General features: G+C 38.6%; 6 protein-coding genes across 7 annotated transcripts; 1 reads left to right on the top strand and 5 right to left on the bottom strand.

The window, feature by feature from the left end:
* The first annotated feature begins 7,176 nt into the window (after positions 1-7,176).
* Positions 7,177-57,292, top strand: LOC121385363 (vacuolar protein sorting-associated protein 16 homolog). 2 transcript variants are annotated; one of them, XM_041516020.1, is made up of 23 exons: positions 7,177-7,220; positions 16,004-16,092; positions 17,383-17,477; positions 18,422-18,550; positions 20,739-20,883; positions 21,563-21,681; positions 22,786-22,902; positions 29,837-29,892; positions 30,979-31,053; positions 31,744-31,838; positions 32,607-32,683; positions 36,912-37,037; positions 37,828-37,955; positions 39,017-39,161; positions 40,014-40,148; positions 43,471-43,579; positions 45,049-45,149; positions 45,949-46,053; positions 47,348-47,425; positions 48,899-49,068; positions 49,598-49,694; positions 52,081-52,184; positions 56,142-57,292. In XM_041516020.1, exons 1-23 carry the CDS (start codon positions 7,177-7,179, stop codon positions 56,284-56,286), a joined length of 2,484 nt encoding a protein of 827 aa, XP_041371954.1. In that variant the 3' UTR covers positions 56,287-57,292. The 2 variants fall into 2 exon arrangements, with proteins under 2 accessions (XP_041371954.1, XP_041371955.1); XM_041516021.1 differs by lacking the exon at positions 7,177-7,220 and adding an exon at positions 8,718-8,843.
* A 993-nt stretch (positions 57,293-58,285) lies between these two features.
* Positions 58,286-71,058, bottom strand: LOC121385412 (putative malate dehydrogenase 1B). The gene is made up of 6 exons (XM_041516083.1): positions 71,025-71,058; positions 70,339-70,451; positions 67,241-68,336; positions 64,298-64,428; positions 61,277-61,544; positions 58,286-59,712 (listed from the first exon to the last, which is right to left on the bottom strand). The coding sequence occupies exons 1-6, from the start codon at positions 71,044-71,046 to the stop codon at positions 59,672-59,674; spliced, it is 1,671 nt and encodes a 556-aa protein (XP_041372017.1). The 5' UTR covers positions 71,047-71,058; the 3' UTR covers positions 58,286-59,671.
* A 2,178-nt stretch (positions 71,059-73,236) lies between these two features.
* LOC121385257 (MKI67 FHA domain-interacting nucleolar phosphoprotein-like) lies at positions 73,237-84,971 on the bottom strand. Its single transcript, XM_041515863.1, is given in 6 exon segments — positions 73,237-74,053; positions 75,711-75,937; positions 79,284-79,296; positions 79,298-79,393; positions 81,696-81,830; positions 84,854-84,971. Coding segments are annotated over 6 exon segments (1,245 nt in total). The 5' UTR covers positions 84,968-84,971; the 3' UTR covers positions 73,237-73,393.
* A 34,903-nt stretch (positions 84,972-119,874) lies between these two features.
* LOC121385019 (QRFP-like peptide receptor) lies at positions 119,875-120,909 on the bottom strand. Its single transcript, XM_041515555.1, has one exon. The coding sequence runs from the start codon at positions 120,907-120,909 to the stop codon at positions 119,920-119,922; it is 990 nt and encodes a 329-aa protein (XP_041371489.1). The 3' UTR covers positions 119,875-119,919.
* Positions 120,910-135,510: 14,601 nt separating this feature from the next.
* Positions 135,511-136,500, bottom strand: LOC121385020 (QRFP-like peptide receptor). The gene has a single exon (XM_041515556.1). The coding sequence runs from the start codon at positions 136,498-136,500 to the stop codon at positions 135,511-135,513; it is 990 nt and encodes a 329-aa protein (XP_041371490.1).
* A 3,877-nt stretch (positions 136,501-140,377) lies between these two features.
* LOC121385021 lies at positions 140,378-141,616 on the bottom strand. Its single transcript, XM_041515557.1, has one exon. The coding sequence runs from the start codon at positions 141,614-141,616 to the stop codon at positions 140,378-140,380; it is 1,239 nt and encodes a 412-aa protein (XP_041371491.1).
* Between the last annotated feature and the right edge of the window lie 2,563 nt (positions 141,617-144,179).

The following is a 144,179-nucleotide window of genomic DNA, read 5'->3' on the forward strand; positions in this document are numbered from 1 at the left end:
ATAGATGCTGACCTACATGTACACATGCGTAACATCTTGGCACTTGTTTTATCACTCACAATAACAAACCTTTATGTATCGTTATGACCTAATTTAACACTTCTAACTATGTTCATATTGCTCCATAGATGTTTTTTCCAAGAATAGTATTAGATGATACATGCATAAATGTTACTTTTATTGATAAATCCAAAAATATTACCTTTTTCGACTCGACTGGTTCAAGGTCAATAGCGGCGTGTGTACAGATTAATATATTGACTAGATGGCGCTACTGTCACAGTTTGAATGAAAATACAGTTCTGGTCCAATTGAGGCACTGGTCCAATCCCGGCAACTCTCCCCTATGTATGTATGTATGTATGTATGTATATGTCTGCCTGTCTGTCTGTCTGTCTGTCTATCTATCTATCTATTTACTTATCTGTATGTCTATATATCTGTCTATATGTCTGTCTGTCCATATATGTATGTATGTATGTATGTATATGTCTGTCTGTCTGTCTGTCTGTCTATCTATCTATCTATTTACTTATTTGTATGTCTATCTATCTTTATGTCTGTCTGTCCATATATGTATGTATGTATGTATATGTCTGTCTGTCTCTGTCTGTCTGTCTGTCTATCTATCTATCTATTTACTTATCTGTATGTATATCTATCTATATGTCTGTCTGTCCATATATGTATGTATGTATGTATGTGTCTGTCTGTCTGTCTGTCTGTATGTCTGTCTGTATATGTATGTCTATGTAATATCTTTGTCCGTCTGTCTGTCTGCTTGCCTGCCTGCCTGCCTGCCAATGTCTGCCTATGTATGTCTGTCTGTCTGTATGTCTATTTATCTATATCTGTCCATCTATTTGTTTGTGTGTCTGTCTGTCTAAATATCTATATATCCATCTATCTATTTATCTACCTTCCGTGTGTACAATTTTACAACAGAGTGGAAGCTAGCTGTTGGACATATTTAATATTTGCTCTCGCTCCAGACAGTGCACCACGACTGGTACATCAAAGAACGTGGTATGTGCTCTCCTGTCTATGGGATTGTGCATATAAAAGATCCCTTGCTGCGAATCGAAAAGAGTAGCCCATAAAGTGGCGACAGCGGGTTTCCTCCCTCAATATCTGTGGTCCTTAACCATATGTCCGACGCCATATAACCTTAAATAAAATGTGTTGAGTGCGTCGTTAAATAAAACATTTCCCTTTATTTCCTTCCTATTTAATCTTTGCAGAGTGTCCCCTCTACTTTTTACGATCGATCTGGTTCAGATATCAACAAGAGTATAACAATAAAGCTATGATCACTGCAGTCCGTTATATCCATATAGAGAATGCATTAAGTCTACATACAATCCGTCACGTTATATAGCAAGCGCTCACTTTCACCCTTTCAAGAATGTTTGTTTAGGTGCGGTCTTCCGAAACGTGTGCTGTCAAAACACAAACTCGTCGTAAATTGTTTAATAAAGCAGAAGATAAAACTTGAATACAACCAGTTAACGATAATGTCTGACTACAATGTCCGTACGTCATTCGGTCGAAAATTCGGTCAGATGCACCGATCATTCGCACTTCCTCGGAGCCACAATGAGCGAAGAAATAAATATCCCCCCCCCCCCCCCACCCCACCCCACCCAAAATACAACAGATCATATTATTTAAGTTTATAAGTGCCATTTTTATAATTACTTTGCCCTGATTATCTCTCTGTCTCTGTTTCTCTCTCTGTGTCTCTGTCTGTCTGTCTGTCTGTCTCTCTCAAACACACTTTCTCTCTCTCTCTCTCTCTCTCTCTCTCTCTCTCTCTCCTCTCTCTCTCTCTCTCTCTCTCTCTCTCTCTCTCTCTCCCTTTCTGTTTTTTCCGATCTATCTATCTATCTATCTATCTATCTCGCTCTCTTTCACACACACACACACACACACACATCCGCGCGCGCACACACACGCACAGAGAGAGAGAGACACACACACACAAACACACACACACACACACACACACACACACACACACATACACACACACAGAGACACATACACACGCACGCATACACACACATACACACACATACACGCACACATACGCACACATACACACACACATACACACATACACACACACACACATACACACATACATACAAACACACACACACATACACACACACACATACATACACACACATACACACACACACATACACACATACACACATACATACACACATACACACATACACACACACATACACACATACACACACACTCCCTTTTTCTGTACCTGTGATAACCTAGATTCAAAATCCCACGAAAGACTCCCACAAAAAACAACAAAACACACACACACACACACACACACACACACACACACACACTCGCACAAAAAAACCCAAACAAACCCAAACAACCAACCAACCAACCAATACAAAAAAACAAAAACAAAAAAACCCGCAGATAACACACCAAACAACCAACCAATACAAAAAAAAAAACACCAAAAAAAGGCATAACACACACCAAGCAAACATTTAGTCCATAAATTTATAGACTTAATTTTATACTGCCAATGGAATGCGCAAAATGAAACAATTTTTATATGTGACAAAAAGTAAAATAAAAATAAAGACAAGCTACTCCCTCCGTCTATATAATAATTAATGTCCTCATTTACCTTAACATGTTTATTATAAATATATTCCCGAGCAAAGGTCTTAATTCTGTTTTTAAATTAGTTAATTATAGACTACGGTTGCTAACAACGGTTTCCAAGGTCTAAATCGGGAAGTTAATTACGGCTTGTATCAAGTTCTAAATATCACCCTAACACACGGACGTCCATGATTAATTGCTATACGGTGGTTATTTTGAATACAACCCATGCTGGTCTGTTTTCAGTTTACTGTCTTGGCTGGCTTTGGTGACCATGACTGCGTTCAACACACAGATTACGTCTCGGAAGCTCAACAAAAACTTAATTGGTTTCTTTCCCTACGAACATATCTAATAATATTATTCATTTAAAGTTAAGCACAAAGCTAGTAGCGTTTCGTAAGGCCACGGATTAGGAAAAGAAACAGGTCAGGCGCTTGTGCAGGGGGTGGGTTTCGGAGGACGAATCCCTCCCCTCCCACTCCTAGCATTTTTTTACAAAAAAATTCCGGGGAAGCATAACACGACCCCTTATAAACTTTACTCGCCATAGTCTACCCCCTCCCCACCCCGACCCCACTTCTGTTTAAATTCTCGAAATATCCAGTGTTTATATTAGCAGATGAATAAAATTTATTTTCTGGTTTTTAGTGAGGAATATGCAATATTTTTGTGGAAGGTTACTATATACAGAACAAGTTATACACAAATACAATCAGTTTTGATTTTGATACATTTTTCTTACTTTTTAAGACGAGTACTGAAGAAAAAACACACATATATAAATAATGTAGTAAACGTGTAAGCAAAACCATGTGCCGGAATATACAAGAAAAACAACAACAACACAGAGACAGTAATATAATGTTTAATCGATTTAAATCATATAACAGTGTTATCCAACTCCATAAACAGATTGACGCCCCACCCCCACCCCCACCCCCCCCCCACCCCCCATGTTAGTGCATCTTTAATATTGTAGGTGCACTTTTTTGACGTTGCATTCCCTCACTGAATACTGGAGGTGCCCTTTTAAAACGCTGAACCTCCCTCCCTAGGCTCGCTCCAGCCAGTGCACCACGGCTGGTACATCAAAGGCCGTGGTATGTGCTATCCTGTCTATGGGATGGTGCATATAAAAGATCCCTTGCTGCTAATCGAAAAAGAGTAGCCCATGAAGTGGTGACAGCGGTTTTCCTTCCTCTAATATCTGTATGGTCCTTAACCATAATATGTTCGACGCCATATAACTGTAAATAAAATGTGTTGAGTTCGTCGTTAAATAAAACATTTCCTTCCTTCCCTCCCTAGGAATTCTGCATAAACTCTTTGGGGATGTCGTACACACGACTCCAACATTATGAAGATAACAAACAGTATTATATAACATTTAGTGAAATAGCTTAAAAAATCAATGAAATAAAAATCTTATCAGTCATTCAGTGACGATAACACATTTTAGAGTGAAAATGTTCACTATTTCACTCTAAAATGTGTTATCGGCACTGTAAAAAGTGTTATCTTCATTGTAAGAAAGCCAGAACTATTTTGCTGCTGGCATTTTAAAAATAAAGGTAAATTGCCAAAAGTTATATAATAAATAGAAAATTTCATGTTCTTTGTCAAGCGCGACTCGTGAGATATGATTGCAAACTTCACGAGATGAGATATAAATCCCCATGATATATCCTCTGTGTATTTCATTCTGACAGTTATTAGAAGTTTCATTTCGCCAAGACACATTAAATTATGGAATCATTTGTTGTTTGTTTGTAAAGTTCATCCAGGAGTTCATTCTATAAGCATTTCACCGATAAATCTTGGCTGCAGTTTTATCTGATTAAAAATAGTGTACCTCGATTTCTTAGAATCAGGCCACATAGAATAATATGTGTGGTTCCGATTAAGGAAGGAAGGAAATGTTTTATTTAACAACGCATTCAACACATTTTGTTTACGGTTATACATGCGTCAGACATATGGTTAAGGACCACACAGATATTGAGAGAGGAAACCCGCTGTCGCCACTTCATAGGCTACTATTTTCGATTGGCAGCAAGGGATCTGTTATATGCACCATCCCACAGACAGGATAGTACATACCACGGCCTTTGTTACACCAGTCGTGGTGCACTGGCTGGAACGAGAAATAGCCCAATGGGCCCACCGACGGGAATCGATCCTTGATCGATCACGCATCAGGCGAACGCTGTACCACTGAGCTAGGTCCCGCCCTTAATATGTGTGATGCCAATTACATAAGCGAGAAAAATTAGAGCAGGTAGGTAGGCTCAATTTTGTTTGTTTCTTCTTCTTTTTTTTTTGAGGCAAATTATATATTTATGGTAATTAGGCATTGTATAAACTTTTTTTCTAAAGACTGAAATATTTTATATTAAGATATATGTAGAAGATAACAAACCGAACGCAATTTAATTCTCAATTGAATATTGTGCAAAAGGTGAAAAAAATCCGCTTGTTGGTTGTATCAATTTAGACTCGGTAGGCATTTTGTTTGTTTGTTTGTGACTTTGTTTTAAAACGTTATTATGGTCAAACTGTTGTTTGGTCATATATGTAAAAATAAAGAGTTTGTTTTGTTTAACGACACCACTAGAGCACATTAACTGATTAATCATCGGCTATTGGATGTCAAACATTTGGTAATTATAGTCTTAGAGAGGAAACCCGCTACAGTTTTCCATTAGTAGCAAGGGATCTTTTATATGCACCATGCCACAGACAGGATAGCACATACCACGGCCTTTGATATACCAGTCGTGGCTCACTGGCTGGAGCAAGAAATAGCCCAATGACCCACTGACGGGGATCGATCTCAAACCGACCGCGCATAAAGCTAGCGCTTTACCACTGGGCTCGTCATATATGTAAGGAGAAATAACCCAATGGATCCACCGACGGGGATCGATCTCAAACCGACCGCGCATCAAGCCAGCGCTTTACCACTGGGATCGTCATATATGTAACCTTAGGATTTGTGCCCACCCACTGAATGTTGAATCGGGTCAATATTTTATTACATAACAGCTTGTGTCAGTGTTGTAAAACATTAAAAGGTATCGGTCCAATTCCATTTTATATTTATAACACATATAGACCTGTTGTAATCTTTGTTCATACTTAAGATGTACATACGTCAAACATATAGTTGGCAACCGGAAACACCCTTCTATATATATTGATGGAAAGAAATAAAGGATCACAGAGACAGCAACAAGAAATAATGACAGCATCAAAAATCAATTCATATTATCAGAAGTTGACTGGGAACATATAGGCAGCACAACCAACACTACAGATATTCAATCCCACATTACAACTTGATATGATATACAGACATTACTACGCTAGTAATGAATTAAATATGGTCTACAATTCGATGTGTTCCATTATTTCTTTCCATCAGTATATATATTTATAAACTAATCCAACTTCTAACAGTGCAAAAATGTCAGAGATTCAAAACCTAGGAAAATTCGAGTTCTATGTCTCCGAGGTGAAAAAATCATCTGTTTAATAATATTTGATATTACACTGTACTCGATCAGTTGTAAATCTGCCCATGAACACTTACGTCTTTATAGTTATACCTTAGCCCAGCTTTATAGATCTGTACATTAAACATTATATACTTGTGCCTCCATGTTACACCCACGTAAGTAGTTTTGTACGTGCATGTATGTATGCCTATATAAACAGTACTTTTTGGAAGATAATGAACTAAATATAACTGTTCGTTTTAATATTTACGTCAAGCAGTAGCGTAGCGTGGGCGCAAAATTCTGGACTGGTGTAAGGGACTCAGGGAGTGCTACCGGTCCACTGGTTAGGGGAGCGCAATATTTGCCTTTCCCCGGGCGCTGGTAAACCACGCTACGTCACTGACGTCAAGTCTGTACCAAGTCTAGCGTACCGGTACTTGAGTCATTACAGATGAGAACACCGATTATTGAACATTCTGATTCAACATTCTGGTGTATTTTAAAATATAAATTATGCAATTCAGTGGTAAAATACTAAGGGCCGAATTTACAAAGATTGTTTTTGTGTTACATACGTACGTACGTGTAACTATACATCACTATACATTATATATTTAAGCCTAGACTTTGTGAATTGGGCCTTACATGAAAACAGAATCTTTAAGAGGATGGCCGATGGAAATGACTGCGTTCAATTGACGCGAACATACCGTAACTTTATGCCAATCGAATGTTGGCGATAAGTTTGCTGTCTTTGTGCAACCTACAGGAGAAACCTATGTGGCTGCATCGTGTTTTGTCTTAATTAATATATTCACCATGTAACAAAATAATAATGTTAGACAACATTGTCAAAATGGTCGCAGTGCTGAAGTAACAAATTTATTTTTCTTCTTTTCTTTCTTTCTTTCTTTCTTTCTTATTTTCTTTTTTTCCTTTTCTTTCAATTTTTTTCGTAGTCCGTGTTTTAGAATCGCCACATATAAGGGAACATAACTCTATTTAATAAACCGAGAAAATGGCTACGGCGAACTGGAGTCCGTTGGGCGATGTTTATTACAGGTACTTACGGTGACATTTCCGAACAATATCGTATTTTTATTTGTGTCTGCTTGTAAATAGCATGTGCATTCACAATCCTAGACAATTGTCATACTGAAATGGAAACATTTCCCTTTGGTACATCGCTGAAAAGCTGACAATGAAATGATTTGTCTTGTATGGACTCTAATGGAGGTGGGAGGGACATCGTAACGGTAGCAGCGAAGTAAATCATAACATACTGTCCACTATATTAACATACATTTTAAAAAATAGAAAAAGAAAATTTTTCCAGGTGAATCACACATGTAGTGATGATGGCCAGTCCTTGTTTTGTGCAGCAAGTATGTCTGAACTGGGTGATGGCAACCTAAATCTGGAAATAATCTCTTATTTTTGGAGGCACCCCCCATTTTGCCATTTCACGGCTGCTAGGAAGTCTCTCCACCCCAACCATGTATTCATACTCGGTATGTACAAATCACTCATGGAAAGTGAGATCTCATTCAACACAACTGTGCACCATAAATGTAGGTGCAATTCCTGTCAAAGATCCAATTTCTTACCTATTTTCAAACTCATAAATTATTTTATTCAAATAGGGGGTGTATTTTAACAGCACTATCTTCGTGGGCAACACGACGCTCATTGGTCAATTTACTTCTCTGCAACCGTAAGAACAAAAAATATTTTTCGGTTTATAAATTTTATTGCTCCAACATGAATACTAACATTTTGCACTTCACGAAAGTCACTTGGTTATATGTTGACGACTGGTCAAGGGGAGATAACTCTTTGAAGAGTGTCACTGTATTGGTCTGATTTGGCCTGTAAAAAATTGGGGAAAAATTATTAGTATGATACAATGGAATTGTTTTGTTTAAATAAAGATTTCTATTTTAGGCCAAGTCTGACTGATTGCTAAACCTGGTAATATCATACTGTATACAGGGGGGTATTTTCAGGCCACCTCACCTGTCCCTCAATTTTTACATTTGATTTTAAAGTTGAAAATTGTGGAATGTGGGAAACATTTTCTAATTACTATAGTGATTATCACAAAACTGTTGCTCTATTTGGAGTATCTTTGACATATTGGGTAACCACTAGCAGCCATACGTCCACCATGACACAACAGCATGTTGTTTCAGTGTGTTGTTACTGCATACCAGGACAAAGTATTCAGTGGGGGGTATTCTGCGGACCTGGCAAATGTTTTCCCAGAGGCAGGATTATTTGTCAGTCAGATAATTTTGAAAAGTGAGAACATGTTTTTGTCACACTGGGGCAGACTACAGAAAATTAAATTTATATACTGACATTGAGAAATTATTATGGGGAAACCTCCTGCCAAGAAAAAAAAGAGTTTTGGGTAGACCCCCTAACAGAAAAAATGTATATGTAATTGGTCACAAATTCCATCACCAAAAAGAAAGTACACTGCTCCCAAATGCCACCAAATCACCTACCTGTACCAGGCTGTCCAGGGAAGACTTTGATGCAGTGGCTAAGTGGTCACCGATTCACAGGGGACGACTGGCAATATGCGGTTACTTCGACCTCACCCAGCTGTTCCCGATGCCTTGGAAGATTTCCTGAAACAAAACAATCAAGACTTAGATGGCTATAAACTTCTTCATTGTGGTAAAGTGCTCAATCTATTTAATGAATCTTATCGAGAACATAGAAATAACTTCCCAACATGTGATGGTGATCTGAAGTATGACGAACAGTCCTATCAACAATGGGGTATGTGTTGGCGCCTAGGTTTAAAATGTGAGCTATGTCATTTTAGATCGAAGAAGCACAAATTGTATGAAGAAGTCACTTTACACACTGCACGAGGTCAGAAAGCTGCTCAGCCTAATATTGGGATACATGTTGGCCTTATGAATATATCAGTTGGAATTACAGGATTTCGCGATTCCTTATCCGCAGCTGGTATCCCTGTTGGAAGCAAGCGTGGAATGCAGAATTCAGCCAATTATGTTGGATCCAAAACAGTGTACATAAAGAGACAGGATATGAAAGAAAGACGGTCTAATTTGATTCGACTAACAATCTAAAAGGTTTTACCAGTGATCACAAGATAAGTGTTGAGAGAGACTGACGTTACAACAACAGACTTTTCGCTGGGAACTCGAGCACACCCCTCCAGCCTGCAACTCAAGCGGTCTACACCATTGCTGAGAACGAAACCCCTAAAAAGGAAATTATTGGGATATACACTGCAAACAAACTTTGCAAAAAAGCAGAAATCCTCAGATCTAAAGGAGAGAAAATTACATTTCCATCGGCAATAAGGGCTTATATGCAGAAAAATGCGTGAATGAATTTCAAGTCGACGAAGACAAAGTGAACATTGGTTATTTCACGACTGATGGCGATTCACATGCTACTGACGTTGCTACCCGATCACAGACAGGTTCCATTGAGAATTTACGTGACACTAGACATTTTTCTAAAAGTCAGCAAAAGGCGATTGAAAAAGTTTCATTTAGCTTAAACATGTTTCCGGGGGAAAATAAATCAGACCGACAGAAAGTACAGCGACGTTTTGCCATCGACATCAAGCAACATTGTCACCTCGAACTTGACATCGCCCACCGTCAACTTGCAGGAGATATCACTAAAATAGTTAGAAAAATGACGTACACCATCGATTCCATCGTGGCCTGTGTGAGTGGCAACTGTTCAACACTGTGTCAAAGGCATTTATTCGTGTGTTCGGGCAGGCGGATCAAGGCATGGAAACCAGCCTATTTACCTCTAGATTCAGTTCTGAAAATGAAAGAAGGCGATAAAGAATTGTTAAGAAAATGCCTAGAACTTCGACTCGGCAAAACTGCAGTTCTTAAAACAAAACTCAATACAAACACTCAAAAAGTAGAAAGTGTCAACCGGGCTTATACTAGAACAAATCCGAAACAAGTGACATTCTATCGCAACTTTGAAGCAAGAATACACAGTGCAGCCCACATGCTCAACAAAGGAATTCTAAAGTCTACAAGATGTCAACTAGTGGGAGCCCCAATGACTGGAAGAATACACGCCCTCGCAGAACTGAAAGCTCGGGAACGTGAAGACCGGTATCATGCTACTAGGAAAAAAACTACTCGGTACAGATCCCGAAGAAATTATCTCCGCAAGGTTCGATACCAGCAATATGACGACAAACACAACAGTACTGCAAGAACAACCTACAAGAAGAATGTACTTGACTCCGAAGTTGTACCACCATGTCTAACAGATCATACATACCTGTCCCCAAGAAGAAAAAAAACAGTCTCTATAACCTGGTGGCCGATGCAGTGTTTCGGGACAATGTTTAGACAGTGCTGACGGTTGTTGTTAACATAATGTGGTTCGAGGCTCAAGTGTTCAATATTAACACAGAGGGAGTGGTGACATAAATGCGATACATCCATGCTACGAGGTATGTCAAAGTGATTGTGGTGGAGCATATACTGGAGTTGGTGTACTTTAAAAGTTTGGTGTTTTGGACGATGAGGTATTTTTGCATGAATAACTACATATTTGTTATAATCCTTTCTTTTGTCCCATTTTTGGCAGCCTGTCCAAATTACACATCCCATATTTGGCATTTTTTCAGTCTTGGCCAATATACGATTTTTCATAGTCAATACCCAGTTTGAGTTCACCTCAACCTTAACATTTGTTGTTGTTGTGGTCATATTACATCAGTGATTATGTAATAAATTATAAAAATTAAAGCAGCTAATTTCTGGCTCCATTAAAATTATGAAATATACAAATACATTGTTATTATTACCTTGGAAACCAGTGTGGTGTGAATTCCAGTGGTATGTGTCAAGAATGTCTTCAGGTAGCAGCGAAGTAAATCATAACATACTGTCCACTATATTAACATAAATTTAAAAAAATGGAAAAAGGTTATTTTCCCAGGTGAATCACACATGTAGTGATGATGGCCAGTCCTTGTTTTGTGCAGCAAGTATGTCTGAACTGGGTGATGTCAACCTAAATCTGGAAATAATCTCTTATTTTTGGAGGCACCCCCCATTTTGCCATTTCACGGCTGCTAGGAAGTCTCTCCACCCCAACCATGTATTCATACTCGGTATGTACAAATCACTCATGGAAAGTGAGATCTCATTCAACACAACTGTGCACCATAAATGTAGGTGCAATTCCTGTCAAAGATCCAATTTCTTACCTATTTTCAAACTCATAAATTATTTTATTCAAATAGGGGGTGTATTTTAAAAGCACTATCTTCGTGGGCAACACACCACTCATTGGTCAATTTACTTCTGCAACCTAACCAACACTACGTAACCGACTACGTTTAGTCAAAGCGAGTAACGCTAACGTTCGCGTATAATTTATTTGTTCAAGGGAAGGACTTTCCTTTGGCACTGTCACTAACCCTAACCCCAACTCTGTTTATTATTTATAGAAGTATTCTTTATACGTGACAGTGCCAAAGGAAAGTCCTACCCCCAGCTCTAATAAGCAAACAATTTGATTAGTTCCATTCAGGACTTCACTTAGTGACAGCCAGAGATGCGAACGTTTGCAAACTATTTGCTTGTTTCCCACTGTAGTCATTTAGATTAACACGAAGCACATGAACCGGACTAGTGAACGTTTTTCCATTCTGTCTGACTAAACTCTGACCAGATTTGGTAATTTGATTTAAAGGGACATACCCTAGTTTTTAAACACTAAGGCATATTTTTTTACTATTAGAGCCGTTTTTGACAACTGAAATCATACTTTACTTGGATTTTATTGTTCAGATTATCAATTTCTGTACATTAGAAGTGTTTTTGGTCATCCTGGTGTTTTTAATATCACAAAATTCATTTCTCATAGTTTTAAAAACACACGTCGTCTGAGAAGTAACAGTTATGGAGTCGAGTTTTAGTCTATTTTTAGAGGGTATTTCACCATTTCAAAGTCACAGACTCTTGTTTTACTCAATTGTAACTTTATCCAAATCTATCCAAACTTTATCCAAATCTACAGGTTTGTAGATTAACCAAACTCAAGTGTTAATTTTCACGGGTTGAAACTAGGGTCTGTCCCTTTAAACCAACTTAGGGGACTATAGGTTTCATTTCCATCCTTCTGTCTGTCTGTCTGTCTGTCCCACATATAGTTTTCCGGCCATTTTGTCCACAATGTTGTAAGATATTGATTTTAAATTTTGGTGTATAGCTTTATCCAGTACTGCTGCGGATCAAGTTTGACATTCATGGTGATTTACCCTTTTATGACAGAGTTATGGCCCTTGAACATAGGAGATTATACGAAAATTGGTTTTCCACACATTGGTTTTCATACCTCAAGATACTGAGCTGAAATTTTGTGTACAGCCTTATCATACATGTATGTACCGTTACAGATTAGTTTTGAATTTTATGGTGATATCCCCATTTTTGGCAGAGTTATGACCCTTAAACTTAAAGGAGGGGACAATTAAGGCATTTGGCCTGGTATGTATATTCAACGATATATAATGCACATTATTGCTTAATATCAACAAGTATAATCGTATAGTTAATTAATAAAACGGTTAAATCTGACAGCTATTATATATAACGGGTGCAGCCATTTTGTACCATCCCAGTGAATACGCCCTCTGGCGAGCTGGTGGTTACGTAATACCTAACGTGTCATGTCAGGAATTAGTCTTCGAAATGAAGAAACAAAACATACCTGATTTTTGCGAATGCATCGCAGTGTTCTGTAATAATAGCCATCCCAGTAAGTCAGCAACAATTTAAGTATATATTATATTTCAATACAAAATAAACCATCATTGTCAAAGTGTTGAAATAACTGTATTATGTTTGGTACATAAATTAATCCATGTACTGAAATAATAATCGTAGTGTTTTCTTGGTTAATTGGTCTTTTCTTTCCGTGGCCTATACCTGTGGTTACTGATTGGCAGGTGTATATTTAGACGGTCCCCAGACACTGTGTCTAGATACACTAAAACGATCTGCCTCTTTTATTAAGATCACAGGGTATTGTGTGGTAACCGTACGGATACCCCTTCAATCGTAATGGGCATTATCAGCCGCCCTGCTTTATTACTGTAAGTAATTCTGTAAAACCCCTGATTAAGTAGGCTTTCCCATCTAAACTCACAAAACTGACCAATTACGTCGTCCCAAAGAAAAGAAAAGTATCACTTGGGTATCGTGAGTGGTCGTTTTTGCTCGAACGTACCCTACCAGTAGGCCTAATAAATTGGATTTTTTCTTTGGATTTAAAAAAAAGAAAAATACTATAACTCCGTTTCATTCTATTGATGCAAATTGAAATATATTTAGTTAAATAGTTTATTATACTATCAAGTCATTTATGTTGTTTTACAAGTCAGGTTGATGAAAGCGAAGCGCTTTCTCGTAAATTAGAGCGTTTGTTTACACTGTGCATAGAGGCATTGGACGGAGCTGATGTCACTTCACCCCAAGCTATACCACCGGTCGTTACAAAAACGAAACAAAATGGCTGCCCCCAGTTAGCAGGAATAATCATGTTTTTTTATTAACTCTATAATTACGCGTTTTTCTTTTGTTAAAGTGTCAGTATGAGTTGGTGGTCCGGGTATGCATCTTTCCAACACATAAGGCTCTTATTTGAGTTGACCCTACCTTTAAGGAGATACGAAAATAGGTTAGACCCAGTAGGTAAACTATGATGAGTTCAGGCGCAAAACGCAATATAAACCATTTTCTTTCTTGTTTTAGTTAAAGCCATTATTGTATGTCAGTAAGGGCTAATCATAGGCCCGCTTATTTGCTGCAGAACGCAATTGATCCTTATGAAATTGTATTGGGTAAATCCCGTTTTGTTTTATCAAAACGCGATATACGCCAATTAAAAAAAAAACTTTTACTGAAAATGAAAAAAATTGATATATCGCATTTTGCATCTAAACTCTTCATATATTGTTTTAGCAGTACTCTCAGAATGCTAGTTTATTTTATTCTGCTTTCCCCAGTGTTTTATGTTCATTGGCATTGATACTAGCATGTGACAGAATGAAGCTGTACAGAAATAAAATTGTAAGATGCTGGGCCAGCTCTGGGTGAGCAGAAAATTGAGCTTTATGATCTATTAAAACTGCAAAAACACAGTTGTGGGGTTTTTTGTTAAAAAAAATATCAATTTTTATTTGAAATTATTTCGCAAATTAAATAAAATTTCTGTGAAGACGTCAACATTGCATTACCGGGTAGCTCCATTTTTCACAAATTATATGTTCTAGATTGATGAAACTTGGTTTCTAGTTGTACCCATGGATGTTCATCACAATGCATGTGGAAAAACAAATTAATTGACTTTTTTTTTAAAGTTTAATTTTAATTAAATTGTTTTATTAATTTCTTTTATACTAATTTTTTTTTTAACGTATTGAGATGAATATCGATCTATTGTTGAAGTTTGTTTGGTTTAACGACACCACTAGAGCACGGTAAACAAATAAATTGGGAATTTTTATGATAAAGTTTGGAAAAGAAATTAATTTTAATTTTTTTTATTGCATAACTGTTCAAGTTTGGTTTTATTTAACAACACCACTAGAGCAAATTGATTTATTAATCATCAGCTATTGGAATGTCAAACATTTGGTAATTTTGACATATAGTCCTAGAGAGGAAACCTGCTACATTTTTCCCATTAATAGCAAGGGATCTTTTATATTCACAATCCCACAGACAGGATAGCACATGCCACGGCCTTTGATATATCAGTCGTGGTGCACTGGTTGGAAAACATCTATTGATGCAGCTGTCAGCAACACAGAATTAGTTTATGGCAGTTGAAACATTTAATTCTGCAGAATTCTTGTTTGGTATTAGTAGTGGCAGTAGTGGGTTTCCTCTTTTTCTTTACCAAGTGTTCAAATGAATAGCCTTAGTTTAAAATGTACTGCAGTGTCGTCAAACATTTTATCCTATAACTTACCCATGATATCCATGTCATAAACCCATGTGATAATTTAGTGTATTAACCTGGTTAATAATGGTATGCAAATTTGCAAGGTCTCTAGGTAATGTATTGATGTGGATGTGTCATTTGCTTACAAGCCAACAAGATCTGTATACCTAAGCGGAACGTTTTCAAAGATTTAGTTAAAATGCGTGATGTCAAACTAATTTGTGCTAATCATGATGATGTCATATTACCGATGGTGGCGACTTTAGTACTGTGATTTACTAAAAAAATGTATTAAAATATTATTTTAGAAGTGTTACATGATGAATAGAATTCGCTGCTTGTGTTTTTTAATATGTAAAATATCAACCTCGTCTAGTTAATTGGTATTTGTCTTGGCAGAGCCTCGACAAATACCGATTAACATAGACTCGGTTGGTATTTTCCATATTAAAAAACACTTGTGACGAATCCTCTATATATTCCATTCAGTTCACAGGGCTTCTAGAATTTTGTTTTAATTATCTAGCTATGGTATCGGTGAATGATTTTTTTAATTTACTAGCCACAATTAAAAATTCACTAACCCTACTTTACTTCAAGTTAATACTATTTTACTAATTAATAGTAATGATCAGATATGTCAACTAAAGAGGGAGATATAGCTTTAAAACACTAACATTGGGGTTTGAGGTGGGAGCAGGATATTCATATTTATAAAATAGACTCAACTGCAACATTTGACCAAAAAAGTTCACTAGCCATCGGGCTTTGAATATCACTAGTCATGGGAGAGGGGCTACCATAATCTAGATGCCCTGCCTTTTATCTGACCAAACGTGATTTGTATTTTGTCTTTGCAGGAAATGTGAGCTTTATTCGATGGACTGGATTGGGCTGATAGATATCTCCAAGTTTGTAGTTGCTGCAGCCCCATATGGAGGTCCAATAGGTATATGTATTGTATTTTTAAGAATTGTTTGTTAGTCTCTGTCCAAACTGTCTGTTTGTCTGTCTGTCTGTTTTAAAAAATAATGGCTTTAGTCGCCCAAATAATATTACCTAAAGCACGTTTGAGCCACTGAAAATTAAATTTTAGTGGCCCAGATATTTTGGGGGGGGGGGGGGGGGGGGGGGGGGGGGGGGGGGACCACCATATATTTTGGCGAGTTTCAACACCTAGATATTCATCAGAAATTTTGTGTATAGCTTTATGATGTACAGTTACAGATCAAATTTGCATTTTGACAGAGTTATGGCCCTTGAACATAGGAGATAAAAAAACAAATTTCCAGATTTGTTTTTTTTTGCAATGCCTCAAGATATTAAATTGAAGTTTTTTTATATAGATTTATTTTGTTTAGTCAATCTATGGGTGTATAACACTCATTAATAAACGTTACAAACTATAAAATCATGTAGTATAGTGAAGCAATTTTATGCGAAATTTGTGGCAGTTATTTATCATGTTAAATGGCTAAAACTATGTAAAGATGACTACTACAACTAAAGGATTACCAAATGTCGAAATGTAGGGAGCAATGTGTGATGAAAGCGATAAATGTTTTAAACGTTCCCCATTTTGAGATTTTCATATGTCGATATATAACAGTCACAAATTGTAGAAACTTGTGCAGCATAGCAAAGCAATTTTATTCTAAATTTGTGACTTTTAATCTAACAATTATTCAGGGCTTCTAGATTATCGTACCGTAGCCACACTCCCATGGCTAGTGATATTCAATGTTGGGCTAGTAAATAACTACTATTGCCATGCCCGAGGGCTAGTGAAACAAAAGAGTCAAATGCTGCACTAGGTCTATTTTGTAAATATATATATATCCTGTCACCACCACCACCACCAAGTGTTAGTGTTTTTAAGCTCTAACTCCCTCTTTAGGTGTCATATCTGATTATTACTATTAATTAGTAAAATTATACTAACTTAAAGTAAAGTAGGGCTAGTGAATTTTTAATTGTGGCTAGTAAATTTTTAAAATCACTGATCCCATAGCTATAGTGGGTTATATAAAAATTCTAGAAGCCTGAATTATTAAATGTTTTCTCACATTTTGTGTAATAGTCACAAAGTATAAAATCTCATAGCATGGAAAAGCAATTCTATGCAAAATTTGTACTAACAATAATTAATTGTGTTAGAGAGAATTTATTGATGTATTACTGTCACAGTTTTCATAACAGTAAAATCACAAATTGACACCAATGTTTTTACTGTTTTCAGCATTGATGAAGGATGAGAGTAAGGCTGTTGTGTCCAACGTCAAACCAATCATCAGCGTGTACAACGCAGCTGGGAAGTTGCTAAGTCAGCTCAGGGTTTGTACTGACGTTTCAGCTTTTTCAGTGAACAGAAGAAAGGAATGTCTGCTTAACGACACCTCAGCACATTTTAAACTACATCCATACGATATCTAATATATGGCTATTTCAACATATGGGGCCGGGACATAGCCCAGTGGTAAAGTGTCTGTCTGATGCATTGTCAGTTTGGGATCGATCCCCATCGGTTGACCCATTCTCTGGTTAGGTTATTTCCCGTCCCAACCAGTGCACCGTAACTGGTATATCAAGGAAGGAAGGAGATGTTTTATTTAATGACGCTCTCAACACATTTTATTTACGGTTATATGGCGTCAGACATATGGTTAAGGACCACACAGATATTGAAAGAGGAAACCCGCTGTCATCACTTCATGGGCTACTCTTTTCGATTAGCAGCAAGGGATCTTTTATATGCACCATCCCACAGACAGGATAGTACATACCACAGCCTTTGTTACACCAAAGATCATGGTATGTGCTGTACTGTCTACGAGAAATGGCATATAAAAGATCCTGTGCTACAACTGGAAAAAATGTAGCAGGTTTCCACTAAGTCAAAGAAAGAACCAATGATTCTGGATATCCATATATCCTGTCCAACACAAGCAGACGATATTGCCCTCATTTCCCCTTTCCCTCGTAACATGCAAAACATGCTTCTGATGTGTGAAAATTAACTAGGTTCTGCCCATTATCCTACCAAAAATCAGCAAAATGTTAACATTGTGGCCAGTGAAAATTGATTTGGTCGAACAGGATCTAAACATAGAAATAACTAGAAATTCAGGGGAGATAACTCATTAAAAATTAAGGGGAGGTAACTCATTGCAAATTCAGGGAGATAACTCGTTTGGAATTTAGGGGAGATAACTCATTGGAACTTGCTCCACCAAACGGTAATTGATTTGAAGCAAAAACATTTGTTCTGTCTCTTGCAGTGGAACAGTGGTCACATTTTACAGCTTGGCTGGTCGAACACAGAAGAATTGCTTTGTATCCAAGACGATGGGGTTGTTCTCATCTACGATATATATCTCAACTTCAAACGGACGTTTGGTATGGGTCAGGTAAATATAGTCGTTGTTGTCTATGATATATATGTCAACTTCAAACAAATGTTTGGTGTGGGTCAGGTAAATATATTCATTCTTATCTACAATATATATCTCAACTTCAAATGAACATTTTGTATGGGTCAGGTAAATATATATTGAAATGTGATGTACAATATTTAATTCAACTTTAAGGCCCAAAACACATTGGATCTGCTTCTGAAACACATTGACAAAACACACCGTGTCTGTGCTGGCGCAAGCTACAGATCTGGCAACAGACATCATAGAACATGTGCTGTATTTTAACACTGGCAGCTGCACAATGTTTGAGACTTTTAAAAAAAATTCTTAATAAACAACAGGAGAGATATATCTTAAGCAATGTGGAATTATCATTAGTGTTGATGTTTGTAGAAGAAAATATATCCAAAGATATGAACACAGTTGATTATATTGATATACTGATAAGACGTACCAGACCCAGACGTCAAAATACATCAGACGTGGCATCTTTGCCACACTCCCCAGACATCAGAATACACCAGACATGGTGTTTTTGCCACACTCCCCAGACCCAGACATCAAAATACACCAGACATGGTGTCTTTGCCACACTCCCCAGACCCAGACCCAGACATCAAAATACACCAGACATGGCGTCTTTGCCACACTCCCGAGTCCCAGACCCAGACGTCAAAATACACCAGACATGGCATCTTTGCCACACTCCCCAAACCCAGATCCATACATCAAAATACACCAGACATGGTGTCTTTGCCACACTCCCCAGACCCAGATATCAAAATACACCAGACATGGCGTCTTTGCCACACTCCCCAAACCCAGATATCAAAATACACCAGACATGGCGTCTTTGCCACACTCCCCAGACCCAGATATCAAAATACACCAGACATGGCATCTTTGCCACACTCCCCAAACCCAGATCCATACATCAAAATACACCAGACATGGTGTCTTTGCCACACTCCCCAGACCCAGATATCAAAATACACCAGACATGGTGTCTTTGCCACACACCAGACCCAGATGTCAAAATATACCAGACGTGGTGTCTTTGCCACACTCCCCAGACCCATACGTCAAAATACACCAGACATGGTGTCTTTGTCACACTCACCAGACCCAGACCCAAACCCAGACATCAAAATACACCAGACATGGTGTCTTTGCCACACTCCCCAGACTCAGACCCAGACGTCAAAATACACCAGACATGGTGTCTTTGTCACACTCACCAGACCCAGAGTCAGACCCAGATGTCAAAATACACCAGACATGGTGTCTTTGCCACACTCCCCAGACCCAGAGTCAGACCCAGACATCAAATACACCAGGCATGGCGTCTTTGCCACACTCCCCAGACCCAGAGTCAGACCCAGAGGTCAAAATACACCAGACATGGTGTCTTTGCCACACTCCCCAGACCCAGACCCAGACGTCAAAATACACCAGATATGGTGTCTTTGCCACACTCCTCAGACCCAGACCCAAACATCAAAATACACCAGACATGGTGTCTGCCACACTCCCCAGACCCAGAGTCAGACCCAGATGTCAAAATACACCAGACATGATGTCTTTGCCACACTCCCCAAACCCAGACCCAAATCAGTGCTTGGCATGGGTAACTACTATACAGTCTACAGTGCTGTATAGTAATTAATTTGTGGCTCAAATCTAGATAAACAAATTGGAGAAGACCATGCATTGTTACGGCTTATTAATGATAGGACCATGTATTGTTATGGCATATTAATGATAGGACCATGCATTGTTGCTGCATATTAATGATAAGACCATGTATTGTTACTGCATATTAATGATAGGGCCATGTATTGTTACTGCATATTAATGATAGGACCATGTATTGTTACTGCATATTAATGATAAGACCATGTATTGTTACTGCATATTAATGATAGGACCATGTATTGTTATGACATATTAATGATAGGACCATGTATTGTTATGACATATAATGATAAGACCATGTATTGTTATGACATATTAATGATAAGACCATGTATTGTTATGGCATATTAATGATAAGACCATGTATTAGTATGGCATATTAATGATATGAACATGTATTGGTATGGCATATTAATGATATGACCATGTATTGTTATAGCATATTAATGATAGTTTGACATCACTGCTTGACTAAATATTGCAGGAAGCGAAAGACGTAAAGGTTTTGGACTGCAGAATTTTCTCCAGCTTTCAAGGAACTGGCATTGCAGTCATGACGACCGCTTTCCGAATATTTCTCATCACGAACGTGGAAGATCCCAGAATCCGAAGACTAGCAGAAATTCCTGGTACGTTTTTACTCTTTATTGATTAAATACAGAATATTAAACTTTGTGGTATGTGATGTCCTGTCTGTGGGAAAATCCAATTCCAACCAGTGCATCATGACTGGTATATCAAAGGCTGTTGGTATGAAAACTCCTATCAATAGGAAAGTTCATATATATATATATATATAAGAAGAGCAGGACGTAGCCAAGTGGTAAACTGCTTGCTTGATGCACGGTCGGTCTAGGATCAATCGCCGTCTGTGGGCCTGTTGGGCTATTTCTCGCTCTAGCCAATGCACCACGACTGATATATCAATGGCTGTGGTATGTGCTATCCTGTCTGTGGGATGGTGCATATGAAAGATCCCTTGTTACTAATGGAAAAATATTTCGGGTTTCCTCTCTAAGACTATATGTCAAAATTACCAAATATTGGACATCCAATAGCCGATCCAGCCAGTGCACCACAGCTGGTACATCAAAGGCCATGGTATGTGCTATCCTGTCTATGGGATGGTGCATATAAAATATCCCTTGCTGCCAATCGAAAAGAGTAGCGCATGAAGTGGTGACAGTGGATTTCCTCCTTCAATATCTGTGTGGTCCGTAACCATATGTCCGACGCCATATAACCGTAAATAAAATGTGTTGAGTGTGTCATTAAATAAACCATTTCCTTCCTGTTTGTCTGTTACAGGCCTGAACTCGGCTCCCAGTAGCTGGGCCATCATCAACATGGACCGACAGTCGAGGGCCCTCGTTGCCAAGGAAGCGGAACTGTATCTTGTGGACCACGGTGGACAGTATCAGCAACAGGTCAGTACTTAATGCCACTCGCACGTATTAAGGATATTAAACAAGCTTCCATTTCATATCATGCATATGTCCCCAGTGAATTAATTTTCAATTGTCACAAGCTTTATTTGTTCTAGGGTTGGCCACCCCTGTACAAATGAGTGGCACATTACATGTACCGGTATATAACATAAATTATTACCCATATTGTTAAGAATATCATGGGACATATCAAAGTGATATGTTCCACTAGAACGCCAAGTGGGATGTAACACTTTGTGACGTTATCGATTGGCGCACTACAACCTTACAGGAATGTCAACCAAATGAGTCGAGTGATATCAATTAACATCAATTATGGCTAATGAATAGGATATTAAACTCGCTAACATTTCGTATAAGGTTTTTGTTCCTCATGAAGTAATTTTTATTGTCATTCATTAAAGCTCTTGACAACTGAAAATTATTTCATTCAGGACAAACATAATACAAAATGGAAACTCGTTTAATATCCTATAAATAGAACATATATATATATATATATATATATATATATATATATATATATATATATATATATATATATATATATATATTTATGTATATCAAAAATAAAATTATCAATATACATGCATGTACACACATAGGATATTAAACGAGCTTCTGTTTCGTATCATGTTTATGTCACAATTGTCACAAGTTTTAGCTCACAGTAGGGACAGGATACCTGATGCGCGATTGGTCTAGGGTCAATCTCTGTCGGTGGGCCCATTGGGCTATTTTTGGTTCCAGCCAGTACTCCACAACTGGGATATCAAAGGCCATGGTATGTGTTATCCTGTCTGTGGATGGTGCATACAAAAGATCCCTTGCTATTAATGGAAAAATGTAGCAGGTTTTCTCTTTAAGCCTATTGACAAATGTTTGACATGCAATAGCCGATGATTAATTAATCAATGTGCTCTAGTGGTGTCGTTAGACAAAACAAACTTTCAGTTCACACTAGTTTTTAGTAATTTCCATAAATTGATGGCTGGTTGATGCCTATGGTTTCGGCACAATTAGAATTTAAATGTAATTTGATAAAAGGTATCTTCATTTGTTTTTGTTTTTTTGTTTTTTCAGAATCCCGAGATCTCAGATGTAGGTTCATATGTTGCCATGGCGGTTTCGTTTAACAGTAAATACCTCGCTCTGTTCACAGACACTGGGAGTATCTGGATTGGTTCCTCCGATCTTCAGGTTAGTTTGTGTATTGTGCCGCAGAGGCAAGGGGTGTTTGTTTAACGATACCATGACATGTTTTAAACTGCAGCTATTTGGTCTTGGACATATGGATGGAGAAGAGAAACAGACACAGACAGACAGACGTTTGTTTAATGATACCTGACATGTTTTAAACTACAGCTATTTAGTCTGACATATGGACGGAGAAGAGAAACAGACACAGACAGACAGACGTTTGTTTAACGATACCTGACATGTTTTAAACTGCAGCTATTTGGTCTGACATATGGATGGAGAAGAGAGACAGACACAGACAGACAGACGTTTGTTTAACGATACCTGACATGTTTTAAACTACAGCTATTTGGTCTGACATATGGACGGAGAAGAGAGACAGACACAGACAGACAGACGTTTGTTTAATGATACCTGACATGTTTTAAACTACAGCTATTTAGTCTGACATATAGACGGAGAAGAGAGACAGACACAGACAGACAGACGTTTGTTTAACGATACCTGACATGTTTTAAACTACAGCTATTTGGTCTCTGACATATGGATGGAGAAGAGAGACAGACACAGACAGACAGACGTTTGTTTAACGATACCTGACATGTTTTAAACTGCAGCTATTTGGTCTCTGACATATGGATGGAGAAGAGAGACAGACAGACAGACAGACAGACATTTGTTTAACAATACCTGACATGTTTTAAACTACAGCTATTTGGTCTGACATATGGATGGAGAAGAGAGACAGACACAGACAGACAGACGTTTGTTTAACGATACCTGACATGTTTTAAACTGCAGCTATTTGGTCTGACATATGGATGGAGAAGAGAGACAGACACAGACAGACAGACGTTTGTTTAACGATACCTGACATGTTTTAAACTACAGCTATTTGGTCTGACATATGGACGGAGAAGAGAGACAGACACAGACAGACAGACGTTTGTTTAATGATACCTGACATGTTTTAAACTACAGCTATTTGGTCTGACATATGGATGGAGAAGAGAGACAGGCACAGACAGACAGACGTTTGTTTAACGATACCATGACATGTTTTAAACTGCAGCTATTTGGTCTCTGACATATGGATGGAGAAGAGAGACAGACAGACGTTTGTTTAACAATACCTGACATGTTTTAAACTACGGCTATTTGGTCTCTGACATATGGATGGAGAAGAGAGACAGACACAGACAGACAGACGTTTGTTTAACGATACCTCGACATATTTTAAACTACAGCTATTCGGTCTTGGACATATGGATGGAGAAGAGAAACAGACACAGACAGACAGACGTTTGTTTAATGATACCTGACATGTTTTAAACTACAGCTATTTGGTCTCTGACATATAGACGGAGAAGAGAAACAGACACAGACAGACAGACGTTTGTTTAATGATACCTGACATGTTTTAAACTACAGCTATTTGATCTGACATATGGACAGAGAAGAGAAACAGACACAGACAGACAGACGTTTGTTTAATGATACCTGACATGTTTTAAACTACAGCTATTTGATCTGACATATGGACAGAGAAGAGAAACAGACACAGACAGACAGACGTTTGTTTAACGATACCATGACATGTTTTAAACTGCAGCTATTTGGTCTCTGACATATAGACAGAGAAGAGAAACAGACACAGACAGACGTTTGTTTAATGATACCTGACATGTTTTAAACTACAGCTATTTGGTCTGACATATGGACGGAGAAGAGAAACAGACACAGACAGACAGACGTTTGTTTAATGATACCTGACATGTTTTAAACTACAGCTATTTGGTCTGACATATGGACGGAGAAGAGAAACAGACACAGACAGAGATACATACGTTTGTTTAACGATACCTGACATGTTTTAAACTACAGCTATTTGGTCTGACATATGGACGGAGAAGAGAAACAGACACAGACAGACGTTTGTTTAATGATACCTGACATGTTTTAAACTACAGCTATTTGGTCTGACATATGGACGGAGAAGAGAAACAGACACAGACAGACAGACGTTTGTTTAATGATACCTGACATGTTTTAAACTACAGCTATTTGGTCTGACATATGGACGGAGAAGAGAAACAGACACAGACAGACAGACGTTTGTTTAATGATACCTGACATGTTTTAAACTACAGCTATTTGGTCTGACATATAGACGGAGAAGAGAAACAGACACAGACAGACAGACGTTTGTTTAATGATACCTGACATGTTTTAAACTACAGCTATTTAGTCTGACATATAGACGGAGAAGAGAGACAGACACAGACAGACAGACGTTTGTTTAACGATACCTGACATGTTTTAAACTACAGCTATTTGGTCTCTGACATATGGATGGAGAAGAGAGACAGACACAGACAGACAGACGTTTGTTTAACGATACCATGACATGTTTTAAACTACAGCTATTTGGTCTGACATATGGATGGAGAAGAGAGACAGACACAGACAGACAGACGTTTGTTTAACGATACCTGACATGTTTTAAACTGCAGCTATTTGGTCTCTGACATATGGATGGAGAAGAGAGACAGACAGACAGACAGACAGACGTTTGTTTAACAATACCTGACATGTTTTAAACTACAGCTATTTGGTCTGACATATGGATGGAGAAGAGAGACAGACACAGACAGACAGACGTTTGTTTAACGATACCTGACATGTTTTAAACTGCAGCTATTTGGTCTGACATATGGATGGAGAAGAGAGACAGACACAGACAGACAGACGTTTGTTTAACGATACCTGACATGTTTTAAACTACAGCTATTTGGTCTGACATATGGACGGAGAAGAGAGACAGACACAGACAGACAGACAGACACTTGTTTAATGATACCTGACATGTTTTAAACTACAGCTATTTGGTCTGACATATGGATGGAGAAAAGAGACAGGCACAGACAGACAGACGTTTGTTTAACGATACCATGACATGTTTTAAACTGCAGCTATTTGGTCTCTGACATATGGATGGAGAAGAGAGACAGACAGACGTTTGTTTAACAATACCTGACATGTTTTAAACTACGGCTATTTGGTCTCTGACATATGGATGGAGAAGACAGACAGACACAGACAGACAGACGTTTGTTTAACGATACCTCGACATATTTTAAACTACAGCTATTCGGTCTTGGACATATGGATGGAGAAGAGAAACAGACACAGACAGACAGACGTTTGTTTAATGATACCTGACATGTTTTAAACTACAGCTATTTGGTCTCTGACATATAGACGGAGAAGAGAAACAGACACAGACAGACAGACGTTTGTTTAATGATACCTGACATGTTTTAAACTACAGCTATTTGATCTGACATATGGACAGAGAAGAGAAACAGACACAGACAGACAGACGTTTGTTTAACGATACCATGACATGTTTTAAACTGCAGCTATTTGGTCTCTGACATATAGACGGAGAAGAGAAACAGACACAGACAGACGTTTGTTTAATGATACCTGACATGTTTTAAACTACAGCTATTTGGTCTGACATATGGACGGAGAAGAGAAACAGACACAGACAGACAGACGTTTGTTTAATGATACCTGACATGTTTTAAACTACAGCTATTTGGTCTGACATATGGACGGAGAAGAGAAACAGACACAGACAGAGATACATACGTTTGTTTAACGATACCTGACATGTTTTAAACTACAGCTATTTGGTCTGACATATGGACGGAGAAGAGAAACAGACACAGACAGACGTTTGTTTAATGATACCTGACATGTTTTAAACTACAGCTATTTGGTCTGACATATGGACGGAGAAGAGAAACAGACACAGACAGACAGACGTTTGTTTAATGATACCTGACATGTTTTAAACTACAGCTATTTGGTCTGACATATGGACGGAGAAGAGAAACAGACACAGACAGACAGACGTTTGTTTAATGATACCTGACATGTTTTAAACTACAGCTATTTGGTCTGACATATAGACGGAGAAGAGAAACAGACACAGACAGACAGACGTTTGTTTAATGATACCTGACATGTTTTAAACTACAGCTATTTGGTCTGACATATAGACGGAGAAGAGAAACAGACACAGACAGACAGACGTTTGTTTAATGATACCTGACATGTTTTAAACTACAGCTATTTGGTCTGACATATAGACGGAGAAGAGAAACAGACACAGACAGACAGACGTTTGTTTAATGATACCTGACATGTTTTAAACTACAGCTATTTGGTCTGACATATAGACGGAGAAGAGAGACAGACAGACAGACGTTTGTTTAATAATACCTGACATGTTTTAAACTACAGCTATTTGGTCTGACATATAGACGGAGAAGAGAAACAGACACAGACAGACGTTTGTTTAATGATACCTGACATGTTTTAAACTACAGCTATTTGGTCTGACATATAGACGGAGAAGAGAAACAGACAGACAGACAGACAGACGTTTGTTTAATAATACCTGACATGTTTTAAACTACAGCTATTTGGTCTGACATATAGACGGAGAAGAGAAACAGACACAGACAGACGTTTGTTTAACGATACCTGACATGTTTTAAACTACAGCTATTTGGTCTCTGACATATGGACGGAGAAGAGAAACAGACACAGACAGACGTTTGTTTAATAATACCTGACATGTTTTAAACTACAGCTATTTGGTCTGACATATGGACGGAGAAGAGAAACAGAAACAGATAGACAGACGTTTGTTTAATAATACCTGACATGTTTTAAACTACAGCTATTTGGTCTGACATATGGACGGAGAAGAGAAACAGAGACAGACAGACAGACGTTTGTTTAACGATACCTGACATGTTTTAAACTACAGCTATTTGGTCTGACATATGGACGGAGAAGAGAAACAGAGACAGACAGACAGACGTTTGTTTAATGATACCTGACATGTTTTAAACTACAGCTATTTGGTCTGACATATAGACGGAGAAGAGAAACAGACACAGACAGACAGACGTTTGTTTAATGATACCTGACATGTTTTAAACTACAGCTATTTGGTCTGACATATAGACGGAGAAGAGAGACAGACAGACAGACGTTTGTTTAATAATACCTGACATGTTTTAAACTACAGCTATTTGGTCTGACATATAGACGGAGAAGAGAGACAGACAGACAGACGTTTGTTTAATAATACCTGACATGTTTTAAACTACAGCTATTTGGTCTGACATATAGACGGAGAAGAGAAACAGACAGACAGACAGACGTTTGTTTAATAATACCTGACATGTTTTAAACTACAGCTATTTGGTCTGACATATAGACGGAGAAGAGAAACAGACACAGACAGACGTTTGTTTAACGATACCTGACATGTTTTAAACTACAGCTATTTGGTCTCTGACATATGGACGGAGAAGAGAAACAGACACAGACAGACGTTTGTTTAATAATACCTGACATGTTTTAAACTACAGCTATTTGGTCTGACATATGGACGGAGAAGAGAAACAGAAACAGACAGACAGATGTTTGTTTAATAATACCTGACATGTTTTAAACTACAGCTATTTGGTCTGACATATGGACGGAGAAGAGAAACAGAGACAGACAGACAGACGTTTGTTTAACGATACCTGACATGTTTTAAACTACAGCTATTTGGTCTGACATATGGACGGAGAAGAGAAACAGAGACAGACAGACAGACGTTTGTTTAATGATACCTGACATGTTTTAAACTACAGCTATTTGGTCTGACATATGGACGGAGAAGAGAAACAGAGACAGACAGACAGACGTTTGTTTAATAATACCTGACATGTTTTAAACTACAGCTTTGGTCTCTGACATATGGACGGGGGTGAGATTTAGATCAGTTGGTTGAGGTGCTTGCTTCAGAGGATCAAACCACCTTGGTGGATTCATTCAGTTGTTTGATTTTTTTCTTGTTCCAACCAGTGCACCATAACTGGTCAAAGGACGTGGTATGTGTTCCTGTCTGTGGAAATGTGCATATAAAAGATCCCTTGCTACTAATGAAAAATGTAGCGTGTTTCCGTCGGCTAGAGGGTATGTTTTATTATATAACATTTAGTGAAATATCTTAAAATATCAGTGAACTCGGTGACGATAACACATTTTAGAGTGAAAATTTCACTATTTCACTCTAAAATGTGTTATTGTCACTGTAGAAAGTGTTATCTTCACTGTAAGAAAGTGGGAACTATTTTGCTGCTGGCATTTTAAAAATAAAGGTAAATTGCCAAAAGTTATATAATAAATAGAAAATTCCGTGTTTTTTGTCAAATATGATTTATATCTCATCTCGTGAAATTTGCAATCATATCACACTCGTCGCGCAAGTTGCAAACTTCACGAGATGAGAGATAAATCATATTTGACAAAAAACGTGAAATATCCTATATGTAATGATGTCATAGCCTGTGACAGTTTAATAATATAATTGCACCAAGATAGCTTTGAAAATGTGCTGATCAGCCCAGGGAGAGACGTAGCCCAGTGGTAAAGCGCTCGCTTGATGCGTGGTCGTTTTAGGATCAATCACCATCGGTGGGCCCATTTCTCACTCCAGCCAGTGCACCACGACTGGTATACCAAAGGCCGTGGTATGTACTACTCTGTGGGATGGTGCATATAAAAGATTCCCTTGCTGCTGATCGAAAAGAGTAGCCCATGAAGTGGCGACAGCAGGTTTACTCCCTCAATATTTGTGTGGTCATTAACCATATGTCCGATGCCATATAACCGTAAATAAAATGTGTTGAGTGTGTCGTTAAATAAAACATTTCCTTCCTTCTGATCAGTCCACGACAATTCATGTTTACTAATATTTTTATTTTATTTTATAATTTTTTGGTCTGATATTATTTCACAGTTTTCATAGCTATCAATATTTTCTGTGTGCAACTTCCGTTGTCTTCTCTGTTTTCAGAAGTGTTTCTGCGAGTTCAACACCAAGTCTCGGTCGCGGCCTGATCAACTCGCCTGGTTCGTGCTTTGTTATTTTTATATTATTATTTCAGCAGTTTTAAATAGAGGATAATAAACAAGCTAACAATTATTATCAAATTTATGTACCGAGTGGAATAATTTTCACTTGTCACGAGCTTTAGCAAGTGACAAATGAACATTTTGCTTTTCCACATTACCTGTCCTCAACAAGTGCACCTCCCACCACACACAAGTGATCTGGTCTGAACATCCCAACAGCCAATGGGATGGCCTAAAATTCTTCAGCTGTATGCTCCCCGTAGTTCCGGTCATTTGACTATACCTTCCTTCATTTTCTCCATTTTCACTAGGGATTACCTTTGGTAATAATTGGTACTGAGTTTGTTATTCTGTTTATTAAACCAGCTTTTTTTTTCTTCTCTAAAAGCTTTTTTATTTTTGATATATATAAATGTATGTGAATGAAACTACTAATGGAAAAATGTAGTGGGTTTCCTCTCTAAAACTATATGTCAAAATTACCAAATGTTTCACATCCAGTAGTTGATGATTAATAAATCAATGTGCTCTAGTTGTGTTGTTAAACAAAATCAAGTTTATTTATCACCAATTTGTCGGGAATAAATGTTTAGTACAAAGTGTGATTAATTTTCAGAGGTCTGAATGGCGATTACGTATTGTTGTCCATATTAAATCTATATGTTGTTGTATTAAAGAGACATTCCTGAGTTTGCTGCATTGTTTGATGTTTCCGACTAATAAAATATTTCTACGATTAAACTTACATATTAAATATATTTTCTTGTTTAAAATATCAGTGTCTGTATATTCAATGTGTTTCTGGTCGTCTTAATATTTGTAAGAAGCCCAAACTGGATTTCGTCTTCAAATAATTTTGTACGTGCGAAAATAAATATTTTCGGAAATAAAACAAAATTTAACCCAGTACAAATATTAGAACAATCAGACACATGTTTAATATACAGCCACTAATATGTTATGCAGAAAAATATATTTGATATTTAATTAAAATCGTTAAAAAGTCTCTGTTAGTCTTAAACATTGCAGCAAACTCAGGAATGTCCCTTTAAATCTGTTTTTTTTTTATTGTTGTTGTTGCAGGTGTGGCAATGGTGCGGTTGTGGCATTGTGGGATCGACTGATGGTTGTCGTCGGACCAGACAAAGACTGGATAAAATATCTTTGTTCAATCTGTCACGTGAACTACACCGAACAAAATTATTTAAAAGCCAGTAGATATTTACAGTATTTTGCTTTAAGTATGGTTAAAAAAAAACCCACACCCATGAAATTCTTCTGCAGTAAGGTGTTGACGTGGTATGTTGTTAAACTTCATAATTTAAACAAATATTTAGAATAATTAAGTCTTGTTTGCATTTATGCACTATATGGCAATCAGAATAGTCGAGAGGTGCTTGCTTTTCTGCATTCATTTAAGAATTGACCACAATTATTGTTTGGTTCATGCAAGTATGGTACAAAATGGTAGCAAGTTTAATATCCTATTTATTACCCATTAATCCATTTCAAACTCATTTAATTAACGTTCCAATATGGTCATAGTGCGCAAGTTGTGTGACGTCGAAGTGTTACGTCCCACTTGGTGTTCTAGTGGGATGTAACACTTTGATACGTACCAAGATATTTTTAGCCCTACATGTATGGGTAATAACAGGTATTTTTCATAATAAGAGAATATAATTATAAATTTTAACATTAGTTTCCATGACTAAACAACTGATATATTAAATTAAACAACACTCTTGGAATAATATTAGGTGTTTTTTTACTACATAATAAGAAGAGTATAATAATTACATGTTTCGAGTTACTGAAACAGTTAATAGTTTCCTTGACTGAAGTCAGGTATAATTTTGACAGTCCCGTGGCTCTGGTCCAAGAGGAGGACGGGCTGCGAGTGTTCGGCAATGATGTTCACGAATTCTTGCAGAAAGTTCCACGTAAGTTTAAGTGTAGTATTAAGTGTTAAATGTGGCCTAGTGTTAAGTGTTGTATATTTTGGATGATGAATTTTTTTTTAAGTAATTAAAAAAGGGCACATCAAATGGGCTGGGGTTGGAGAGTCGTGTAATGCTCTGTTTATCTCTTTATCACATATACAGGCTCTCCAATTAGAGACTAAATTTACAGAAAGATATTTATTATCCACATAGTTGAAGATATACAGGGAAATATAACCAGTATAACACATGTGTCATAATGATTTAACGTGGCAACGAACTTCACAAATTCCTGCAGAAAGTTCCACGTAAGCTTTTTAATTAGAGCCTGAATTTACAAAAAGATATTTATTATCCACATACTTCAAGATTTACAGGGAAATATAACCAGTATAACACACGTGTATTATAATAATTTCACGTGCACAATAAATGACATAATTTTGGTAACATACAAACATACATCTGCTATGTCTACATATGAAATGAATAAATATAAATAAATAAAAAAAATAAAAAAATAAAAATAAGAGAATGAAGAAAACTGTTTTCTTGTGTAGATGTAACCGAGCAGATATTCAAGATTGGATCGATGGAGCCAGGAGCGATGCTGTTTGAAGCTTGTCGAGAATTTCACGTGCACAATAAATGACATAATTTTGGTAACATACAAACATACATCTGCTATGTCTACATATGAAATAAATAAATATAAATAAATAAAAAAAATAAAAATAAGAGAATGAAGAAAACTGTTTTCTTGTGTAGATGTAACCGAGCAGATATTCAAGATTGGATCGATGGAGCCAGGAGCGATGCTGTTTGAAGCTTGTCGAGAATTTCAGGTTCGATGTTTCATATTTTATTATCGTTTTTTTAAATCATTTTAAACATCACTCAAAGTTTCAGGTTTAGTCTGATGGTTAGCATCAGTTCTGCAATAGGGGCAGGATGAAGCCAGTGGTGAAATACTTGCTTAATGCGTAGTCAGTCTGGGATCGATTCCCATTGGTGGCCCCATTGGGCTATTTCTAGTTTCATCCTGTGCACCACGACTGGTATATCAAAAGTTGTGGTATGTATTATACTGTCCGTGGGATGGTGCATACAAAAGATCCTTTGCTACAAATGGAAAAATATAGCTGGTTTCTTCTCTAAGACTATATGTCAAAATTACCAAATGTTTGACCTCCAAATTAGTAAATCAATGTGCTCTAGTGGTGTTGTTCAACAAAAACAAACTTTAATAGTTATGCAATAAACAGTTAAGATTAATTTCTTTTCTGGACTTTATTTTTAAAATCTCCAATTTATATATTTACTGTACTTTTTCTTTTTAAAAATCAAAATATAATGACTCATTTTCTAATATGCTAAAAAGTTACGATGTGGTATACCATAGGTTTGTAGTTTGACTAAACTTAGTGTCCATTTTTATGGGGTTGAAACTAGGGTCATCAACTGACATACATGTAGCTTGTGTTTTGACTCTTTCAGAAGCGCAGATATTGAGGGAGGAAACACGCTGTCGCTACTTCATGGGCTACTCTTTTCGATTAGCAGCACAGGATTTTTTATATGTCTCGCCCTCCTATGTTTTGGCTGTTTCAGAAAGTATATATGTTGATATGATTCCAGTCATGAAGCCAGACTGTTCATACAAGTGACATAGGTTGTGTTTTGGCTGTTTCAGAAAGTATATATGTTGATATGATTCCAGTCATGAAGCCAGACTGTTCATACAAGTGACATAGGTTGTGTTTTGGCTGTTTCAGAAAGTATATATGTTGATATGATTCCAGTCATGAAGCCAGACTGTTCATACAAGTGACATAGGTTGTGTTTTGGCTGTTTCAGAAAGTATATATGTTGATATGATTCCAGTCATGAAGCCAGACTGTTCATACAAGTGACATAGGTTGTGTTTTGGCTGTTTCAGAAAGTATATATGTTGATATGATTCCAGTCATGAAGCCAGACTGTTCATACAAGTGACATAGGTTGTGTTTTGGCTGTTTCAGAAAGTATATATGTTGATATGATTCCAGTCATGAAGCCAGACTGTTCATACAAGTGACATAGGTTGTGTTTTGGCTGTTTCAGAAAGTATATATGTTGATATGATTCCAGTCATGAAGCCAGACTGTTCATACAAGTGACATAGGTTGTGTTTTGGCTGTTTCAGAAAGTATATATGTTGATATGATTCCAGTCATGAAGCCAGACTGTTCATACAAGTGACATAGGTTGTGTTTTGGCTGTTTCAGAAAGTATATATGTTGATATGATTCCAGTCATGAAGCCAGACTGTTCATCCAAGTGACATAGGTTGTGTTTTGGCTGTTTCAGAAAGTATATATGTTGATATGATTCCAGTCATGAAGCCAGACTGTTCATACAAGTGACATAGGTTGTGTTTTGGCTGTTTCAGAAAGTATATATGTTCATATGATTCCAGTCATGAAGCCAGACTGTTCATACAAGTGACATAGGTTGTGTTTTGGCTGTTTCAGAAAGTATATATGTTGATATGATTCCAGTCATGAAGCCAGACTGTTCATACAAGTGACATAGGTTGTGTTTTGGCTGTTTCAGAAAGTATATATGTTCATATGATTCCAGTCATGAAGCCAGACTGTTCATACAAGTGACATAGGTTGTGTTTTGGCTGTTTTAGAAAGTATATATGTTGATATGATTCCAGTCATGAAGCCAGACTGTTCATACAAGTGACATAGGTTGTGTTTTGGCTGTTTCAGAAAGTATATATGTTGATATGATTCCAGTCATGAAGCCAGACTGTTCATACAAGTGACATAGGTTGTGTTTTGGCTGTTTCAGAAAGTATATATGTTCATATGATTCCAGTCATGAAGCCAGACTGTTCATACAAGTGACATAGGTTGTGTTTTGGCTGTTTTAGAAAGTATATATGTTCATATGATTCCAGTCATGAAGCCAGACTGTTCATACAAGTGACATAGGTTGTGTTTTGGCTGTTTCAGAAAGTATATATGTTGATATGATTCCAGTCATGAAGCCAGACTGTTCATACAAGTGACATAGGTTGTGTTTTGGCTGTTTCAGAAAGTATATATGTTGATATGATTCCAGTCATGAAGCCAGACTGTTCATACAAGTGACATAGGTTGTGTTTTGGCTGTTTTAGAAAGTATATATGTTCATATGATTCCAGTCATAAAGCCAGACTGTTCATACAAGTGACATATACTCTTCAAAAAAAGAAACGCAAAAGGGTACAAATGGGTTATAACTCCGATTTTATGTTTCCTACCGGTTCATGCTTTGTGAATATAAGGTCATTGCATGTCCCAAACACATTCCCACGGTTACATTTGATAAAACGCAGCTACTGTACAATAAAGTTCCAAAATGTGAATATCGTAAAAACGCAGCCACGTGCAAACCATGTCACCACTGCACGTGCGTTGTCTGCACGTGCAACATGAACACCGACAGTATAAAAGTGCAGGGTGTTCGCTTGCCTGGCCTCTGTATCTGGCTGACAGTTGACAATCCAGGACATGCCACGTCTCAGTGAACCGCAGAGAAACAATGCCATCGGCCGACTAGACGCAGGCGAATCCAGAACGGCCGTTGCCAGGGCATTCCATGTGTCCCCAAGCACCATCTCCAGACTGTGGGACCGTTACCAGCAACATGGATCAACACGTGACCTCCCTAGATCCGGTCGATCACGGGTCACTACCCCCGGGCAGGACCGCTACATCCGGGTACGCCACCTTCGGGAACGATTGACTACTGCCACCTCCACAGCCGCAGCAATACCAGGTTTGCGCAGGATATCCGACCAGACCGTACGGAACCGCCTACATGAGGTAGGAATTCGTGCCAGACGTCCAGTTCGAGGTGTCATCTTAACACCACAACACCGTCGACTCCGACTGCAGTGGTGCCAGATTCATCGACAATGGCCTCAACTGCGATGGAGACAGGTGTGGTTCAGTGACAAGTCCCGATTTCTGCTCCGACGTCATGATGGAAGATGTCGCGTGTATAGGCGTCGTGGTGAACGTTATGCGGCAAACTGCGTGCAGGAAGTGGACAGATTCGGCGGGGGTAGTGTCATGGTGTGGGCAGCCATCCATACACTGGCAGAACTGACCTGGTCCACGTGCAGGGCAACCTGAATGCACAGGGCTACATTGACCAGATCCTCCGGCCACACATCGTTCTAGTTATGGCCAACGCCAACGCAGTGTTCCAACATGACAACGCCAGGCCTCACACAGCACGTCTCACAACGGCTTTCCTACAGAACAACAACATTAATGTCCTTCCTTGGCCATCGATATCACCGGATTTGAACCCAATTGAGCATCTATGGGACGAGTTGGACCGACGCCTCCGACAGCGACAATCACAGCCCCAGACCCTGCCCGAGCTGGCAGCAGCCTTGCAGGCCGAGTGGGCCACCATCCCCCGGGACGTCATCCGTACTCTGGTTGCTTCAATGGGCAGGCGGTGCCAGGCAGTTGTCAACACACGCGGAGGCCACACCCGGTATTGACTCCAGATGACCTTGACCTTGGTGGTGTGTCCTATCACTTACTCACAATGGACTAGAGTGAATTGTGAACAATCCTGCAACATTTGGTAATTATCGGACTCACCATTCAATAATTAAATCAATTCTCCAAATGTTACGACAATGTGGTTTTGCATTTCTTCTTTTGAAGAGTATAGGTTGTGTTTTGGCTGTTTCAGAAAGTATATATGTTGATATGATATGTTCATACAACTGACATAGCTTGTGTTTTGACCGTTTTCAGAAAGTATATATGTTCATATGATATGTTCATACAACTGACATGGCTTGTGTGTTGACCGTTTCAGAAAGTATATATGTAGATATGATATGTTCATACAACTGACATGGCTTGTGTGTTGACCGTTTTCAGAAAGTATATATGTAGATATGATATGTTCATACAACTGACATGGCTTGTGTGTTGACCGTTTTCAGAAAGTATATATGTTGATATGATATGTTCATACAACTGACATGGCTTGTGTGTTGACCGTTTTCAGAAGCGCAGTCAGAAAGCGGACGAGTACGTGCGTATGATCAAGGACAGACTGGATCTAGCCATCGATCAGTGTATTCAGGCGGCGGGACACGAACTCGAACCAGCTAGACAGAAACAGCTGCTCAGGGTTTGTAGAAAATGTGTCAAAGCAGCAATCTCTTTATTTTTAGTATTTAAATCTTCAATATTTTTTGTACTTAAGCTCGGATATTTTTAGTATTTAAGATTGATTTTTTTAGTATTTAAGGTTAGATATTTTTAGTATTTGAGCTTGGGTCTGTTTAGTATTTAAGCTGGACTATGTTTAGTATTTAAGCTTGGATCTTTTTAGTATAATTTAAGGATGGGTCTTTTTAGTATTTATACTTAGGTATTGTTAATATTTATGCTTGGATATTTTGGATATTTAAGATTTGGTATTTTTCATGTTTAGGCTTGGTTATTTTTAGTGTGAGCTTGGGTCGTTTTGGTATTTAAACTTGCTCATTATTAGTATTATTTAAGCTGGAATACGTTAACCTTGGATTTTTTAGTATTTAAATCTTGGATATTTTTGGAATTAAACTTGGATATTTTTAGTTTTTAAACTTGGATTATTTAATTTTTAAGCTTGGATACTTTTTAGGATTTAAACTTAGATATTTTAACATTTAAGGTTGGGTACTTCTAATATTTCTTTAACATTTAAATTTCATCACCATATTTAAATGTTGGATCGTTTTAAATAGTATTTAAAATATCTGTTGGATATTTTTAGTACATGTATTTGACCATTTTAAAATAGGCCATCAAGTTTTAAACAGCAAACAGAAGGAAATTATTATTTTTGTTTTTACATTATAATTAAATATTTGTTTATTATTATTCTGTAAGTTATGCCAGAATGTTTTTTTTTTTTATTATTTTTTTTTTTTCAGGCTGCATCATTTGGCAAGTGTTTTCTGACCGACTATCAACCAGCGGCATTTGTAAACATGTGTCAGATGTTACGAGTCCTCAACCAGACAAAACATCACTCAGTGGGGATTCCCCTCACATACACACAGTATCCTTGTTTCACACTGGTTAATTTTTCTGTTTCAGCTACTGCCCAAAGGCTGGATGATCAAAGGCCGTGGTGATTTTCTGAAGGTGTAACCTTTGTGATGGCAGCAAATTTCCTGTTTCTTTACTGGTCTCTCATCTGTCTGTCTGTCTGTCTTTGTCTCTCAGTGGGGATTCCCCTCACATATGCACAGTATCCTTGTTTAACACTGGTTCCTTTTCCTGTTCCAACTCCTCTTCTTCTTCTTCTTTTCGTTCCTTCTTGTAATGATATCACAGGGAGATGTTTGCTGCCAGGATGAATCTCACAGTGACACGGAGGGATTCCTGGTCTCCATAAAGTTTTTCTTCTGTGTTTTTCGGTGTTGGCCAGTGAGCATCTCTGAGTTGGCTGTGTTGTTGGCTGTATTGTAGGATGTGTTCAACAGTTTCTGCGGCTTGTTCACAAGGACAGATTGGAGGGGAGACAAGTTTAATCCTGGCAACTACTGCCCAAAGGCTGATGGATCAAAGGCTGTGGTTTGTAGTGTTGTTGTTTGTTGGGAAGTACATGTTAGAGATTCCTTGGTGTTTTTCTGAAGGTGTAACCTATATGATGGCAGCAAATTTCCTCTTTCTTTGTGCTGGTCTTCATGTCTGTCTCTCAGTCGCTGTCTGTCTGTCTCTGTCTGTCTGTCTCTCTCTGTCTCTTTCTCTCTCTCTCTCTCTCGCTCTCTCTCTCTCTCTCTCTCTCTCTCTCTCTCTCTCTCTCTCTCTCTCTCTCTCTCTCTCTCTCTCTCTCTCTCTCAACTAACTTATATGTCACAGAGTAATCAATTTCAAGTTAACTTCTACATCATAGATCAATCAATATTGATCATTCTCTTTCACTGTATGGTATGGCTGTTGTGACCGGTTCATTACCTAGGAGCAGCCAGTCATGTTTTTAAATCGATAACACATGTGGTCAAGTGTTTACATGTTTTTAAATCGATATAACATGTGTGTGTTATTAGTGTTAAGTGTGTGTTATCCTAAATAGTGAATGACGTAAGAAAATATCTTCCTGAACTCCTGCACCAGACTGGAGCACCTGACGACTCCCGTTCTTATCGATCGGCTCGTCGTGCGCAAACTCTTCTGTCTGGCCATCAAGATCTGCCAGTATCTGAAAATACCAGAGTCCGAGGGATCCAGCCGGATACTCGCACACTGGGCATGCTACAAGGTCAGAGTTTGTGTTGAAATCTCCAAAGAGTTTGTGTTAAAATCTCTAAAAGAGTTTGTGTTGAAATTTTTAAAGTGTGTATTAAAATCTATAAAATGTTAGTTAAATTCTCTAATTTAAAAGAGTTTGTGTTGAAATTTCTAAAGAGTTTGTGTTGAATTTATAAAGTGTTCGTTAAAATCTCTAAAGAGTTTTTGTGTTGAATCTCTAAAAGAGTTTGTGTTGAAATCTCTAAAGGGTTTGTGTTAAAATCTCTAAAGAGTTTTTGTGTTGAATCTCTAAGTAGTTTGTGATGAAATCTTTAAGGGTTTGTGTTGAAAATTAAATCTCTGAAGTGTTTGTGTTGAAATCTCTAAAGTGTTTGTGTTGAAATCTCTAAAAGGTTTGTGTTAAATTCTCTAAAGAGTTTGTGTTGAAATCTCTAAAGGGTTTGTGTTGAAATCTCTAAAGAGTTTATGTTGAAATTTTTAAAGGGTTTGGGTTAAATTCTCTAATGATTTTGTTTTGATGTTTGACATTCAATAGCCGATGATTCATAAATCAATGTGCTTTTTAACTTTGATGCATATAAAAGATCCCTTGCTACTAATGAAAAAGTGTAGCAGATTTTCTTTCTAACACTATATGTTAAAATTTCAAAATGTTTGACATCCAATAGCCGATGATTAATTAATCAATGTGCTCTAGCTGTGTCGTTAAACAAAACAAACTTTGACTTTAAGTTTTAAAACTTAAACTTGTGGTGCACTAGTTGGAACAGGAAAAAAACAATCAGTTGAATGGATCCACTATGGTGGTTCGATCCTGTGACGTAATTTTTGTGTAAACCTTCCTTTCCTATTGTTCATTCAGGTTCAACAGAAGAGCGTGGATGAGGAGACGTTGGCTCGAGCGATCTCTCAGAAACTGCTAGACGTGCCTGGCGTTTCCTTCAAGGAGATCGCTAGTGAAGCCCTGGAACAGGGCAGGAAACAGCTGGCTATCAAGGTAAAACCGCTGTCTATCAAGGTAAAACAGCTGTCTATTGAGGTAAAACAGCTGGCTATCGAGGTAACACAGCTGGCTATCGAGGTAACACAGCTGGCTACCAAGGTAACACAGCTGGCTACCAAGGTAAAATGGCTGGCTACCAAGGTAAAACAGCTGGCTATCGAAGTAACACAGCTGGCTATCGAGGTAACACAGCTGGCTATCGAGGTAACACAGCTGGCTACCAAGGTAAAATGGCTGGCTATCAAGGTAAAACCGCTGTCTATCGAGGTAAAACAGCTGTCTATCGAGGTAAAACAGCTGTCTATCGAGGTAAAACGGCTGGCTATCGAGGTAACACAGCTGGCTATCGAGGTAAAACAGCTGGCTATTGAGGTAACACAGCTGGCTATCGAGGTAACACAGCTGGCTACCAAGGTAAAATGGCTGGCTATCAAGGTAAAACAGCTGGCTATCGAGGTAAAACAGCTGGCTATTGAAGTAACACAGCTGGCTACCAAGGTAGAATGGCTGGCTACCAAGGAAAAACAGCTGGCTGTCAAGGTAAAACAGCTGCCTGTCAAGGTAAAACAGCTGGCTGTCAAGGTAAAACAGCTGGCTGTCAAGGTAAAACAGCTGCCTGTCGAGGTAAAACAGCTGCCTGTCATGGTAAAACAGCTGCCTGTCAAGGTAAAACAGCTGGCTATCAAGGTAAAACAGCTGGCTATCAAGGTAAAACAGCTGGCTATCAAGGTAAACATAGTGTTTAATTTGTCGCTCGCAAAATTGGTGAATATAATAATTTTTTATTTCATTACTAATTCTCTAAAATGCTAATTCGAAAATCATCTGTCTATTGATGTCCCTCCATTTTTTTACTTTTTGGCTGCTACATTGCAAATATTTTATGGGCTTCAGCCTAAACTGTGGCCATATCCACCTGGTTCAACATATCCAACTCTGAGTTAATAAAACCATATGAAGCATACGTGTAATAACAAGTGTTATTATTCACATGGTTCAACATAACAGAGTTAATGAAAATCATATGAAGAATACGTGTAATAACAAGTGTTATTATTCACATGGTTGAACATAACAGAGTTAATGAAAACCATATGAAGCATATGTGTAATAACAAGTGTTATTATTCACATGGTTCAACATAACGGAGTTAATGAAAATCATATGAAGCATACGTGTAATAACAAGTGTTATTATTCACATGGTTCAACATAACAGAGTTAATGAAAATCATATGAAGCATACGTATAATAACAAGTGTTATTATTCACATGGTTCAACATAACCGAGTTAATATAAAAATCATATGAAGCATACGTGTAATAACAAGTGTTATTATTCACATGGTTCAACATAACAGAGTTAATGAAAACCATATGAAGCATACGTGTAATAACAAGTGTTATTATTCACATGGTTCAACATAACAGAGTTAATGAAAATCATATGAAGCATACGTATAATAACAAGTGTTATTATTCACATGGTTCAACATAACCGAGTTAATATAAAAATCATATGAAGCATACGTGTAATAACAAGTGTTATTATTCACATGGTTCAACATAACAGAGTTAATGAAAATCATATGAAGCATACGTGTAATAACAAGTGTTATTATTCACATGGTTCAACATAACAGAGTTAATGAAAATCATATGAAGCATACGTGTAATAACAAGTGTTATTATTCACATGGTTCAACATAACAGAGTTAATGAAAATCATATGAAGCATACGTGTAATAACAAGTGTTATTATTCACATGGTTCAACATAACCGAGTTAATGAAAATCATATGAAGCATACGTGTAATAACAAGTGTTATTATTCACATGGTTCAACATAACCGAGTTAATAAAACCATATGAAGCATACGTGTAATAACAAGTGTTATTATTCACATGGTTCAACATAACGGAGTTAATGAAAATCATATGAAGCATACGTGTAATAACAAGTGTTATTATTCACATGGTTCAACATAACAGAGTTAATGAAAACCATATGAAGCATACGTGTAATAACAAGTGTTATTATTCACATGGTTCAACATAACAGTTAATAAAACCATATGAAGCATACGTGTAATAACAAGTGTTATTATTCACATGGTTCAACATAACAGAGTTAATGAAAATCATATGAAGCATACGTGTAATAACAAGTGTTATTATTCACATGGTTCAACATAACAGAGTTAATGAAAACCATATGAAGCATACGTGTAATAACAAGTGTTATTATTCACATGGTTCAACATAACAGTTAATAAAACCATATGAAGCATACGTGTAATAACAAGTGTTATTATTCACATGGTTCAACATAACCGAGTTAATAAAACCATATGAAGCATACGTGTAATAACAAGTGTTATTATTCACATGGTTCAACATAACCGAGTTAATAAAATCATATGAAGCATACGTGTAATAACAAGTGTTATTATTTCACATGGTTCAACATAACAGAGTTAATGAAAACCATATGAAGCATACGTGTAATAACAAGTGTCATAACAGTCTGTGGGTTTCTTGTCTGAGGTGCTTGGATTGAAGGTTCAAATCACCTATGTGGACCCATTTTCTATGATTGGGTTTTGTTCTGTCTCAAACAGTTCCCCACAAAAACAAAACTTTAACTTTAACTTTGATTTTTTTTTTTTTTTTTTTTTTTTTTTTTAGTATATCATGCCTGTATTTAGTGAAACCCATCTAAACTGGAAACCCACGACACCAAGTAAAACGTCTGGTTTTAAGGGGTATCCAGATTAGAAAGGTTGTATATTGTGTACTGATACTTGAAAAAGGGACCATAAAAATACATCTGGTTTTGAGGGAATTCCGGTTTACAGGTGGTCAAGTTTTGAGGTGTTTCTCTGTATATTAGAGCCATACCAGGGCCACAGAAGGGCACTTTCTTGTATTATTCTGTAGTGGATAGGTGGGGGGGGGGGGGGCAGCCCATTGAATGCCTGCCTGTTTAACTGTAAAACCGGCTTCATTGGTGTCGTGGTTCCGCCATTGGTCATAAGGCTGGTAGGTACTGGGTACGCAGCCCGGTACTGGCTCCAACCCAGAGCGAGTTTTAACGACTCAGTGTGTAGGTGTAAGACCACTACACCCTCTGCTCTCTCACTAACCACTGACAACTAACCCACTGTCCTGGACACTGGACAAACATCCCAGATAGCTGAGGTGTATGCCCAGGACAGCGTGCTTGAACCTTAATTGGATATAATGGTGAAAATAAGCTGAACTGAAATGTATAACTGTAAGAGGTCGTTTGCCTGACCAGTGTTATCTTGTTTCAGCTGTTGGACTATGAGCCAAAAGCATCGGAGCAAGTTCCGCTGTTACTCAAGATGGAACAAGATCAAGTCGCTTTGTCTAAAGCCATAGACAGTGGAGATAGTGATCTCGGTTTGTATATAGACAGTGGAGATAGTGATCTCGGTTTGTATATAGACTGGAGATAGTGATCTCGGTTTGTATATAGACAGTGAAAGCTATAGACAGTGGGGATAGTGATCTCGGTTTGTATATAGACACTGAAAGCTATAGACAGTGGAGATAGTGATCTCGGTTTGTATATAGACACTGAAAGCTATAGACAGTGGGGATAGTGATCTCGGTTTGTATATAGACATAGACAGTGGAGATAGTGTTCTCGGTTTGTATATAGACTCTGAAAGCTATAGACAGTGGAGATAATGATCTCGGTTTGTATATAGACACTGAAAGCTATAGACCGTGGGGATAGTGATCTCGGTTTGTAATAGACATAGACAGTGGAGATATAGACATAGACAGTGGAGATAGTGTTCTCGGTTTGTATATAGACTCTGAAAGCTATAGACAGTGGAGATAATGATCTCGGTTTGTATATAGACACTGAAAGCTATAGACCGTGGGGATAGTGATCTCGGTTTGTATATAGACATAGACAGTGGAGATAGTGATCTCGGTTTGTATATAGACACTGAATGCTATAGACAGTGGAGATAGTGATCTCGGTTTGTATATAGACATAGACAGTTGAGATAGTGATCTCGGTTTGTATATAGATACTGAAAGCTATAGACACTGGGGATAGTGATCTCAGTTTGTTTATAGATACTGAAAGCTATAGACAGTGGGGATAGTGATCTCAGTTTGTATATAAACACTGAAAGCTATAGACAGTGGGGATAGTGATCTCTTTATATAGACACTGAAAGCTATAGACATTGGGGATAGTGATCTCTGTATATATACCGTATAGACACTGAAAGCTATAGACGGTGGAGATAGTGATCTCTGTTTGTACATCTATATAGACACAGAAAGTTATACACAGTGGGGATAGTGACATGGGACACTGGCAAAATATCCTGGATAAATCCATGGTATGTCTGTCTTATTTAAGTGGAAAGTGCATGTAAAAAATCCCTTGTTGTTGCTGATGAAAAATGTAGTGGGTTACCTGTGACTACATATCACAATGACCAAATGATTGATTTCCAATACCCAATGATTAGTAAATCAATGTTCTTTAACTTTGTTGTTAAACAGATACACATGTAAACATGTTTTCTTTCGTGCACATTGGGCCGAATTTAAGAAGCCTGGTTTTTAAAAAAATGTTTTATGCAGTTGTTTAAGCATTGTAAATGTATGTAGTTTCATGTGTGTGTAAGACATAAACAGTTGTTTAAGCATTGTAAATGTATGTAGTTTCATGTGTGTGTAAGACATAAACAGGCGTTTAAGCATTGTAAATGTATGTAGTTTCATGTGTGTGTAAGACATAAACAGTTGTTTAAGCATTGTAAATATATGTAGTTTCATGTGTGTGTAAGACATAAACAGGCGTTGTAAATTTGGCCCAATACATGTATGTTTGTTTTCAGTGTACACTGTTCTGCTGAGAATGAAGGAGAAACTCTCAAATAGTGGAGACTTCCTCATGGCAATCCGAACCAGCCCTATAGCGTACTCCCTCTATCTACAGGTGAGTTATATAGAATATTATTAAAATTTTCTCTACATAACACTTTTATGACAATAGTTCACAAATTTACTAAAAAAAATTATTTAGCAAAAATGAGTGTGCTATTTTATTTATTACCCACTTTTAAATAATGTAAAATCTGATAATTACTTCCAACATAATTCAATGAGACATACGAATACATAGAACTAAAACCTGGGAAGGTGATGACGTTTACTGAAATTAGATACTAATACACAACTGGCTTTGCGTATCTTAATTTCTAAGCTGTACCCAGGTGTTCACTACATGGGTAATAATTAGTGATAACATCTTAACATTAGCAGGATAAAGCTGGTATCTTAAGGCAGAAACCAATTATTCTCTATATACATCTTGTACCTTGTTAACTCCTGCAACCTTTGCTGGCTCTATCTCTGCAAAAGAGACAGTACAAAGGAGGTATCTCTCCCTCTTCCCTTCCTCTCTCTCTCTCTCTCTCTCTCTCCCTCGTTCTTTGCACTAGCTCCTCTCTGTCTCTCATCCCTCCCCCTTCTCACTCTCCCTCCCTCCCTCTCTTGCAGTCTCTGTCCTCCCTTCCTCTGTGTATGTCTTCCTCTCCCTCCCCACCCCTTCTCTGTCTCTTCTCTCACTCTCTGTCTCTCTTCCCCTCTCTGTCTTTTTCTGTCTCTCTCGCTCTCTGTTTTTGTCTCTCTCCCTCTCTCTCCCCCTACTATCTATCCTCCCTTCCTCCCCCCTCTCACATATATATATCTGTACACACACGTTTTTGAATACAATATGTTTGTGTTTTGTTCAGTATTGTAAACAACAGAATCCTACACTAGTAGAAGAGTTGTATTATCAGGAAGATAACTTCCTCGACAACGGCAATTGTAAAGTTATACGCAGTTTTGTTGAAGAGGTGAGTGGAATATTCTGTGCATAATTCAATATTTGTATCTATACTGTTATTTAAGACTGGTATATCAATGGTCATGGTATGTGCTGTCCTGTGTTGGAAAGTGCATACAAAAGATCCCTTGCTGTTAATGGGAAAATGTTGACTACATGTCAGAATTATCAAATGTTTTGGCATCCAAAAGTCAGTGAAGGGCAGGACATAGCCCAGTGGTTAAAGCGTTCCCTTCATGCGCGGTCGGTCTAGGGTTGATCCCCATCAGCGGACCCATTGGGCTGTTTGTCATTCCAGCCAGTGTTCCACAACTGGTGTAACAAAAGCTGTGGTATGTACTATCCTGCCTGTGGGATGGTGCATATAAAAGATCTCTTGCTGCTAATCGAAAAGAGTAGCCCATAAAGTGGCGTCAGTGGGTTTCCTCTCTCAGTATCTGTGTGGTCCATAACCATATGTCTGATGCCATATAACCGTAAATAAAATGTGCTGAATGCGTCATTAAATAAAACATTTCCTTCCTGCCTTCCAATAGTCAGTGATTGATCAATGTACCCTTGTGGTGTTGCCAAACAAAACAAACTTTAATCTGTTACCATGGTATCCAGGGTGTTCATTGGTTTTGCAATATGAGGCTACTGATCTGAAATAGGTGGCTGGGTTCATAATATACATGGCATGCATGGTCTATTTTAATAATTTTTGAGGCCACAAACATATGAAGAGTTTCATCGCAAATCGCGATATACACCATATTAAAAACCATTGTGCGAACACCACTCGGACACTGTTCACACGTAAACAAGTTCAAATTCAGTTTTCAGCAAAACGCAATACGATTGTCTGAGGATATATCGCAGATTGCGCAGAAACTGGCGTAGTGTTTATAGTAGTTTGGAATAAAACATTTTTAGGATTGAGTGTGTATAGTGGCATTTGTCACGTTTTGCAATGAAACTCTTCGTATTTTTTTTATTACTGTGTGTAATAACTGTATTTTTTATGGATTATATTTGTCATAATTAATTGAAAATGTGTTTTATTCCTAGAAATTTCCACTGCATTTAGCAACACTTACCCTATATGAAATAAAAACATAACGGGGAGGGGGTGTCCACAAGAGATCAATTGCCATATATTTAGGGGATAACTATGTTGTATTTGACCATTTACAGTTGCAAATTGAGTTTTACATGTATCACTGTATTATAGACTGTAAGTTCACATTGAATATATATTACTGTAATTGCCAGACTGTTTGATATTTAAACAAATACCCACTGATTTCTTTCTTTTTTCGTAGATGCTAGAAGACCGCATCAAAAGACTGGAAGAAGCTAAAAACTGCTACGATCGAGCGAAAAATGAATTTGCAAGCAAGGTAGTCAATGATTAGAATTTGTGTTGGGTCACTGTGCTATGAGTGAATCTAAACTAAATCAGGGCTCGAATTTAACAGCAGCCATGCAGCAATGCCTAGTCTTATGCTCTAATGCCCTGAAAATTAAACAGAGCTTGGCGGTCAAACTGGCCGTGTCATATTTTACATATTACTAACTGGTCATCATAATTGAATGTGACTCCTGAAATTTGTTTTATACTAAAAGGCAAAAGTTATTGTGACACACAAAAGACAAAGATAATTGATGATAAGTTTTTACTGCCATGTATGAAACGTTATAACATGGAAAGAGAAATGTCCGAAGGTATGGAAACGAGCAATAGTCCATGGAAAGGGTGCACCTGCCATATGCAAATGAACCACATCACTAGAGCGGGTCCAGAGCAAAGTTCACACAATCAGTAGCGAGTGTGTCCACCTTGAGCATTGATACAGGCCTAGCACCGTCGTCTCATTGAGGCCACTAAACGCTGGAGAAAGTTCCTGGGAATGCCTGTTTCGCAGATGCGTGGTTAAGATACATGTGTCTTGGTGAGGGGTTGTCACAATTGGTCGGCTGCTACAAGGACGGTCCTGACCTGGTTGTTTTGTTGATATCATTGCCATAAATGCTCTGTGGTGTTTCTGTGGACGTTGAATTGACGTGCGACGTAACGCTACGAGGTCCCAGATTCAAGCATCCCTATGACTCGCCATCTGTCATTTTCACTGAGGCGTGGCATGACGAAATTGCATCAAACAGTTCACTAATGGTGTTTTTCTGACTTCTGAAGACTGCACAGAGTGGCAATGATTTGCGACTGAATGTCTGGCCTTTTATGGTGAACACTGGACAGGATTTCTCCCGAAAATTCCTAGTTTCTTGCACAAAGCATGCAATTGCTGCAACAACTGCTTGGTTGCATTTCTTTGAGCTGTTCCATGCACATTTCTCTGGTTTACATCCATAAATCCATTCACAAATTTATTACTCCAAACAATCCATGTCACAATAACTTTTGCCTTTTAGTATATTACAAAAACATGAAACTGTTCACACTTCTTAATTTTAAATGTGTGCTGTTGTGTTATAATAATTTAAAAAAATCTCCATTAGCTTAGGTGTCGGTTAACATATTCTCTGATTGCTTTTTTCCCCCATTCCAACCAGTGTCCCCACGACTGGGATTAATAAATCAATGTGCTCCAGTGTTGTCGTTAAATAAAACAAACTTTTAACTTTTCCTAATGAACAAAATGAATTTGAAGTCCTGTAATTTGATATTCTTTGTTGTTTGTCTTGCAGCAGCGCTCACCTGAGATGCTTGCATCGCAACATCGAACCACCTCAGTAGATCATTTCAACTGATTGTTGTTGTTTTTTTCTCTCATTCCAACCAGTGCACTGCAAGTCAGAATTAATTAATGTGCTCTAGTGGTGTTGTTAAACAAAAACAAACTTTTGTCTTGCAGCAAACTGAAGAGCAGATGAAGTTACTCAAATACCAGCGTCGGTTTGAGGAGGAGCTGAGTCGGCCATACATGGATCTCTCTCTACACCAGACCATCTACAGCCTGGTTGTCGAGGGTAACCACAAGGCAGCCGAACTGCTGCGCAAGGAGTTCCGTGTGCCAGACAAGAGGTGAGATGTAATTTTAGTTTAAGAGTTTAGTTAAATGTGTGATAATTTAGACTGCAGCTTTAAGAAATAAAAATACACTTTTAAACGGCAGCTTTAATTATTAAAAATATACTCGAGATTGCAGCTTTAAATATTAAAAATATACTAGAGATTGCAGCTTTAAATAATAAAAAATATTCGAGATTGCAGCTTTAAATAATAAAAATATACTTAACATTGCAGCTTTAAATATAAAAATATACTTATATTTAAAGGATATTAAACGAGCTTCCATTTTGTACCATGATTATTTCATGAGGGACATAAACATGATACGAAATGGCAGCGATTTTAATATCCTATTTATTACCCATAATCTCTCAAGTCATTTGGTTTTGTTACTGTATGGTTGTACTGTGCTATTCGATGATGTCAAAGTGTTACGTCTCACTTGGCAGTCTAGTGGGACATATCACTTTGATATGTACCAAGATATTTTTAACCATATGGGCAATAAAAACTGATATTACATTTTGTTTCCTTTCATCAGATATTGGTTGTTGCGAGCTGGTGCCCTAGCAGAAGCTGGGGACTGGACAGAACTGGAAAAATTCTCTAAAAGCAAGAAACCCCCTATTGGCATGGAGGTGAGTTGCAGTATGGCTGCTCCATGGTGATGAGCTAGATATCAATCTACTTTCACACTACTGATATTTTTTTAAATATTTTTTTTAATGACACCACAAAGAGCACATTGATTAATTTAATCATTATCTAATGGATGTGAAACATTTAAAAGTTTGTTTTGTTTAATGATACCACTAGAGCATATCGATTTATTAATCATCAGCTATTGTATGTCAAACATTCAGTAATTTTGACATATAGTCTTAGAAAGGAAGCCCGCTACATTTTTCCGATTAGCAGCAAGATATCTTTTATATGCACCATCCCACAGACAAGATAGCACATACCACGGTCTTTGATATACTAGTCGTGGTGAAACATTTAAAACTGATTGCTGCCAGTAACATAGAAGTTAACTATGCAAACGCCAGCATTGTAAATAAAGAAATATATATTAATTGGACAAGATGTGTAAAGTTCTTTTAAACACACAGGCCTCGGTGGCGGCGTGGTTAGGCCATCGGTCTACAGTCTGGTAGGTAATGGGTTCGGATCCCAGTCGAGGCATGGGAATTTTAATCCAGATACCGACTCCAAACCCTGAGTGAGTGCTCTGCAAGGCTCAATGTGTAGGTGTAAACCACTTGCACCGACCAGTGATCCATAACTGGTTCAACAAAGGCCATGGTTTGTGCTATCCTGCCTGTGGGAAGCGCAAATAAAAGATCCCTTGCTGCCTGTCTTAAAAGAGTAGCTTATGTGGCGACAGCAGGTTTCCTCTGAAAAACAGTGTCAGAATGACCATGTGTTTGATGTCCAATAGCCGATGATAAGATAAAATACTCCCGAGTCAGACCCCCGATCCTATCGAAGGCCGGACTCGGGATAGGCGTGTTCGAAACCCTAGTGGTATATGGACACGTTAAACCAGTTACTAAGCTAATAAGATAAAAAATCAATGTGCTCTAGTGGTGTCGTTAAATAAAAACAAACTTTACTTTTCTTTTAAACACGTCTTGGAGGATGTGTAACAAATAGAATACTCCACTAGTGTTCATTAGATATGCTGCTTTCATTAGAAGTGATGAATATCGTATTTTCCCAATTCACAAGTTGTGAAGAGTGTTTGTTTGGTGAAATAACCCGTGAACACAACTTGTGGACTGGGGTAGGATTTTCTGTCTCAGTCTTCACAATTCATGAAAAAATGGCGGTACAAACACAAATCATTCATTCAATTTTGAGTTGGTGGTGTGTGAGATTGGAGCGATGGTGCAGATTGTCTATAAATCGTCTGAACGCTCTCCATGTGGTGAGGTCGTGTTGTAACAGAGTGACAGTGCAGATTGTCTATAAATTGCCTGAACGCTATAAATCGCCTGAACGCTCTCCACGTGGTGAGTTCGTGTTCACAATTTGGAACTGGTGAATTCACAGTATTAAAATTAAATTTCTGTTACCTTCATTGCAATTTAGCATCATCCCAACATGAGTTTGTTCATTTCTCGATGAACGTAAAAGTAACATCGGGGAACGTCATACCTGATGACGTCACTTTATATGAAACTGGTAGTTTGTCTTACTGAGTGTTATTGTTTAAGAACCCAATAATAATTCACAATAAAATATGCACTTTTAATGTCATTATTAGTAAGTATGTTTCAAGTATTGTCTGTTATTTCTTTTACATTTATCTGGGTATGAAAAAAAAGAAGAAATCATCCACAAACATGTGACAAATGAAAATGTTTGTTTGTTTTGTTTAACGACACCACTAGAGCACATTGATTTATTAATCATCGGCTAATGGATATCAAACATTTGGTAATTTTGACATATACAGTCAAACCTGGTCTAACGTTCACCTGTACTTAATGGTCACCTGCAACAGCCACTATAAATCGCCCCAATGCATTTCCTTCCTTATTTGATCTGTATATAACAGTCACCTGTCTTTAACGGGCAGCGGTCACTATTTTTCACCCAAAATCACAGGTTGAACCTGCTATAAGTCACAAGATGATCGTTGTCAAGACATTTTTGGTTTATTTTTTGTCCCAGGTTATGTCTACTTTTTCAGTCATCTTAAAAATTATAAATTAAATGTGCTTATATGGCTATGTCTGTAGCTTTGGGTTTATTTTCCATCAAAATAAAGTTCCATTGTGATTCGCCAATCGAACCTGTATATAAGGGTTTACCTGTCTATAATGGACACTTTTATCAGGTCCCTTGGGTGGCCATTATATACAGGTTTGACTGTAGTCTGAAATGCTTTTCTGATTCAGTTTGCAGATGATTGTTTTTTTCTTTTTCATACATCAATGAACGTAAAAGAAATAACAGACAATCCCCAACACGGTCATTAAACGAACGCAGCGTAATAACATTTTGAAATTGTTTCAGGAGTTTGTGGAAGTCTGTATGAAGCAAAACAACCGAACGGAAGCGGCGAAATATCTCGTCCGAGTATCGGCCGACAAGAAAGTGAAATGTCTCGTACAAATGGGGTGAGTAGTGTTTGGAACTTTCCAAAATGGAGGTGGGAGTGAAATTTATTTTTTATTTAATATTTTCAGGCTGGGGATTTTCGAAGCTATCTTAGCGCTACGAAATCGTAAGCCCATCATAGGCTATGAAATAATAAAGTTTGTTTTGTTTAATGATACCACTAGAGCACATTGATTTATCAATCATCGGCTATTGGATATCAGACATTTGGTAATTTTGACATCGGCTATGATGTCACTACAGCACATGCCATAGTGATGTCATAAGTTAGATGGTTTTATGATTTCGTAGCGCTAAGACACAGGGATGTGAGAGCTATGCGGAAATGCGCTTTTCCATTTCGTCTTTAAAAAAATAAGAAGAAGAAGAAAGATGCACCTTTTGGCTTACGGAGACATCGTGCTGCTCACAAGAGTTAAATTGAAAGTAGTATCGCGCAATCGCAAGTAGTATTGCATGTAGTACATTCCCGTGGCTGGATTTCAGCAGCTTCGCTGTGATTGGTCAATTTTGTCCAATTCAGGATATGCTATTTGAAAGCCTTTGTTCCACTTGGTTAGAAAGAAGATGAGCAGTAAGTGTCTTTGTTCCAGCCCCTCTCACATCCCTGAAGATAGCTTCGAAAATATGGGCCCAGGTGATTAGAAATGCTGCACATTGCGAGCGTCATATGCATAAATGACAAACAAAATTTTGGGAGGGCCAGGGTGCCTGTAGGTGGGATAGAAATCTAGGATATATTTTATAATGGAATTGGGTATAACAGGAGTGTCGTGTACATCATGGGTCGAGGTTTTGCCGGATGTTTCATGGGAAGGGTGCAAACAATATTTATTGCCATTCAAACAACAGTAGCAGTCTGGGGATTGGCCAACAGGTGATAGCCTATACAGGGCTTCTGGAATTTTTACAAAATCCACTAGCCATGGGATCAGTGATTTAAAAAATGTACTAGCCCTACTTTACTTAATACAATTTTACTAAGTGTAATAATCAGATATGTTGCTTAAAGAGGGAGATAGACATTAAAAACACTAAGATTGGGGGGTGCGATTGTGGGCAGGAAATTCATATTTACAAAATAGACTTAAATGCAGTATTTGACAACTTTTTTTTCACTAGCCGTCGGGCATGGCAATATTAGTTATTTACTAGCCCAACATTGAATATAACTAGCCATGGTAGTGGGGCTACCATAATCTAGAATCCCTGCTATATTAGGCCTCTCCCAACATTTTACATAAAACATGATTATAACTTGTTCACGGATGTAGGAAGGTGCTAAAAAGTGTGGGGGCACACACATATATAATATATACATACATATACATATACATATACAGTCAAACTTCGATAACTCGATCTTGAAGGGGATGAGGAAATAGTTCGAGTTTCAGGGAGTTTGAGTTTTCGAAATTAATATATAAGAGTTCAAATTTGAAACTGTATTGCAGCTGGTTGATTTCGCTTACTATTGTAAGAAGCGTGCGCTTAACTGCCTACCTCTGAACTCTGAAAACTATGCATCCCCGGTTGGAAGGCGAATTAATATATCAGTCATCTCACCCCAGACCACCCGATCCCACCCCACCCCAGCTGTTGGTACATTCATTTTGTGTATATTGTAAAAGTAAGTAAATAAAACAAAAAAGATAACCCAGATGAATTTGAAATATATGCTTGGGGATATAGGCTACATGTATTTATTGACAGAAAAAAAAAAGAGAAGGCATTTACATACATATATAAATAACAGAAAGTAACGTTGACGTATTTTACAGATGTCAAAACATGGCGGAACGTAACTAACAAACAAAACACTGAATGCCGATTACACAAAATTATTTACGCTTCGCACCTCTACTTTCTTTCTCCAATCTGGCCACCCACCACCATTTCTGGGCCCTACGCAAAATTGCTTGAATAACAAGCAGAACTTTTTAAAACCGATTTGGCAAACCCCACGTTACCGGGTCCTTCCCCAGATTGCTCGATCTGTGATGTATCAATTTTTAACATAACTAAATGACTAGTAATTGATAAACATTAACTGATACATAAATAGAAAAGCTAGTTTGACACGATTCACACCTTTGAGAGTAAAAACAAACAGCGCTAACAATTATTACAAATGCTCTTTGAAGTTAACCAGACTGGTCTGTAATTTTGTTTTATGTAGCGAGGCTCTCCACCACGGACGAACACCAACCGCCAACAAAGGATCATTTCGTTCTGCTTAGTCGGCGATCTATTATTCTGTAATTATCATCTTACTCGTCGACAGCCCGGACCACCCGAGACGGGCGCTGAGCTTCGCTTGATTAACATGATTGACAATACATTTGTCTTCAAAATAATATTGGCAACGACGGTTTGATCAATCCACATGCGTCGAGTTTTATAGGTGCATACTCTATTAAATCTTTATGGTGGGACCAAAGAATTACGGTCGAGAGATCGAGGTTATCGAGTTTTCGAAGTTTGAGTTTCGAAGGTCGTTATTACTAGCTTGTATAGCATCTCGGCCGGAACCGTCGCTTCAGATCAAGAGATCGAAGGTGGAGTGATCGAAGTTTGACTATATATATATATATATATATATATATATATATATATATATATATATATATATATATATATATATATATATATATATATTATATGTATATATATGTATATATGTATATATATGTATATATATGTATATATGTGTATATATGTATATATATGTATATATGTATATATATATATGTATATATATATGTATATATGTATATATGTATATACACACACACACACACACACACACACACACACATATGTATAAATATATAAAGCCCCTCCCCCCGCTTCCTACACCAATGTTGTTCCAAATTTATGAACAAAGAGGAAATAGAAGGAAGAAGAGGTAAACGGGATAAACATATGATGCTTGCAATGTGCGGCATTTCTAATGACGGGGGCCCATTGTACATTATTTACAATTAGATGTCAAAAGAGACAGAAAGAAGGTGAATGGTTAATTAATCTCAAAACATTTCCTATTTATAATGAAGTTCTCGATAGATTTGAATACAGCATTATTTTTTATTGAGACTTGGGATTGATCCCCATCGGTGGACCTATTGTTTTCTAACTCCATCTGTACCAGTACCTTGCAACTACTGTATAAGGGCTGTTACATCGTTGGTCAAGTCTGGTACTGGTTACATCTTGGTGTTTTTCCATAACCGATAGTATGTACGTTCATGATGCATGGCTTTCACAATTTGTTCAGGTGATTGTGCTTACTGCAACAAATAACACCTAAACAAATTAGTTTCTAATTACGTTTTATCGAATTTCTTTTGATGTTAAAAATTCTTATTGACACCATTTCAATTGCATTTACCTCCTGTTGAATTTCATTTAATGTGATCCATTTGTCCAACGTTTAGCACGAACCATTCTCATTCACAACCTAGCTGAAATTTTGAAACTGAGTCGGTTATGGGCGGGATGTAGCCCCAGTGGTAAAGCACGTACCGGATGTGCGGTTGGTCTGGGATCAATCCCCGTCAGTGGTCCCTTTGGGCCATTTCTCATTCCAGCCAGTGCATCACGACTGATTATATCAAAGATCGTCTTGGTATGTGTTATCCTGTCTGTGGGATGGTGCATATAAAAGATCCCTTGCTACTAATGGAAAAATGTAGCGGGTTTCCTCTCTTCAGACTATACATCAAAATTACCAAATGTCTGACATCCAATAACCGATGATGAATAAATCAGTGTGCTCTAGTGGTGTCATTTTAAAACAAAAATAAACTTAAACTGAATCGGTTATGACTGAGAAAGACCATGTAACCTGCTAATTGGTTATGCAGACTACAGCTTATTATTCAAGGACTGTTTCATAAGTGGTAATGTGCTGTTGTGACATTGTTAATCGATAGAAAGATTATTTTTACTTTCAGGAAGCTAAAGGAGGCAGCAGAAACTGCGCTTGAGAACCGCAATGAGGAGGAACTGAACTTCGTGTTGACCAAATGCGTGAACACGGACAAACAGCTCGTCGACACGGTGCGCGCCATGAGGAACGAATTGTACACCAAGAAATAACTCTTCTCTTTCGTGAAGATCGATTATTACCATCCCTCTACATTCCACTGATGTTGCAGAAAAATATTTCTGGGCTTCCTGGTTTCCGGTTTCCAGGATAACAATCTATATGCGTACAGGCTCCCATTTTTGTAGTGGGAAGGGCAGGCTGGTTTTTGCCCAAATTAAACGAAAATGCCCAAATCTGAATAATAACAATTATTCATATTAGCATTACTGCCAAAGAGCTATATAGGGTTATAAACGAATCATTACACATTTCTACATGGATTACAACTAATATTGCGAGTAGAATAATAGAAATACATGGTAAAAAGATCTGAGATTAGCACATTTTGCCAGAATATCTTCATCCTTTTTGCCTGAATTACGCTTATGTAATAATCAGTACATGTTTCAAACTTGTAAAATGTGTGTCCATAATAATATGATATATTACCCTTAAAGATACTTTGGTTCATATCAAAGTATTATATCCCACTAGAACGTTAAGTGGGACGGAACACTTCGATATCATATAATGACGTTATACGATAGATGCACTATGACCGTACTGGAATGTTAATCAAAAGACTTGAGTGATATAAACTGAAATCGATGATGGATAATATATGCTCTCGAAGTGATCTTAACGCTTAAGATTGCTTTGTGGAATACCTCTCCTTCCCCGTACTATTTTGAACACATTACTTGTGGAATTCTGAAGATGTGCCCAAGGCATGTGTGCTTGGACCTTCAGTGAATGTATCTGATTATTGATTCATTGACTGACTGAACAGAACAAAACTTAAAAAGCAGTACTGACCATTCATACGCCTTGTTCGGTGCATCTCATCCAACTTCACAAGACGTTTAAAATCATGGTCACATGATGTCGGATTGTGTAAGATTCATGTTTAAATAAATGTTATTACATTTGTAATATGTTGTTATGTTAGATATTTATAAAACATTATATGTAAAACAATTAAGTATATGTGCAATAAATTATTTTTATAAAAACTCAGTCTGGTAGTTTTTTGTGTTTTTATTTATGGTAAACTTGTGGAAATTTTCCATCATACATCATTATGTGGTCTACAGCCAGCTTTCCATTAAAGGCATATTGTCACAGACCACTGACCTTATTTAATGGTCTAACCAAGTATTACCTGAATAAAAATAATTTGATATGTCCCTAAATGTACTTTATTCAACCATCTTCATAACCACCATACTCCATTTATTAAAGATATTTTGTAAAAATAATTAAATTATGGCAATGGTCCATAATTCAAAAACTAAAACTGCCGAGAGGGTCAACATGGATTTCATTCCATCATGATTCAGTTAAGGTCATGCAATAGCTAGATTTGGTTTCCAACAATTAATGTAATTTTTAGTTATTATCCATTTTTAGAGAAATCAGGTCCTTAAATCCATGACAGTATGCCTTTAATGTGATTCTGCGCATGGAAATGTGCTTTTTCATATCTGTGTTTTTGTTGAAGGGTACTTTTGAACTGAGGGGGCGAGACGTAGCCCAGTGGTAAAGTGCCTGCTCAATGCGCGGTCAGTCTGATCGATCCCTGTCAGTGCAACAATTGGGCCATTTCTCATTCCAGCCAATACTCCACAACTGGTGTAACAAAGGCCGTGGTATGTACTATATTCTGTCTGTGGGATGGCACATATAAAAGATCCCTTGCTACCAATCGAAAAGAGTAGCCCATGAAGTGGCTAAAAGTGGGTTTCCTCTCTCAATATCTGTGTGGTCCTTAACCACGTCTGATGCCATATAACTGTAAATAAAATGTGTTGAGTGCATCGTTAAATAAAACATTTCATTCCTTTACTAGGGTAGTAACTTGTAAGATTTGATTATTTCTGTTTGACATGATTAATAAATCAATGTGCTCTACTGGTGTCGTTAAACAAATTTCCCCTCAATAGCTAACAGATTAAATGGAAAAAACCCACCATAAAATAAATATATAAAGAATATCACAACAATAAAAAAGACAAAATTTATTTTATTTACAATTAAAAATGTCTTGAGGTATTCACAAAAAAATATATCTTACATAAATAACAACAAACAAGTCCTGTGTGGATAAACTATTGCTGATTAAGAGGAGTTACCTCTCACATTTGTAAATTCAATTGAGATACACATGTATTAAAGCAACACGCCACTATTTGTCGCGTCTTTTCTTGTAGCAGCATAATATAGTTTGGTTTAGGAAATAATTCCTCATAAAAAAAAATACAAAATTCTGGTATGCTTTTTAAAAAAAAAAAATTGATAATTACACATAGGATGATGTCTGTAATATTTAAATAACCCATTGGGGTGAAGTTACTTGTTGTATGTAGTACCAACTGATAAAAAGTAGTATAGTGCCACTTGTATAACAGCACCACGAGGCAGTGCTCAGGCATGTGGGGTGCTACCTAAAAATGTTTGTGGTCGACCTGTGTTGATTTTTTTACACAGTACTTGTCAGTTGAGAGCACTCCATAAAGATAGTAGTCATCCGATTCTCTCGATAGTGTTGTATTTTTCACAGAGTATATTCTGACATGGAAATTGTACCGAAATGCATGAAGTAATTAATGCTGGTGTGTAAACTTAACATTCACCCTGACACCACCATATAATTTTGTTTCTGGAGTTAATAAACTCTATTAAAAAGTTTTAAAACCCCACCATTCATCTTGTAACAACCATGTGTTTTAATAAATTAGGAATAATGCATAAATATGATTTCTCTTTAAAAAAAATAATTTGCAGGCTAACGTAACTGTTTCATGCCAGTGGATATTATCTTTATCTACATTCTAAACATATTATTCTGTACACGCCTTAACACCAATACAGATAACCATTGGACTCTTGTAGGTAGAACCGTATGTCCAAAGCCATATAACCATAATTAAAATGTGTTGAGTGCATTGTTGAATAAAACATTCATTCATTCCTCGTAGATAGATTTTTTCTTTTTCATATTTATCATCCGGCGATGGCTATTTTAATTCGGATCTCTCCTTGGTAGCTTTAAGCCTTCTGTTATAATCATTAGTTATTATTAAGAGATTTACTCAGGCCCAGCCACCAGATGTGGGGGGGGGGGGGGGGGGAGGAGGTTTGGTGGTACAAATGAACCTCATTTCCACGATTTTGTTTTTGTTTTACAAGTTCTTTGTTTTGAAAAATTTAATATTAACCATGAACTTTACTAGTTCATTACCAAAAATGAACACTGTTCAAAAGGTCTTGTGATGCCCGTGGGTATACTCTCACAATTATTTCAGATTTTTCTCTCAGGATCCTGAAATAATTTCTTCCAACTTTTTTTGACAATCTTTTTGTTTCTCTGCCAGATGTGCTGGATCGCTGCTGGAATTACTGGGATGGTTCCTCTTCAATGTCACCAGACTTGTCATCTGTTAGTAAATGGACAAAAACCAAACCAGAAATGGTTAAATTAACATATTAAATACTTTAAAATGTGTGCATGTGGCTGAAGGACCCATATTTATTGTAACAAATATGGCCCGTAGTTGTTATGATAAATCAATGATTATCATTTTCATAAAATAACACTATGGAAGCATGCGAAAAAAACATGATTTTAAAGGTGCTACATGCATATATACAAGGGCGTAGCATGAACTGGACCTGGGGAGGTTCGAATATGAACCAAGTGGACCTTTTCTATTTTGTTTTTGCACCACCAGAAATTCCATATGTATATGTATAAACCTGTATGTTTTAGTTCTGAAAGCGGACCATTTGCTTCAGCGGGGGGGTTTGTACGAACCCCCCGAAACCCCCCCCAGCCTACACCCCTGATATACATTAGCTATTTTTACATTTGTAATAAATAACTACAAATTAATCAATTCCATGCAAAATCTTTGCATAAATAACTTGTACCTAACAAGATCCTTTATTCCAAACATAGGCAGACGAGCTCCCATTTTTGTAGGGGCAGGCTGATTTTTGTCCGAATTAAATGAAAATGCTCGAATCTGAATATTTGTAATGGGGTTTCAGGCTAGAGTGGGCAGACACAATATAATCATATACAGTATATGCTTATTTCAGACCTCGAAATAGTAACTAACATACAGCCTGCTGTTATTTTTTTAAAACAACAGGTCAAAAGAAATATGTCAATCTTAGAAAAAAAAGTTTAAATTTCCCAGTCAGGAAAGCACATACCACGGCCTTTGACCAGTTGTGGTGCACTGGTTGGAACGAGAAGAAACCCAATCGGCTGAATGGATCCTCCGAGGTAGTTCGATCCTGTGATGCAAGCACCTCAAGCGAGCGCTCAACCAACTGAGCTAAATCCTACCCCATTTTCTTCTATCATATCACATTCATCTATAGCTGGACTGGCCTCAAGCCCTGCCTGGTTTATATGTCTTGGTTTCAGGCTAGAGTGCAGTCTATGCAACAAAATGGCAAAAGTGGACTACTAAATGGTCGCCAGCAAGCACCTCAAGCGAGCACTCAACCGACTGAGCTAAATCCTACCCCATTGTCTTCTATCATATCACATTCATCTATAGGTCAACTGGCCTCAAGCCCTGCCTGGTTTATATGTCTTGGTTTCAGGCTAGAGTGCAGTCTATGCAACAAAATGGCAAAAGTGGACAACTAAATGGTCGCCAGCAAGCACCTCAAGCAAGCACTCAACCGACTGAGCTAAATCCCGCCCCATTGTCTTCTATCATATCACATTCATCTATAGGTCAACTGGCCTCAAGCCCTGCCTGGTTTATATGTCTTGGTTTCAGGCTAGAGGGCAGTCTATGCAACAAAATGGCAAAAGTGGACAACTAAATGGTCGCCAGCAAGCACCTCAAGCAAGCACTCAACTGACCCCCTTTCTTAGAAAACAAATATGGCCAACTGGAAATATGACAGCATGGGGCGAGGAAAGGGTCTGGGACAGTGTGTTGAAAATTAGGACCTCTGAGAAGCATTTCAGGTACACACCTTTAGCGTCCTTCTGTTCTTCACTTTCTTCTTCCTTGTCTTTTGCTTCTGTGTCCTCCTCTTTCACTCCCTGCTCTCCTTGTACTTCCTGTTCTCCTTCTTTCACTTCCTTGCTTTGTCCTCCTTCTGTCGTTTCCGTGCCCCCACTCGCCACTTGATCGGGCGTCTGTTGCTTGTTGCTCTGTGTGTCTGTTTCGCTGACTTTAGCCGACTCTTGTAACTCGACAACCGGTGGCGGAAACATTACTTGCTTTTCTTCAATCAGTTCCTGTAAATAAACAGTCATTTGTTTTATTTAGTGACACCACTAGAGCACATTGATTTTTTATCTTATCACTGGCTATTGGACGTCAAACATATGGTCACTCTGACACTGACAGAGGAAATCCGCTGTCGTCACATAGGCTACTCTTTTATGACAGGCAGTAAGGGATCTTTTATTTGCGCTTCCCACAGGCAGGATAGCACAAACCACGGCCTTTGATGAACCAGTTGTGAACCACTGGATGGAATGGAAAATGGCCCAAACGGCAAATGGTAAGCAGGCCTTGACCGTAAGTTTTTTCATTGGTAGCCCACCGGGCTACCAGGTTATATAATCTGGTAGCCCTTAGTAAAAATTGGTAGCCCCACAACTTTTAAAGAAAAGAGAGAAAAAAGATAAATAATTTATTTTTATTTAAACGTTTTAGGGTGGGTTTTTGTAAATCATGAGCAAATGAACAAAACAAAACATTTTTAAGGATGGCCTCAAAAGAGGAGTAAATATGGTATGAAAAAACAAATCTAACCATAACCACCAAACAACCGACTTATTCTACCTGCCTTAACTTGTTTGGTACGATTCCAGAAATACACAATAGTATTTATCATTATTATTATTATTTATTGTTTTTAGGCCTAATCTCGTAATGAAGGCTTACAAAATATTATTGAAACACTTCATACGGTTTTCACGAGTAGAACAGTATGTCTGCTAATCGTATGATCTTCAGATCGATATTGCATATTTTAATACTTAAAATGGCTGCAACTATGTTCAATAGGTGTAATTTTGAAGAATCTTAACAAAACTTGCCTTTATTCCAAAACAATAGCAGTTTTTACTAAGGATGACTGATCACATCACAGGCGGACACGCTACCGCTTGAGCTACATCCCGCTCCTGCAAAGCAACAGCTGTGCAAAAAATCTCAAGTAACTTATTGCTCAGCTGACAGCTCTCATCTGTGGTAGGCTTTACCCGGTGTGTAAGAAATATCATTGTGTGAGCAAGGTAGTTGTGGTGGGCTGACACGATGGTACACAAATAAAATGCAGTGAATTTCATAATAATAAAAAAAAAAAATTATAAGACTGATTGAACTAGAAAATGTTTCTGGAATTTTGTATTATACTTTTCCCTCACAGCTCCTTACACTGTGGTTTTACATAATTATTTATAAATAATATTTTCATATACACTTACTTATATGTACTTACCTACACTTACTTATATGTACTTACCTACCATTTGTGACACCCAATAGCCGATGTGTATTTTTGTGCTGGGGTGTCGTTAAACGTTCATTCATTCATGCATGCATTCATTCATTCATGCATTCATTCATTCATTCATTCATTCATTCATTCATTCATTCATTCATTCATTCATTCATTCATTAATTCATTCGTCCTTTTGTAGATGGGTTTTTTTATCTACCAAGGATTGGGAATTTTTTTAGGGGTTTTTCCATTATTGTCAGGAAAACCATCTCCCAAAGGACTTACCGGGTATTAATGTACTAACAATGGAAGTGGATTGTTTTATTTACCATGTAAATAGTTTCACGCCTCTGAGAATTTCTACCATTTATCGGTTTCGTAAAAACAAGAAGGAAATGTTTTATTTAACTACGCACTCAACACATTTTAATGGTGCATATAAAAGATCCCTGGCTGCCAGTCGAAAAGAGTAGTCCGTGAAGTGGCGACAGCAGGTTTCCTCTCTCATTATTTGTGTGGTCCGTAACCATATGTTTGACACCATATAACCGTAAATAAAATGTGTTGAGTGCATCGTTAAATAAAAAAATTTCTTCCTTCCTCAATACATTTTATTTACGGCTATATGGTGTCGGACATATAGTTAAGGACCACGCATATATTAAGAGAAGAAACCTGCTGTCGCCACTTCATGAGCTACTCTTTTTGATTAGCAGCAAGGGATCTTTTATATGCACCATCCCATAGACAGGATAACACATACCACGGCCTTTGATATACCAGTCGTGGTGCACTGGCTGGAGCAAGAAATAGCCCAATGGGTACATCGCCAGGGATCGATCCCAGACCGACCACGTATGAGGTGAACGCTTTACCACTGGGCTATGTCCATCCCCTTGCAAAAACAATTTCAGGTAACCCATTTTGTTTTTACGTAACCCATCATGACCATGTGAATGATGTCATAAATTCAATGCGCGAATGAAAAATGGGTTATGCAAAGCTGTACTTACGCGAGCAACGCGTGAACGAAAAATGGGTTATGCAAAGCTGTACTTACACGAGCAACGCGTGAAGAAAAATGGGTTACGCAAACTGTACTTACGCAAGCGACGGGTGAACGAAAAATGGGTTACGCAAACTGTACTTACATGAGTGACGCATGAACGAAAAATGGGTTATGCAAAGCTGTACTTACGCAAGCAACGCGTGAACGAAAAATGGGTTATGCAAACTGTACTTACGCGAGCAATGCGTGAACAAAAAATGGGTTATGCAAACTGTACTTACGCGAGCAATGCGTGAACAAAAAATGGGTTACGCAAACTGTACTTACGCGAGTGACGCATGTACGAAAGATGGGTTACGCAAACTGTACTTATGCAAGTGACGCATGTACGAAAGATGGGTTACGCAAAGCTATACTTACGCAAGCGACGCGCGAACGAAACTGTCACTCTCGTGATTTTCAGGGGCCTGACACGAACTTGTAAGGCTAGACAATATCTGAACAGTGGAAGAGGTTGCTTTGTTTACCGTGTAACTAAGTTTGAGTTTGGCCTTCGTCTCATCAGTGAGTGTGATGTCCTGGACCACATTCCAGTAGCCTTTCGGGTCGAGAGTCACCGGGAAGGAAAACACCAAGTCCTCGGGCACATCGTACCAACCTGAAATACATAAATAAAACAGGGGGCTGTTCAACAGTTATGTACGGCAATGCAAAATTTAGCATATTTTATACACTCCCCCCCCCCCCCCTTATCCCCACCCATGTAATGTTTTGCAGGGCTAGCTCTGCCACTTGCCGACTGCAAATTTTAGGAACTGGCGAATTTGATTTTAATTTGGCAAAAACAATTTGTTTAATAGAATTGATATTTTGCTGGAAAATGGCTATAGGTTTTGCATTTTAAAAATAATTTGGCAAAATTTTCTGATAACCTAGAGCTAGCCCTATTTTATAATGCTAAGGCTCTCCTCAAAAATAGGCCTAAATAACACTCATCACTTTCACTGTTATAAAAAAAGTTAAACGTTTGTTTTGTTTAACGACACCACTAGAGCACATTGATTTGTTAATCATCGGCTATTGGATGTCATAGGCCTACACTTGGTCATACCCTTTGACAGAAAACCTGCTATATTTTTCCATTAGTAGCAAGGGATCTTTTGTATGCACCATCCCACAGACAGGATAGCACATACCACAGCCTTTGATATACCAGTCGTGGTGCACTGGCTGGAACGAAAAATAGCTCATTGGGTCCACCGATGGGGTCCCTGTTATAATGATACACTTTGACCAATAACAGATTTTCTGTTTGTTTTGTTTTGTAATAAACATACTGTTGTCACAGAGTCTGTAACCTGAGAAACAAGGCATTTTACATGCACCATCTTATAGACAGGACAGCACATACCATAAAAGACTGAAAATCATTCAGGGCTTTCTACTGTTTCAGATACATGGATGAGCAAGTACTATTTGAGACTTGACTTCTACTATTCAGGCATATTAGGAACCAAGGGTTGATGCGCGGTCGGTTTGGGATCGATCCCCATTGGTGATCCCCATTGGTAATCCCATTGGGCTATTTCTCTTTCCAACCAATGCACCACGACTGGTATGTCAAAGGCCGCAGTATGTACTACCCTGTCTGTGGGATGGTGCATATAAAAGATTCCTTGCTGCTAATCAGAAAGAGTAGCCCATGAAGTGGCGACAGCGGGTTTCCTCTCTCAATATCTGGGTGGTCCTTAACCGTGTCTGACGCCATATAACCATAAATAAAATGTGTTGAGTGCGTCGTTAAATAAAACTTTTTTTTTTCTTAGGAACCAGGGGGAGGGGGCCTGGGGCCCGGCCCCCCCCCCCAACTTGAGAAGAAAAATGTGTTTTGTCCTGCTCTAGGCCTATATAAATAAAGATAAAACTATGGTTTGTGACATAATTTTGATAAGCGTCTACACAAAGCTAAGACTGGGGAAGGTGCATTAAGTTATGACGTTGCTTTACAAAATTACGTCATTAGTTGTGCATGTGAAATCAATATGACACACGTGGGTCATACTGGTTATATTTCCCTGAATAGCTTGCCCTACAGTTGAATCCCGTTGGCTCGAACCCTGTCGGTGCTCGAGAAAGTGTTCGACCAATCAGGTAGCTCAACCCAACCATTTGGTCAACAACGTGTAAGTGTAACTCAGGACTTCGTTTTTGGTTCGAGTGTTGCTGTGTATTTGACCCTTCCAACAACATTCAACTGTATGTGGATAATAAATATATTTATCATATATTAGCTAGCATATATCCATTGTAATCAAAGTATGTGATATGTTTCAGATCATATACTTTCAGAATACTTTGCAAAAGTAGATGTAAATTAATCGAGGTCACGGCACTACATTTATTAACATTTAAATAAACGTACTATGGTGATACTCCATAACTGACGTATGCATTCACAGTGAAACAAAACCATTTCAATAGTAACTTTACACTAAAAGTGGTCCAACATTCAGAAAACAAAAAATGTAAAGCACTGGATTATTTTTATGTAAGGATATCCAAAATATGATGTCATTCGAGTTTGATGTCATTTCCATTCAAAAAAGATACAGCGTCTCATATTCTTATGTCATTTCCATTCAAAAAAGATACAGTGTCTCATATTCTTATGTCATTTCCATTCAAAAAAGATACAGCGTCTCATATTCTGATGTCATTTCCATTCAAAAAAGATACAGCGTCTCATATTCTGATGTCATTTCCATTCAAAAAAGATACAGCGTCTCATATTCTTATGTCATTTCCATTCAAAAAAGATACAGCGTCTCATATTCTTATGTCATTTGAATATAGAGTAATGGCTGACTGGAATTAAATTTGCACATACAGTAAACACACTTGGTATTAAGTTTGACATTATATGATAAAGAGATTATCACCCTCATGTGTATAATGTATTATGCTCGCAAAAGGCTCTGGTAATACAATTTTTATTCCTAATATATGATATGGACAATACCGAAAAACACTCTGGTAATCATGCGCCCCCCCTCACTTTTGAACGCCGTGGGACAATCTATATAAATGCCCCCCCCCACTTTTTCGTTTAGCAAAAGCAACACCACCAACAACAACAACAACAGCAACAACAAAAGAAGAAAAAAAAGCGACACACGACATACTGTTTTTGGTCAGTTTTAAAACATACACAACTATTTTGTTAAACTGTCAAGACATGATCAATGTTTTGATTTGCAATTTGGATCGGTTTTCTTGAATTAAAAGTTTAACCACTAATGTGTAGCTTTATGATTTTCATTCAATTCCTTTATAACATTTACACACACACACACACACACCCAATGTAAACACAATGTACACACACACACACACACAGAGAGAGACACATACAAACACTAACACGCCCCCCCCCCACCTTTTAAAGCCGGATTGACGCCCTCTAGATATACCTTCTGAGAAAATGGCAAGAGAGAATATCTGCCCTGTTGGAGATCCGTCCATCCAGTGCTTGAGCATCGAGGTGATGGCGCACGCCTCCGCCAGCGCACACTTGCGTCCGACTGCAGACTCGACCTTCACATGGCGAGACTTGACGAGCTCTATGTAGTCCTTCTCGAGCCAGGCCGTGTTGTGCACCATCTCCACTGCAGACACGGAGAAAGATGGAGGCCCCCAGATGGCGCCGTCGTACCGGTGGACGCGCGTCTCACTGACGTCGATGTAGTGACACCCATTGACGCTGCCCCAGACGATCACGTTGACGACGTCAGCGGTGTTCACCTTCAGTTTCTCGCCCATCACGGCTTTTGCGCGGTTCTCCACCAGTCGCGACAACCCGACGATGTTCTGTCTGGGCACGTTCGGCGCATTCTTGATCATCATGTACGCATTGAAGTTTATCGGCCCACTCCCAGATAGAAGCACCTTACAGTTTCTGCCGGCCCTTTCGTTAATAATTTTGGCATAGTTCGAGAAATGATCCGCGTTTCTTTCCAACCAGCTCTCTCTTGTCTCCTCCTCCTGTCTGTCGACACTGTCGAGAAGAATGATCACACTGCAGTCGGCGAAAGCCTCCCGCGGGTCCGACGTGACGTAGACCTGTCTCAACAGAGGCTCGGCCAGGTCATAGACCTCCAGCTCCATCCCTGACAGACGGTCAGCATTTTTTTTCTCATCCAGGAGATGAAGTGCTATTTCGGCGTCCTCTCCGAAGACCTCCCCGCTGACGATCCTGGTGACAAGGCTGTAAGACACGGGCTGCGACGCGTTCGTGACACACACGTGAAGGGGCGTGCTCTGCGACTTCAGCTCCTTCTGATCCACATCCACCTCGATCTTAGTCTGGAGGTTCTCATCAGCGCACTTCAGCATGTCGTCGCTGGTCATGGCCGACTCAAGGTCATAGTAAGCCTGCACGTACTCCTGGAACTCGTTGGCGCCCCCTATGAGGACGCCCTTCCCTCCGCGGTCGATCAGCTCCCGCCATACCAGAGGCGATTTGCTGTGGTCCCAGCCTTTCTCCTCACACACTTCTCTCAGCCAGTTCTGAAATAATCAAAGAGCTCATTTATTTAAGGAATGGAATGAATGAATGTTTAACGACACCCCAGCACAAAAATACACATCGGCTATTGGGTGTAAGTATATGAAAATTTTATTTAAGGAAGGAAATGTTTTTATTTAACGACGTAATTAACACATTTCATTTACGGTTAAAAAACAAGAAGGAAATGAGGGAAATGTTTTATTTAACGACACACTCAACACATTTTATTTACAGTTATATGGCGTCAGACATATGGTTGAGGACCACTCAGATATTGAGAGAGGAAACCTGCTGTCGCCACTTCATGGGCTCTTTTCGATTAGCAGCAAGGGATCTTTTATATGCACCATCCCACAGACAGGATAGTACATACCACGGTCTTTGTTACACCAGTTGTTGAGCACTGGCTAGAATGAGAAATAGCCCAATGGGTCCACCAACAGGGATCGATCCTAGACTGACCACGCATCAAGTGAGTGCTTTACCACTGGGCTACATCCTGCAACTCATTTATTTAAAGTCATAGACGTACGGGCTCCCATTTTTGTAGGTGGGCTTGTTTTTGCATGAATTAAACGAAATTGCCCTAATCTGGACAATAACATTTATTAATATTAGCACTGCTACCAACCAGCTATATAGGGTTTGAAATGAATCACTACACATTTTTACATGGATTACAACTAATTTTGCAGGTGGAATGATAGAAATAAATGGTAAAAAGGTCTCAGTTAGCACATTTTGCATGAATATATCATACATTTCTGCACAAATTTGTGGTTTTGCTCCAAGACTGCCCCCCCCCCCCACCCCATCACAGACTTTGATACACCAATCATGGTGCAGTGGCTTTAAAGAGAAATAGCTCAATGGATTCACTGATGGGGATCGATCCTAGACCAACCGCACATCAGGCGAGTACTGTACCACTGGGCTACGTCCCGCCCTCTGATGGCCCAGTAGTGGCACAAAACACAGACCCAACACCAGTGCCTAGCCTGACACCAATGAGCCAACTTGGGTCAATGGTGAAGCTACTGACCACTGGACCAAAAGCTGTAGGTCTCTAAAAAAAATAGAAAGAATGAGTTTTGTTCTCAAAAGTGTAGTTTTGTGCTACCTTTTCTATTTTCATAGATTAAATTTTGAACATATTTAAAGCAAAACCAAAAATTAGGACACCATATATTACCAGGGGTGGGGGGAAAAATAAAATGTCAATCGGTCACACGTGACATCATTACTACCCGCAGTTAGGATAGTAGGGAGGAGGAAAGGAAAAAAGAAAGGAATAACGTATGCATCATCTGTAACATTTAGAAGGTGATATTTGCCAAAAATTGTAAAAAATACAAAAAACCGTCATGGTTTCATTTATGTTTTTATTTTGAATCATAAAAAATGGAATTTTAAATGTTTGATTACATTGGCGAATTTCTTTTTTAAATTCCATCAAGTCAGGACAATAATTGAATAAAATATTAACATGCCTATATCGAATTAAGGTTCAAGCACAATAATTGTAACCAGTGCAAACTCTAGGTCCTTTGTTTTAATTGGAGTGTAATACTGTGATATCTTTTTCACCAAGAGTGACCACTGGACTGTTTAATCTCATGACTGGCTCAGCGGCTTCGAATTGTTTTTAGCCTAGTGGCAGTGGATTGATACTACTGTAGGCCTACCTTCATTGACCAGAGATATATCCTTATGGCAGACTTTAAAATCAGAGACATCTGAACAACCAACCATATTTACAAAACATTTTTTAATAATAGAAATTGACAAGAGTGGCAGAAGTGGGACAGGCTAACACGTTTTTAAAAATTAATTTGGTCTCAGACATCGAGAATTGGTCCCAGATATATATATTTGTAACAGGTTAGGAAAAATAAAAATGGTTAACCATAATATTTTAAATCGTTGAATATGTACACTTTAAATTATCAGGTGCCTTGTGACAGCATAATATCTGGGTACAAGAATAAAGAAACAAATTACCTCCCAGTCATCAGGCTGTTTCACTATCTTGTGTACTTTGAAATCGGATAAATTTCGTTCAAGGCGATCACCAAGCAACTCTGTTCTCACGTAATATGGACAGTCTGCCCTCCCTAAAAAAAAATTAAAAATTGGTTACATCCATCAGTATATGGAATGAATGAATGAATGAATGACTATTTAATGATACCCCAGCACAAAAAAACATATGGGCTATTGGTGTCAACAGGGGTATAAGATGATCAAACATCAATTTAACTGTGAAATAAACATAGATCAAAATATAAATTGTCACGTAGTTAGGGCATGTTTTATGAACATATATAAACTGTGGGGTGTTTTTTTGCTTTGTTTAGAACTAAGCAAAAATGACAAAACAGCAGGTTATTTGACCATTATGATTGCATGTATTTTAAAACAAGCACGCCGTTTTGTGGTCTTTTTTATTATTATTATCTTTTATTATTACCACACACACACACACAGACCACACATACATTTTTGACTTGCATTTATTGATTTAATATTTATGGCTATTTTGACGTAATACTATAAAAACAAGTCTATTTTAAATAGGAATTGGAAAATAATAAAGCCTCTGTTATTATCCTTTACTGTGTATTATAATTTCATTTATAAACACCGAAACATGCTACTATTATCATAAAGGGAGCCAACTTTCAAACCTGCAATGACAAACTTCGCCATATTGTATATCGTTGCCAAGTGACAAAACTGTAACTGTATTATGACCAATAGGATTGCAGAAATTAATCAAAATTATTCTTAACCGATATATAGATTATTGGAGTTTCATTTTTTTTAATGTTTTGAATAACTGTATATAATATTTTTTAATTAGTACAAATATAAGTAACATTTTGTTTCGCATTTTGTTTAGTATTGTGTCCACATTAAATTATACTTTTCTATCATATCCTTGTCTAACGAATAAACGCGAATGCACACGGAAAATCCCGACATTTTGGACCCAGTTATTAAACGCACCAGTTCATTTCGGCCCCATTTCGCAAATTCCACGCTAATAGTTGTCTACCTAATAATTATATTGTAGGAATAGATGATACGGTCTTTAAAATATCAATTACTGAGCACTAACTGGAAGGTTTAACACTTGGAATAGACTATTACTTGGGCAACAGAATTTTTTAATTATTATTATTTCAATCACACTGCACACCGTCCGAGCTAAACAATAAAAAAAACAAGACGACATACATGCTTCTTAATTTTAATCGTCCTAACCAGTGCACTGCGCATAGTATATCAAAGGTCGTGGTATGTGCTATCCTGTATGTGGGATGGTGCATAATAAAGATCCCTTGCTACTAATGGAAATATATAGCGGGTTTCCTCTCTAAGACTATGTCAAAATTACCAAATGTTTGACATCCGATAGCCGATTATTAATAAATCAATGTGGAGTTAATGGGGTCGTTAAAAAGAGTACGAACAATAACTATCTGAAGTTCAAAAAATTATGGCAACTTACCTACTTTGGAGTGAATGAATGAATGTTTAACGACACCCCAGCACGAAAATACATCGGCTACTGGGTGTCAAACTATGGTAATGTACATACTTTGGAGACGTCACAAGCGCAGAGCCAGGCAGGGTGGCAATAATCCAAGGAGAATCCAGACTTCAATTTTTCCAGGCCCGATTCGGACTAGGGTGAAAACCCCCACCCCAACTCTGAAGGTATAAATGTACACACCCCAAGTTGAAAGATAAATTAATTAATGTTACAACTTATAACAGTCCCGATCCCAGTTGTTGATATCTTCCAACGCCCACTGGACTATTTCTCGTTCCAGCCAGTACTCCACAACTGGTGTACCAAAGGCTGTGGTATGTACTATCCTGTCTGTGGGATCCTACAAAAAAACGATTAATGATGCATGTTCTTATTTTTTTTCAACTAAAGTAAAACAATGACTTTATATTGTGACTGGAGGGTGGGACGTAATCCAGTGGTAAAGCGCTCGCTTGATGTGCTGTCAGTTTGGGATCAATCCCCGTCGGTAGGCCCATTGGGCTATTTCTCATCCCAGCCAGTGCACCACCACGAAAGGTGCATCTAAAAGATATCTTGCTGCATTAGGAAAAATGTTAATTAATAATTAATGTGCTCTAGTGGTGTAGTTAAACTTCAACAAAAACAAACATTTTTAATCCCACACGTATATCACAAACCTCTTAAGACCGGACCCTCTGTAAATCGTAATTCCCTCAAAACCGAACATTTTACAGTTCCTTTTTAAAAAGCAGGGCAGACCGTAACCTTTATAAACCGAATCACTCTTAAAACTGGACATTTGTTTTGGTCCCATGGCTGTCCGGTTTAGAAGGGTTTCACTGTACACCAATGCATCACGACACTACTGCTGATGATACGATACATGATACACTTGTGTATCGATTGCTATTTTAATTACCAACACCAATTTGTACGGAGATGTACTAATTGACGTCTTTTTCTTCAAGAAAAAGAGTGAAGTGGGCAGACAATGTGTGTCTGTTGGTGTTTAAAAAAGTGTAGTTATAATGTTAAATTAAAAACAGTTTTTGTCAAAAAAAAAAAATAATAGAAGGAATTTAACAAATACAGAACTTCACATACGTTGTTTTTGCTTCTTATTTATTGCACTTGTATATTTTAAGTACATACCACGAAACTGTTTTACACAAAATAAATGAGTGTAATAAATAGGAAGCGAAAACAACGTATGTGACGTCTGAATATTTATTACACATTCATTTTGTAACTGTTTTTATTACCTGTATATATTTGCACATAAAACAGAATTTCTTATGAACTCAAGCCTTTAAAAATTAGTCTTACATTAATAATTCACAAAACAAAATGAAACTGAGAAGTGACTATTCTTTATTCCCCAAAACATGATTTTTTTTATATACATGACAGTTTTATTAATTTAAATTTTCATGAAACAATACAAACATGAACACATTTTAATACAGGACAGTTTCATTAATTTAAATTTTCATCAAACAATTAAGTTTTAGACATTCACTTCTTCAATCTTTTTGAACTTTTCAAACCAGTTTTCTTCAAGTTTGACGCCAGCGCTTTCTTCATTTTTAACACTGATGACGATTTCTCAACACCTAGTTTTGTTTTCTTCGAGCCTGACGATTTCTTTAAGGCCAATGATTTATTTTCATCCAGTTTTTTTTCCATCATCCGCGTCCCAGAGCGGGATGACCTCGGTGTGTCTTCTTTTATTAACACAGAACCGCTGGACGTCCGACGCAGTTTGGACGACTTCACCGAATTTGGAGGAGTCTTGAAGGAGATCTCCTCATCACTACTATCCTCCTTCAACACCTGGACCTCTCCTCCGTCACCAACTTTCACAGTCTCGGGAGTGGGCATCGCCTTCGAAAGGCGTTTTAAGTTTTTCCAGCTGTTTTTGACAGCAACCTTCGCTGGTGACTTCACCGAGCTTGGAGGAGTCTTAAAGGAGATCTCCTCATCACTGGCATCCATCTGAGGAGATGGGAGGGCTCCTTTAGGAGTGCTCGCACTTTTGGGTGTCAGTGTTGTTGTCTTCAGTTTGGGTGTTGCATTCTGTTCCGCAGATGTGTTCAATTTGAGTGATGTGTCGAGTTCTGGAGATGTCTTCATCGATTTAGCCGATTCCACTTCGTCCGATTCACTTGATGTTTTCTAAATAAAAATATACAGAAGGAAAATATATAATCAGTGTTTCTGACAGAAAGAAATTTTTGGGTATGGCGCTATGGAACTGAAAGAAAGAAAGACATGTTTTATTTAACGATGCACTCAACATATTTTATTTACGGTTATATGGCATTAGACATATGGTGAAGGACCACACAGATATTGAGATAGGAAACCCGCTGTCGCTACTTCGTGGGTTACTCTTTCCGATTAGCAGCAAGGGATCTTTTATATGCCCCATCCCACAGACAGGGCAGTACTACATACCACAGCCTTTGATATACCAGTCATGGTGCACTGACTGGAATGAGAAATAGCCCTATGGGTCCACCGATGGGGATCAATCCCACACCGACCACGCATTGAGCAAACGCTGTACCACTGGGCTACGTCCCACCCCCCCCCCCATGGAATTGAATGCAACCATAGTCAACAGGGGGTATGGGGGCCTCCCCCAGAAAGAAAATGGGTTAAGTTTAGGGTTTAGAGTTAAGAAAATCATACAGAAATGATAAGAGTCATTCATTTTCTCAAACAGTTAACTTAAAATTTTTTTATTAAAATCTGCAAACAATTTAGGAATGGCGCCATACCCATTGTACCCTCTGACAGAAACCCTGATACGTTACTTCTACCCACTTTTAATGTGGGCAGGAGGTAGCCCCGTGGTAAATCAGGGCTTCTAGAAACAAATTTTAAATCCACTAGCCATGGGATCAGTAATTTAAAAATTTACTAGCCACAATTAAAAATTCACTATTCCTACTTTAAGTTTAAGTTAATACAATTTTACTAAATAATAGTAATAATCAGATATGTTACCAAAAAAGGGAAATAGAGCTTAAAAACACTAACATTGGGAGGTTAGGGTGGGGTCAGGATATACATATTTACAACATAGACTTAACTGCAACATTTGAATTTTTTTTTTTTTTCTAGCCGTCGGGCATGGCAATCATAGTTTTTTACTATCCCAACATTAAATATCACTAGCCATGGGGGTTGGGCTACCATAATCTAGAAGCCCTGGGTAAATAGAGCTGGGCAGTATTGAAAGGTGACGTTCGGTATCGATATCAGTATTTTGTGTTTTTTTTGGGGGGGGGGGATTTACTTTGGTATTGGTACAGTATTTGGTAATAACACATACTGATATTTAGTGGTATTTTCGGTATATTCGGCTTTAAATGCATGTCGGAGTTGAGGCTCACCCGCTAATTTCATCTAAATAAAATTAAATTTCATATGTACACAAGGCCCTCGTCTGATTTATACCCAACCCATTTTGTGTTCATCAGATGTATTGTTAGCGCTTTACTAAATAGCGGGAAAACCAAAGTTAGAGCACACGATTTATTACTCATCGGCTATTGGATGTCAAACATTTGCTAATTTTGAAATATAGTCTTAGAAAGAAAACCCACTATATTTTCTCATTAGTAGCAAGGAATCTTTCATATCCACCATCCTACAGACAGGATGGCACATACCACAGTCTTTGATACACCAGTCGTGGTGCACTGGCTGGAATGAGAAATAACCTAATTTGTCTACGGGGATCGATCCTAGACCGACCATGCATCAGGCACATTTCTAATGTATACACCTTGCTGTTGATGTCATTAACTGATTAAGCACTTACTTTCACAAGGGTTATGTCCTCTAGCTTGTAGTCGATGCCCATTTTTGCCAACTTTTCGAAGCGTTTTTTCTGTTTCTTCATAAACCTGTTCCTGGTGGCTTTTTCTTTTGCTGCAGATTTCACAGTGTTGTGCCTTCGCTTGGAAATCAGATGAGCTTTGGGAAGTCGGAAGCGACGTTTGCACCCTTTGAATGTTTCATCATGAATCGACTTTTCTACAAATTGACCTGCAAATAATTAAATTCTTGTTAATAATGTATTACTATGCTGACAAATCAGGGCTATCTCTGGCACTCACCAAATTCGTCAACTGCGAATTTTGAAAGCAGTTTGCGAATTTTATTTTAATTTGGCGAAAAATAATTTCATGTAATAATTGACATTTTAAAGAAAATAACTGTTGATTTCTGCAATTTTTGAAGTTTAACAGACGAGTTGGCGAAATGTTTTGCTCACCCAGAGCTAGTCCTGTCAATGTAAAATAAGTGCCAAAATTTTCATGAGATCAGGGAACATTTTGTTTAGTATCGCATCACGATTCGCAACACAAGTTTCAGGGTATATGTATACTACCAAATCAAATCCCATAGACGACAATAGTAACATATGTGGCTAAAACTAGTACCTGCAACGTATCAACCGACATAAACGCCACAGATATAAATACTACCACCACTTACACTTAAAGTGAATCAGAAAAAAATGGGGGTCAAGCTGCTCGTTTCTGAGATAACGGGTAGTATCTATGACTACCCTAGTTTCGCACAAAATTCGAGTACTTTTTTTTACAGGTACCCCATACATGTTTCAAGCACAAGGCTACTTGACACATTGGTACTAGATGAAATAAAATATCACATTTGTTTTACCCAGATGAAACTATTATTTTTTACAACCAACACACTCACATTTATAACCAATCACAGGACTTGTGGTGTTCACTTCTCTATCATAAGTTGGGTGCACCTCGAACTTTGACCCAGCCGGAAGTTATTTGGTTTAGTACTACCTTCAGAGATCACTACACAATTTTAAAACATTAAATAGTAGTTGCTAATCAATTTTCAATTGACTGGTTGCTAATCAAGGTTTTGAAAATAAAATGTTCCCTGGTGTCTCAAGTACTTCAACACTCGGTCACATGTCAAGATCTGCTGTTGTCACATACATTGTACATTGCCAGATTAGCCAACTGCAAATGTTTACACAAAATGGCTATACAATTTAGTCTTTGGTTAATAAAATAATCGTTAAATTAACCACCTTTTGATAATTTACAAGGAACAACTCTACATACTGTAGATCTGTAAATTAGCTAAACCAAAATTCGTCCCAGTGTAAGCCCTGCACATGGATTATATGCATTTTCCCCACAGACAGGACAGTACATACCATAAAGCTTTCATACACCAGTCATGAGATACATATATATCAATTGAAGCGAAAACAGTGTACATTATAGTACTGTTAAACAATAATATATTGTTATATAGGCTGGCGAACTAGTAGAAATTATGGCAGGCTAGTAAATTTTAGTTGATTCTGCTCTGGCAGACTAGTGAAATATTTTTAATTTCTGCACCCCTGGGTCCATCAGTGGTTGCAAAACAGGGCACCGTGCGTCGCATGCGACGTTTACTACCCTCATTTCCGACGTCTATTTTCGCCACAGACTCCAGTTCATATTTTTGTCTGAATGTATAGCTCGGCTACTATGGGTTAATTTCTTCAGGAAAACTTTGAGTTTCCCACGAATACAGCGTCCATTAGGCCTACTGCTCATTGCCTTTGTTTTTAAAATATATTTTGTTTTGATTCATGAGCACAGTAGACCCAGTGATTTTCCGCGATCGCGGAAAACGGACGGAATTCCCATTGTGAAACGGAATTTACATTTGGAAACGGAATTACAATTTTCCGCGAAGTTAAAAAAATTAATACTATTTTACTATTGCCACACTCTGTAAACTGACGATTGACCCGTGCGCAGTACTATTGGCAAACACTAGACTGGATTATGCACTTCACGGTAAAGCAAATGGTGTCATTGGGAACCAATAAAAAACTTCGCGAACATTAGCAAAACGTTTGCTGGCTGAACTTGGGGCTGGTTTACTGCTTTAGTCTGTTGCATCTGTGCAGATGGGACAGGTTTTTTTTTCAGAAGTAAGTTTAGCCAGCGGTTTGTCGCTAACGCTGTCTTGGAAGGACAGATTTTTACGCTACACATTAAACCGAATTACCATTTCTGGAACCACCAACCAAAATGTGTTTGGAAACGTTTAGCAAAAAACCGCTGGCTGAACGTTGCAATGTTACTTTATTTCTGCTGTGTCATGTGCATACTTCAATTTGCAGACGACGTTAGCCTGTCACAGAGATGAAAAAATAAATGTTTACGTTTTGTGAACCCTAAGTGCAGTGCACTTAACTGTTGGACAATCATGCTTTATGTAGTTATTATAATTGTAGCCTTTGCTCCTGATGTGATTTTTCGCTACTAATATGTAGGCGTACTTTGATTTAATGACAAACAGCGACATCATATTAATTTTATTATTATTAAAAAAAATTTAATTATACCACTAGATTGTATATTAATTATGACACATACTTTGTAGGCTTTCACTCCTCTTGAAGAGTATTCCATAAGGAAACAAAATGGCAGACGGCAGAAAACTGCATGTATTTTTCCCTATGCTATCTCAGCGAAGTCGACACTGGCAACATCATTAAACATACAGTCTCGTATGTGGAATCTGTGTCACTGTAATGGTTTTGTTACAACTTGTGTCTAAAAATTTGAGGGAAATGTATCGGCAATTAAAGGTAGGAGAGTAATTTATTGTAGTTGCTAACAATTTGGTTCGGACTTTAATTTGTCACAACTTGTGTTAGTTCAATTGTTAATTGCATATTGTAGTCTGAAATGGAAATGAAACAGAATTTACAAAAACATGAAACGGAAAATAGCTTGTTTTTAAAACAGAAAACCACTCGGTCATACTTGTTCTATTCTTGGGCCAACAATTTCACCAACTATATGCATTACAGGTGGACTACATTGCACACTTCTGTGGTAACAGACTCCGGCCCATAGAGCCCCCTCCCCCCACATGCCCCATTACTGAGTGTCTGTAGCTCTCGATAAACCTCCAACTCCTACTCTGTCAGTTCCAATGCCTACTAGTATTTCGTTTTGCAACTGCTGGTCGATGCTTATAAAACTTAAAGTCTAGAATTTAATAAAGTCCAGACTTTAACGTAATGCTATTTGAATGGCGTTGCTATGATGTTAAAGTCTTAACTTTATTAAAGTTTAGACTTTAAGGTTTATAAGCATGGGGCCTGATCAGTATAATGCTTTATATTTAAATCATGCTATGGTATGATAAATATCTGCATATATACACACCAATTAAGATTATTTCAGCCCATATCTGATATATACTGTGTACAGATCCAAACTGATGGTTTCTCAGGCTTTAACAACAAAATGTTTTTTATATCGTGATGAGCAATAATTTACAAACGTCTCCGATAAGTAGAACTATTTAGCAGCTAAACTCTTACATTTCAGGAGTTTTCTCAAACATCAGGTAGTTGTTCATCGTCTCAGCAACTATCTTAGCCACGTCTTCGCTCCTGAATTCAATAAATGCATATCCTTTGGAAGCCCCAGTCTGAAAAAAACATAAAATATAAATAGAGAATTGTCTTGAGATACCGGCTGTATCCTGCTACCGGTTAGAATCATCAGGGCTTCTAGAATTTTTATAAAATCCACTAGCCATGGGATCAGTGATTAATTTTTTTTACTAGCCACGATTAAAAATTCACTAGCCCTACTTTACTATAAGTTAATACAATTTTACTAAATAATAGTAATAATCAGAGGAAGAGGAAGATAGAGATTAAAAACATAACATTGGGTGATTGGGGAGTGGGGGCAGGATATTCATATGTACAAAATAGACTTAACTTTTGACAATTTGTTTTCACTAGCCATCGGACATGGCAATATTAGTTATTTACTATCCCAAAATTGAATATCACTAGCCATGGGAGTGGGGCTACCATAATCTAGAAGCCCCTTCTGGCATGGCAATAGTAGTTATTTACTAGCCCAACATTGAATATCACTAGCCATGGAAGTGGGGCTAACATAATCTAGAAGCCCTGGAATGGTGAATATTGAGACGCTCTGTAAGGCTGGATTTGCAATTTAATGAGCAGTATAAAGACAATAAATGGTTATTTTATTTATCTTGCAATCCTACACAATGAAAAAAATTAATGAAGTGATTGGGTAATTACAATGGGTTTTTTAGCATCAAATAGACAATAACACCTACAAAGCTAATGATGTCATTAGAAAGAAAGAAATGTTTTATTTAATGACGCACACTCAACACATTTTATTTACGGTTATATGGCGTCAGACATATGGTTAAGGACCACACAGATTTTGAGAGGAAACCCGCTGTCGCCACTACATGGACTACTCCTACCGATTAGCAGCAAGGGATCTTTTATTTGTGCTTCCCACTGGCAGGATAGCACAAACCATGGCCTTTGTTGAACCAGTTATGGATCACTGGTCGGTGCAAGTGGTTTACACCTACCCATTGAGCCTTGCGGAGCACTCACTCAGGGTTTGGAGTCAGTATCTGGATTAAATATCCCATGCCTCGACTGGGATCTGAACCCAGTACCTACCAGCCTGTAGACCGATGGCCTAACCACGACGCCACTGAGGCTGGTGCAAAGCTAATGATGTCATTAGACAGTGACGTCATTAGAAAAAGCAATAGCAGGGTTAGCTCTGTCACTCACAAAATTGCGAATTTTAAGAACAGCTGGCGAATTTTATTTTAATTTGGAGAAAAAAATTGTGTGATAATTGATTTTTTGCTGGAAAATAGTTATAGGTTTTGCTTGTTTTAAAGATAATTTGGTGAAATTTTCTGATCACCCAGAGCAACTATTATTGATCTGAACGACCATTCTTGAATTATTTTCATGAATGTGCAGGCTTTCTGCCAGAAAATAATTTGAGACCTAATAAAACATTTCTTTCTTTCTGTCTTTGAGACCTAATGAAAACAAAACAGACCATAAGTGTCGCTACTAAGTGCTTATGGCTTTAAAATATTTTGCAATTGGACACTGCATTTCATACGCTTTGACAAATTATAAATGGATGTAGGACAAAATGTCCGTGGAAAGAAATGCCAACTATCAAAATGGCAACTTTCAGATTATACATAAAAGCTTCTAGAATTTTTGATAAAATCCTCTAGCCATGGGATCAGTGATTTAAAAAAGTTTACTAGCCACAATTAAAAATTAACTAGCCCTACTTTATTTTAAGTTAATACAAGTTTACTAAATAATAGTTATAATCAGATATGTCACCTAAAAGGGGAGATAGAGCTTAAAAACACAAACATTGGGAGGTTGGTGTGGGGACAGGATATATTCACATTTACAAAATAGACTTAACTGCAACATTTTGACTTTTTATTTTTCACTAGCCATTGGGCATGGCAATAGTAGTTATTTGCTAGCCCAACATTGAATATCACTAGCCATGGGAATGGGACTACCATAATCTAGGAACCGGTGGGGTCAGGATTATATTCATATTTACAAAATAGACTCAACTGCAACATTTGACTCTTTTTATTTTTCACTAGCTGTTGGGCATGGCAGTAGTAGTTATTTACTAGCCCAACATTGAATATCACTAGCCATGGAAGTGGGACCACCATAATCTAGAAACCATGTACATAATTTGTAAAAAAAACAACCCAGAAAATGTTTGGTCCGTTGACATCCTGTCTGCACACCATTATAAATAACAGTTATATTACTACCATCTATTTAAAAATTAAAACAATATATCCATTAATTTCCAAGATTTTAGGGTACATAATTTTACTGTCCGTAGACTCTGGCAGGAACCCTGGTGTGTGAACGTACCTTTTTGCTTCTAGCAAGACGCAGTCTGGTAACTCTTCCAAACTGTGAGAAAAAAGATGTCATCTCCTTCTCATAAAACCCATGGGGAATGTGTCCGAGGTAAACAACACCAGGAGTCAAGCTCGCATTGTCTTTCTGAAACAGAAATCAAACTTATAAAGCTAAAGTTTTGTTTAACAACACCACTAGAGCACACTGATGATAATAATTATCAATCTGATTTATTAATTATCAACTATGGGATGTCAAACATTTGATAATTTTGACAGTCTGAGAGAGGAAACCTGCTACATTTTACCATTAGTAGCAAAGGATCTTTTATATATATATGCACCATCCAACAGACAGGATAGCACATACCACACCCTTTGATATACCTGTCACGGTGGACTGGATGGAATGAGAAATAGCCCAAATGGTTCCACTGACGGGGTTCCTGTTATATTATAATGATGCAATTTGCCCAATATTGGGTAATCTTTTTTTAATTAGTAGCAGCAAGGGACCTTTTATTTGCACCATCCCACAGACAGGACAGCACATACCATGGCCGTTGATATGATATACCAATAATAGTGACTGAGAGTACTGGTTTAAAAAACAACAACACTTTAACCTGAACACTTTGTTGTGTTAGAGTTTAAACAGACATTGGACACTTATCATCACTCTCTACTGACAAGAGATAACTGTAATGAAAACATAGGATTTTTGCCTATGGCTGAAACCTGATTTTTATCCTCTTGCGGCACTAACTAATGACTGCCGGTAGTAGGGGTGCATAGTAGGTTTACAAGTGCCTCTTAACAATGCCAGAAGTGACTATTGAACACTCCCCAAAGTGGTCAGACTAAGCCCACAGCTAAAAGCTGATGGGGAATGGCAGGTGTGTGGCATAAGAGACAAGCACATGTTGCGGTTGGAGAGACGATGACTGGGATGTGGAGGTGGACAGCAAAAGAAGTTGAAAGATAGGAGGAGTTGCCTGATCGGGAAGAAATGAGATGGAATTCAAAGGAGAGAAAGGAAACGGGGCAATAGGATTAAAAAAATAAAAAAATAAAAAATAAAACATTTAAAATTTTATTTCCCGCTGTATGACGTACATTTTTGCCAGGCTGTTCTTGCTAGGACATAAAACCATATTTGAAGCCAAAATGGTCTGTAATTATGCTAGCTTGGACTATTAGCTTTCTTTAATTTTCTCTAAAACAGGTCCTGTTCTGAATGAGTAGCATGGCTTGTTTTAAAAATATTTGCAGCCAAAGTCGAAGTAATAAAAATTGCCATGGCTATGGAAAATGTAACGGAAAATACTGACGGTACCAAAGCAATAGAGGATGGACCAAGACAGACGAGGACTTCTTAAAGAAATATATACACCCACCTTTTCTGTGCAATCCATGGGATGGGGGGGATGGGAAGAGAAAAACCAGCTGCATCACTGTATCAATTCTGGAACTTTGGTCTGACGAAAGTCAAACTTCTTTTCTTTTCATTTTGCCAAACATTAAGTATTAACCCTCGATACAAGCTGTAGTCAGCATAACTGATTCGTAGGTTACAAGGCAGCGGGACGTAGCCCAGTGGTAAAACATTTGCTTGATGTGCTGTCGGTCTAGGATTGATCCCCGTCAGTGGACCCATTGGGCTATTTCTCGTTCCAGCCAGTGCTCCACAACTGGTGTAATAAAGGCTGTGGTATGTACTATCCTGTCTGTGGGATGGTGCATACAAAAGATCCCTTGCTGCTAATCGAAAAAGAGTAGTCCATGAAGTGGCGACAGCGGGTTTCCCCTCTCAATATCTGTGTGGTCTTTAACCATATGCCTGACGCCATATAACCGTAAATAAAATGTGTTGAGTGCGTTGTTAAATAAAACATTTCCTTCCTTCGTAGGTTACAAGTTATTTCTCAGCCGTAACTGATTCGGTTACCCTAGTTTCAGTGTCTATCATAGTTATATCAACACTTGGTCTTATTACATGTAGAGTTTCATTTCATTTTTAATTTTCGTGCTTATATCCAATTAAGGTTCGAACACCTTAGTGGTTAGTTGTTAATGAAAGATACTGAGACTGTGAGTATACACCAGAAAGTGACAAACGTTAAAACACCTACTCAGGGTGTCATTAAAACTTGCTCCAAATGCGAGCTGGTACAGGGATGTGAACCTAAAGTCCATCTCACCCTCATATGAAAATATTTTTTGTAAATAATTTCAGTTTGGTTTGACGTAAGAAAAAGAGTAAGCGTTTTGTGCAATTTACAAATAAATAACTTTGAGTAAATTCCATAGTATGAAAAAAGGTGTTCCCTATTGGAAGGACTATAGACTATAGTACTTACTAACATTTGTTTTTGTTTAACGACACCAATAGAGTACATTGGACAGTGAATCATTGGACAGTGAATCATTGGTTTAGTAATCATTGGCTATTGGATGTCAAACATTAGCCTAAATTTGTAATCATTTTTATGAGTTCATGTGTCCACGATAAGAGCAACTTTGGGAATCTTTATTCGGAAACTGTTGGGTTGAAGGGTCTAATTGGGGGAAAGTCTGATATTGGATTGGGAATTTACGTTAGGGGGAATGGGGCCGTTCACCGGCCCCAAAATGTATAGTAGTTTATACCCTGGGATGGGTCCCTAAAGGGGGTCAGTGGAGCAAAGAAAACGTCCGAAGCGATCGGGTTGACATTATGGAAACCGAAAACGGCCTAAGTGATTCTCATTAAAAAAAAAAAAAAAAAACCTGCCTGCAAAAATAATTTCCACAATTTCTCTGACGATGGAAATCCGTCTCACGACAGACAGTTAACAGCCATGCATTAGGTAATTCTGAAAGTCTTTGAGAGGAAACCTACTACATCATGATTTTTCTATTAGTAGCAACTAAGCAAGGGATCTTTAATATGCACAATCCCACAGGATAGCACATACCATGGCCTTTGATATACCAGTCGTGCTGCACTGGCTGGAACGAGAAAAAGTCCAATAGGCCACCGACAGAGATCGATCCCAGACCAACATATATAGATTTTTTCTTTTAATTGTATCGATAACACGTCATGACGCCAGGATAATAAACTCTGTTTACAAGAAAGGTAAACCAATATATAACACATATCTTTAACGATTATCTCAAACTTACCTTTTTCTTTACCGCTTTTACTTTAGTCTCAAATTCTTTCTGCTTATCTGGATCAAGTGATATATGTTTTGGTAACTCTTTGCTAACAGCGTGACTTTTTGTGGAAGCTGCCATTTTGAAAAAGACCGAATTCCCCAGTAAAACCAGTCTAGTATTTTTAGCGAAGCACACTCGTCCCATGTCCACTATGTACCGGACCAACTCGCCCCAGTAATTGATCACCGCGCTGCATGGTTTAAGGGAATGACAAGTCTGTTAATGTGCTCGTATCTACTGCACTATACGATACAGTGCAGTAGATACGAGCACATTAACAGACTATATCTATTAATTATCATATATTACATCATATCAGACCCCATCACATGTCATGTCATGTCATGTCATGTCACGTCTTATCATATCAAAGGCTCACTCTGTCCATTGCCAAATTAGCAAATGGCTCATTTTAATACACATTTTAGTAGCTAGAACATTAATTTAGTCTTCGGCTAATTACTTACCTTTATTGTCAAAAAAGAAAAGACTTGTAATTGACTTACAAATAAACAATAAATAAACAAATAAACAATGTGCTGGGGTGTTTAATTTATATTATCCAGATTTTTTCAAATTAAAAAAACTCACTCTTCTACCCGTAACTATGAAAAAAAAAAAAAAGAGAGAGAGAATAATGTTTAAATACCGGTATTATTCAGATCTATTATTTCCCCCAAAAAATATAGTAATTAAAATTTTAAAAACGAAAAAAACACAATTAAGTCACAAAACGTCTATGCATTAATTAATACATTTACGGTATTACGTTTATAGGTCAGTGCTTATAGAGCACATAAATCATTACTTGTTTGTGGTTTTTAAAAAGTACCTAATGACAAAATTACATAAATTATATAAACATGTTTTATTTTCATTAATAATTATTTCAAACTCATTAGTGACATCGTGTTTGAAATACGAAATTTACCGGAATTATACCTGTTTCTGTGAGTAACTAAATTTCAATCACACTATTCATTGATAGCACAAAAATAATCTCTTGAAGATACCGTTTCGCTGTTTATTGGGGCGTCTAAGACTTCAATGGAGATCAAAAGAATATGTGTCAACTACAAGTTCTCAGCTGTCTCGCTGCACAGAAGCATAGCAGACATAAGCCTCAGGAGTATTTGTTTTGTTGGAAGGCGCTGGTTACAGCTATCTACTAAATTATTTATCTTTGACAGTAGTTTCGAACTCACAAACGTCAACAACAAGACTGCTGACAGTTACATAATTTATTCAACCAATCACAAGTTGTGTTAATTTATATCCACGCTTTCTTACTGTGTTTGACCGGTCTCGGTGGCGTCGTGGTTAGCCATCGGTCTACAGGCTGGTAGGTACTGGGTTCGGATCCCAGTCGAGGCATGGGGTTTTTAATCCAGATACCGACTCCAAACCCTGAGTGAGTGCTCCGCAAGGCTCAATGGGTAGGTGTAAACCACTTGCACCGACCAGTGATCCATAAATGGTTCAACAAAGGCCATGGTTTGTGCTATCCTGCCTGTGGGAAGCGCAAATAAAAGATCCCTTGCTGCCTGTCGTAAAAAAAAAAGTAGCCTATGTGGCGACAGCGGGTTTCCTCTCAAAATCTTTGTGGTCCTTAACCATATGTCTGACGCCATATAACCGTAAATAAAAATGTGTTGAGTGCGTCGTTAAATAAAACATTTCTTTCTTTCTTTCTTACTGTGTTTATATTTTAATAGTTGACCAATGGCAGTCAATCTCTTATAATTACTGTTGCGTGAAGGATATAGTTTGGAACCAGATGTCACACGCAATTATTTATCAATATATTTTCCAAATAATTATTATTAAATGAAAAAAAAATAATAATAATAATAAAATTCCAGGACTTTCCAGGGTGTTAATTAATTAAATTGAGTTGCTAGACTTTAAAAAACGCGTTTGGTTTTTTTATTGAGAGAGAGAGAGAGAGAGAGAGAGAGAGAGAGAGAGAGAGAGAGAGAGAGAGAGAGAGAGAGAGAGAGAGAGAGAGAGAGAGAGAGAGAGAGAGAGAGAGAGAGAGAGAGAGAGAGAGAGAGAGAATGAATTGTTTTTACGTGTTCATATACCACGAAGGTTTCGAACACGCCTGTCGGGCTTAACCTCTGACGTTACCAGTGACTAAGTCCGGACCAGGAAGGGGTGAGGTAAGTTTGAGGTGGGCGAAATTTGGAATAAAAATTTAGAAGTCAGGTCAGAGACCTAAAACCAAAAGCAGCTGATTCACTCATTCTACCCATGTCTGGAAAACATTAAAGTCCAATCATAAAATTTTAAACAGCTCGGCCGAAAAGGTTTTAAGGTGATTTGAGCAATTTAGTTGGGCTGCCAAAATAAAGTGCGTCGGACTGTTTACAAAAAAATAAACATAAAATTTTGAGCCCCAGCCAAAATTTTTAAAGTCCGACTCAGCCCTTACCTGGAGGCGAGGTTCTTGGAAAGTTTGACTACGGGGAGCTCATGAGCGGAGTCGCGGCAAATCGGGGAATGAAGCGCTTCCATTTCTGGTCTTGCAGAAAGGTTATGACGCTCCCGTAGTCGCTGCCGAAGAGAGCCTTGACGATCCAATGAATGGTTTGGCGATTCATTTCGTTGATCAGGATCGCTTGGCGGTAGACATCTCCTCGGCGTTAGCTTTGGACTAGTCCCGACTTGCCGGTTGATGACTTGATGGCATGAAGCTCGAAGACACGTTATGGTTCACATATTCACTTCTAGGAAATGGTGAAGAATGAAAACAATATGTATGTTTAATGGTAAGCCTTCTGGCTGTAAGTCGAGAGCACATGACAATACGTCCAGCTTCATCGTTAGCTTAGCTTAGACTTGTTTATTAAAGACCAAGGCAAAACTGACAAATTGACAACTGACCTGAGGACGATATGACCCTGGGAGGTTTTACTGGATAAGCTTCATTCAGGTCCACGACATTCTATACCAATATTGAATGGTTTCTAATCCCATCCACAAATACGTTCATTACTAATCTTGTTCTCTGTTGTTGTTGTTTTTGTAGTGAGACTTTCATGCAGTCTGTTTTTACTGACACTTCGTCTTCAACTCTGGCGTTATACACTGTGGCAGCAAACACTGATAGATCTCTAACAGAAAAAGAGGAAAATAAAAGGAAAGACGTTTGGATGATTTTAGCCAATCAAAATCGAGGTTATGCAAACAGGATTTTTCCTTTTCTCTTTCCGGTTTGCCAGCTCGTAATCCGTAGTTTTCATCATTGAGACGTATTTTAGTATATTACACGGCAAATTAATCATAACAAGTAAGGATATTAGCGTAATATATTTACAGAAAATAGTTTTTACTTCATAACTTGTATGTATTTCATTTAGGAAAGTATTGTATTTCTTGTCGATCCATACGACATGGTTCATCAACACTGACAACAGCTGTCGACGTGTCAATTTCTTATAATTTTGTACACATTTGCCAAATCGTAATAATAGTTCCACATGCCGTGACATGGGGCTTAGAATTAATTTGTTCTTGTGTAGACAGACAACACCATCAATACATAATTGTCATTAAATTTGCTATATCTTTTTTTTTTTCAAATTATTATTTTTTAGTAGATATTTGTTAAAATATTTTGGTTTTATTTCATGCTAAGCATAACCAAGGAAATGTTATAAACATTTAAAAAAATATTTTGTACGGTTTACTGCTGGTTATAATCCGATTGTTCCAGCATTCAGGATTAGGTTTGGGGTTAGTGATAGTATTAGCATGCATGCTGAAATGCTTGGAAGGCTTTCCTCATGAATTATATTCTTATATTCAAATAAATTACTTGGTATTTTCATATGCCAATTCTGGTGTCGTGTATAAGTACTGTTGAACTGAAGATTTTCTGAACATGCCCCCCCCCCCCCCCCCCCCCCCCAAAAGATTGTTACATATTATGCTCTCTAGTTTCTGGATGGGCGGGGTAAAGTGCACGCTCGATGCGCGGTCAGACTGGGATCGATCCCCATTGGGCTATTTCTCGTTCCAGCCAGTGCGCCATGACTGATATATCAAAGGACGTGGTATGAACTACCCTGTCTGTGGGATGGTGCATATAAAAGATCACTTGCTGCTAATCGAAAATAGTAGCCCATGAAGTGGCAACAGCGGGTTTCCTCTCTCAATATCTGTGTGGTCCTTAACCGTATGACTGACGCCATATAACAGTAAATAAAATGTGTTGAGTGTGTCGTTAAATAAAACATTTCTACATATTTCTACAAATATAAAATCTCTCTGCATGGATCTAATACTACTTAATGACGACATCCTACAAATATTGCTTAGGACTACATGTTGAAATTATTTTAATTTCAAATAAGGATATTTTACCGTATATCGCTGTGTATTAGCCGACTCCATGCATTAGCCGACCCCCTAGTTTCACCCTCCAAATCGGCTTTAAAATTATCGACCTTGTATATAAGCCGACCCCCCTATATAAAACTAACCAAGTCAGATGTCTGTGTGGTCTCTACAAAATGACAAAGTACATCTGCTTTCAAACGTCATTTGTCACAGCAAACTTATCCGGAAGCAGTAGCCGATTTCTATTTATAGAAACGGTGTCCGGTTAATTTATTTCTCGTAAAATATAAGTACCAAGATAGCGAAATATACCTAAACATTCTTGATTGCAGCCACACGTTAAAAACACAGTGACTGTTTGCATTGTTGATTGTGCTAATCGGTCTTTTCATTACTAGTCGGCTATACCCTACCATACCCAACCACCCGTGTCGATTAATCCCAAGCCGACAAACAAAAAAAAATGAAGCTGGAACAATTAACGTGTTCACCGGTTTAGTAAGCAGTTTTGTAATGACACATGACCTGCGAAGTTTTCCGAAATTGTTTTGATCGGTCACCATTTATTGTTGTTTAAACAGATAAATATTACTAAATAACTTTTAAACACCAACATTTATTAAAGATGAACATATATATACAATTTTAATATCTTTTATTTGTAATAGCTTGTGTTAAAATGCAATATTAAACCTTTATGAAAGCGGAAATGCAGAGCACAATAATGACAATAGATCGAGTCGAGCCGTGACGTCACTATTCTAACTTTACATTTCCAATAAAATGTTGACTCCTTAGATAAGCCGACCCCAGCCTTTGACTTGATAAATTTTGTATCAAAAAGTCGGCTAATACACAGCGATATACGGTAAGCAGAATTTTTAGTATTGATCAATCTACAGCTGAAAACCAGTACATTCCATTCAGAGTCATTGTTGATCAACATATGTTTTGGAACTTGTTAATTTCATCAAGTATTGAAACATCTGTGCCGATTACATTTTCAGATTACATTACTGGTTAACATACAGTAGTGTTTTTCCCTAGCTTGTTTTAGCATGGTGCAGAACCATATGTCTGCATGGATCTAATTCTACTTAATGATGACATCCTACAAATATTGTTTCGGACTACATGTTGAAATTATTTTAATTTCAAATAAGGATATTTATAGCAGAACATTAATGTTTAGTATTGATCAATCAACAGCTGAAAACCAGTACATTCCATTCAGAGTCATTGTTGATCAACATATGTTTTGGAACTTGTTAATTTCATCAAGTATTGAAACATCTGTGCCGATTACATTTTCAGATGACATTACTGGTTAACATACAGTAGTGTTAAAACAGATAAAATCAAACGTGAAGTTTTAATACAAGATTACCAGTTTGGGGGTATTAAAATGTTAGACGTTGTAAATTTTACAACAGCACTGAAATTGACTTGGATAAGAAGATTATTTCTATCACGATCCAACTGGACAACTCTCTTTCAATCTGTAACAGGCTTAACAACTAAACAATTAATAATATATGGGGATAATTTTATTCAAATTAAGAAAAGGAACATACATAATTTGTTTTGGAAAGATGTATTAAATAGCTGGCTAATACTTCAACAAAAACGCGGATTTAATAATGATGATTTGTTAAGTTCTAATATTTGGTATAATAATAACATATTAATAGACAAAAAAACTATATTTTATAAACACTACATTGAAAAAGATATATTATTTATACAAGATTTATTAGATGACGAAGGACGATACATGAACTTTGATACCGTCAAAGCAAAATATAACATACAGTCAAATTTTTTAGAATATACCTCGTTATTAACGGCTGTCAAATCCTTTATGCGTGATAAAATAAATATAAATAACCACATTCAATTTAGGCAAAACTCCAATATTTCCATTGAAAATTAAATTCTTTCTAAAAGACCAATTGGGAAGTAAAATCTTTTACAAACTACTAAATAAATCATCTATAGTTCCTACATCACAAATGAAATATTCAGCGGAAGGGTGTGATTTTACCTCTTCATTATGGGCGAAATATTATAGTTTACCATTTTGCTCTTTAAAAGACCCAACGCTGTTGTGGTTTCAATACCAGATTTTACATAGAATTATACCAACAAATACCTTTTTACATAAAATAAAATTGATTGATTGTAGTATATGTAACTTTTGTTCACATGAACCAGAAACACTGCAGCATCTATTTTATGATTGTCCTAAAGTTGTTGAACTCTGGAGTATTATAGAAAAATGGTTATTACAAAAAGGTGATTATACCCAGTTGAATAGGAACACAGTTTTATTTGGAATTATAAATAGTAAACATACATTTGTAAACTGGTTAATTGTTAACATAAAATATTACATATACAAATCAAAATTACAAAAGAGTACACTAAATGAAACTGGTATCAACAATTTTATTAAAGATAAGTTACAAATAGAAAAATACATATATTATAAAAACTTTTTACATACAGAATTCGACGACAATTGGGGACCATGGTTAAAAGTTCTAGAAGGCCACAACTGAGACACTTAATACTTTTGTTATGTGTATAATTTTAAGTATGACGCCAGTTTGGAAGTATATCAATAACTTCATTTTAAGTTTTCTCTTTTCAATCTTCTTTTTATTTCCACTTTTGTTACTGCTCCTTTCTTATATATATATTAGTATATTGTTTGCCATGTACTTTGTAAGGTAGTGAAATCAGGGCCCCAACCCTGACACTATCATAACATATTTCTGGGGCAATAAACTATTAAAAAAAAAAAAAAAAAAACAAAAAAAAACATACAGTAGTGTTTTTCCCTAGCTTGTTTTAGCATGGTGCAGCACCATGCTGCCCTGAGATTAAAGAAGCCTTTTTCAGTAATTAATTCTACAATTGCCTTTATAAAACATTTTAAAAATCACTAGCCAGAACTTAGGGATAGTGGATTTGTCGAACCTAGGCTTGTGATGAGGCAAGTAGTTTTTTGCTCACACGAAAATCATTTTGTGCGAGCACACTAGAGGGGAAGAAAATTACTCATGCCAAACCATAAAGACCGTTTCCTCTTGTGTTGTCAAAATTACCACATGTTACTTGTTAGAAACCAGATGACAGATACATATAAGGTGTATTTTAAAGTGTGTTGAAATGTCCTTAAAGTAATATTAATTTTTTATTATATTTTTTCCAGACAGATATGGATCAGGTAATGCAATGGGTTGAACCCGCCAAACAGTTCGCCAAAGACTCCATCAGATTGGTCAAACGTTGTACAAAGCCAGACAGGAAGGGTAAGTTTTAAATTGGACATTGCTGGGTTTGAGGGGGAATAGCATCAGACCCTGTTAGTGGACCGATATATATATATATATATATATATATATCTCTTTTTACTGTCCTCACCAGTTCTCCATGAGTCAACTGCTGCTTGTTGTATCAAAGGCTGTCATACCTACTGTCACAAGGGAAATGTTCTTTTCAGAAATTTGTTAGTGACAGTTTGTATACAAACTAGAAATTGATTAGAATTGTGTAGCAATTTTTGAAACTTAATGAATTGGAATGCATTATTGAACAAATATTTTCTGGACTGTCATTGTTTACTAAGTTCTGTTAACAAGAATCACAAACAACTGTGGCCATCGGCCATCCCTGAAGTAAATGGAACGCGCCGGAAGTGGTTAGGGGGCGTAACTCTGCCTATTTTTTCTCTCGCGAATTTCTAATAGAGGCTATAGCTGTCTACTTCGAGCAGATGGTGATGTATTTATTGGTATATGCATTTTTGAAAATATATGCAAATTAAACTCATTTTTATTATTATTATTTTGTTTTCAGAATTGTTTTATTTATTATTTCTTAGATGATGTGTTTAATTTTGATTTATGGTTTTCAGAATTTCAGAAGATTGCCGTTGCGACAGCTATTGGATTCTGCATCATGGGCTTTATAGGATTTTTTGTTAAACTGATTCACATTCCCATCAACAACATCATTGTGTAAGTATATGCGTACATTCAGGGCTGTTAGATTATGCTTGCCTCACTCCGATGGCTAGTGATATTCAATGTTGGGCTAGTAAATAACTACTATTGCCATGCCCGACGGCTAGTGATATATTTTGGGTTTTTTCAAATGTTGCAGTTAAATCTATTTTGTAAATACGAATATCCAGCCCCCCAATGTTAAGTGATTTAAAGCTTATACCCCTCTTTAGGTGACATATCTGATTATTACTCTTGTTTAGTAAAATTGATTTAACTTACAGTAAAGTACAGCTAGTGAATTTTTAATTGTGTCTAGTAAATTTTTCAAATCACTGATCCCATGGCTAGTGGATTTGATAAAAATTCTAGAAGCCCTGACATATATATATTAAAGATCAAGCTAACCTATTTATTATCCGTATGGTTCAACCTAACCGAGTTAATAACAATCATACGAAGCCACGTGTAATAACAAATTTAATGACGTAATTTTGGGAAGCAATGTCATAACATGACATTGCTTCTCAAGCCCTAGCTCAGACTGTGCATTTGAAATATGTCATTTCGTCGTCTCCTTCTAGTTGTGGCGGAAACCTTTTCAGTTGGGTCTTGTTATTCATAAAGAAAACAACAATAAATTAATAATATGGATAATAAAGAAATTATTACACTTGTGTGTGTGTCGTACTGATTTATGAAACTCATGTCAGGATTCATGTATTGCTCTCGCTCGGGCAATAGAAAAATCCTGACACTCGTTTCGTAAAATCAGTACGACACACAAGCTCATATAATAATCTCTAGAAAGACGTGTAAAGACACTACACTGACTTCTCTCTTAATGACCACTAACAGTCTGTTGTTGACAGACTGTCTAGATAGCTTGAGGTGTGTGCACAGGACAGCATGCTTGAACATTAGTTGGATAGAAGCAGAAAATAAGACTAGTGTAAATTAATAAAAAGTAGGTCTTGGGGTTGTTTTTTCAGACACACATTCTTTAGCACATGTTTTCACATACAATGTTTAATACTTTTGTTTTTCATTTTCAGTGGGTCCTAGTCTTTATTTATGAAGCCAGCTTTCTTGTCAAAACAACTCTTCTCAAACACAGACAGTCAACTGACAATGATACATCATTGTGAATCCATCAGTCACATACAGCCACATCTCGACTGCTGTGCTGACCTTCGCAATACTTGTCATAACATTTTGTACAGAACATTATAGGCCAACCTTAAAATATTTAATAAATGCTGCAAGCCAACTATCTTAAGAAGTTTAGTTTAGTATTTTCGTATATACTTCAGAATGACTGTACTGACTAGGAATCATTAAAATTGTTGGATTCCAGCAACCCACCTGCTTTTAAGGGTGCCATTATGAATTACACAGTGTTTGCATTGTATCACTAAATATTGACCAGTTTTTGGTCCATTTCAAGTACATAAATTTGTTTTAATCCTACAGGTTTTTTTGGTGGGGTTTTTTCTGTTAATGTTTAGGTACCATTCCGTTGGGGGGGGGGGGGGGGGGGGGGGGGCGTATTCACTGGGATGGTACAAAGTGGCTGCGCCCGTTATATATAATAGCCGTCACATTTAACTGTTTTATTAATTAACTATACGATTATGCTTGTTGATATTAAGCAATAATGTGCATTATGTATCGTTGAATATGCACACCAGTCCAAAAGCCTTGCTTTGGCATTCCTTTAATGGTTAACTAAAGGCGTATCTGCAAAAATAATACTTGTCGACAGATTTCGCAGACATCGGTAGCTCGGACAGCATGTGACAGTCGCCTCACTACGAGATCAAGGATTCTAAGTGGCTGTGTGTGTACTGCCAACGTGCTACGGTATCTGTGATTATGTCATATCGTTGTAAACAGGTGTTTTCAGATGTCGACCGGCCTCGGTGGCGCAGTGGTTAAGGTCTCACTACACAGATCACTTCCGGGTGAGAGTTGATTGATGACGGTCCACTATAGTTCCTAATTGTGACACACGTTATGGTTCACATATTCACTTCTAGGAAATGGTGAAGAATTAAAACAATATGTACGTTTAATGGTAAGCTTTCTGGCTGTATTTTTCCCCATGTTATTTTGTAATATTGTGCATCGACCTTTTGGGACATGGGTATACAGCGCAAGTGACAGCCGGAGTGAATCGGTTAATGAACCACCTGTTCGGACCGGTACTACAGCGAGATGCATGATGTAGCCAAAAACTAAGACGAAAATGTTCTCAATTTTGGAGTGAAAATAAATGCTTATATAATGTATGTTCGCAATGGTGTATGTTGTTAGTGCCAACGTTCTATTGGCAACCTTCGTTTGAAGTTGGGCAATTTAACATGGGTTTCAATGGTAGATGACATCTGTGTAGTGAGACCTAAGCCATCGGACTACAGGCTGGTAGGTACAGAGTTCGCAGCCCGGTACTGGCTCCAACCCAGAACGAGTTCTTAAGGGCTCAGTGGGTAGATGTAAGGCCACTACATCCTCTTTTTCTCTCACTAACCCACTAACAACTAACCCACTGTCCTGGACAGACATCCCAGATGCTGAGGTGTGTGCCCAGGACAGCGTGCTTGAACCTTAATTGGATATAAGCACGAAAATAAGTTGAAATAAATTCAGATGTCGGATGCACGTTTGTTCCTAATTTGCTCGGTGTCGGAAGGTGTGAATTCCGGTGTAATGAACAGAATAACACTGATGTATGGTTGTTCCCGACAATTTGTGGTCGGATGGTATAAATGTCGCAGTAACGATGGTCGTTGTAACGAGGTCTGACTATATATATATATATCATTTAATAATAATTATTTGAAAAATATATTTATATTTGGTTCCAAACCATATCCTTCACGCAACAGTAATTATAAGAGGTCGACTGCCCTTGGTCAACTTAGAATATATACACTGTAAGAAAGACATGTTTTATTTAAAACAACGCACTCGACACATTTTATTTACAGTTATATGGCGTGAAACATATGGTTAAGGACCATACAGATAATGAGAGGAAACCCGCTGTCGCCACTTCATGGGCTACTCTTTTTGATTAGCAGCTAGGGATCTTTTATATGCACCATCCCACAGACAGGGTAGTACATACCACGGCCTTTGATATACCAGTCGTGGTGCACTGGCTGGAACGAGAAATACCACAGTGGGCCCACCGACGGGGATCGATCCCAGACCGACCGCACAGCGAGCGAGCGCTGTACCACTGGGCTACGTCCTGCCCCGACACTGTAAGAAGGCGTGGACATAAATGAATACAACTTGTGATTGGTTGAATGAACTGTCAGCAGTTTCTGATGTTTGTGAGTTCGAAACTACTGTCAAAGATAAATAATTTAGTAGACGGCTGTAACTATATAGCTCCTTCCAACAAAACAAATAACCTTTACCTTTCGACCGACCGACCGTTCAAAAATTGCGTCAAATTTCCTCAATCAAAATTGCGCACCCTTTCTCTTTAGTATTAATTGCTCCATTCAAAATTCCACAGCACCACCACCACCCCACCCGCCTGCTACCGACTTGATCGGGCTGCTGGTGCTCCCTTGCACAAATTCGCTTCTATTTTATTAATTTGTGAAATCATTTAATTTAAATTAAAGGGACACACCCTAGTTACAGTTATTTGTTAACCATTACGGCGTTGTTTTTCGCTATTAAACCCCATTTTTCACAAATAAAATTGCACTTTACTTACATTTTATTATTTAGAATACACATTTCCATTCACCTGAAGTGCTTTTTGGTAATCCTGATGTTTGTAAAACCACGAAATGTATTTTTTGCATTTTTTCACAAGACGTGTTGTCGAGAAAAAACCGTTACGCAAGCGAGGTCCAATCTATTTTTAGAGGGGATATTTCCATTTCAATGTCAGACGTTGGTATATCACGTGACCGTTATCATTTTGGTTCGATTTGTTTTCTCGTGCACGGTTCGCGCAATCAACATCCGATTTGTTGTTGTTCATTTGTGAGATTTTTCTTCACAGTTCGTGAACATTTTCAGTAACAATAAAGTTCAGACAAGTAAGTGTCTCAATACAAAACGTTACAAACCCTTAAAACCAATAATTTTGCTAAGTCTTACGATATCTGGAGAGGAGATACAACCAGGACAGAACAGTTGGAACATGTCCAGAAGAGGTGAAACGAACGCACCCCAACCCAAGTCTGTGAAATTTGTTGTGACGTAGGCATTGTTGTGCTTCGAGCGAGATCTACCGGTGACATCAGAATACTAACTTTCAAAATTATTTCAAGCAATTGGGACATGGGGATTCCCATGGTATTTATCGATATAAAACCTGCTTTTTCACTCCATTTGATAAAAACGTGATCTAAGTGTGTTACAGGTTTGTAGATTAACCAAATTATAATTTATTTTCGCTAGATGGAACTAGGGTGTGCGGCTTTAAAAGAAACAATAGTTCTTTTTTTTTAATTTCCAAAACTTTTTTCCTTTTTTGACTATATGTCGACCCAAACTAAAATAATCAAGAAAAAAAAACCGGATTTGTTTTTAACGAAATTTATAGTATAATAGTATATCTTTACTCCTTTGCAATAAATGAATTCATACAAAATGTCAGATATCGCGTTTTCGTCAAAATCTTCAAAACCTTAAATTGTAAGATATGTCTACAACATAGTAATTTTAATTGATGTTTGTGGTTGCTATGGTTATGAAAATGACCGTGGAAAATTGCTCAAAAATCTTAAATTGTCTATAAAAAAAAAAATTCTTTCGCCATTTTTTTAATTTTTGAAATAATTTTATATAAATTCACAGAAAAGAAAAAAATTGTTTTTGTTATTTCCAAAACGTCGATCCAAACTAAAATAATAAAGGAAAAAACCTACTCGGACTGCTAGCTGTTTGTGGTATAGGCCCACGAAATGCACAGAACACACAACTCATCCACACCTTGCATCAGCAGCAATGGTACAGCTCACGCAAGTCAGATGTTTACCGGACAAAAGACACAAAAAAACCCACCTTCGTGTCGTTTATAAGACAAAAAATTACAAATATTACACATTTAGCATAATCTACAATCAAGCCCAAAGTCATAAGAGCCCATAAAATCGAGAAATTGATATATTTGTTTACAAACTTTGACGTTAACGGAAAACAAGAAACATTGTTTCGCAACTGTTTAGCGAAACGTGTTTCGCGAATCAAACTTGTTTGATTTAAAAAAAAACACGTTTAGGTGTTTCGCTCCGAAGTGTTTGGATGTGTGCCAATCTAATTAAAATTAGCTCCACTATTACATGTGGATCTAAAGACAGCCAGTTGGAGCTCATGTCCACCAATCAAAACCTTACTTGCAGAATCCTGCCAGTGATTTAAACCTAACAACACTGCGTAGTCCCCAATGTCCAGGTAACATTTCGTCTGTAAATAATAATTTAAGTATTGACCAATCACACTTCGCCTTTTATAACGTTATTTGGGAGCATACACATTCTAAAAATATCGGGCGAGTCTATTTTAGTGGCCGCAGTACAGCGAACCATACCAATACGTACGGGGTGGGTTATCAGTCTTCAATTTTACATTAAAAATTATTTATTTATTTATAAAATTTAAAAAAAACTAAATCAGTCTTCAGTTTTATATTACAAATTATTTATTTTATAAAATAAAACATGTTTTAAGGCATTCGTAATTCACACGAAACATGTCGTATACCCTCAGGATAATTCGGAATGTTTTCAAATTATTTTTAAATCACTGGCAGGATTCTGCAAGTAAGGTTTTGATTGGTGGACATGAGCTCCAACTGGCTGTCTTTAGATCCACATGTAATAGTGGAGCTAATTTTAATTAGATTGGATGTGTGCGTTACTTGCGAAACTGAAATTCGTTGCAGACAAAACGTCATTGGACAATAAACCAATCAGCGAACGAATAAGAGGCACATGACATCAAAATGGCATCTGCCAGTGAACCGGTGTGGACCTCTGAAAGCGAGGAACCGTTACTAGAAAAATGGGCAGAACGACCGTGTCGCTACGTTATGGCTTCTCCGGAATATTTGGATCGAAGCAGGAAAGAGACTGCTTACCAGGATATTGCCTTTGTCGGCTTTGGTTCCCGATAATTTCCACATTATGTTAAAGGCAAATCTACTGTCTTTTAATATCAAACCATATATTAAAAGATTTAATTTATACACAATTTACATTAAAATAGAGTACTGGTCATGTTTCGCACATTTTTCTTTGCCGTGTGCGTCGACTCGTTTTGACGTCTGCGGAAGGTTGATCGAAACACGAAACCTGTTTCCGTTTTCAAAAAACTGTTTTGTTTGCCGTCAATCTGATTAAAATTAGCTCTACTGGTCTACCAGTACATCTAACAGCATTGCGTGTTCTCCCATGTCCAGGTGACATTTCATCTGTAAATAACAATTTAAATATCGACCAATTACACTTCGCCTTTTATTGCGTTATTCGCGAGCATACAAATTCAAAAAATATTGGACGAGACTATTTATGCAATAGGCGAATATTTTAAAAATTATTATCTTTTGTTTCTTGTAAAAAAAAAAAAAATTAAATTAATCATCCACAATATACAACACTAAATTACCCCGAAAATGCGCCTCTGATTAGTCATAAAATTTTCAATATACTATAGTTAATTACAAAACGAACCCCTTTGACACTGACTGCTGATGCCCAAGACAAGTACAAAGAAAACAGAAGCTTATGCTGGCGGGTGAGGTGGGGTGGGGTGGCGGTGTCATCTGATACCCTCGTCTGCTGAGGCTAAACTATTGTTTTAAAGTTCAGTATATTAGGCTATACAAGTGTCCAGGGAAATTATATTTACTTGCATAAGTTTAAATTATTCGTTATGCTTTTATATTCGCGTGTATATCTATATACATGCTTTATTATTTACGTTTTTAATTATTAATACACTTCCACCAACTTTGATATGAAGCTACAATCTTTAAATGAGGTTGTATTATTCGACATACTGGTTTTGGCTTTCACAAAATGTACTAAAAAGGTAATAAATATTGAAAATGCACCCAGATGCAATGTTTCACTCCCTTAATGGCGGACCGATCACGTGATTCTAAACATTGCCGCGCACAGTACTTTGACGTCACTGGCCAATAATTCCAGTCTCTATAAATGCCTTTGTTATAAACCCTTGGATTGGTCAAATTCGTATCACGTGATGATAAAAACTAGCATTCATAGCACCACGAATCTCAGTTTAGCGCTATTTTGGGCTTATAGCCGGAACTACTTTATGAATTATGTCAACAAAGGAATCCCCGAGGATTTTCCTTGAGATTCTATTTTTAGACATCAAACAGTAATCGTCTGCTGTCAAACTTCCAAGTGTCAGCGTTAGACATCGTAACATGTCAGATGTTCCTTTACAATTTTTTGGAGATTTTAATTTAAACGTTAAATCTCACGAATACTTGTGTCGCACCACTTGAAGTCACACACACGCCAAAAAATCCTGTGTTGTCGCCACTTCCACAATTACAAGGCCAGTAAAAACAGAAACTCGCGACACACCTGTTTCATCCGTTTCTGGAAACATTGAAACCACTTTCTCCATGTCAAATCTATCAACATATGGAATTTTCACGCACTCAAAATTTGATAACTGTAATTTCAACGTCGTAATTGGTAAATCTGGACAGTAATAAAAAAAATGGCGCCCATGCAGTTCGTAGTTAAATATTCATACACCAACCGCTTCACATATAAATTATACCATACAAAATAGGTCGCTTCAGACATTTTTATTACAGGTTAAAAGTTATTGAAATTACTTACGTTATATGTTTATAGTGAATTCAAAATGTTTCTAGTTGGTATTGACATTTAATGCAAAATTTTTTAATATGAATTGTATTAATGATTGTAACATTGTCATTCTCTCATTCGGCTATTGACGGAAAAAGCCGAACCACCATAGGGATTCCGCTAATGTTGAGTATGAATTTCGTGTTAATAAAATAGTAAATAGTTGGAAAATAGAGTTCACTTTTTATTTCAAAGAGCCATTCATACAGTGTGTAAAGCGGTTTTGCGTTTCATACTAGCATGAAACTCAAAAAATTTCACGTTCAATTCTTAAATAAACCCGTCTGTCCTAAGCACACTGTCCTGGGCACACACCTCAGCTGTCTGGGCTGTCTGTCCAGGACAGTGGGTTAGTTGGTTAGTGAGAGAGAAGAGGGCGTAGTGGCCTTACACCTACTCATCGAGTCCTTAAGAACTCGCCGTTTACCGTTTAGGATCGATCCCCATCGGTGGGGCTATTTCTCGTCACTGCCAGTCCTCCACGACTGGTGTAACAAAGGCCGTGGTATGTACTATCCTGTATGTGGGATGCTGCATATAAAAGATCCCTTACTGCTAATCGGAAAGAGTAGCCCATGAAGTGGCGACAGCGGGTTTCCTCTCTCAGTATTTGTGTGGTCCTTAACCATATATCTTACGCTATATAACCGTAAATAAAATGTGTTGAGTGCATCGTTAAATAAAACATTTCCTTCCATTTGACATCCAATAGCCGATGATTAATAAATCAATGTGTTCTAGTGGTGTCGTTAAAAAAGCAGGTTTCTGCTCTCATTATCTGAGAAAGAAAGAAAGAAATGTTTTATTTAATGACGCACTCAACACATTTTATTTACGGTTATATGGCGTCAGACATATGGTTAAGGACCACACAGATTTGGAGAGGAAACCCGCTGTCGCCACTACATGGGCTACTCTTTCCGATTAGCAGCAAGAGATCTTTTATTTGCGCTTCCCACAGGCAGGATAGCACAAACCATGGCCTTTGATGAACCAGTTATGGATCACTGGTCAGTGCAAGTGGTTTACACCTACCCATTGAGCCTTGCTGAGCACTCACTCAGGGTTTTGAGTCGGTATCTGGATTAAAAATCCCATGCCTCGACTGGGATCCGAACCTAGTACCTACCAGCCTGTAGACCGATGGCCTAACCACGACGCCACTGAGGCCGGTTCCTAATTGAAAAGAGTAGCCCATAAAGTGGCGACAGCGGGTTTCCTCTCTCAATATCTGTGTGGTCCTTAACCATATGTCTGACGCCATATAACCGTAAATAAAATGTGTTGAGTGCGTTGTTAAAACATTCCTTCCTTCCTTTTATTCACAACTCAACAAATTAGGAATCCCCTTAAAATTATGCTAAATTACTTTTGTTTTCTCTCGACTCGCCGATGTAGACGAAAAGCATGGTTTATTATAAATCGTTAAATATATACTCCCAGATTGCAGCTTCAAGATGCACATCACCAAACTATTTATTTTTCTTGTGAAATGTAACGATTTCACTTTGAATTGATTACCCCTCAGTGGCGGATCCAGAAAATCCATTTAGGGAGGGGGTGGGGGGGGGCAGTGACATGAGGTGGAATGCCAACGGAACTTTGGGGGAGGTTTGGAGGGGATCGTAAAATAAAAAAAATAAAAAAATATATAATAAAATTATAACTATCGCAAAATTTAGGGGTACCCCTAGGGCCCCCCAGATCCGCCTCTGTCCCATTCCCACCCAAAAATTAAAATGCATCCCAATAATTTTATTTACTAATATTTTTTATTTTTTATTATTAAAACGTCCAGTAAGGTTGACTAATACATTTTGAATTTGACAAAGAACTGGCTGCTATTGAATTAAACTATTGAACTATTTTTTTTTGTACCACGCTTTGGTGTCGGTCCCTTTAATTTTACCCGTGGTGTATCCCATAGTTAGACCACGGGCGTGTCTGACCTAAATTTTAGCGACTGCTGAATGGCTGAAAAAAGTTACGCCTACAGGTCACATATAGTTCAGCAGAACATTGTTTTAAAAAGTAACAGTTTCACTAACATTACTAATAAAGCTACAGTATAAATCTGTAATGGGGGCGTGGTACAAGCTAGTTACATCATCCTTTTCCCCCCGAGAGATTTGTCTAGATAGACCACGGTTATTGCGGCCGTTGAGTGACGGGTGTAATAGATCTCGGGCTACGCCCTCGATCATTCATCTTCATAAATCAAGGCTAATATTCGTTCCTCGTATTCAGCCTTGATACATGTAGTCAAGATTACTGATATCCACTACTAGCGCCCTCTATTGGAAGAAAATTTGTAACACCGATTATGTCCCTTACACGATGACATCGCTGACCAATCACAGCATCGGTAACATGTGACAATCTTGAAAGCAATATCAAAAATTAACCGCCGAAACCTTTTTTTTAAAAACATATCGTGACAAACACGACACGTTTCCACGGACGCTGACGCTGCCATCTTTGTTTACAATAACAAGGGAATCTATAAGGAGCGTTCGATTCGTTTTAATCAGATCTCATCGCATCCAATGAAATTTAAGCATTTTGTGGCACGATTTCTTGACGACATGTATCAAGGCTGAATACGAGGAACGAATATTAGCCTTGATTTATGAAGATGTCGATCATTACACCCGTCACTCAACGGCCGCAAAAACCGTGGTCTAACTAGACAAATCTCTCGGAAAAAGATGATGTAACTATAACAGTCTACTTAATATTTTTGGTATCATTCCTGCATGGACTATTACCGCTACTTGTATTCCCTGCCAGGCGCTGATCCCGTTACGAAAATGATCGAAGCCATTACCATAAAAACGTCAAAATTCATTTGACCTTTTAGTATGATTATTGATGTCAACACGATACTAGCTACGCAGATTCGTCTGATTATAGTTTAACTTTAAAAATGTGGGGGAAAAATCGCTATTTGACATTTATAATCATATTATTTTAAATGTGTATAAATATAAAATATCTCTGCATGGATTTAATTCTACCTAATGATGACATCCTACAAATATTGATTGAATATATCAATAGAAGTAAGGGACTGGTCGATTGTTTAGTCCGTAGACATTGGCATAACCAGTATTTTATATTGTGGAGGGGCACCCACTGTCAATAAGGCGTGTTATGGGGAGACCGGTACATATAAAAGTTGGGGGGGGGGGGGGGGATTGGCAGGCACTGCCCCCATACCCCCTCCCCCCCGGCTACTCCAATATACATTAATAGAGAATATAAGTAACCAACCAACCCCCTCCCCCCCCCCCCCCAGTCCTGGAGAAAATCCTCAAATTCGATAAAAAAAAAAAAATCTATAGAGAAATTCGAGCAAAATGAGCTGGCCTGAACGCTTTTCACCGTGTTTTTTCCTTATTCTACCCACAATATTAGTTACAATCCATGTACTCATGCATGGCGATTCGTTTGCAACCGTATATAGCTGTTTGCATGCTAAACGTTGTATCTCGTTCCAGCCAGTGCACAACGACTGGTATATCAAATGCCGTGGTATGTGCTATCCTGTCTGTGGGATGGTACATATAAAAGATCCCTTGCTACTAATGAAAAAATGTAGCGGGTTTCCTGTCTAAGACTATGTCAAAATTACTAAATGTTTCACATCCAGGGACAGGACGTATCCCAGTGGTAAAGCGTTCGCTTGATGCGCGTTCGGTCTAAGATCGATCCCCGTCGGTGGACCCATTGGGCTATTTCTTTTTCCAGCCAGTGCTCCACAACTGGTGTAACAAAGGCCGTGGTATGTACTATCCTGTCTGTGGGATGGTGCATACTTGCTGCTAATCGAAAAGAGTAGCCCATGAAGTGGCGACAGCGGGTTTCCTCTCTCAATATTTGTGTGGTCCTTAACCATATGTCTGACGCTATATAACCGTAAATAAAATGTGTTGAGTGCGTCGTTAAATAAAACATTTCCTTCCGTTTGATATCCAATAGCCGATGATTAATAAATCAATGTGTTCTAGTGGTGTCGTTAAAAAAAAAACCCCAAAACAACCAGTAATAATGGACACTATAGTCTATCCCGTCCTACAAAAAAAAAAATGTGTTTTTTTGTGTAAATAATTTCAGCTTTGTTTGACGTAAGTAGAAAAGTACAAGTATTTTGGAAATAACCAACAAATACTTTTTGTCTGCAATTTAAAAAAACATTGGGATAAGAAATAAATAGCTTGTAGTAAATTCCATTACTTAGCCCGTCGTCACTTCTGGGGCGTAGGCCACTGACTACAGTTGTCTGTCCTGGGCTCTGGTTTCAAGTTGCCTCCAAGTGTATCCTGTCTTCTTGGTGTCCACCTAGAGGTCCCTTCGCTATGTGTTCTTTGGGCGGCCTCTTTTTCTTCTGCCTTGTCGGTTCCATGTCAGAGCCTGCCTGGTGATATTCGATGTTAGCTTCCGGAGCGTATGACCAATCCATCCCCATCATCTCCTAATCTCATCTCCAGCAGTCAGTTGGTGTGTTCTTTCCGACAAGTCGATGTTGCTGATGGTGTCTGGAGGGTTCTTCTTAGACAGTTCTTGATGGTGGTGTTAGTTGTCCTCCGTGTTTCTGCTCCATACAGTAGCACCGACTTCACATTGGAGTTAAACAGGCGTATCTTCGTATGTAATGACAGCACTTTGGAGCTCCAGATGTTCTTGAGCTGTATAAATGCTCCTCTCGCCTTGCCAATTCGTGCTCTAACATCCGCATCTGTGCCACCCTGCTGGTCAACAACACTATCCAGGTAGGTGAAGGTCTCTACCTCTTCAAGTGCATTCCCTTCCAGTGTGACTGGCTCAGTGCTGTCTGTGTTTATCTTGAGGACCATTGTCTTTCCTTTATGTATGTTAAGAGATGGCTGCCAATTCAGTGATCTTCTCCTGCATCTGCTGGTGGCTGTGGGACAACAGTGCCAGATCGTCCAAGTCCTCTAACTGTGTCCACAGTGCCCACTGGATTTCATTTCTTCTCTGTATAGTGCATGCCTTCATAATCCAATCCATGACCAGAAGAAAGAGGAACGGAGTGAGCAGGCAGCTTTGTCTAATTCCGGTCTTCACTTCGAAACGGTTGGTTAGTTTTTCTCCATAAATTACTCTGCTGCATGTTCCTTCGTAACTATTCTTAATCAGATTGACCAGCTTGGTTGGTATGCCGTAATAGTTTCCACAGAGTATCCCTGTCTATACTGTTGAATGCCTTTTCGTAGTCCACAAAGCTGATGTTGAGCGAGGAGTTCCACTCCAAGGATTGCTCTACTATGATGCGCAGTGTTGCGATCTGATCCACGCATGATCTGTTCAGACGGAACCCAGCTTGTTGATCTCTCAGCAACGGGTGGACTTCGGCTTTGATTCTTTCCAAGATGATTCTGTGGAAGACTTACCCGACACTGATAGAAGTGTGATTCTTCTATAGTTGAAACATTTGCTGAGGTCTTCTTTCTTGGGAAGTTTTATGAGGTATCCCTCTCTCCAGTCTGCTGGTACCTCTTCCTTTTCCCAGATCTTTGTAAATAGAGGGTACAGTAGTTCCACAGAGGTGTCGATGTCCGTCTTGAGTGCTTCTGCTGGAATGTTGTCCGGTCCTGCTGCTTTGTTGTTCTTAGCTGTTTTATGGCCCTCCTGATTTCTTCCTTGATAGGCTTGTCACACTTGATGGGTAGGTCTATTTTTGCTGGCTGTATATCTGGGGGATCTGGTGGGGCGGGTTTGTTCAGAAGTTCTTCAAAATGTTCAGCCCATCTGTTGAGCTGTTGCTCAGTTCCAGTGATGGTCTTTCCTTCCTTGTCTTTAACTGGTCGTTCTGGCTTACTGTACTTGCCTGATAGATTCCTGGTGGTGTCATATAGCTGTCTCATATTTCCGCTGCCTGCAGCTTGTTCTGCCTCTTCTGCCAGACTGTCAGTGTAGTTCCGTTAGTCTGTTTTTACACTCTTCTTTACCTCTTTGTTGGCTTCTGTGTGCTCTTCCTGTGCCTTTGCCTTTACTGCTCTTGTTCGACTGTTGTTTACTGCTGATTTCTTCTCCTTGCGCACCGGGATCCTGCGCCAGGTTTCTGCTGTAATCCAATCTGTCTGTTGCTGCTTCTTCTAGCCAACTACGTCTTGGCTGGTTGATGTCAGTATCTGTTTGGTGTTCTGCCACTGGCTGTTCAGGTCTGGTTCTTCTTCATGCAACTCTTGTAGCACTTGAAATTTGTTAACCATGTTCATATCAGCTTGTATTCCCGTCTTGTCTGTGAATATTTCAGGAGGTTAACATTGTATTTTCGTCTATTTGTTGCTGTCTCCATCCACGTTTTCTTCTGCTTGAGTTTCAGTCTGGCAACCAGCAGGTGGTGATCGGATGCCACGTTCGCTCCTCTCTTCACTCTTACATCCTGAAGTGACCTCCTGAATCACTTGCCTATACAGATGTGATCTATTTGGGAGTTTTTGTCACATGGTCAGGTGACATCCATGTGGTCGTGTATCCTTTTATGTGTAAAAATACTACCCCCGATGACAATGTTGTTTAGTGCACATGTTCTCACGTTCCATGTTCCCACTGTAAATTTTGTTGTCAACGTTTCTGTAGCAAGTAGTTTTTTTTTATGAGGTGGGGGTGCTAGCCCCACGCTCAACCCTCCTTTCTCATACTATGAAAAAACCCACATTCCCTGTGTTTACAAACCCGTAACATATTTGGATACAGTTACAACAGATAAGAGTGAAACAAGAGTCTTAAACGGTGAAATACCCTTAAAACTAGAAATCTACACCATAACTTTTTAGATGCACGTGCGTTTTTAAAAATATGAAAAAAAGAAGCATTTTGTGAAAAACTTGTACTACAAGTTGAAGTTTCCTTGATTTATTTAAAGAGAATTGCCTGAGTTTCCTGCTATTACACCTGTTTCTGACTAATATAGCTATCTATAAATAAATACCCAATATATTTCTGTATTTAGAATACCAGTGACGGTATATCCGATATGTTTCTGGTTTTTCAGAATCCTAATGTGTTTCGCATCTCGACCTACATTCAGCTTTCTAATATGTTTGTTTTCGTACATAAAAAAGCATTGAAAAGTAACTCGAAGCAGTCGTAAATATTTTGGTGTTACGTGTTCGCCACGACAGTACTTCAACAGTCGAGGGAAGAGTTTAGTAGTATAACCCAAAACACACGTAGCTTTGGCGTAAACCAAACGTAAAGCTAGAGGAACACCACTGTAACTCTAAAGACTTGCACACTTACGAGAAGAGGATCCCTTGTTTCCACCAATGAGATCTATAGAAAATGCTTGTAACACGTAAAGACAACAGACGGGTTGATATAGTTCAGTGGTAGAGTGCTCGCTCGAGGAGCGATGGGTTGACGCAGAATCGATCGACCTTGGTGTACTTTAATTTTTTCCTTCCCAATTTGGTGACCTACGACTGATATGTCAGACTGTGGTATATACTGCCATATCTATGAGAAAGTACATATAAAAGTCGCTTGCTTACTTTTGAAAGGAGTAGTCGGCCCAGTGGGTCCCCCTCGCTCTCTCTCTCTTCCCATATCGTGCCCCAAAGTGTTGAAATAACCATGTTAGACATCAAATAGTAGTAGTTTATCAAATGTGCTGAGGTGTCCCTAAATAATTGTTGTCCAGGATCATTTTCTAATATCGCAAACAATCCTATATAAAGAAAGAAAGAAATGTTTTATTTAACGACTCACTCAACACATCTTATTTACGGTTATATGGCGTCAGACATATGGTTAAGGACCACACAGACAATTCTATATGATATAATAATCTAGTTAACATTAGAGTTAGCAGACAAACATTGAAGACATAAATTATCGTCTGGACATGAAGTCGGGCTGCTTGTACTCCCTTGCACATGCGATCCCCTCTCCCACCCACCCCCAACACTTTCCTGTCCTGGACGGAGGAGCATGCGAGAGCCGACACCTGCGCCGATGACAGGCGTGTGCAACAACAGCTTTTTCAAAATGTACACGTTAAATCCTATTACCTAACCTGATTAGGGTTAGAATCATAGAATCATAGAATCATACCACCCTTCGCCTGTTAATCACACAAACTAATGTTACGTGGATGCTACGACAGGTCTGAGGTAGAACTAAATTTTGTCGTAAATCTGGACATTTACGCCTGTCTTAGGTGAGAAGTAAAATTACGAGTGGTTCGTGTTACACACCTAACTTTTTAGTATTGCGTTCCGACTGCAGTACGTTTAGTAGGCCCTTCCGACTGTTTCGAGTTACAAGTCCCAGCTTTGTCTACAAACATTAGGACAAGCAGAAATACATTGTATGTACAGATACTGATAGTCTGGTTGTATAATTTCAATATTGTGGGGAAAAAGTGAAGTAAAATTAATTCTAGTTCCATAGTGTTCCAGAAACAAAATCTCCATGTCTGGGGCTTGGGTAATATATTTTTTTTACAGCACTTTGAAATTAGGGCTTCAAAACCAATTTTATATTCACCGAGATACGGGGTAGAGATGTCAAATTTACGGTTTCGGTCACTTGTAGTCTTTTTATGTCAATGGAAATTTGCAAGAAGTTACAAAAATAATTATCCTTTACTGTTGTCTATAGAAGGACTTGATGTAATGATGTTATCATGATCAAATCCAAGATAGCAGCCATTTTGGCCGGGAAACTAAAATATTGCTTAGTGGTCAGCTCAAGTCATCTAACTCACCAAAAGGAAAAAAAAGAAGAAAGAAATGTTTTATTTAACGACGCACTCAACACATTTTATTTACGGTTATATTCGCGTGAGACATATGGTTAAGGACCACACAGATTTTGAGAGGAAACCCGCTGTCGCCACTTCATGGGCTACTGTTTCCGATTAGCAGCAAGGGATCTTTTATTTGCGCTTCCCACAGGCAGGATAGCACAAACCATGGCCTTTGTTGAACCAGTTATGGATCACTGGTCGGTGCAAGTGGTTTACATCTACCCACTGAGCCTTGCGGAGCACTCACTCAGGGTTTGGAGTCGGTATACGTATTAAAAATCCCATGCCTCGACTGGGATCCGAACCCAGTACCTACCAGCCTGTTGACTGATTGGCTAACCACGACGCCACCGAGGCCGGTCTCACCAAAAGGAACTATTTTAACCGTTAAATACTTTCCCAAATGTTTTTTTTTTTTGATGTTTGATATCGGTTAATGGCAAAAATGCAAAATGGTTGCCACAAATGACAATTTTCATAACGTTAGGTTTGTTTTTAATATACTGGGTTGTAATATATTATTTCTTTTGTTTTTCAGGAGACCGATCTCAAATATGATGTTCAAAATGTGATCCGATTCATGGGTATTGATATTTACTGGCAAGGTTATCTGTTGCTGTCTGTAGAATGATATTAATTTTGACAAATATGTAATAGCCCTACAGATTGATTGCAGTTCTTAATGCAGTTCCCAGAGACGCCATCCAATATCCCGTTACACTTTTATTCATTACAGATATATAATAAGCTATATAAACGTCTAAATGAATCTGAATGATTATAAAAGGAAGCTAGGCGAAGAAATCAAAATATTTAGAAGGAAATGGAACAGATAAACGGTAAGAAAGATTAATTAATGAAATTAATTAAACAAAAATATAGTTGTTACTATATTCGATCAAGAACAAAATGGATAGAACAAGGTGGAAAAAAAAAAAAAAAATCCCAACCAAATATTTTAATAAAATGTAAAAAAAGAAAAAAAGATTTCAAAACATTGTATATAAAGGAATGAGGCTGGTAGGTACAGGGTTCGCAGCCCGGTATCAGCTCCCACCCAGAGCGAGTTTTAACGACTCGGTGGGTAGGTGTAAAACCACTACACCCTCTGCTCTCTCACTAACCACTAACAACTTTATTGAACAAACAGCCCAGATAACTGAGGTGTGTGCCCATAATAGCGTGCTTGAACCTTAATTGGCTATAAGCACGAAAATAAGTTGAAATGAAATATGTATGAATCCAAACAAAGGGCAAAATGTATAACTAGGTACTGGGAATAATCTAGTAGCTGAAAGTCTTTTTGTAGTGAGTGGATAAACAAATGTATACCAACTGAGTCTCTGGAGAAAAAAAAACACATAATAAAACAAAAACACTCTAGAATCTGAGGAACACTCTGTAGTATTGTTCTAAGCATCTTCATAAATCAAGGCTAATATTCGTTCCTGGTATTCAGCCTTGATACATGTAGTCAAGATTACTGATATCCACTACTAGCGCCCTCTATTGGAAGAAAATTTAGACCACGGGCGTGTCTGACCTAAATTTTAGCGATTGCTGAATGGCTGAAAAAAGTTACGCCTACAGGTCACATATAGTTCAGCAGAACATTGTTTTAAAAAGTAACAGTTTCACTAACATTACTAATAAAGCTACAGTATAAATCTGTAATGGGGGCGTGGTACAAGCTAGTTACATCATCCTTTTCCCCGAGAGATTTGTCTAGATAGACCACGGTTATTGCGGCCGTTGAGTGACGGGTGTAATAGATCTCGGGCTACGCCCTCGATCATTCATCTTCATAAATCAAGGCTAATATGTGTTCCTCGTATTCAGCCTTGATACATGTAGTCAAGATTACTGATATCCACTACTAGCACCCTCTATTGGAAGAAAATTTGTAACACCGATTATGTCCCTTACACGATGACATCGCTGACCAATCACAGCTTCGGTAACATGTGACAATCTTGAAAGCAATATCAAAAATTAACCGCCGAAACCTTTTTTTTTAACATATCGTGACAAACACGACACGTTTCCACGGACGCTGACGCTGCCATCTTTGTTAACAATAACAAGGGAATCTATAAGGAGCGTTGCGATTCGTTGCAATCAGATCTCATCGCATCCAATGAAATTTAAGCATTTTATGGCACGATTTCTTGACGACATGTATCAAGGCTGAATACGAGGAACGAATATTAGCCTTGATTTATGAAGATGTGTTCTAAGGTGACCTGATAGTATCATCTGTTGGTATGATTTCACTCAGCTCATTATCATATCAATGAAATGCTTCTGAATGGAAGAAAAAAAGAAATGTTTTATTTAACGACGCACTCAACACATTTTATTTACGGTTATATGGCATCAGACATATGGTTAAGGACCACACAGATTTTAAGAGGAAACCCGCTGTCGCCACTACATGGGCTACTCTTCCGATTAGCAGCAAGGGATCTTTTATTTGCGCTTCCCACAGGCAGGATAGCACAAACCATGGCCTTTGTTGAACCAGTTATGGATCACTGGTCGGTGCAAGTGGTTTACACCTACCCATTGAGCCTTGCGGAGCACTCACTCAGGGTTTGGAGTCGGTATCTGGATTAAAAATCCCATGCCTCGACTGGGATCTGAACCCAGTACCTACCAGCCTGTGGACCGATGGCCTAAACACGACGCCACCGAGGTCGGTCTGAATGGAAGTTTATTTTGTTTAGCGAAACCACAAGAGCATATTGGTTTATTAATCATCGGGTATTGGATGTCAAACATTCTGTAATTGCGTCATATAGTCTTACAGAGGAAATCCGCTACATTTTTGTTTTTTCATTAGTAGCAAGGGATCTTTTATATGCACCAGCCCACATACAGGATAGCACATACCACGGCCTTTGATATACCAGTCGTGGTGCACTGGCTGGGACGAGAAATAGCCCAATCCAATGGATTTGCTTCTTGTGACCATTGGGAAGACTATTTAAATTTCGATTTGTCGTAAGTCTCACCGGCCTCGGTGGTGTCGTGGTTAGGCCATCGGACATACGGCTGGTAGGTAAAGGGTTCGCAGCCCGGTACCGGTGTAAACGGAATGCAAGTCCGTAGGAATAGTTGTCTGGCCGGACTTTGTCTCCTAGGAATGCAGGTCCTTGGTCCAATATACCTAGGAATGCAAGTCCTAGGACTTACGTTCCTTAGGAATACTGGTCTGACTGCCAGGATATTAAGTCCGGGTCGGACTTGCATTCCTGGACAATCAAAAATAAATTATAAATGTAAACAAAATGAAAAGCAGTTTCCTTTCTGGTTTATTTAATTAACTTGGGATACTGGCGCCTCTCTTTATTTAAATATTTTCTATTTATTCCAATATTTTCCATTTATATCATTTGCAAGAGTATGTACACATTTTGTTGACCTTATTACACGAGCAAAACTAAGGTCTTTATTCATTGCGCGTTCCAACTAATAAATGTTTAAACATTTAAAAGTAACTCGAAAAGATTTCCCATAATTCCAAGCATGTATTAGTACTCGCAGATAAGTATAACTTGCCCATCTGATATACCAACACAATTATCTGTTAGACATTATATACTGGTATTTGATGATAATAATAATAATAATAATAATAATAATAATAATTCAACTATAAAAATGTGATATCTGCGTTATATAAATTATCTTATATAATTTTTAAGTTTGTGCCTTTTTGTCAATAATGTTGCAGGCGCGTGTACGTTGGGTGTGGGGTGAGGTGGCGTGGTCTAAAAACTTCTCTTCAAAACAAATTTCTACCTGCCACAGTCTAGACCTCCCCACTGCATAATTTACTGAACATGTGCCTGCTTTGTAAATTTTACTCATTTTCTCAAATTAATTTGGTCTAATATATGACATATCAGACTCTGGGCTCTACATCTTAGTCCCAACCAGCCATACCATCGATAACAAATTATGTTAAATGGTTATCATTAAGGTTTATCATTTAATAGAAATAGTGGGTTTTAGCAGCTCAATGGGCCACTACACTGATTAAGACAAAACAGTAGCCCCTGAACAATTATCATACTATCAATAATATGCACACACAATTTACACAGATATTTTTAAACAGACTAACTATTCATGACACTTTTACACTTGACAGTTTTGGTCACAATAGGCATTCAGGCTCCCTTTTTGGGAGTAGGGGTGGGGTGGGGGCAGGCTGATTTTTATTGCCCGAATGAAACGAAAATGCCCGAATCTGGAACACAACGTATATTTATATTCGCATTACTACCAAGACGCTATATAGGATTCCAAATAAATCAGTCTGCATTTGTACATGGATATCAACTAATATTGTGAGTAGAATGATGGAAATAGATGGTGAAGATTTCAGGCCAGCTCATTTTGCCCGAAAGTGTCCATTGGCCCCCCCCCCCCCCCAGCACTGGGGGAGTGAACCCCCCCCCCCCCGACCCCACCTCCACCCAGTCTCGAACGCTTAAGATGATGTTCCTTGCGGCCAGGTATAACAATGCAGAAACCCTTTCCCCAACTCGTCTCTTATGCTTATGATGGTCAAAACTGCCATAAGACAGTCAGTGATAATTAATTTCAAGTGTTTTGATGCTATTTTTAATTGTTCATCAGTAAAAGGTAATTTTTCATGCTTATTATTCCTGATATTTTTATATGGTAGTAGGGCCTAACTGGTAATTATAGTACTAGTTATTAGTACTAACTACTAGAACTAAGTACAGTTTTCAAAGTTTTATTTCAGGGATTTTCAGGAATCATATATATATATATATATATATATATATATATATATATATATATATATATATATATATATATATATATATATATATATATATGTAATAAGCAAAATATCGGAAATAAATTCCAGAGGACTAGGTATACTAGGATTGAAAGTCCTGTGGACCAGGAGTACCAGGAATAAAAGTCCCACGGTCTTACATTCCTCGGAATCCACGTCCCACAGACTTAAATTCCTAGGAATACAAGTCCCACAGACTAGGATTCCGAGGAATGGAAGTCCGATCGGACAAAGATTAAGAAAATCACAAATAATCAGATTGTGATTTACCGTCAAAATATAAAGTTATAAAACATATTATTAAAAATCATGTTGGTATATACAGAAATTGTCTTTTGCTGTTCGCCAAATGTTACGTTTTTTGGAGTTACCAGTTTTCATATATATATATAACAATTTTGGGCTACATATTGTTTTTTAGATATATATTTCTACGTGTTGAACACATGAACACATAGCCTACTTTATATCTGTAGTTGCATTATATACTTTTGAAAAAAGCAAGATATTCGTCCAACTTCAATATGCTGACAAAAATGTAAGACGATTACAAAAATTCACTCACGTATCTGATCCACAAGTCTATGACGTAAAGAAAAAAAAAAGAGGTTGATACTCAAACTTAAAAATAATATTTTGACATAGAGATTTGAACCCACAATAATCTTAAAGCCGCACACCCTAGTTCCATCCAGCGAAAATAAATTATAATTTGGTTAATCTACAAACCTGTAACACACTTGGATCACGTTTTTATCAAATGGAGTGAAAAAGCAGGTTTTATATCGATAAATACCATGGGAATCCCCATGTCCCAATTGCTTGAAATAATTTTGAAAGTTAGTATTCTGATGTCACCGGTAGAAGCACAACAATGCCTACGTCACGACAAATTTCACAGACTTGGGTTGGGGTGCGTTCGTTTCACCTCTTCTGGACATGTTCCAACTGTTCTGTCCTGGTTGTATCCCCTCTCCAGATATCGTAAGACTTAGCAAAATTATTGATTTTAAGGGTTTGTAACGTTTTGTATTGAGACACTTACTTGTCTGAACTTTATTGTTACTGAAAATGTTCACGAACTGTGAAGAAAAATCTCACAAATGAACAACAACAAATCTGATGTTGATTGTGCGAACCGTGCACGAGAAAACAAACCGAACCAAAATGATAACGGTCACGTGATATACCAACGTCTGTGACATTAAAAATAGATTGGACCTCGCTTGCTTAACGTTTTTTTCTCGACAACACGTTTTGTGAAAAAATGCAAAAAATACATTTCGTGGTTTTACAAACATCAGGATTACCAAAAAGCACTTCAGGTGAATGGAAATGTGTATTCTAAATAAAGGGACACACCCTAGTTACGTTTATTTGTTAACCATTACGGCGTTGTTTTTCGCTATTAAACCCCATTTTTCACAAATAAAATTGCACTTTACTTACATTTTATTATTTAGAATACACATTTCCATTCACCTGTAGTGCTTTTTGGTAATCCTGATGTTTGTAAAACCACGAAATGCATTTTTTGCATTTTTTCACAAAACGTGTTGTCGAGAAAAAACCGTTAAGCAAGCGAGGTCCAATCTATTTTTAGAGGGGATATTTCCATTTCAATGTCACAGACGTTGGTATATCACGTGACCGTTATCATTTTGGTTCGGTTTGTTTTCTCGTGCACGATTCGCGCAATAAACATCCGATTTGTTGTTGTTCATTTGTGAGATTTTTCTTCACAGTTCGTGAACATTTTCAGTAACAATAAAGTTCAGACAAGTAAGTGTCTCAATACAAAACGTTACAAACCCTTAAACAAATAATTTTGCTAAGTCTTACGATATCTGGAGAGGGGATATAGAGGCACTGATTTTCCGTTTCAGATTTTTGCCTTTTCCGTTTCATAATGTTACAAATTCCGGTTTTTTCCGTTTCAGTATTAAACAAATTCTGTTTTTGTTTCACACACACACACACACACACACACACACACACACACACACTGTCACGGGGATTCTATAATTCCCGTAACTGAATAAAACACGATTATCAAAATATCTCTCCTAACTGTATATCTATTAGATCTCTCTGTAACAGGCTGTTAAACCCTAGTATGGCTCGTCTCTAGGTATGATCAGAGATACGATCTTATATAAAGTATATATTATTATAGGACGTTTAGCTCACTAGAAACACAACAAAACACAATACACTTTGGAATCTGTATTAATCTACGCTGACAAATGTACAGCCGTAGTAGTTAATTAATAACAGCAATAATAACAACCCAGAACTGAACTTATCACATACCCTGTCTCATTAACCCGTTTGTGCACAACATAGGGCCCGAAATACCTGTTCTGCACAGAACCCCGTTTAATGGGAAGGTACAGCAGCACCTTATCCCCTGGTTTAAATTCCCGACTCCTAGTCTTCCTATAAAACACTGATTTTATTTTGCTCTGAGCATGGCTCAGTTGCTTCCTCGCTAGTTCGGTCGCCGGCAACCTCCCATCTCTAACTCTCTTATTTATTAATACTCCCTTGTCCACATAACCAACGCAGTTCCCAACTATGTACAGTGGCTTCCGTTGTTAAGACCTTGGTTCTATCTGAGAGGAGTGCGTCCTGGGAATATGATTAAGGTGCTCTTAACACCAAGGTTGGATTCTGGCGAACAGCCACACGCCTTCTTGAATTGCCGAGCTCCATCCTGAAGTTCTGGTTGAAGTACGCGTACACGATCGGGTTCACTACGGATGCTCAGAGCCAGGACGGTGAAGACGAACCTCAGAATGACGTAGGTCAGGGACTTTGTGAAGGCGTCCACGTCGTGGATGTCGATACCCATTATCATGTTGATGCTGTCGAAGATGATGTCGATCTGTAGAAGGGCAGCCATCTGAAGAAGAAGAGCACCACGTTGGTGATGAGGAATTTCACGATCCGCCTCTTGTTCCTCACCACGTTTGTGATGGCCATCGACTTGGGTCCACAATCTCCGTGCAATCCGTGCGTACATCAGGGTCATGAGGATGATAGGGATGACGAAGAGGACGATGAAGTCGGTGATACGGTAGTACAGGTCGTCGTCGTCCTCTTCGATCAACAGATTACAGAACTTGGTCCTGTTGCCGTGCGTATTTGTGATCGCGTGCAGGTGGCCCACGGTTAGGATGCTAAAAAACATCTTTGCGGAATACACGCATGACGTCAGCCAGACCGCAAAAACTATGCGCACTCCCGTCCGTATCGTCAGGCTTTAGTGGTCGCCAAGACGACGGCCGTGTTACGGTCAAACAGACCGCTAGTAACGAATACACGCTCGCCGTGAATGCGACGCTCTCGAAATAGACTGGCAGCAGGCAGGAGGCCTTGTTGAAGGGCATCGTCCCATTGATCTGGATGATGGTCAAGGTGAGCGCCACCGACCAATGAGGAGGTCGCTGGCCGACACTGACGTAATGAAGATGTTTGGGCACCGTGTGCATGTCCTTGCGAAGCGCCACGATCAAGATGACGGTCAGGTTTCCCGCCACACACAGCACGAGGATAATGGCGAAGGTCAAGGTCATTATCCAGACGGGAACGAATATTGACGGACGTTCCTTTAACATTGCTGGGTTTTGTTTGTTTGTTTTTACTCGTCAAGAATAACATCTATTACTTACACAGCACAAAGATTACCGTCTAGTCGTTATTTAGACGGGAACGTCGACGGGTTATATGGCTTCTCTCTGATCGTCAGTCTGGCTGTCGCCAACCGCGAGCAATCTCCTGGCCATAAACAGCACTACCGGAGATATTACGTAACTACTAGCCACATGGCCTCCGCACCTGGCTGGGTGTGTATTAGGCGTACCGATCGAGGACCGTCGCGCAGAAGTATTACGTAACAAGTTGCCCATCTGGGCTTAAGTGCAATGAAACTGCACACGGCCCTCTAACACAAGTAAAATCGCCACAGGCGAAAACAAATTAAGAGCATGTACCGTCACACACCCCCACCTCAAAAAGGATATTTCCTCTACTCTAGGAATAGGGAAATATACTACATTAAAACAAAAAGGTGCGTTAACCGACGCATACGGGCATTTATAACACATGTAATAATAAGGTGACTACCAGTAATCACACTGAGTCTCTGAGTCCCTGGTATACAAATAAAATATATATAAACAAAACAGAAATCAAGAATGTCAACACATATCATAACGTTCAACTTCGGGACAGGGCATCAGCGATTACATTGGATGTGCCCTTGATATGTTCAATGGTAATTGGGTATTCTTGCTGAAGAAGACTCCATCTCAAAACTCTCTGGTTGGAGGCTTTCATTAGGATGGTCCAGTCCGTCTTCGTCTTCTTGGAACAGCACAGCTCCAGCACCCACGTCACTGGCACCCACAGCTAGCTTGAACGGCATTCGGTAGTCTGGTGCTGCCATCACGGGAGACGAGTAGCGCCTCTGCTTGAGACGGTTGAATGACTTCTCGCATTCACCTGACCAATGGAACTTCGTTTCCTTCTTTTCAGCGTCGCACGTTTTCCAGGTTTTCTCCGATAGGCATGCTGTCAACGCGGTGTAGCGGGTTCCAAGCGCACATCTTGGCTTAAGGTATTGGTAACCGTTGGAAGGTCCCGACAAATGGAAACATTGTCTTGTTTCAACGTAGTCAACTTTGCTCGCTGGGGGTTCAAGTCTGCTAGAATCTGGCCGTTGGCCAACTTGACCTCTGCAGTCTTGACGTCATCACAGGAAATTGAGTGTCTCTCAATTTGGACCGGTCTCTCTGGAACTATCGGCAGTCTGTCAAAATAACCTTTTAGCAAATTGATGTGACAAACCTACTTTTCCTAACCCTATCAGGAGTGCTTATCACATACCCTGTCTCATTAACCCGTTTGTGCACAACATAGGGCCCGAAATACCTGTTCTGCACAGAACCCCGTTTAATGGGAAGGTACAGCAGCACCTTATCCCCTGGTTTAAATTCCCGACTCCTAGTCTTCCTATAAAACACTGATTTTATTTTGCTCTGAGCATGGCTCAGTTGCTTCCTCGCTAGTTCGGTCGCCGGCAACCTCCCATCTCTAACTCTCTTATTTATTAATACTCCCTTGTCCACATAACCAACGCAGTTCCCAACTATGTACAGTGGCTTCCGTTGTTAAGACCTTGGTTCTATCTGAGAGGAGTGCGTCCTGGGAATATGATTAAGGTGCTCTATAACACCAATGGGTTGGATTCTGGCGACACAGCCACACGCCTTCTTGATCTTGCCGAGCTCCATCCTGAAGTTCTGGTTGAAGTACGCGTACACGATCGGGTTCACTACGGAGTTGCTCAGAGCCAGGACGGTGAAGACGAACCTCAGAATGACGTAGGTCAGGGACTTTGTGAAGGCGTCCACGTCGTGGATGTCGATACCCATTATCATGTTGATGCTGTCGAAGATGATGTCGATCATGTAGAAGGGCAGCCAGCTGAAGAAGAAGAGCACCACGTTGGTGATGAGGAATTTCACGATCCGCCTCTTGTTCCTCACCACGTTTGTGATGGCCATCGACTTGGTCCACAATCTCCGTGCAATCCGTGCGTACATCAGGGTCATGAGGATGATAGGGATGACGAAGAGGACGATGAAGTCGGTGATACGGTAGTACAGGTCGTCGTCGTCCTCTTCGATCAACAGATTACAGAACTTGGTCCTGTTGCCGTGCGTATTTGTGATCGCGTGCAGGTGGCCCACGGTTAGGATGCTGAAAAACATCTTTGCGGAATACACGCATGACGTCAGCCAGACCGCAAAAACTATGCGCACTCCCGTCCGTATCGTCCAGGCTTTAGTGGTCGCCAAGACGACGGCCGTGTAACGGTCAAACGTGACCGCTAGTAACGAATACACGCTCGCCGTGAATGCGACGCTCTCGAAATAGACTGGCAGCAGGCAGGAGGCCTTGTTGAAGGGCATCAGTCCATTGATCTGGATGATGGTCAAGGTGAGCGCCACCAGACCAATGAGGAGGTCGCTGGCCGACAGTGACGTAATGAAGATGTTGGGCACCGTGTGCATGTCCTTGCGAAGCGCCACGATCAAGATGACGGTCAGGTTTCCCGCCACACACAGCACGAGGATAATGGCGAAGGTCAAGGTCATTATCCAGACGGGAACGAATATTGACGGACGTTCCTCTAACATTGCTGGGTTTTGTTTGTTTGTTTTTACTCGTCAAGAATAACAAAACTATTACTTACACAGCACAAAGATTACCGTGAAGGTCACAGTCGTTATTTAGACGGGAACGAATATCGACGGACGTTCCTCTAACATGGCTGTCGTTATCCAGACGGGAACGAATATTGATAGCCGGTCCAATAACATGGCTGGGGTTTTTTTCTTCTTTCTTTCTCGGTAATTATAACCGATATATTAGTTACACACACAGAACCTGTCTTCCAACACGCATAGCACGAGGATGACGTTAAGGTCGTTATCTAGATAACAACGTGTACCGATGGCCGGTCTTCGAACATGGCTGACTTTTGAGACTCTGTAATGATACAAGAATTGTAAATATTAGTTACACGCACATAATCCGACTTCGAATACAGCTCTTTTTTGTTTCTATGGTGATACGAAATGGCATCATTGCATATTTTTGAATCTGTGATGATAAATGTGAATGATAAAAAAACACACAAAAAACATAATACATGGTCAGGGCCGTATCTCTGCACAATGCAGAGTCGAATGGTTATTTGGCAAAATAGTGGTTGATTCTATATATCTCTATCTAGTACCTCGTCTGTAGGAGGACAGCTACGCCCGAGGAGATCCTTGGCTGGAGATTTCATCCCTCTTGCACCGCCAAAAAGACAACTACCACTCACAGACCCACTCAAAACTAGCACCGGACAGAGCTCACTAGAATGAATACAGCTGATTAAAATTAGCTCTACTGGTCTACCAGAAGATCTAACAGCATTGCGTAGACTCCCATGTCCAGGTGACATTTCATCTATAAATAACAATTTAAATATCGACCAATTATACTTCGCCTCTTATAGTGTTATTCGGGAGCATACAAATTCTAAAAATATCGGGCGAGACTATTTATGCAACAGGCGAACTCGTTGGTCTATTTTAACATTGAAAAAACAGGGCGAAAAGTGCAGAAATAAACTTTGGATTGTATACTGGTATAAACCGATTTTATGGGTATATCATCACGGGGTTTTTTTCCGTCTTGAAACGAATTTTACATACAATTTTATATTGGTTAGTTTCCGACATACTTCGTAATTCACCCGAATCATTTCGCATACTCTCGGCATAATCCCGAATGTTTCCAAAAAAAATTCCAGTCACTGGCATGATTTTGCAAGTAAGGTTTTGATTGGTCGAATGAAAGGTCAACTGGACATGAGCTCCAACGAGCTGCTGTTAGATCCACATGTAATTTTAATTAGATTGTCCCAAAAGTGGCAAATACCAGTTTCGCACACATGAATTCCGTGTTTTTGCTACAGAGTTATCTCTGACCGGGAGAGCGATTATAACTGTCCAAATGTCCGTCTCGCTCTTGAACGGCAGACTGCAAGAGCATACATATATGAACGCCAAGCTGACAGCACATCCGATGCCGACTGTGCGAACTGTGCACGAGAAATCAGACCTGTACGGTTAAAGTTAAAGTTTGCTTTACGACACCACTAGAACACACTGATAAATTAATAATCGGCTATTGGATGTAAAACATTTGGTACTTTTGACATAGTCTTAGATAGGAAACCTGCTACATTTTCCATTAGTAGCAAGTGATCTTTTATATGCACCATCCCATAGACAAGACAGCACATACCACGGCACTTGATATCCCAGTCGTAGTGTACTGGCTAAAACGAAAAATTGGCCAATGGGCCCACCGACGGGGATAGATCCCAAACCGATCGCGCATCAAGCGAGCGCTTTAACACCAGGCTACATATCCCCTACCCCACCCTCCATCCCGATCTCACGGAGTTTCATGCATAACAGAATTAGGGAGCATTTGACGATGCATATATACATATATATATATATATATATATATATATATATATATATATATATATATATATATATATATATAATGCTTCCGCGTTAAATTCAAATATTTCCTCTTTGTAACAGTAAAATTAAGGTTACTTTTACTAAAACCGAAATTTAGCACGATTATTGATTAATATATTTTTTTAATGTACGTGGACTAGCGTAGCTGTAGGGGAGGGGAGGCATGCGGTCATATCCCTTCCATTTGCTTATCGACCCATACCATGCATCTAGGCAAGCGTGTGTGTAAGGGTGGAGGTGGTGGATTTTGGGGGTCGAACCTCCCTCCCCCTCCCTGCTCCCAGCTACTTTTCTTTTTTCAATATATTTTCCGGGGTAACGTCTCGACTGTCCATCCCTAAAATCCTCGCCCCAGCAGTGCCCGAACAATTATCTGAACACGGGTCTGGTGCTCCCCCTCTCCACCACCCCCCACCCTACACAAACACGCACGAATATTAAATTATGACTACGCCAATGCACACACGTGCACCTTTATTTAGTTTTTAATTATATCGATTCTCCTGACAGGTCCGTACCACGATAATTAATAACTATACATATTTGCTACATTTCGTATTAGCACTGTTGTTAATTAACGCTGGGCAAAATATAATTATTTAACTCTCTAACCAGTGGTAGGAAGCAAGACGAAGTAACGGCATCTTCATAAATCAAGGCTAATATTCGTTCCTCGTATTCAGCCTTGATACATGTAGTGCGAGTGCGAATAATTTTAACATGCTCATATACCACTAGAGTTTCGAGCATGTCCGTCCCGGGGCCTGTCTCTGGATAGCCAGGGGCTTGTCCCGGGAAAAAAAAAAATTAAGGGGACAATTTTGAAATTTACATCCAAAAATTAAATAGTTGGCCTTTAAAATTTTGATGCGCATCTCTAATTAATATAATTAATAAAGAAAATTATACTCATTAAATTTGGTAGCTAGATTAGATTGGGCAGTCAAAATTAAATTAGATAGATAACACGCCTGATTTTGGGGGGGGGGGGGGGGGGAATGGACAGAATTTTGAAAATAGCAATTAGTAAAAGAAATTAGTAGGATTAAAATTAGAAGAAAAAAAAGTTACAAGCCAAAAATAAAAAGAATTGACTGCTCGGTCGAATATTTATATAATTTGGAGCATTTTGGAAGGACAGTCCAAAAATAAATAAGAGAAAGAAGAGAGGATCGGACTATTTAATAATATTTAAAAAAAAAGAAGAAGTAATTTCGACATGAATTTTTGAACGAAGGTCTAAAAGTTTTTAAAGTCCGATCTATACGTCCACGTGAGTGGCCTCGTTAAGGCCGTTATGTTGTTACGTCGGCGAGGCTGGAGTGTCCCGGAGGTTCGGCAGCAGATGTTGGCGTCGTAACAGGGTACTGACTACCGTACCGTAGTCGGGGCCGCAGACCGCTCGGATCATCTTATGTAGATTCCGGTTGTCCAGCTTGTTCGAAAGTATGGCCTGTCTATAGGTCTGCTCCCTCCGATGCGTCACGACTACGGTGTGGTGAGTACCGAACATCTTGCTGTGAAGTTCGTACTCGCTGCCGTCCTCCAGGGGTCTCCAGTCCGCGTTGAGGTAACTGCCATGGAGCTTGGTCGTGTCTGTCGTGTCCCCCTGCATGTACTGATGAAGGTGTTTCTTCAGTCCGCTCACTGCGACGGTCCACTCGGACTCTTCGGGGGGGGGGGGGGGGGGGGACTACCGGCGCTGGTCTCTCGGTCTTGGCTGGCTGGTTGGTCGGTGATGTTGCCTTCCTCTCTTGCCAACGGCGGCTGATCGGGCCTGTGGCGTGGCGACTGGCTGTGCCGGCGATACCGGCCAGTTCTGCCTGGGCCACGTGACGGTCGGCGATGGAGGGTCGTCGTGGGGTGTCTCACACACCGCGGTGTTGAGTCGGTCCCTCTCGGTGGGCGACGGTTCCCGCAGGGTTGGTCTCGTCAACTCAGGCTGGGCTGGGGGCGGCGTCGCAGAAGGGACCGCCGCTGGCGGTTGAGCCGCCAGCTTTGGTCCCCCCCCCCCCCCCTCCCGTGCCGTTCATGGCGCGCTTTTCCTCTTCCTCCATCTCCTCTTCTTCGTCGGTACGATCGCGTCACCGTACACCAAAGTCACGGAAGCCCGTGACCCAGTGTACGAGACGCGATACTCCAAAAGTTTTCCATAACTGCATAAGGGGGGGGGGGGGGGGGGGGGGGGAGATAAAAATTAAAGTTAAAAATGGGTTTCTTGTCGGACTAATGCTCCAGAGTTGACATTAACGCAGGGATGCCCCCCCCCACCCCACCCCCCACCATTCCTTTCTGGATTACACAGAATTTTTTTAATTTTTTTCTCTTCATCTGCCCTGATCCCTTCTCATGGCCATGGTGCCCCCTCATTTCTCTTCGGCCTCGGTGGCGTCGTGGTTAGGCCATCGGTCTACAGGCTGGTAGGTATTGGGTTCGGATCCTAGTCGAGGCATGGGATTTTTAATCCAGATACAGACTCCAAACCTTGAGTGAGTGCTCCGCAAGGCTTAGTGGGTAGGTGTAAACCTTTTGCACCGACCAGTGATCCATAACTGGTTCAACAAAGGCCATGGTTTGTGCTATCCTGCCTGTGGGAAGCGCAAATAAAAGATCCCTTGCTGCCTGTCGTAAAAGAGTAGCCTATGTGGCGACAGCGGTTTTCTTCTAAAAAAAACCAGTGTCAGAATGACCATATGTTTGACGTCCAATAGCCGATGATAAGATAAAAATATCAATGTGCTCTAGTGGCGTCGTTAAATAAAACAAACTTTACTCTACTAAATACTTCCCTTCACATTTTCCATATAGCCACGGCAACGTTTATAACTGACTGTGTCGCCAAATGACATCATTTGGACCTACAACGGGCGGGACATAGCCTAGTGGTAAAGCGCTCGCTTGATGCGCGGTCGGTTTAGGATCGATCCCTGTCGGTGGCCCCATTAGGCTATTTGTCGTACCAGCCAGTGCTCCAAAACTAGTGTAACAAAGGCCGTGGTATGTACTAACCTGTCAGTGGGATGGTGCATATAAAAGATCCCTTGCTGCTAATCGAAAAGAGTAGCCCATGAAGTGGCGACAGTGGGTTTCCTACCTTAAAGGGGCATTCCTGAGTTTGCTGCATTGTAAGATTTTCCGACTAATAAAATATTTGTACGATTACACTTACATATTAAATATATTTTCTTGTTTATAATATCAGTGTCTGTATATTCAATGTGTTTCTGGTCGTCTTAATATTTGTAAGAAGCCCAAACTGGATTTTGTCTTCAAATAATTTCGTACGTACGAAAAAAATATATTTTAAAAAATAAGATGAAATTTAACCTAGTACAAATATTAGAACGATCAGAAACACGTTTAGTATACAGCCACTAATATTGTATGCAGAAAAATATAGTTGATATGTAATTACAATCGTTAAAAAGTCTCTGTTAGTCCATAAATTTTTAAAAAGTGCAGCAAACTCAGGAATGTCCCTTTAATATCTGTGTGGTCCTTAACTATATGTCCAATGCCATATAACCGTAAATAAAATGTGTTGAGTGCGTCGTTAAATCAACCATTTCCTTCCTTATTTCTGGTATAGAGGGCGCTGTTGTAGCTACCGTGGAAGATTTTGGAAAAAAGGAAGGTTGACACGCATGTTCAAAGTCGACGCGCGCGCCAATCCAGCAATCGATTCTTCTTGACCATAGCAGATGAATACAATTTATTTATTGGTTTTTAAAAATGGGAAGCATCAAATATCGTGGTCAGCTTGATATTTCTGTGGAAGATTACCGTACAGATAAGAAGGAAGTAGGAAATGTTTTATTTAACGACGCACTCAACGCATTTTATTTACAGTTATATGGCGTCAGACATACGATTAAGGACCACACACACACACACACATATATATATATATATATATATGTATGTGTGTGTGTGTGCGTGCGTGCGTGCGTGCGTGTGTGTAGTACGTGCGTGCGTGTGTAGTGCGTGCGTGCGTGTGCGTGTAGTGCGTGCGTGCGTGTGTGTGCGTGCGTGTGTGTGTGTGTAGTACGTGCTTCGGGACCCGCGCTTTAGGGGGCCCCGCGGTCCCCCGCGCCTGGTGGTGATGTGTACATTTATTTCCCCACGGTCATCTTTCCCCTCTTCCCGACGGGGATTGCAAAATATATATCCTGGGAAGGAGGTCCCGCTGTTATTTGTGCTACAGGCCACGCGGATCCTAAAACCGGCTCTAATGTCAGAATGTGCTCATCCCCCAATATTTTTACAGTTTGTGTCCTGAATAGGTCTATGTATGTGCCCAGTAGTTATATATTAATCACATCCCACACCCCGTAATTTAACGTCGTTTATATAGTTTATGACGAGACAAACTGTTGTTAAAATATCTGTTGAAATAAAGTTTCACAAGCGCACGTGTTCGCCCTTGTAAGAGTTGCTATGCAGACCGACATTATATTTCTTTAATAATGTTGAAAACTGGAAATTAAACTGTAATGATCATATTATGTTTGACATCCAATAGCAGATGATCATGGGTGTCACCTGGTAGGGGACGGGGTGATATGCCCCCCCCCCCCCCCCCCCCCCCCCACACACTGTTTTGGAAAGTTATACATTATGTTCATTATGTTCTTATATGCCTACAACACGAGCTGGTTTAATTAAAATGCTTAAAGTTTTAAATAACACGGTGGCGCATGATACTGTAATTATGTTGTTTATTTTATTTATATGGCTTATTTTGAGAGAGAGAGAGAGAGAGAGAGAGAGAGAGAGAGAGAGAGAGAGAGAGAGAGAGAGAGAGAGAGAGAGAGAGAGAGAGAGAGAGAGAGAGAGAGAGAGAGAGACAGAGAGAGAGAGACAGACAGAGACAGAAAGAGATAGAGAGACAGACACAGAGACAGAAGGGAGTGTGAGAGTAGGAGAGGAAGAGTCCCTGTGTGTGTGTGTGTGTGTGTGAGAGAGAGAGAGAGAGAGAGAGAGAGAGAGAGAGAGAGAGAGAGAGAGAGAGAGAGACGCAGACACACACACACACACACACACACACACAGACAGACAGACAGACACAGAGAAGGGGCGCAATAATATAATTTTTCTTTTACGGACGCTAAACATACCTTAAGTATTGAAACCTTTCATTTCCCTCAACAAACAGCGACCACTGCAGGTTTAGCACTGCCGGTCCGTGTGCCAGGAACTCTTCTCAGACACCGCCTGTAAATTCCACCTCAAGAAGTCGATATATGCAATACACATATAGAGAGCGAGCGAAATCACAGTGTGCAAAAGTGTATCATTCTGCGTAATCCACATGCGTGAAATACATGTACACGACGAAGAAGGAAATGTTTTATTTAACGACGCACACATTTCATTTACTGTTATATGACGTCAGGCTATTTCTCGTTCCAGCCAGTGCTTCACAACTGGTGTAACAAAGGCCGTGGTATGTACTATCCTGTCTGTGGGATGGTGCACATAAAAACCCCTTTCCCCTTTCTGCCATGAATAGCGACAAATATCTGTGTGGTCCCCATATGAACGCCATATTATAACCGTAAATAAAACAGCTGAGGGTTAAATAAAACATTTCCTTCCTTCTTTCCAATCTTTAATAATCAATTGCTCTCTCTTTCAAGTCTATGTCGTGTGTGGTCCTTAACCATATTTTGTCTGACGCCATCCTGTCTGTATTATAAAAACTAATCGTAGCCAATGAAGTGGCGACAAGTATGTGTCATATAACCGTACATAAAATGTGTTGAGTGCGTCGTTAAATAAAACATTTCCTCCCTTCCTTATAATGCACATTTTGTGAAGAGAATTCATTACTAGGATATGTTTATTAAATCTATCAAATATTGAGATATATTTATTTCTAAAATACCTTCTTCGCACTTTATACTCCTTCACACACCTTTTCATAATACTTTCTTGTATCAATACTAATTCAGTACATAACATCTTCTCCTTTATCTTTTTTTTTTCCTTCTTGGCCCCAGATAATTAAAAAAAACTAATAATAAACCCCCAAACAAAATATCAACAACAACAATATACATAAAGTGTGTGGATTATATCTATTCGTGTGTATATATTTTGCATTTATATGTATGTATCTAAACTGTGTATACCATATGAAAAGTTTAAAATATTGTAAGACAGTGAGCTCAGGGCACCCCATCCCTGACACTGCCATTTTATATTTTGGGGACAATAAACAATTTAAAAAAAAGAAGACATGTTTATGTAATATGTATATTAGTGATTAAGGCGTGAACTATTTGTTATCAGTGAACTCGGAAATGATCGATGTCTTAACGTCATACATAGGATTATCGTTGTATTAGAGTGATGATCTCTGGCTACTAGGTATAGTAGTTGGTAAATGACCGTCTATAGCTCTTTAAAGGGACATTCGCATTGTAAGATGTTTCCGACTAATAAAATATTTCTACGATTAAACTTACATATTAAATATATTGTCGTGTTTAGAATATCAGTGTCTGTATATTCAATATTTTTCTGGTCATCTTAATATTTGTAACAAGCCCAAATTGGATTTTGTCTTCAAATAATTTCGTACGTACAAAAAAAAATATTTTAGGTAATACAATGAAATTTAACCTAATACAAATATTAGAACGACCAGAAACACGTTTAATATACAACCGCTACTATTTTATGAAGAAAAATATATTTGATATGCAATTACAGTCGTTAAAAAGTCTGTGTTAGTTCCTTTAAGCGCAGGTTACTTTTTTTAAAGTGTCAGTATATGTTCAGGAGGGTGAACGCTCGAGGTCGATCGCAATAGACTGGTTTTGGCGCCTAACGTAAGAATAATTTGATATGATAGAAAAAACAGAAATTTGTTTTAACGACACCACTATTTGATGTCAAACATAGTGTTGGAGACGAAACCACCCGCTACATTTGTTCCATTAGTAGCAAGGGATCTTTTGTATGCATCATTCCATAGAGGATAGCACATGCCACGGCCTTTGATGTACCAGTCGTGATGCACTGGCTGGATCGAGGAATAGCCCAATGGGTCCACCAACGGGGATCGACCACAGACCGACCGCTTTAGCACTGATCTACGTCCCGTCACATATGATAGAAAGAAAGAAAGAAATGTTTTATTTAACGACGCACTCAACACATTTTATTTATGGTTATATGGCGTCAGACATATGGTTAAGGACCACACAGATATTGAGAGGAAACCCGCTGTCGCCACTCCATGGGCTACTCTTTTCGATTAGCAGCAAGGCATCTTTTATATGCACCATCCCACAGACAGGATAGCACATACCACGGCCTTTGATATCATATGATAGAAGACGGTGCAATAATATATTGTCTGCGAGCGTTCGTTCTTAAAAACACACCCCTGGTCATCGGCTACTATTGTACTTTGCATCTTTTCATCATCATGATTCAATTAACAGTAAAAATATGTCTTTCTTTGATCTATTTCAGTTCACAAACCATACCGGTAGTTTATTTTCTTTCAGAAAGCAAACAATAATTACAGTTAATGTTTCGTAGTCACAGTAAAAAGAATGTAAAATAATAAAATAGTTGTTTCCCACGCATATGTTTTCGGAATGAGTGGTAATTCACCAAAGCAAAATTACGAATGCGTTACAAGTGATGACATGATTCTGTCTGCGATGTTTTCACTGGCCAAATGAAAGCTCATCGGGACATGAAATTCAAGGTTACAATGACCCAAACCAATTCCTATTGCTGATGATGTTATATTTTTTACTAATAAAACTGATATAACCAGCACAACGACACACCCAGGAGTTGATTACCTGCGCTAGTTTCAACCTCTGCGTAACAACTGCATAACAAATAAACGTGTATTTATTTCTTGTCAATGGATAATAGTATTTGCACAATTAATCAATGCCACATATTACTTCCAATCACAGCCGCAGATGTAAATATTTGACCTCGAACTTTGACACGGAACTTTCTACTTTGGTACCATGCAACCTAAAAAGGCAGCCTTCAAATGTTCGGCAGGCCGAGAGATCTCGAATTTGTTTTACTGGTACCATCGGTTCTACCTGCGTCACAGGATCGAACCACCTCGGTGGATCCATTCAATCAAAGGCCGTGGTGTGTGCTTTTTCGTCTGTGAGAAAACTGCATATAAAAGCTCCCTTGCTGCTAATGGAAAAATGTAGCAGGTTTTCTCTGATGACTACGAATCAGAATTACCAAATGTTTGACATCCAATAGCCGATGATTAAATAATCAATGTGGTATCGTTAAACAAAAAGGGGGCGAGACGTAGCCCAGTGGTAAAGCGCTCGCTTGATGCGCGGTCGGTTTGGGATCGATCCCCGTCAGTGGGCCCATTGGGCTATTTCTCGTTCCAGCCAGTGCACCACGACTAGTACATCAAAGGCCGTGGCAGCACCACGACTAGTACATCAACGGCCGTGGTATGTGCTGCCCTGTCTATGGGATGGTGCATATAAAAGATCCCTTGCTGCTTATCGAAAAGAGTAGCCCATGAAGTGGCGACAGCGGGTTTCCTCCCTCAATATCTCTGTGGTCCTTAACCATATGTCCGACGCCATATTACTGTAAATAAAATGTGTTGAGTGCGTCATTAAACAAGACATTTCCTTTCCTTTACGTTGATATAGCAAACAAACAAAAGCTGGACAATAAGAGATATCATGCGGGATGCGGGAACTTTTTGGCGTGCCCCTATCCAACTTAGGTTCGGGCATGCCCACACTGGATTTGACCTCTGACATAGCCAGTGAGCAACTCCGTATCATGCTTTTGAGGGTTTACTGATCCCACACAGGTAAAGTATGTTTTGTTGTTGTTGTAAAAATACGACTATACAGGGTTGCAAACGATCGAATCACTAAGCATTTGTGTATCGTTTACAACTAATATTGTGTGTAGAACGATGGAAATACATGGTGAAAACGTTTCAAGCCAGTTAATTTTTGCACGAAGGTCTCTACTATTTTTGCTCCAGTTTTAGAATTTGTTCTAACACTGGGGGTGGTGGGGGCAGTGCACACACACACACACACACACACACACACGCGCGCGCGCGCACACACATACACACTCACACACTCACACACGCACACACACGCTCACACACACACACACACACACACACACGCGCGCACACATACACATTCACACACTCTCACACACACACATACACACACACGCTCACACACACACACACACACACACACACACACACACACACACACACACACACACACACACACACACACACACACATATACATATATATATATATATATATACCAACATATTCTGCTGTATCGATATTATAATTGCTTGGTAATGTATACCGTGCAACTGTATTCATTAAAACATTATTCTGTACGGTATAAGTAAAATATGCTTACTAAACCCACCAAGATGTCACTTAATTAGTAAGAAATACGTATGGATATCCATGCAGTGTATCAGTTGTCAGTTGATAACTCAATAGTCGGGGACGAATCTTAATCTAGTCTGTTGAGATAACTAGAAAAACAATCTCTCTCTCTCTCTCATTCTCTCTCTCTCTCTATCTCATTCTCTCTAATTCTCTCTCTCTCTCCTCTCTCTCTCTCTCTGTTTCTCTCTCTCTCTCTCTCTCTCTCTCTCTCTCTCTCTCTCTCTCTCTCTCTCTCTCTCTCTCTCTCTCTCTCTCTCTCTCTGGCTTGCTTGCTTGCTAGCTTTTCTATTTATATATTTTGTTATGAATGCCTTGTAGCCAATGCATTACGACTGGCTTCTCAAAGGTCGTGGTATATACTATCCTATCTGTGGAATGCTGCATACAAAATATCCCTTGCTGCTAATCGGAAAGAGTAGCGCACTTTGTGGCGGAAGCGTGTTTCTTCTCTCGCTCATTATCTGTGTGATCCTTAACCATATGTCCGACGCCATGAGGATGGATTATTTTGAGCAGAGCGTCGTACACAGTGCAGAGTAAAGGCTCATAGAAAATGGGCGCGGCGCGTACGTACGGTTTGACTAAACACAAATCGAAATACATTAGTTTTAATGATAGTGGATGCGTGCGTCTGCAAATGCACGAGGCGAGCCGCAATGAAATAATCCAATATGGCGGTTCAAGCAAGCAGGAGACGCACCAGTCGGACCGCACGCATGCGCTGTATCCAATCTATATGAGCCTTAAAGGGACATACCCTAGTTTTAAAACACAAGGCATCTTTTTTTACTATTATAGCCGTTTTTGATAACTGAAATCATACTTTACTTAGATGTTATGGTTTGGATTATCAATTTCCGTACATTCGAAGTGTCTTTGGTCTTCCTGGTGTTTTTAATATCACAAAATGTATATATCATATTTTTAAAAACGCACGTGCGTCTGAGAAGTAACAGTTATTGAGTCGAGGTTTAGTCTATTTTTAGAGGCTATTTCACCATTTCAAAGTCACAGACTCGTGTTTCACTCAATTGTAACTTTATCCAAATGTGTTACAGGTTTGTAGATTAAATAAATTTAGTGTTAATTTTCAAGGGTTGAAACTAGGGTCTGTCCCTTTAAGTTGTTGTTGTTGTTTTGGGGAGTCTTGGGATTATTTTTTTGTTCTTGTTGTTTGTTTGTTTCTTCTTTTTTAAAAAGAAAATTGTTATTTACAAGATCGTGCACAACAATTTTTAAACATTTATTTATAGTAATCCAAATGACAGTGGGGTGTCAGTTGCTTGGACCCCTTTTCTTTTTATATATTGTATATAAGTAGATATACTTGATGAACTGCCGTGAGGGATCGCTACAAGTCCCTGTAGTTCTGATGAACCTTAAGGCCTCGGTTCAGTTTGAGTGGAGTGCGTTCTAGAAATATGACCAACTCAATCCACAGCAACACTTTTGAAAAACCATTAAGGCTTTGGTTCTGTTTCGGATGAATTCGTTCTAGAAACAAAACACAGCCAACAGCAATGGGCTCAGTTCTCGTTGAGTGGAATGCGTTCTAGAAACATGACAGGTACAAATCGACAATCCAAAGCAACAATGGGCTCTATTCTTAAGAGCGCTTATGACCTTGGTTGTGTTTGAGGTGAATTTGTTATAGAAACACGACAGACACAGTCCACAACAATGGGCTCAGTTCTACTGAACCGTAAGACCTTGGTTCCGTTTGATTACCGTATACAGTGCGTTCTAGAAACATGACCGACTCAATCCACAGCAGCAATTGTTTTAGTTCTCGTATACCTTAAAACCTCGGTTCTTTTAAGTTGAATGTGTTCTGAGAACATACCAGGCGTAGTTCCCAACTACAATGGCTTCAGTTGTTAAGACCTTAGTTCTATTCGAGTGGAGTGTATTCTAGAAACATAACCAACACAGTTCCCAACTACAGTGGTTTCAGTTCTTAAGACATTGGCTCTATTTGAGTGGAGTGTATTCTAGAAACATAACCAACGCAGTTCCCAACTACAATGGCTTCAGTTGTTAAGACATTGGTTCTATTTGAGTGGAGTGTATTCTAGAAACATAACCAACACAGATCCCAACTACAATGGCTTCAGTTGTTAAGACATTGGTTCTATTTGAGTGGAGTGTATTCTAGAAACATAACCAACGCAGTTCCCAACTAGGTACAGTGCTTTCAGCTGTTAAGACATTGGTTCTATTTGAGTGGAGTGTATTCTAGAAACATAACCAACGCAGTTCCCAACTATGTACAGTGGTTTCAGTTGTTAAGACATTGGTTCTATTTGAGTAGAGTGTATTCTAGAAACATAACCAACGCAGTTCCCAACTAAGTACAGTGGCTTCCGTTGTTAAGACATTGGTTCTATTCGAGTGGAGTGTATTCTAGAAATATAACTAACGCAGTTCCCAACTACAATGGCTTCCGTTGTTAAGACATTGGTTCTATTTGAGTAGAGTGTACTCTAGAAACATAACCAACGCAGTTCCCAACTGCAGTGGCTTCATTTGTTAAGACATTGGTTCTATTTGAGTGGAGTGTATTCAAGAAACATAACCAACGCAGTTCCCAACTATGTACAGTGGCTTCCGTTTTAAGACATTGGTTCTATTTGAGTGGAGTGTATTCTACAAACATAATCAACGCATTTCCCAACTACAGTGGCTTCAGTTCTTAAGACATTGGTTCAATTTGAATGGAGTGTATTCTAGAAACATAACCAACGCAGTTCCCAACTACAGTGGCTTCAGTTCTTAAGACATTGGTTCTATTTGAGTGGAGTGTATTCTACAAACATAATCAACGCAGTTCCCAACTACAGTGGCTTCCGTTTTAACACATTGGTTCTATTTGAGTGGAGTGTATTCTAGAAACATAACCAACGCAGTTCCCAACTACAATGGCTTTATTTGTTAAGACCTTGGTTCTATTCGCGTGGAGTGCATTGTAGAAACATAACCAACGCAGTTCCCAACTACAATGGCTTCATTTGTTAAGACCTTGGTTCTATTCGAGTGGAGTGTATTCTAGAAACATAACCAACGCAGTTCCCAACTATGTACAATGGCTTCAGTTGTTAAGACATTGGTTCTATTTGAGTGGAGTGTATTCTAGAAACATAACCAACGCAGTTCCCAACTATATACAGTGGTTTCCGTTGTTAAGACCTTGGTTCTATTTGAGAGGAGTGCGTCCTCGGAATATGATTATGGTGCTCTATAACACCAATGGGTTGGATTCTGGCGACACAGCCACACGCCTTCTTGATCTTGCCGAGCTCCATCCTGAAGTTCTGGTTGAAGTACGCGTACACGATCGGGTTCACTACGGAGTTGGCTAGAGCCAGGACGGTGAAGACGAATCTCAGAATGACGTAGGTCAGGGACTTTGTGAAGGCGTCCACGTCGTGGATGTCGATACCCATTATCATGTTGATGCTGTCGAAGATGATGTCGATCATGTAGAAGGGCAGCCAGCTGAAGAAGAAGAGCACCACGTTGGTGATGAGGAATTTCACGATCCGCCTCTTGTTCCTCACCACGTTTGTGATGGCCATCGACTTGGTCCACAATCTCCGTGCAATCCGTGCGTACATCAGGGTCATGAGGATGATAGGGATGACGAAGAGGACGATGAAGTCGGTGATGCGGTAGTACAGGTCGTCGTCGTCCTCTTCGATCAACAGATTACAGAACTTGGTCCTGTTGCCGCACGTATTTGTGATCGCGTGCAGGTGGCCCACGGTTAGGATGCTGAAAAACATCTTTGCGGAATACACACATGACGTCAGCCAGACCGCAAAAACTGTGCGCACTCCCGTCCGTATTGTCCAGGCTTTAGTGGTCGCAAAGACGACGGCCGTGTAACGGTCAAAGGTGACCGCTAGCAACGAATACACGCTCGCCGTGAATGCGACGGTCTCGAAATAGACTGGCAGCAGGCAGGAGGCCTTGTTGAAGGGCATCAGTCCATTGATCTGGATGATGGTCAGGGTGAGCGCCACCAGACCAATGAGGAGGTCGCTGGCCGACAGTGACGTAATGAAGATGTTGGGCACCGTGTGCATGTCCTTGCGAAGCGCCACGATCAAGATGACTGTCAGGTTTCCTGTGACACACAGCACGAGGATAATGGTGAAGGTCAGGGTCATTATCCAGACGGGAACAAATATTGACGGACGTTCCTCTAACATGGCTGGGTTTTGTTTGTTTTTACTCGTGAAGATTAACAAAAATATTACTTACACAGCACAAAGATTACCGTGAAGGTCACAGTCGTTATTTAGATTGGAAGGAATATCGATGGACGTTCCTTTAACATGGCTGTCGTTATCCAGACGGGAACGAATATCGATGGACGTTCCTTTAACATAGATGATATGGATTTTAGTGGTTATTGTTATTATTGTTTTTGGGGGGGTTTTGTGGGGGTTTTTTACTCAAAAATATTAGTTACACAGCACAAAGATTACCATGAAGGTCACAGTCGTTTTCCAGACGGAAACGCATATTGATAGCCGGTCCACTAACATGGCTGGGGTTTTTTTTTCTTTCTTTCTCGGTAATGATAACCGATATATTAGTTACACACACAGAACCTGTCTTCCAACACGCATAGCACGAGGATGACGTTAAGGTCGTTATCTAGATACGAACGTGTACTGATGGCCGGTCTTCGAACATGGCTGACTTTTGAGACTCTGTAATGATACAAGAATTGTAAATATTAGTTACACTCACATAATCCGACTTCGAATACAGCTCTTTTTTGTTTCTATGGTGATACGAAATGGCATCATTGCATATTTTTGAATCTGTGATCATAAATCTGAACGACAAAAAAAAAAAAACATAATACATGGTCAGGGCCGTATCTCTGCACAATGCAGAGTCGAATGGTTATTTGGCAAAATAGTGGTTGATTCTATGAATCTCTATCTAGTACCTCGTCTGTAGGAGGACAGCCACGCCCGAGGAGATCCTTGACTAGAGATTTCATCCCTCTTGCACCGCCAAAAAGACAACTACTACTCACAGACCCACTCAAAACTAACACCGGGCAGAGCTCATTAAAATGAATACAGCTGTAGTCCCAAAAGCAATCTAATTAAAATTAGTTCCACTATTACATGTGGATCTAACAGCAGCCCGTTGGAGCTCATGTCCACCAATCAAAACCTTACTTGCAGAATCATGCCAGTGATTTAAAAATAATTTGAAAACATTCCGAATTATCCTGAGGGTATACGACATGTTTCGTGTGAATTACGAATGCCTTAACACGTTTTATTTTATAAAATAAATATATTTGTAATGTAAAACTGAAGACTGATTTAGTTTTTAGTTTTTTTTAATAAATACATAATTTGTAATGTAAAATTGAAGACTGATAACCCATCCCGTACGTATTGGTATGGTTTGCTGTACTGCGGCCACTAAAATAGACTCGCCCGATATTTTTAGAATTTGTATGCTCCCAAATAACGTTATAAAAGGCGAAGTGTGATTGGTCAATATTTAAATTATTATTTACAGACGAAATGTTACTTGGACATTGGCAGGATAGATACGGTCAGAGTAATTGGGTTCGCGCACCCTCTGCCCCGAAATTCGAAGTGCTTCGATAAATCCATTGCTTGTCGGACTAATGCTCCAGAGTTGACATTGACGCAGGGATGCCCCCCTCCCCACCCCCCACCATTCTTTTCTGAATTACACAGAAAAGTTGGGTAGATGTTATATAATATAATTATATATTTTTTCTCTTCATCTGCACTGATCCCTTCTCATGACCATGGTGCCCCCTCATTTCTCTTCGGCCTCGGTGGCGTCGTGGTTGGGCCATCGGTCTACAGGCTGGTATGTACTGGGTTCGGTTTTTCTCCCAGTCGAGGCATGGGATTTTTAATCCAGATACCGACTCCAAACCTTGAGTGAGTGCTCCGCAAGGCTCAGTGGGTCGATGTAAACCACTTGCACCGACCAGTAATCCATAACTGGTTCAACAAAGGCCATGGTTTGTGCTATCCTGCCTGTGGGAAGCGCAAATAAAAGATCCCTTGTTGCCTGTCGTAAAAGAGTAGCCTATGTGGTGACAGCGGTTTTCCTCTAAAAAAAACAGTGTTAGAATGACCATATGTTTGACGTCCAACAGCCGATGATAAGATAAAAAAAAAAAAATCAATGTGCTCTAGTGGCGTCGTTAAATAAAACAAACTTTACTTTACTAAATACTTCCCTTCACATTCTCCATATAGCCACGGCAACGTTTATAACTGACTGTGTCCCCAAATGACGTCATTTGGACCCACAAGGGGCGGGACGTAGCCTAGTGGTAAAGTGCTCGCTTGATGCGCGGTCGGTTTAGGATCGATCCCTGTCGGTGGCACCATTAGGCTATTTCTCGTTCCAGCCAGTTCACCACGACTGGTATATCAAAGGCCGTGGTATGTACTATCCTGTCAGTGGGATGGTGCATATAAAAGATCCCTTGCTGCTAATCGAAAAGAGTAGCCCATGAAGTGGCGACAGCGGGTTTCCTACTTAAAGGGGCATTCCTGAGTTTACTGCATTGTAAGATTTTCCGACTAATAAAATATTTGTACGATTACACTTACATATTAAATATATTTTCTTGTTTAGAATATCAGTGTCTGTATATTCAATGTCTTTCTGGTCGTCTTAATATTTGTAAGAAGCCCAAACTGGATTTTGTTCTTCAAATAATTTCGTACGTACGAAAAAACTATATTTTAGGAAATAAGATGAAATTTAACCTAGTACAAATATTAGAACGATCAGAAACACGTTTAGTATACATGCAGAAAAATATAGTTGATATGTAATTACAATCGTTAAAAAGTCTCTGTTAGTCCATTATAGACGACAGAAACACTCATCAAAACTTGTCCACTTACATTTACTTCCTTGTTAATGTGACTAACGATTGACATTTGTATGATCAGTAAATCTGCTCTAATGTAATCTTGACTGTTCATTCTCATTTCTATTATATCTATCTCATCTAATTTATCTAAAAGTTCCATTCTTCTTTCGACCTCGTGCTGTCTTGCCTTTTTTCATATCTAGAGTTCTCTTTTCCTACCTTCTCAAATAATAAAATATTCATACTAAAACGCAAACGAACCGGTAAGTGCTAAAACACGGTCAGACCGCTACATACCAGCCCCCTAATTGTATCGATTAGATCGAAACAATTATATACTAATTAATACCAAACCAATACACTCTAATCAAAATATCTTGAAATGCTTCCTGCATAAACAAATACATGTATCTAATTACTATCAATAACGTCAGCATCTTCTGATTCTAAAATCAAACACAGTTTATCTATGGGACGCACAAGAATGGACTCGCGAGTTTTAACTTTCACAATTCGGACAAAAGCCCTTTTGTCCATAATCACTTCAAGTACTTTCGCAAGAGCCCAAGAGTTTCTGGGAGTATTGTCCACAAGTAATACAATATCTCCAACCTTTACATTTCTTTTTGAATGTAACCACTTCTGTCTTTCTTGAAGCAAAGGAATGAATTCTCTTAACCACCTCTTCCAAAAAATATCAGCTAAGTACTGAACTTGCCTCCAACGACGTTTTCCATAACTGTCACTCTTATCAAAAAGCCCAGGTGGCATATTTTCTCCTGGTTGAAACAAAAGTAGGTGATTAGGCGTCAAAGGTGTTAAGTCATTTGCCTCAACTGGAATACCTGTAATTGGACGATTATTCAAAATTGCTTCAACTTCGCAAAACAAAGTTTGTAATGCTTCATCATCAAGACGACAAACTTGCTCTTGCATCAATGAATACAAGATCTTTCTTACAGAACGAATCATTCTCTCCCATACTCCACCAAAATGAGAACCAGCAGGAGGATTAAACTCCCAAGAAATGCTTTCCTTTAACATTGCTGTTTGTAACTTATCATGATTCCATTTCCTAATCTCTTCTCTTAATTCTTTTTCACAACTCACTAAATTAGATCCATTATCAGGTCTAATAACCTTCACGGACCTCGTCTAGCAATAAACCGCCTAACACAGTTTATACATGAATCCATATCCAGAGAATATGCCATTTCCAAATGTACAGCTCGAATAGCCAAACAAGTAAAGATTATCCCATATCGTTTAACTGTACTCCTTCCTCGCTTCACAAGAATAGGGCCAAAATAGTCCATTCCAACACGCGTGAAAGGTGGTTCATCTGACGTTAAACGATCCGCAGGTAAATTTGCCATCTTTTTCTCCAAAACACGAGCTTGATACTTTCTGCACACGACACACTTGGACAAAAGACGCGTAATAACAGTACCAGATCCAATCATCCAATATTGCTGTCTCAGAACAGACATTATCACATTCTTTCCAAAATGTCCCATTCTTTTATGAATGTCCTGTAGTATCAATGCTGATACATGAGATTCTTTAGGGAGGATTATGGGATGCTTGGCATCGTAACGTATTATCGCTTTCTCTAACCGACCTCCTACTCGCATTATTCCTTCATGAAGAATGGGATCCAGTTTCTGAATTATCGATCTCTTATTATGTTTGAATCCATTCTTTTCTTGACTCAAAGCTAACATCTCCTCTAGAAAACAGCGCCATTGGACTACCCTAATTATAGCCATTTCTGCTGCCTTCAGTACATTTATAGACAGATAATTTATTCTTTGTCTGTCAGCCTCTCTCTGAGCTGAATCAAGACTAATTTGTTTAGTCTTTGATTTTCTATACTTAACCACAGTTTGCAGTTGTCTGATCACCAGTAAGATCCACACTACTGCACGTTTCAATTTCATCCAGTCTGAAAAGTAACATAATAGTCTGTCTATAACATCACAGGACTCACTAACTACAGCGACGTTAACAGTTTTCTTCACCTCTGGATCATCACTGTCAATTTTCACTGCATCTGTCTCTGGCGTAACATCTAGCCACTCTGTTTCAGGCTTCCACAAAAAGCCTGGACCATTAAACCAGAAGTCGGCTTTCAGGAAGTTGTCCATTCTCATTCCTCTTGAAGCTGCATCTGCAGGATTTGTCTTAGAATCAATATATTTCCACTGATGCACCTGTGAAGCTTCACGAATAACATTAACACGGTTGGCAACAAACGTATGGAAACGTGATGTGTCATTTGCGATATATCTGATCACTGACATACTATCTGTCCAGTAATAAACGTCATCAATAGGATATTCAAGTTCATCCAAAATGAGTTTACTCAGTTTGACAGCCATAGTAGCTGCTGTTAGCTCTAACCTAGGTATTGTGATTTTCTTCGAAGGCACAACTCTTGATTTTGCCATAACGAAACAACAGTGAACATGGTTGACTTCATTCTCAAGCCTCAAGTAAGCTATCACTCCATAACTTTTATCACTAGCGTCTGAAAACATATGTAACTGGCATGTTTTTACACAACCAAAATCTGCAGGCTTAAAACATCTTAACAACTTGACTCTTTTAAGTTCTGGAAGTTCATCCATCCACTTTCGCCACGTTTTCAGAATGTCTCCTGAAATCTCTTGATCCCAATCCATATTTTGTCTACATAAATTCTGAAGCAGAATTTTAGCTGTGAGCACAAAAGGAGCAACAAATCCCAACGGATCATACAGAGAACTAACTACTTTCAGGATTTCTCTTCTTGTGGCTTTGTAACACTTTAACTGTAAGTTAAATCCCAAATTATCAGTTTCCACAAACCAAGAAATCCCAAGTGCTCTTTCATTGGGAAGTTCATCAAATTTTAAATCAAGTTCTTTCACAGCTTTTGAACGCTTTTCAACAGGTATGCTGTCCATAACAGTATGACTATTGCTAATCCATTTTGTCAAAGAGAAGCCTCCCTTGAGACAAAGTGAACTCATATCACATATCACGAATCAAAGAAATAGCTTCATTCTCAGTAGGTACAGATTTGAGACAGTCATCCACGTAAAACCCTGTCCTAATCAGATCCGTAACCTGTGACTCATACAACTTTTGATTGTCTGTAGCTGTTTGACGTAACGCTGCCGAAGAACAACTTGGTGAAGAAACCGCACCAAAAAGATGAACAAGCATCCGGTATACAGCAGGTGCTTTCTGTGTATCACCATCTGGCCACCAGTAAAAACGTAATAAGTCACAATCCTCCTTTGGAACTCTGACTTGATAAAACATACTCTCTATATCTCCCATAATCGCTACAGTCTCTTGTCTAAACGAAGAAAAACACCTACAAGACTATTGGTCAAATCTGGTCCTTGAAGTAATAAACTGTTCAAAGATACACCTTCATAGATGGCGGTACAGTCAAATACGACGCGTATTTTATCAGGTTTCTTTGGATGATACACCCCGTGGTGAGGTATGAACCATACTCTTCCTTCAATCCCTCTCAGTTCATTCTCGGGTACTTGTTCAGCGTAACCTTTTTCTAATATGTTCTTCATGAAAGCCTTGTAATCTCTGTGAAATTCAGGTTTTCTCTTCATTTTGTCCTTTAATCTTAACAACCTTTGCAAAGCTTGAGTATGATTATTTGGTAACACAACATAATCATTTCTGAAAGGTAACGCTATGACGTAATGACCTTTTTCAAGCTTAATTGTTCTGTTGACCTTCTCCATAAAACATTTATCCTCATAAGAATTCTGTTTCTTGTCATCTATGATACGTTCAGGAAAATCCAAATGTATTGCGTGTCGTACTAGACAATCAAGCCTTTTCAGCTCCTCTACCTCTTCTATTGCAGTTATTTCTGCTCTGTTAACAGAAACTGTGAGCCCCTTCTCACCTACTTCATTATTTGCCACTCGGATGACATTCCACACCACCCATCCAAGAAGAGTTAAACTTGCATGTGGACTTCCACGAGGTCCTGTTTTCACAACAAGAGGAGTGTACGCATCCGGAACATTATTGCCAATTAGCAAATCAATATCAGAATGTATCTGAGGAAGACTAATATCAGCAAGATGAGACCACTGTTCAATGTCTTTCTGTGTGGGAATATGACACTGAGACACAGGCAGTTTATCCTTTGAGAACACTCTAGGAAGCTCAATAACATTCTGACATTCAAGATCACATACTTCTAGCCCATTTACTGCATAAGTGTACATCGAGTGAGGTTTACCCATAGTCTCGAGTGTGATCTTCATCTGTTTGCCTGCACAACCTAATTCTTGCATCAATCTCTGAGAACAAAATGACACACTACTGCCAGGATCTAAGAAAGCATAATAATGTGTCAATCACCTTCGAACAATTCTTCATTCTAACTTTGACAGGTATAATAGCCATTGTACACTCGCCATCACCAGCCCCCATAGCTCTACTTGACTGACTAGCATAAGCACTTGTCTCTTTCTGCACATTTTTAGGACTAGTTTGATCTCTAAGCTTTTGAATATGTAACAGTCTGATGACTGCCTTTACACTGTGAGCAAACCACTCTTATTTCACATTCTTTACTTCTGTGTCCATGTTTAAGACACCTGAAGCACAGACCCTTCGTCATCAGGAACTTCAACTTATTTTCATGTGAAAGAAGTTTCCACTTGTTACATGACTCCAATCCATGTTCTATTGCCTTGCAGTGTATACATGGTTTCATCAATGACTTTACTGGAATACTTTCTACATTAACTTCACGACCAGTGTCAATGCTCTCTAACCGCGTCTTATTCACAAAACTCTTTGTTTTTTCTTGTGTTCTTTCACCCAACTTTGAATCTAACAAATCTGTCACAAATACTTTTGTTTTATAACCATATGGATTTTTCGGACTTTAGACTTTTGGAGTATATGTTT

The sequence above is a fragment of the Gigantopelta aegis genome, chromosome 11 (genome assembly GCF_016097555.1).
Source record: "Gigantopelta aegis isolate Gae_Host chromosome 11, Gae_host_genome, whole genome shotgun sequence".
Taxonomy (NCBI): domain Eukaryota; kingdom Metazoa; phylum Mollusca; class Gastropoda; order Neomphalida; family Peltospiridae; genus Gigantopelta; species Gigantopelta aegis.

What these genes read in the sequence shown, in the direction of transcription:
- LOC121385363 (XM_041516020.1), top strand. Translation starts at nt 7,177, where the DNA reads ATGGCTACGGCGAACTGGAGTCCGTTGGGCGATGTTTATTACAG. An exon ending in CCCATATGGAGGTCCAATAG is followed by an intron (nt 16,093 to 17,382) that starts GTATATGTATTG and finishes TACTGTTTTCAG; the next exon opens with CATTGATGAAGGATGAGAGT. An exon ending in GTGGACAGTATCAGCAACAG is followed by an intron (nt 21,682 to 22,785) that starts GTCAGTACTTAA and finishes TTGTTTTTTCAG; the next exon opens with AATCCCGAGATCTCAGATGT.
- LOC121385412 (XM_041516083.1), bottom strand. Translation starts at nt 71,046, where the DNA reads ATGGCGAAGTTTGTCATTGCAG. An exon ending in AACTCAAACTTAGTTACACG is followed by an intron (nt 61,545 to 64,297) that starts GTAAACAAAGCA and finishes GTTTATTTACAG; the next exon opens with GAACTGATTGAAGAAAAGCA. An exon ending in AGAACAGAAGGACGCTAAAG is followed by an intron (nt 59,713 to 61,276) that starts GTGTGTACCTGA and finishes ATTTACTAACAG; the next exon opens with ATGACAAGTCTGGTGACATT.
- LOC121385019 (XM_041515555.1), bottom strand. Translation starts at nt 120,909, where the DNA reads ATGACCTTGACCTTCGCCATTATCCTCGTGCTGTGTGTGGCGGGAAAC.
- LOC121385020 (XM_041515556.1), bottom strand. Translation starts at nt 136,500, where the DNA reads ATGACCCTGACCTTCACCATTATCCTCGTGCTGTGTGTCACAGGAAAC.
- LOC121385021 (XM_041515557.1), bottom strand. Translation starts at nt 141,616, where the DNA reads ATGGCTGTCAAACTGAGTAAACTCATTTTGGATGAACTTGAATATCCT.